This window comes from Anopheles stephensi, chromosome 3 (assembly GCF_013141755.1).
Source record: "Anopheles stephensi strain Indian chromosome 3, UCI_ANSTEP_V1.0, whole genome shotgun sequence".
NCBI classification, from domain to species: domain Eukaryota; kingdom Metazoa; phylum Arthropoda; class Insecta; order Diptera; family Culicidae; genus Anopheles; species Anopheles stephensi.
The window spans coordinates 6,109,800-6,245,712 of NC_050203.1; the positions used below are offsets into that span (position 1 = coordinate 6,109,800).

The 135,913-nt window shown below is 47.5% G+C and overlaps 19 protein-coding genes and 1 long non-coding RNA gene across 41 annotated transcripts; 8 read left to right on the top strand and 12 right to left on the bottom strand.

Moving 5' to 3' along the window:
- The first annotated feature begins 12,050 nt into the window (after positions 1-12,050).
- Positions 12,051-15,098, top strand: LOC118510354 (electron transfer flavoprotein-ubiquinone oxidoreductase, mitochondrial). The gene is made up of 4 exons (XM_036052055.1): positions 12,051-12,670; positions 12,856-12,975; positions 13,043-14,177; positions 14,258-15,098. The coding sequence occupies exons 1-4, from the start codon at positions 12,640-12,642 to the stop codon at positions 14,793-14,795; spliced, it is 1,824 nt and encodes a 607-aa protein (XP_035907948.1). The 5' UTR covers positions 12,051-12,639; the 3' UTR covers positions 14,796-15,098.
- On the bottom strand, positions 15,020-16,444 carry LOC118510382 (vesicle transport protein USE1). Its single transcript, XM_036052128.1, has 5 exons — positions 16,166-16,444; positions 15,773-16,097; positions 15,629-15,691; positions 15,414-15,555; positions 15,020-15,343 (listed from the first exon to the last, which is right to left on the bottom strand). Exons 1-5 carry the CDS (start codon positions 16,309-16,311, stop codon positions 15,300-15,302), a joined length of 720 nt encoding a protein of 239 aa, XP_035908021.1. The 5' UTR covers positions 16,312-16,444; the 3' UTR covers positions 15,020-15,299.
- A 268-nt stretch (positions 16,445-16,712) lies between these two features.
- On the top strand, positions 16,713-28,826 carry LOC118510344 (transportin-1). Of its 3 annotated transcripts, XM_036052036.1 has the most exons (8): positions 16,713-16,960; positions 17,040-17,444; positions 17,533-19,515; positions 19,597-19,768; positions 19,854-19,949; positions 20,511-20,586; positions 20,973-21,147; positions 21,222-28,826. In XM_036052036.1, the coding sequence occupies exons 2-8, from the start codon at positions 17,346-17,348 to the stop codon at positions 21,327-21,329; spliced, it is 2,709 nt and encodes a 902-aa protein (XP_035907929.1). In that variant the 5' UTR covers positions 16,713-16,960; positions 17,040-17,345; the 3' UTR covers positions 21,330-28,826. The 3 variants fall into 3 exon arrangements, 2 of the variants coding, with proteins under 2 accessions (XP_035907929.1, XP_035907928.1); XM_036052035.1 differs by having other exon boundaries at positions 16,713-17,444; XR_004906000.1 differs by lacking the exon at positions 20,511-20,586 and having other exon boundaries at positions 16,713-17,444.
- Positions 28,827-28,988: 162 nt separating this feature from the next.
- Positions 28,989-43,296, bottom strand: LOC118510356 (coronin-6). 8 transcript variants are annotated; one of them, XM_036052060.1, is made up of 6 exons: positions 43,161-43,296; positions 35,869-36,203; positions 32,268-32,390; positions 31,174-32,025; positions 30,571-30,837; positions 28,989-30,496 (listed from the first exon to the last, which is right to left on the bottom strand). In XM_036052060.1, exons 2-6 carry the CDS (start codon positions 36,064-36,066, stop codon positions 30,194-30,196), a joined length of 1,743 nt encoding a protein of 580 aa, XP_035907953.1. In that variant the 5' UTR covers positions 36,067-36,203; positions 43,161-43,296; the 3' UTR covers positions 28,989-30,193. The 8 variants fall into 8 exon arrangements, with proteins under 8 accessions (XP_035907953.1, XP_035907950.1, XP_035907955.1 ...); XM_036052057.1 differs by having other exon boundaries at positions 43,145-43,291; XM_036052062.1 differs by lacking the exon at positions 43,161-43,296 and adding an exon at positions 43,021-43,156.
- A 2,835-nt stretch (positions 43,297-46,131) lies between these two features.
- On the top strand, positions 46,132-46,881 carry LOC118510392 (bifunctional endo-1,4-beta-xylanase XylA-like). 2 transcript variants are annotated; one of them, XM_036052147.1, is made up of 2 exons: positions 46,132-46,528; positions 46,600-46,881. In XM_036052147.1, the coding sequence occupies exons 1-2, from the start codon at positions 46,246-46,248 to the stop codon at positions 46,749-46,751; spliced, it is 435 nt and encodes a 144-aa protein (XP_035908040.1). In that variant the 5' UTR covers positions 46,132-46,245; the 3' UTR covers positions 46,752-46,881. The 2 variants fall into 2 exon arrangements, with proteins under 2 accessions (XP_035908040.1, XP_035908041.1); XM_036052148.1 differs by having other exon boundaries at positions 46,133-46,498.
- A 2,021-nt stretch (positions 46,882-48,902) lies between these two features.
- LOC118510395 lies at positions 48,903-49,394 on the bottom strand. Its single transcript, XM_036052152.1, has 2 exons — positions 49,249-49,394; positions 48,903-49,184 (listed from the first exon to the last, which is right to left on the bottom strand). Exons 1-2 carry the CDS (start codon positions 49,336-49,338, stop codon positions 48,951-48,953), a joined length of 324 nt encoding a protein of 107 aa, XP_035908045.1. The 5' UTR covers positions 49,339-49,394; the 3' UTR covers positions 48,903-48,950.
- A 1,085-nt stretch (positions 49,395-50,479) lies between these two features.
- Positions 50,480-51,497, bottom strand: LOC118510398 (uncharacterized protein YBR016W). The gene is made up of 2 exons (XM_036052155.1): positions 51,357-51,497; positions 50,480-50,746 (listed from the first exon to the last, which is right to left on the bottom strand). Exons 1-2 carry the CDS (start codon positions 51,369-51,371, stop codon positions 50,540-50,542), a joined length of 222 nt encoding a protein of 73 aa, XP_035908048.1. The 5' UTR covers positions 51,372-51,497; the 3' UTR covers positions 50,480-50,539.
- Positions 51,498-51,701: 204 nt separating this feature from the next.
- LOC118510396 (glycine-rich protein 3-like) lies at positions 51,702-52,869 on the bottom strand. The gene is made up of 3 exons (XM_036052153.1): positions 52,758-52,869; positions 52,635-52,686; positions 51,702-52,488 (listed from the first exon to the last, which is right to left on the bottom strand). The coding sequence occupies exons 1-3, from the start codon at positions 52,770-52,772 to the stop codon at positions 52,232-52,234; spliced, it is 324 nt and encodes a 107-aa protein (XP_035908046.1). The 5' UTR covers positions 52,773-52,869; the 3' UTR covers positions 51,702-52,231.
- Positions 52,870-54,195: 1,326 nt separating this feature from the next.
- On the bottom strand, positions 54,196-55,215 carry LOC118510391 (glycine-rich cell wall structural protein-like). Its single transcript, XM_036052146.1, has 3 exons — positions 55,056-55,215; positions 54,898-54,949; positions 54,196-54,653 (listed from the first exon to the last, which is right to left on the bottom strand). The coding sequence occupies exons 1-3, from the start codon at positions 55,068-55,070 to the stop codon at positions 54,250-54,252; spliced, it is 471 nt and encodes a 156-aa protein (XP_035908039.1). The 5' UTR covers positions 55,071-55,215; the 3' UTR covers positions 54,196-54,249.
- A 1,508-nt stretch (positions 55,216-56,723) lies between these two features.
- On the bottom strand, positions 56,724-57,466 carry LOC118510397 (urease accessory protein UreE-like). Its single transcript, XM_036052154.1, has 3 exons — positions 57,308-57,466; positions 57,144-57,195; positions 56,724-57,070 (listed from the first exon to the last, which is right to left on the bottom strand). Exons 1-3 carry the CDS (start codon positions 57,317-57,319, stop codon positions 56,841-56,843), a joined length of 294 nt encoding a protein of 97 aa, XP_035908047.1. The 5' UTR covers positions 57,320-57,466; the 3' UTR covers positions 56,724-56,840.
- A 760-nt stretch (positions 57,467-58,226) lies between these two features.
- Positions 58,227-60,606, bottom strand: LOC118510388. 3 transcript variants are annotated; one of them, XM_036052141.1, is made up of 3 exons: positions 60,557-60,574; positions 60,275-60,476; positions 58,227-58,910 (listed from the first exon to the last, which is right to left on the bottom strand). In XM_036052141.1, exons 2-3 carry the CDS (start codon positions 60,293-60,295, stop codon positions 58,380-58,382), a joined length of 552 nt encoding a protein of 183 aa, XP_035908034.1. In that variant the 5' UTR covers positions 60,296-60,476; positions 60,557-60,574; the 3' UTR covers positions 58,227-58,379. The 3 variants fall into 3 exon arrangements, with proteins under 3 accessions (XP_035908034.1, XP_035908033.1, XP_035908035.1); XM_036052140.1 differs by having other exon boundaries at positions 60,275-60,606; XM_036052142.1 differs by having other exon boundaries at positions 58,227-58,892; positions 60,275-60,592.
- Positions 60,607-60,925: 319 nt separating this feature from the next.
- On the top strand, positions 60,926-61,789 carry LOC118510386. Its single transcript, XM_036052137.1, has 2 exons — positions 60,926-61,510; positions 61,590-61,789. Exons 1-2 carry the CDS (start codon positions 61,008-61,010, stop codon positions 61,699-61,701), a joined length of 615 nt encoding a protein of 204 aa, XP_035908030.1. The 5' UTR covers positions 60,926-61,007; the 3' UTR covers positions 61,702-61,789.
- Positions 61,790-75,065, bottom strand: LOC118510333. Its single transcript, XM_036051991.1, has 6 exons — positions 73,052-75,065; positions 66,661-66,880; positions 65,486-66,592; positions 65,233-65,426; positions 62,764-65,170; positions 61,790-62,689 (listed from the first exon to the last, which is right to left on the bottom strand). Exons 1-6 carry the CDS (start codon positions 73,126-73,128, stop codon positions 62,483-62,485), a joined length of 4,212 nt encoding a protein of 1,403 aa, XP_035907884.1. The 5' UTR covers positions 73,129-75,065; the 3' UTR covers positions 61,790-62,482.
- A 255-nt stretch (positions 75,066-75,320) lies between these two features.
- On the top strand, positions 75,321-77,431 carry LOC118510384. Of its 5 annotated transcripts, XM_036052135.1 has the most exons (3): positions 75,344-75,444; positions 75,514-75,633; positions 75,718-77,431. In XM_036052135.1, exon 3 carries the CDS (start codon positions 75,803-75,805, stop codon positions 76,487-76,489), a length of 687 nt encoding a protein of 228 aa, XP_035908028.1. In that variant the 5' UTR covers positions 75,344-75,444; positions 75,514-75,633; positions 75,718-75,802; the 3' UTR covers positions 76,490-77,431. The 5 variants fall into 5 exon arrangements, with proteins under 5 accessions (XP_035908023.1, XP_035908028.1, XP_035908024.1 ...); XM_036052130.1 differs by having other exon boundaries at positions 75,321-75,444; positions 75,504-77,431; XM_036052131.1 differs by having other exon boundaries at positions 75,499-77,431.
- LOC118510349 (sphingomyelin synthase-related 1-like) lies at positions 76,639-85,006 on the bottom strand. Of its 4 annotated transcripts, none has more exons than XM_036052048.1 (7): positions 84,815-85,006; positions 83,534-84,610; positions 79,340-79,544; positions 79,124-79,264; positions 78,895-79,052; positions 78,654-78,820; positions 76,639-78,578 (listed from the first exon to the last, which is right to left on the bottom strand). In XM_036052048.1, exons 2-7 carry the CDS (start codon positions 84,258-84,260, stop codon positions 77,928-77,930), a joined length of 2,049 nt encoding a protein of 682 aa, XP_035907941.1. In that variant the 5' UTR covers positions 84,261-84,610; positions 84,815-85,006; the 3' UTR covers positions 76,639-77,927. The 4 variants fall into 4 exon arrangements, with proteins under 4 accessions (XP_035907941.1, XP_035907940.1, XP_035907939.1 ...); XM_036052047.1 differs by having other exon boundaries at positions 83,534-84,726; XM_036052046.1 differs by having other exon boundaries at positions 84,714-85,006.
- LOC118510405 lies at positions 80,464-81,994 on the top strand. The gene is made up of 2 exons (XR_004906007.1): positions 80,464-81,524; positions 81,590-81,994. It is a non-coding gene; the product is annotated as an uncharacterized LOC118510405 (long non-coding RNA).
- A 552-nt stretch (positions 85,007-85,558) lies between the features above and the next one.
- On the bottom strand, positions 85,559-91,529 carry LOC118510370 (coiled-coil domain-containing protein 6). Its single transcript, XM_036052094.1, has 5 exons — positions 91,175-91,529; positions 89,988-90,112; positions 89,789-89,879; positions 89,120-89,553; positions 85,559-89,027 (listed from the first exon to the last, which is right to left on the bottom strand). The coding sequence occupies exons 2-5, from the start codon at positions 90,101-90,103 to the stop codon at positions 88,361-88,363; spliced, it is 1,308 nt and encodes a 435-aa protein (XP_035907987.1). The 5' UTR covers positions 90,104-90,112; positions 91,175-91,529; the 3' UTR covers positions 85,559-88,360.
- Positions 91,530-91,674: 145 nt separating this feature from the next.
- On the top strand, positions 91,675-93,434 carry LOC118510374 (IST1 homolog). Its single transcript, XM_036052099.1, has 3 exons — positions 91,675-92,630; positions 92,700-92,900; positions 92,973-93,434. Exons 1-3 carry the CDS (start codon positions 91,827-91,829, stop codon positions 93,159-93,161), a joined length of 1,194 nt encoding a protein of 397 aa, XP_035907992.1. The 5' UTR covers positions 91,675-91,826; the 3' UTR covers positions 93,162-93,434.
- A 373-nt stretch (positions 93,435-93,807) lies between these two features.
- On the top strand, positions 93,808-103,174 carry LOC118510329. Of its 2 annotated transcripts, none has more exons than XM_036051983.1 (9): positions 93,808-93,910; positions 94,459-98,742; positions 98,819-98,906; positions 99,671-99,783; positions 99,869-100,076; positions 100,162-101,167; positions 101,246-101,471; positions 101,558-101,726; positions 101,822-103,174. In XM_036051983.1, exons 2-9 carry the CDS (start codon positions 94,939-94,941, stop codon positions 102,334-102,336), a joined length of 6,129 nt encoding a protein of 2,042 aa, XP_035907876.1. In that variant the 5' UTR covers positions 93,808-93,910; positions 94,459-94,938; the 3' UTR covers positions 102,337-103,174. The 2 variants fall into 2 exon arrangements, with proteins under 2 accessions (XP_035907876.1, XP_035907875.1); XM_036051982.1 differs by having other exon boundaries at positions 93,837-94,003.
- An 820-nt stretch (positions 103,175-103,994) lies between these two features.
- LOC118510351 (radial spoke head protein 3 homolog B) lies at positions 103,995-111,532 on the bottom strand. 2 transcript variants are annotated; one of them, XM_036052049.1, is made up of 7 exons: positions 110,554-111,532; positions 109,430-109,827; positions 106,573-106,687; positions 106,223-106,297; positions 105,164-105,322; positions 104,514-105,090; positions 103,995-104,445 (listed from the first exon to the last, which is right to left on the bottom strand). In XM_036052049.1, the coding sequence occupies exons 1-7, from the start codon at positions 110,998-111,000 to the stop codon at positions 104,219-104,221; spliced, it is 1,998 nt and encodes a 665-aa protein (XP_035907942.1). In that variant the 5' UTR covers positions 111,001-111,532; the 3' UTR covers positions 103,995-104,218. The 2 variants fall into 2 exon arrangements, with proteins under 2 accessions (XP_035907942.1, XP_035907943.1); XM_036052050.1 differs by lacking the exon at positions 106,223-106,297.
- Between the last annotated feature and the right edge of the window lie 24,381 nt (positions 111,533-135,913).

The window sequence follows — 135,913 nt, forward strand, 5'->3', positions numbered from 1 at the left end:
TGGAAATCTTTGGAATCTTTGGAAGAAATAATCTGAACCTCGGCTTTATTACACACACGGCAGGGCCGGGGTTCAAACCTCATCTGGACCGTCCACCCATAGTGAGCACTGATTATCCAAGCGTTATCAAATAAGTCTAGTGATAGGTCGTGGGCCCTAAGAGGTCCTTAGGCCAAGAAAGAAGATATAGCCATATTGCTAAGTTCGTTATCTTATAAATTCTGAACATTTAATTTAATATTTAAATATTTTATTTATTTTAATAATATTATTAATATGTAAAATAATAATAAAAAATAATGTTCAATAAAGAAATCAACAAGGAGAAAATCAATAAACAAAAGGATTCCACCTTAAAACGCCTAATTATAATAAATAAAAATAAATTAAATAAACCAACAAAATAAATCCGAAAAACGGTCACGGTCAAGCAATTATCAATTTTCTAGCCCATTTCTCATGTGCCAAAAAGGCCAAGCCCTGAGTTTTCGAATTCCGAGGTTCAAAATTTGTTAGCCCATAACTCCCGTTGATTAAACTCACATTATTCAACAAAAAAACGAAGCAAAGCAAATCTGCATATATCTGCGCGCCATACAGTGCGATACGGATCAGCCTGGTGCTAATAGGAAGCAAATTAACTTTCTCACTCGGCCAGCGTTGGCCGAGAGACTGTCCTGCTTGTTCGACTCGATTTTAATTCATTGACAAATATTTCACCATTCATTTCCTTTCCTCCGAGCGATCGTAGTGCTTCGAAGAATAGGGTGCCGCTCGCCCTGGTCCTTCCTGGATGAAGAAGTGATTTACATATCCCTGGTAATGAAATTGGGCTCTCACACACCACCTTCTCGACCCCGGAGCATCCTTCCGGCTGCTTCACAGTTTGCGGCAAAATTAGCAAAGGGGCACTAGAGCGAACGCATCCCAGCAGAGAGCATCCTCCGGACATCCCAGCGATATCGATCGCTGGACCGGAATCGTACGGCGTTCGGGGCAAGCGGCGGGTGGACGACGACGCACTGCCCTGACTGCAGCCAGATTGGCTTGACAGCTAATTTCAAAACGATAAATCGTGTCCGAGCCTTCGCCTCGCCCGAATACGGTCCCCGGGGGTGGGTCGCGGGCCCAGGCTCATGTTGATGATCGAAAGAACAAACAGTCCATTGTCTGGGCACAGCATGTGGCATGGCGCCTACGAGCTACTTTTCATTAGCCGAGTCTATGTCATTTCTCCCTGCTGTGGAGGGCTTTTGGGCCAGAGTCCACACACACACACACCACGCTCGTTGGGACTCCGGTGTACGGTGTCTTCCAAATGTTTTCTTGCCCTTTTTGCTGATCGTACGGGGTTTGAGTTTTTTTCATTTACAAATTTCTCACTCTCTTTCTCTCATTCCACCGCCTTTCGCCCGGACCAACATTCCAACCATTCCAGCATCAGCGTGCGCCTTTTTTGCTGCCTTCCCGATCTATCCTCCATCATCTGACCGGTGATCACTTGACGGATCCGAGCTGTGGTAGTTTGGCGGACCTGTGTCAAACCCTCCGGTGTATCTCCCGTATCCTGGACAACCGTTCCAACCGCGAGAAGGTGTCTCGAAATCACCGACCCCTTACTTCTGAGAGTTCTAAGCTCCCACCAAGACAAGACGATCGCGACACGCCACGGTGACGGCGTGGTAAACCAGCATGAAGCATACACGAGTTTTCTGACTTTTAAAATCTTGTTTTCTGACAGTTTTCCTGACGTTAGAACGCTGGCGAGCCCAACCGCAATAGATGGATCGATCGATCGTTCTGAGCCGCAACTTCTCGCCCGGGACTTCAATTCGTGGGAAATTGATCTTTCGTCACCCGTCCGCCCATGGCGCACCTGAAAGAAAGTGGGAAAGCTCCTGGGTATCTTTGACAGAAGCCTCCCTTCCCTTCCCGTCTGCCCAGACGTGATTGAAAGGTTCCTTCTCAGGTTCGGCAACTACCGAACGAAGCGCGATGGGCAAGAATCTCTATCCCGCGCGACTGCCTTGCGCTTCTAGCGGCCGATATCTGATTACCACGAAACGATAAAGGACCGTGAAGCACCCGCCGTATACGCCCATGCCCCAAGGTCACCACAGACCAGATTCCGTGGGCTGGAAATGAAAATCAATCCCACTACGATTCCACGACTACCGACCGTCAGCGCACCCGCGTTCGATCGTCCGAAGCGAAGTTATCGTTCCAGCATTTTTCGGAGGAATTGTAGAAAGCTCCATAAAACCATCATCAGGCCACAACTGTCCACAGCCCATCAACGCGTATCGCCCGCGCTGGCTGGCGTGGCGATAAATTTATGTAAAACACCACTTTTCACTCATCAATAAACTATCCGGCGATGTGAACCTTACCCTACCGAAGGTGTTCCTCCCGGTTTGCTGGTGGCTCCGGGTTTTATTGCTTTATGGGTTTCATTTACGACCTCGGTTTGGTTGTGGGCACAACAGCACAAAGGCAAATCGGACACGTCGCGACGCATAATTATTACTTCACAACCACCAATGCGAGACACCCGCGATAAGCGAAGGCGTTAAAATCAATTTTATTGAATTATCAATCCCCCCCCCGGTTCTCGATTCGCTGGCCTGAGATAAGCATCAGAGGACTCGTCCTTCTGAAAGCAGCACCTGGACCGGGAAAGTGGTCCTCGCCTTCACCCAAATGAAATGGTAATAATTCCGTTTGCATGTTTTATCGCTTCCCAGCAACTCAGCGGCAGTCGCTCCCGCTAGTCCAATGTCTGTGAAACGATTTCTGATGTGCGACCCGAACTGGAGCTAGAGCACCATAGAAGATCGGAATGTAATTTAATCCTTCTTCAGAAACCCATTGTCGTGCATCATCATCAGCAGCGTGTGTGACATTGTGTGAACTATTGCTACCCCAACTGTGGCCACGGCTTCACGATGGGAATGGAAACGGCATTAAAATAAATAAACGGTGTGAACATATTTCACGGTTGCAAACTGCTAATTTAGCTAAATTAATGTCCACTTAGAGCGTTCCGATCCTAAAACCGGTGCTCCGGTGTAAGCTGTTTCTGAATGAATCGAGGCGGTGAACCGTATTTCATCACCGATCACCTAGCAGGATACATAAATCTGGGAGATTAGAACTCGGTCACAAATAGGGGAACAGCCAAGAGCTATTAAATCTAGTTAGTTTGAATTCGAAGTCACCGAGACCAACCATCTGCAAGTCATTACTGCATCAACCGCATCCTAAGCCATCGCCATTGTTGGACTCCAAATTTTCAGCCCGAAACTGCAACGCTCGTTTCCGAGTACTCGGCGCTCGTCAAGCACGTCGTTTCCCAGAACAACCTGCAACAATCCGTCCATCAGCCGGGACGGTGTCCCAGACACGAATTCACGATCCAGATACGAAGAACCAGGCTGATAAATGTCATGCCGGGCGGACAGCACAATCCTTGATTCAGCTTGTCGACTTCTGCTGTCATCAAGGCCGGTCGGCCCTCTTTGTCCATGCTTTGTCACCCGAAAATTCCCATGTTCGTCCGACACATTTCACATCCGTCCCAAGAATGTGCGACAAGCGACAAACCGTTTCATTTGCACCGTTCACTCTTCTTTTCCGGCATTCTCCGCTCAGACTCATAACGCCAGCAAAAAAATCTCAACCCAAAAACCGCTGGCCAACCTTCACTGGGCCGTTTTGTGAGCCATTTTTTTGTTGTTTTATTATTTAATGCCCGGTTCGTCCGAAATCCGTCAAAAATTGTGTACGTCTCCAGATTTGTGGCCCCGCGCGCAGTGTCTGCCCGACGCCAGCGATGCTTCATTTTCAGCGCAAACCGACCGTATCGCTGTCATTAATCGTTGGCGCCAGTGGACTTGTTTGCGAATATTACAAACACACACAAATCCCCGGGATGACGCCCGGGTGAAGAAATTTGTTCTGCCTGGAACTCTTTCTCCCCCCCCCCCCCCCCCCCCTCGCTATCAGCTCAGCAAGATCGCATCAATCGCACTCGTTTGAGCCTTGCGTTCGAACTTGAATGGATCTCCGGCACGATCTGCTACGGACCGATCGTAAACCCCGGCCGCCAGAGCCTCGGCGAAGAGGTGAATGAAATGATTTATGATCGTACTATGAGTATGCAAAATGTGCGGACGCACCAGTTGTTGGGCTGGCTCCGATATACCCTAAAACCAACAAACAAGGTGCCGCCCTTTCGCCCGCGCCCACCTGCACCAGCCCGGCCCAGTACTGCCACAACGGCGGAAGAGATCTCGTGCAGAGAAAGATCGCCCTAGTAATAGCCGTATTAAATTGGTAGTTAGGCATCGGTTCGGGCACGGCAAGGAAGCTGAGGAGGGCCTTAGAACATTGCTGTACTGCGGTGTACATACTCGCCGCGGGGTTTGCTGATAGATTTTCCCGACCACCGTTCTTGGACCCGAAAAACCCTGGGCCGGTGCGATCGGTCAGGGTAGATTATAGATATTTGCTCTTTCGGGAGAAGCATAATTATCCGTAGTTAGGGTCCCGAGCCGGGCACGGTTGCCCATCCGATGGGCATGCATAATCGGGATGTGAATAAAGCGGGAACGTGTGCCGCTGGTAAACAGATCTAGATCTAAACGTGTTTTTAAGTACCTTTTACTACGGCCGTGAGCGGTATCTGATACGGGTGGAGGAGCCTCCACCGCAACTGATCATTGGGCTCAATGCGCTAAGGTCTAACATTGTATGGTTCAAATTTTTTTATGCTTTTCCTGTATTGGAAAACATCTTTTACCGTAAGACTGGGGATGATTTATATCTTGTTCTTATTGCACACAAAAGCAACAGCATACGATCCCCATCACATCACTGAGAATCTCCACCAAGGAACGGAATGTTGGGTGAAAACAAGGCAATATTGATTTGTTTGCCGTTTGTGATAAAATCACTCACCTCATGCTCCCCAAAAACGGGCGGCCTCCAGATGTGGCGTACGGGGCATCCAAACGTTCACGCATCAATAAAATCGACTGTGTAGCACATGTTCGATAAATTTGGTAACATTCTCCTCGCACGTTCGCCCACAGCACGTGCCATTTCCTACATCCGATCCAGCAGCTATCGTGGGGATTGCTGCTTCGTTCGAGCTCCCTCAAAAAACTTCATCAGCTCCAACGTTGATTTTTAAGACCTCCGATCACGGCGATACCGATCTTGAAGCACTACGACGAGCAACACAGTCCAGACGCCGATCCCTTGGCATCCCTCGTCGGACACATCCAACATTTCAAATTCCAACGACGACGGCTAAATGTGTTCTGTCGCAGGAAATGGAATGATTAGCACGCATTGCGGAGCCACCTTTCTCCCGATCAGACAATCACTTGCTCGCCCGGTCAGAGCCGCGTCGGCTTTTTGTGACAGTTGCCTACCGACTGCGATGCCGGATGTTTCAACGATGAAGTCGAAAAAAAACCCTCATGTTGCAGGATCTCGCCCGCTACAAGAGCTACAAAAAAACGATCAGCAAAAGGTGCGTTGTATCTATTTCCAATTTTCTAATTTTCAATTACCATTTTTCCAACTCCCGGACTCCGGTGGGCCCATGCTTCGCTCCGTGCTTCCATTGTTTCTTCCAGCCGCCTTTCGATGGTTGGTAATTATCACATTTTGATTATGACGTTGCTATTTTTTTATTGTGCGCTTGTGTGGATTCCTAAAGGCTCTGATGGGATGGCGGTGTGGTGGATAAAACAACCGAGATAACTTCCGACGAAATCGATTACGCATCGGCATGAAATGGTGGAAAATCGCCTCCGTCATTCCGGGTTGATTAGCAAACGTAAGGGAAGAAAGAGGGAAGGGAAAGGTAGGGAAGGATGTGGCTAAGCACCGTCCCGAATTTGAAACCCCCGCCTAACTGCCATCTTCCAGCGCTTCGATTACGTGCCACCTTCTCTGGCCACATCCACATCCCGGCATTCGCTGGATGATACGAAAAGGGCTCTAGGAACCCATTGATGGAGGCGCCTGGCTTCAAACCTTATCCCCGATCCCGGTTCGGCCGAAATCGAAAGAGGCCAGGCCACACGCACACACGATCTTGGTGGTTTGGATAGATCATCAACATCACACTAGCCAGACCCATTAGAGGGTCTCTCCCCGTGCTCAATGGCGCGCATCGAACGAGTAGGAGGGGGGGGGGGGGGGGGTGGAAAAGAAAATAATGACTTACTTACTTTGGGAGCTTGTATTTGCCGAGTCTCACCCGGAGGGCCGATTTAGGTAGGGTACTAACACTCGCACCGGGGCTCGCAATAGGGGCTCGTTACGCTGCCATCGTTAAGCTAATTTTCTCTAATTTCGGTCCAAAACAGGCCGCCTCGGTTGGAGGTATTAAAATGAGCCCCAATTGACCGGTGGCCCCCAAGCGATGACGACAGCTTGTGGGATTGGTGGTGGTGGGTCACCTGGAATCTTCCGCATCTAGGTGGTCCCGAGCGCCAGGTGAGAATGGCGGGTGAGGCTTTCGTGTGATTGGACGCTACCAGATGGAAGCTCGCATTTGCAGCTCAATTGGGCGTTGATTGGGGACCCTGGAAATGAAGATGAGCGGGCGCGCGTGTGGAGGACGCACTAGAAAATTGATGGACATGGACCACAGCGAGTGTGTCTTCTGCTACGAAAATTGGTAACACATGTCATGATGGCAATGTTGGTCATTATCATCAATCTCCACCGGCACCGGGACCAAGATTGTTCCTAATCCAATTTACTATCGTTAAGCTAGGCAGGATTTTGGGCCGAAGAGCCTCGCAGATCATCGTCTCGTCGGCGCACGTCCCTATCTCAAGATCTCGCAAGATCGCATGAATGACGACGGACACCCGCTGGTGTCGCATCAGTTCCAGCATCCAATATGCTAATGCCAATCGCATCGCAAAAACTCATTCATAGTTGGCCAAGCAAAAAAAAGGACCTTTCTCTGTCCCTGCCGGACGCCACTCCGTTACACCATTGACACCACCGACACCCTGACGATCAGTGATCTTAGCGCCCTGCAGTACGGTACCGCCGACGATTGCCGCCAGCTTCCAGCAGCGCTGCCGGGCTTACCGGCCCTTTGGTCGGTGCAGGGTCACTTCATCGCTTGCCTTACGACCACCCGATGTGTTATCCCTGGAAAAGCGTGTGTGACGCATTGCTGGCGAGACGCTGATCGTATTCGATCATTCATAAACCGATGCCTTGCCTCGATAGTTTCACCAATTCTACTGTCCTGGCTCGACGGCGGCTTAAGCAAATGTGCAACGTTCGGAGGCAGAATCACGCAGCAGAATGGTCACCAACCGATTGAGCCACGCTAGTCGGCCGCACGATGTCAGGAAGACTGTCGCCAGACCCGGGACTCGGTCGGCGACATCGTATCGACTAACAAAAGTGGCGCTTGGCGCTTTCAGTTTTTTTTTTCGGTGGGAATACATATTTTAGCTTTGCGTTTTTATGTGACCATCTTCGCCGGTCCTCTAGCACGATGCTTCGCAGCAAGGCGGCGGTTAACTCTGAAAAGAGGCGAAGACCATTTAAGATAAGGATCGTGTCGTACATGTGTTGTGCGCGGACAATTCAATGACGGTCGGGAATGGTGAGCCGAGTGGATGGTAACTTCAAAGTTGGTTGTTGGGAATGTATTTCCAGAGGTTTCGGTAGTAAGTGGCATTGGGAGAAATACGGAGGCGCGATCGGAAACTTGATGCGACGGAGATCTTCTTGCGATCTTCTAAAATTGTGTAGAAGTAAAAATGTATCATTCTAACCAGAATTCTGAATCTCTGCTCCCATTCATTCCCGCTCCCCTCAGGTAGAAGAGGCTCATTCCGGATTCCCCGAAACGGCTTCCGGTGTTCCATCAACCAGTCCGTTATCTCACATTTTAAGGATAATCGGCAGGAACTTTCTAGCACTCGATCTCTACTTCCTGTTCGAAACCACCGAGAGGTGACTTTGCCACATGCAAATCATAGTAAAATAACATTGTCGCATTGTCCACCGGTTTCAACGCATAGCCTACCTTCCTGCAAGCAAGTAGCGAGCGTTTCCGCCTCAAAACGAAAATGGACAGCTTGTTGGTTTTTGCTAAAATTAGGATACCCGTACTTAACGACAGTCCGGGCGGCAGGATTACCGTTCCTGGCACCGACATAAATACCAAAACCTTTCAACAAGCTTGGCGACGGGGCGGGTGGATGGGTTTGGATGGGAAATTCCTAACCTATAATTCCTCCCGCCTGACCATACGGCTGCCTGTCGCAACGCTGTCGAGCAACAAGAACACACAAAAAAAAAAACCAAAATCTCCATCCTCCAACCCGGAACCGTGGGAGGCCGGAAGACCGGTGAAAAGGAAGGAACGTAAAACGAAAAATTGCCAAACCCAAAACACTGGCACCGGGTGACTGGGTGCCCGAGTCGAGTGTTAAAAGTCAGGCAGAAAATATGTGAACAAATCCACTTGAGAGGTATTAGTTTTCTCAAATTTGAAAATTGCACTTCATGGCGCCAACCGGCACGGACACGGACGGTCAGCCGGACCCGTCGGACGGCCGGGTGTTTGTTTTTCGACTCACCTCCACTTCCATCGCCTTTTTGTTCCACCATGCCCTGCATCCCTGCTCTTCCGGTCGGTTCGGGTCAGTTCGGAGCGTGTTTTGCTTCCTTCCATCAGTCTAATCATTGGTCACCACAATGCAAGGGAATTTATGGTGTACGTCCTATTCGATCTGTCTCTGGAAATTCCATACCGAGCAGTGATAACGAGGGCACCTCACTTACGCACCGGAAACCGGAAGCACTGCGGGGAATGCAGCCCATGAAGCGCATGAAGTCATCTTGGAGATAATAAAACAAAACCATGCTCAAAACAAACAAACAAGTTTGCTGGGGGAAAGCCCAGGGAAGAATTCTGAGATAGAATGCGAAATTTTTACCCTAGGGACTTTAAGAAAGAAGTCCACTTCCGGTATTGATTCGGTGTGCAAGTAGCAGAACTGTTCGTCTAATGAAATGTCAAGGTCGTCTTTCGTTACACCCTAGAAAGGATGTCCTGTAATAAAATCTCCATTACAATACGATCACTGGAATAATGCTATGGTCAGGAGTGAACGCAGAGACATGTATAAGTTATCCAAAAGTCACTAAATGAATCTTTTCGTCAGATCTTTTGGTTCATAAGGGATCTCTGATTCGATCATCAAGCTTCGAAAACATGGAGAAACTTCCAGGGTAAATTTATTTAAGCAGTTCTCCTAACTCGTATTACTTTAACTGATATAACGATCGTTTTTATCCAACAGCTCCCCGAGCAGTCCTCCATTAGTATCATCTACTATATATAAATTAGGTTTTCTATGCTGTACACATTCACCAAAAACGTCCTTCCATGTTGCAGAATCAGATTTGCGTTGTTCTAATTACTGTTATAAATTCCTATCTTGATTTGATAAAGCTTTGCTATATCCTGTGATCAACGTTTTCCACAACTCTGCTAGCTAAGATCGATAAGCACAAATTAATAACCGCTTATTATACACACAGCCGAGTGGAATCTTTTATCGCCCATATCACCCAGAACAGAACGTTACGCCAAATGTCATAAGAAAAGCAAATCTATTACAATCGCAAAATCGATCAGCTCCAATAAACTATCCTGGCTGTTCCAGAGCGGGGGCCAGCGGCACAAGCGGCATAAAGAGGAGAAGATAAAGATCAAACCCCACCCTACCCCCTAACATACTTCCCCACTTCCCCCAGGGCACAGCAGGACACCAGGAGCAGGATAAGCCAATCTTCCTTGGAAGCAGGCGGGCGAGTCTTTCCCCCCCACTAACAAGCCTCCAACGAGACGAGCTTGAAACGCCACGCCAAGCGAACCAGTGAACGGCCGGAAAAAAGGAACGGACCGAGAATATTTCATTTCGCCAACGGTCAATCGTTGGGGGGTCTCACAATTTGGGAAGTTATCGTTCACAAATGAAAATTACCACAGTGATGGAATAATTGTTAAATTTCTCTCTTCTGCTCGCGGCTTTTGGTTGGGCTGAAGGGAGTTGGTCGGTTGGAGGCCGGTAGGTTGAGGGATGCAAGCCGTGAAAAATGAAGTCCGTCGCGCCAGACATTGAGCAACGTTGGGCGAAAGAAGGTAATAAAAAAAAAGAATATTCTCTCCATTCGATGGGCAGAGTTAATTCAGTTTTTGTGATTTAAAAATTGTATTAAAAGTTAAGTTTCCTTATGTTTTGGTTGAGTGTTTCTTTTTAAATGAAGGTCCTTTCCGACAATTACAGCAAGGAATAAAACAAACAGGTCCTGCTGACCTACTAAAAGGGCCAGACGGCCTGTGCCAATCATTGGCGCAGACACACAGCGACAGGAAGTCATTCTGTCAGCTCTGTCCTGATAATGAGGATCATTCTTTTCCGTCAGCTTAATCGTGCCCACAGTTTGCACAAACCTAGTGTTTACGGTTCCGGGGCCGCAGTGCAGCAGGTCATCGAAACAGTTGGAAGGGACCCCGTCCGTTGCAAGGATCAAGCGGATCTGGGAACGGGCGGTGAAATATTATAATTATGACTTGCTAGAAACGGCACGAAATGAGACACCGTAGGCATGGAACGGAAGAGCCCACACCGGTTGTATTGGGACGGAGAAAACTAGAAAGAATTGGAGAGAAAAAAAGCTATTCGACCCATCCATCCGAAACCGTCCAGAAGATGACCGAGGCTAATAACGGTTATGGTGAATCGAAAAACTAACAACACATTTACGACGCCCTGCACAGGACACACCGTTCCTGGTGAAGGTGATTAATGGGACCTAACGACGGTTCCAGCGATCCCCGTTGATCCGTCCGCCCGGTTCCGGCCCCGATCCCGAGACCCGTCAATAAAACAAACACGAAACCCTACCATCGGAAGTGAGTGCTACAAAAGCCCGACAACATAGTAGGCGGTGCCGGACCATCGACGAAAGGTACACACACATCTCGCACGATCATGCATCGATCGCATACCTATATCGAAAAATGGACGAGCTTCGGTGCATCCCTGCCGGTGGGAAATGGTGCCCTTTTGGAAAATGGCCGCCAGTGGAGAGTCACCTGAAGCAGCATGAAAACTCTTCGGCTAGCGCTTCCTTTGAACTTGTTCGAGCGTCGCGTCGGGTCGCGGTAATTGAATTTTAAGTGCTACTAATTACACCAAGGACGTTGCGTCGGAATGCTTGGCATCGGCCGTGGAGCGTTTGTCACCGACGCCATGCGCACAAAACGGAAGCATCCACTTGCGATCGCGCGTTTGATTTTTGGTGGTTTTATTTCTCACACAACATGCCGGTAAACATGTGTAATGGTAAACATGTGTACTTGAAGCTAATTGAGAAGCATTCGGATCACTTGAACTGTTTGTCGCGTTTGTCGGTATTTTTCGTGGCGGTCCGATTTTTTTTTTTTTTGTGCGACAAGTGCATAAGGAATTCTGTCTGGAGTCCTGTCGCAAGTGACCCACATTTTCGAACTGACCTCACATCCTTGAGAAAACGAAAATCCTTTTGAAGATCTAAGTTGAATGGTTGAAAACATGAATGAACGTGAGAAAAAACGAAAAAGTCCTGCGCAGTTTCTAACGATGGCTTTTTGGTTAAATTTTCAAAAAGGTCCAGAAGCGGATGTGTGGATTCTATCAATCTTTTTAGCTGCCTAGAGTAGGAGTTTGGAAACGAATATGATCTCACGAAGCACTTGACTAATTTCAAAAGGAAAATGTGCCACAAAACTCCCTCCATCTATTACCCAGTAATCCAATAACTTCATTTCATGGTACATAATACAAAATTTTATTTTTTTAACTAGCATTTTTACAATTACAAATTAAGGGCGGTGAAGAAATAGCTAAACCATATCTTTCGCTTATTTGTAACGGTCTTGAGCCATAAATTTTAAATTTGACATTCAAACGTCTGACGTCTTACGTCTGACAGCGCAGCCGCCGAAAGCCGAACAATAAAAATATGTTTGTAATGTTGTGTAAAACTTTGTCGACGATACTGAAATGTGCAAAAACTTGTAAATAAACAAGAGTTGAGCTATATTTACTAAACATTTCACATCATGTTTGCCGAACCAAGATCAGAGAAGTGATATTCCGTGGCACAATTCCGTTTTCCTGCATCAGAAGGATAAGAAGAAAAGGAAGAAGTAGCAATTATCATTCTCGCCTAATCAACAAACACAATCGCTCAGCTGTTTTGGAACCGCTTCAAAGTGGTCAGCGATTACGAACCACGAGTCCGATTACGAATCCGATTACGCCAAAGTGCATCGAAAGCCATCCCCACCGCTACACAGCCAAACGAGTGCGGTCTCGAGATCGAACGCACTTTTGTGTTCTTTGCGCAAAGTGTGCTCAAGGTGCTTGCGTGTCGCTAACAGTCGAAGAAAGTTCCCGTTTCGGTCCAGAATCTTCGCACCAGCGGTAGGATTTTGGAGCCTTCTAGGAGAGGTCGCAAAAAAAATTACATAACAAAACGGCGCTGCGGTACGATTAGCCTGTGCTCCACAAGTGGACCTAATCGATCGGCATGGCCCGGAACATGCTAAACATTGCCAAGTGTAAGTAGAGTGAATCAGTTTCCCCGGGGGAGTAGCTCTGAAGGGGGGGGGGGGGGGCGATTCCTTTCGGTGCACATTGGACTTTGACCCTGGTCGACGTTGCGCGAATGTTTTGACGTGATGTTGCCGACTTGTTGCCGCTGATTTACACAATTGGACGTAATTGTGGCTTTTTCATTTCGCAGATGCTCGAACAATACTGAACCGCCAGCAAGCCCGGTACTATTCGGAAGTATCGGCTCAGTTCCCGAAAATTACCACCCACTACACGGTCCACCCGCGGGATAAAGATCCACGATGGGGAGGTAAGTAATGAGTAATGAAGCTGCTTTTATCATCGTGATGGCAAAAACAAATCGCTTTTGATTGTAGAGGTCGACATGGAGCGATTCGTCGACGAAGCGGACATCCTTATCGTCGGTGGAGGTCCCGCTGGGCTTTCGGCAGCTATTCGGGCGAAGCAACTAGCAGCTGAAAAGGGCCAAGAGTTGCGGGTGTGCTTGGTGGAAAAAGCAGCCGAAGTAGGCGGACACATTCTATCCGGAGCGTGTCTCGATCCGGTGGCCCTCAACGAACTCATCCCGGACTGGAAGGAACAGGGCGCACCATTGAACACGCCCGTAACGCATGACAAATTCTCCTACCTCACCGAATCGGCCAAACTGCCAATCCCAATCTTCCCCGGCTGGCCCATGGATAACCGCGGCAACTACGTCGTCCGATTGGGGCACGTAGTAGCTTGGCTCGGACAGCAAGCGGAAGCGCTCGGGGTTGAAATCTATCCCGGCACAGCCGCAGCCGAAGTACTGTTCCACGAGGATGGGTCCGTAAAGGGCATTGCCACCGGTGACGTCGGTATCGGCAAGGACGGTGCTCCAAAGGACACATTTGCACGCGGTATGGAGCTGCACGCGAAAACAACCATCTTCGCCGAAGGTTGCCGTGGCCATCTTTCGAAGCAGCTAATGTCACGCTTCGGGCTGAACGCGGAAAACGACCCCCAGACGTACGGTATCGGGCTGAAGGAGGTGTGGGAAATTAAGGCGGAAAATCATAAGCCCGGTCTGGTGGAGCATACGATCGGCTGGCCGCTGGATAAGAACACGTACGGTGGCTCGTTCCTGTACCATCTGAACGAACCGACGCCACTGGTGGCGGTAGGCTTTGTGGTTGGGTTGGATTACGTGAATCCGTACCTGAGTCCGTTCCAAGAGTTCCAGCGCTTTAAAACGCACCCGAAAGTGCGCGATACGTTCGAGGGTGGCAGTCGCATTGCGTACGGAGCACGTGCATTGAACGAGGGCGGATTCCAGAGCATTCCCAAGCTGACGTTCCCGGGCGGATGTTTGGTGGGATGTGGTGCTGGCTTTATGAACGTGCCGCGTGTGAAGGGAAGCCATTACGCGATGAAGAGCGGTATGCTGGCGGCCGAGAGTGCGTGCGATGTTGTGTTTTCCGGTGCCACACAAGAAAAGGCTGGCCTGGAGCCGAAAGATTATCCTGATCGGTAAGTGATGATGCTTTTTGAGGCTTTTAGGCTAACGGTTAATTAGGATCTAATATCGTTCGGAACCTTCTGTTTTCCAGTATAAAAGAATCGTACGTGTGGAAGGATCTTTACAAGGTGCGAAATTCCCGTCCCAGTTTCCACACCGGGCTTGGCCTTTACGGAGGCGTGGCGTACAGTGGCTTCAGCATCCTTGTCGGTGGCCGTGAACCGTGGACGTTGCACCATGGTTCGCCCGATCACACCCGCCTCAAGCCCGCCAAGGAATGCAAACCGATCGAGTATCCGAAACCGGACGGCAAGCTCACGTTCGATCTGCTCTCATCGGTTGCGCTAACCGGTACCAACCACGAGGGTGATCAACCGGCCCATCTTACGCTGAAGGATGATACCGTCCCGGTCAAGAACAACCTCACCATCTACGACGGGCCGGAAGCCCGGTTCTGCCCGGCCGGTGTTTACGAATACGTAGCGAACGATGAGGGCGGTAACATGAAGCTGCAGATTAACGCACAAAACTGCATCCACTGCAAGACGTGCGACATTAAAGACATAACGCAGAACATCAACTGGGTCGTGCCGGAAGGTGGTGGCGGTCCAGCTTACAACGGCATGTGAAGCATCCGTTGCAGCTCTTTCATTCGTTCTTCCACGATCGTAGCATATTGTCCGTGGTCGCCTGACCCGAAGGGCATGGTCGAATTTATTTTGTTAAGTAATAAAGTTTTCACATCGATTCCCCCCGCTCACACACCAAAAAGGCACGCGCACGCACACTGAAACATTCCGCCAGAAGTACCTCGAAATATCACACAGCTCAGGTGAAAAAGAAGGGGCAGAGAAAGTTTTTTACAAAAGAAAAAAGGATTCTAGTTTTGTATATTATTCATACTCTTCAATAAAGCCAAAATTTACAACAAACAAAAATGCAGATACTGATCAACAAAAACACGCCTCCTTATCAAAGATTTACTCCTAAGCGACCGATCAAAGCAACCGTACACACGCACGCACACACAGTGATTGGGGAGGAAAGTAGCAGCCTGCTTTGATGTCGTTGTCTTTTCTTGCCCGTTTTGTGTCCCCGTAACCAAGGTTTTTGTTCCACCGTCGATACAGCCTTTAGTACACTCGCTTTTTCATTATTTTCATAAACATTACCATAACTGCAAGAAGCAAAAGGCCATGGTTAAGTAATGTAATGCAAACGGCGCAGGAGGTATTCGTTCTACTTACATATGAATGTCACTATAACGAACACTATCATCAACCACATCCAACATTTGCACGCTTTCTTTGAGTTTTCCTGAAGTTTGGATGATTCCGTCGTAAGCGATGAAGTGTTTTGGTCCGATAGCTTGGCTGACTTCGAGACGATCTGCAAGTAAGCGGAACAAGAAGCTCTGGAATCAGTTTTCGATTCGTGCTGAACGTACTCGTCAAACAAATACCTCGGTGTCTTTCTTTAGAATCTTATTGGCAGTTTCCGTCTGTTCCTTCAAATTCCGCGTTAACTATTCCAAAGAGAAACATGAGTCATGATTAGCCAAACAAATCTAGTTAAATACTCTCCAAACCCGTCCGCAAACTCCTACCCGTAGCATATCTTCCGCAAGCTTTTCCTGCTCGGTTGAGTATTGCTTGACCGTCTGTTCCAGATTTTCTGCCACCTTCTGCCCGGCTCGCCTTCGTATCGTGGAAAAGTTTCCATTGAACAGCTCACTGCGTAGCTCTTTTTCGAACATTTGATTTTGAACCTGGCGCACCTCGCGCATCACATCGTCCCCGAGCGGTTCTGTGGCTCGCGGTTTCATCCGGAGTCGTCGCTTTTCTTCGGCCGATGGTTCAACGTAGTTGGAGGCCTGTTTCAGTTCGGTGCACTTATTCCGGTACCCTTCGACGAGCTTCTCTTCCGATGCCCTGTAGCAGATGGCGAGAAGCGTGATTTGGTTTTATTGCCAGGCAAGCCGCGCCCAAGCTTTACTTACTCTAGCTCCTGTTCGCCCAGCTCCTCAATCATGATGTCCAGCGATCGGATGTACTTTTTCAGCCGCCAGTCCTGTTTGTCCACGGCAACGATCTCTTCGCACTGTGCTATTAAGCTGCGGATATTTATTTCTAATTTCGATGCCATGGCTTGCTGTGTGGCAACGCAGTGTGTTCTTTGATCCGATTTCTTTAGCTCGGTCGAGGAAAAATTGGCTAATTCATGCAAAAATATCGACCGGTCGACACGTAAACAAACTATTCGACTGCCACAAACGTCAAATTCGATGCAGTTTTGGTTCGTGTTCCAGCTGCCAAAGAATCAACAATTAATTTAGGAACTTTCTGCCACCTTTTGTGCATATCACTTTCACTCGCTGTATGATACACTAATTTGAAACATTTAGCGACCATTTATCCCAACAAAACCTGCATTTTTCACAATATTTTATTATTACGTCGTTTTCGAATAATTCAATATGGCTACCCGGAACCGCATGATATGACCTCTCGTACCGAATCACATCTTCACCAACTGTCAATGCTGTCAAATCATTCTTCACCAGAAAATTGACAGTCGCCCGCGTTGAAAAGGAAAAAGGTGAAATTTTTGCGGCAGAAAAGGATTGCATTTTCCTACAATTAGCACATTTCTACGCTTCCGGAGAGGCAATTTTTCACCCTCGCCTCTGTTCAGCATCGAGTGAACTACGGACGACAGGTGGAAAATCCGCAGAACCAGCAGTTTTGGGCCAACAATTGAGCAAGTGCACACATTCGCATTCACCGTCACACAGGTACACACGCGCGGAAAGCATCTGTCTCTCACACACATCCAACTAGCAACCAGCGAGGCTCGCGTTTTTTCTTCTTCAGACGACATCTTTTATTCGATTCGTTTCGAGACAGTTCGCAGAACGCGCGAACGATTGGCCGAGATTGGTGCGTTGCCCGTTGGTAGGATACGGGGAAACGGACAAAAATTGTTAGTGGCAGATTGGTTAAAACTTTTACCGAAGTGAACAGAAACCATTGCCGCGCTCTCACTGTGGTCAGGCATTTGCAGCAGCATTTTTGTGATAGAACGAACAAAGGACACTCGTCCTTTCGCGCAAACGGGCAACGACGGGGATCACGTAAAGACACTTCGTTTGCGTTGAAAAAGCATCAGCAGCGTACAAAATGTCGTGGGAACCGCAACCGGATGGCTTGAGCCAGATCATCACACTGCTGAAGCAGTCACAATCAAAGGATAATATGGTACAACGTGCCGTGCAGCTGGTAAGTAGAAAGCAGACCACCCCCCTTTCGGGGAGCATGCTGCACAGACTCACCCTCACTGGCACCGATCTCTCCTTGCTCGTTGCAGAAATTGGAAGAACTCAACCAGTACCCGGATTTCAACAACTATCTGATCTACGTGCTCACGAAGCTGACATCCGAGAACGAACCGACACGATCACTCTCGGGATTGATTCTGAAAAACAACATCCGCATCCACGGTGCCCAGCTACAGCCGGCCATCCTTGAGTACATCAAGCAGGAATGTCTGCGCGCGCTCAGCGACCCATCTCCGTTGATCCGTGCGACGGCCGGCATCCTCATCACGACCATCGCCAACACGGGCGGGCTAACGAACTGGCCGGAACTGTTGCCCACGCTGTGCGACATGCTCGACTCGCAGGATTACATTGTGTGCGAGGGTGCGTTCGGGGCGTTACAGAAAATTTGCGAAGATTCGGCCAACACGCTCGACAGCAGTGCACTGAACCGCCCGCTGAACGTCATGATTCCAAAGTTCCTGCAGTTTTTCCGCCACTCGAGCCCGAGCATCCGATCGTACGCCATCGCCTGCATTAACCAGTTCATCGTGAATCGCACCCAGGCGCTGATGGTCCACATCGACACGTTCATCGAGAATCTGTTCCACATTTCGGCGGACGATGATCGCGAGGTGCGGAAGAACGTATGCCGCGGTTTGGTGATGTTGCTCGAGGTGCGTATGGATCGACTAATGCCCCACATGAACAACATCATCGAGTACATGCTGGTGCAGACGCAAGATTCGGACGAAACGTCGCTGAACGCTTGCGAGTTCTGGTTGTCGCTTGCCGAGCAGAACATTTGCAAGGAAGTGCTGACACCGCATCTGGCAAACTTGGTGCCGGTGCTGGTGCGTGGCATGAAGTACAGCGACATCGACATCATGGTACTGAAGGGTGACGTTGAGGAGGACGAAATGATTCCGGACCGCGAGGAGGATATTAAGCCTCGGTTCCACAAATCGCGTACGGTCACACAGAAAGCGGCCAGCGGTGCTGGTGGTAGCGATGGTGCGGTACGATCGATGGAAGGCAACGATGAGGACGACGATATCGACGATCCGTACGTCGATATGAATGACGACAGTAACCCATCCGATTGGAACCTGCGGAAGTGCAGTGCGGCCACGCTGGACGTGCTGGCGAACGTGTACAAGGATGAGTTCCTGCCCATTCTGCTGCCCATCCTGAAGGAGACACTCTTCCACGACGACTGGTTGGTGAAGGAGAGTGGCATCCTGGCGCTGGGAGCGATCGCGGAAGGCTGCATGACCGGTATGGTGCCACACCTTCCCGAGCTGATCCCGTATCTGATCTTGTGCCTGTCGGACAAGAAGGCCCTGGTTCGATCGATCACCTGCTGGACCCTGTCGCGCTACGCGCACTGGGTCGTCAGCCAGCCGCACGATCAGTATCTGAAACCGTTGATGAAGGAGCTGCTGAAGCGCATCCTCGACGCGAACAAGCGCGTGCAGGAGGCTGCCTGTTCCGCTTTTGCCACCCTCGAGGAGGAGGCCTGCACCGAGCTGGTACCGTACCTGGGCTTCATTCTGGACACGCTCGTGTTCGCGTTCCGCAAGTATCAGCACAAGAACTTGCTGATTCTTTACGACGCCATCGGCACGCTGGCCGACTCGGTCGGGCATCATCTGAACAAACCGGAGTACATCAGCATGCTGATGCCACCGCTGATCGAGAAGTGGAACAATCTCAAGGACGAGGACAAGGATCTGTTTCCACTGCTGGAGTGTCTGTCGAGCGTGGCCACCGCACTGCACTCCGGCTTCCTGCCCTACTCGGAACCCGTCTACCGCCGCTGCATCTCGCTGATCCAGCAAACGTTGATACAGGACGTGGCCAGCACCACCAACCCGACACAGTTCGATCAGCCGGACAAAGATTTTATGATCGTCGCGCTGGATTTGCTTTCGGGGCTGGCGGAGGGATTGGATTGCTACATCGAGTCGCTGGTGTCGAGCAGCAACATTATGCAGCTGCTTTACCAGTGCATGCAAGATTCGATGCCTGAGGTAAGGTCCTCCACCATCGGGGGTGAAGAGGTTTGGAGTGAAATTTTATACCTTTTTTTTTCGCCAATCTATTTCCCAAAGGTTCGTCAATCATCGTTCGCACTGCTGGGTGATTTGACCAAAGCTTGCTTCCAGCACGTCCATCCACACATTGCCGACTTTTTGCCTATCCTGGGTCACAATCTGAACCCGGAGTACATTTCGGTGTGCAACAATGCAACGTGGGCCATTGGAGAGATCAGTATCAAACTGAGTAAGTGGAGAGAAGAAGAAGCGGAAGCGGTAGAAGTGGCCCTTTGGAAAGTGGAAAACTAATTTTGATCTTTCTTTTTGTTCAGTGGAAGACACCAAGCCGTACATTCCGATGGTGTTGGGACCGCTGATTGAGATCATCAACAACGTCAACACTCCCAAGACTCTGTTGGAAAACACTGGTAAGTAGACGCATTTGGAACGCTCTCCCCAAAGCCCAATCTTCAACATTCATCCTAATTTGCCATTTACACAAGTAAATGCGTTCAGATTCTTGTAGTATGGTTCACTTTTCGTCTCTGTTTGCGTGTAATATTATCGTGGTCATTCTTTCTCTTTTTTTTCTCCACTGTGCTATGTTCCATGTCGTAATGTACATTTGCTTACCGATTTGCAGCTAAAGCGCAAGCAGAGAGAGAGGGAGAGAGAGCCGAACGCGCAAACTTGAGGAGACGTTAATTAAATTGTTTACGATTATTCGTGTAACTGTGTTGCATGTAGTGCGCGTCTGTGCGCGCGTGTTTTATGTTGGCGGCTGCTGCGTTCGTATTATGATTTACCAAATTTACTCCTCAAATGCAGCAGCAAAGAAGAAAGAAAGGAACCAGTGTTTATTCGAACCACTATTCCAATCCCCCCCCAATCATATAACGAAAAAAAAAAATAGTTCGTACGTTCATGTCATTTCCATATTCTTTACTATTTTCTCGGTTTTGTTTTCTTTCTCTTTTTTTCCTGTACAGCAATAACAATTGGGCGTCTAGGTCTCGTGTGCCCCGTAGAAGTGGCTCCCTCATTGCAACAGTTTGTGCGACAGTGGTGTGTAACTAAATTCTTTCGCCATATATCGTTCGTTCGTTCGTTTTTGCTCATATATCTTAAACTTAATTTTGCCCCCGCTCCTTTAGCCATCCCTTTTTTGTCTGTGTGTGTGCTATTCTAGTACGATGCAAAAGTGTGTTGTGGGTTGTGTTGATGTGCGCTAATGTTGCGTTTTATTTGTCAATGTTTCAAAATTCTATGCCATTGTAACCGTTTCGATGCCGGGTTTTGTGTGTTTGTGGGGATTGAGAGCATCTTTCCCAGCAAAACAATCAATATGCAATCGACAGATACGAGCGAGCAAAATATGCTAACACTACACTTATGTTTGCACCAACAATAATCCCACCTCTCTCCCAATCGTTTGATCGTACAAATGGCAGGTGCTCATCATTGCGCAACATTCGCGACAACGAGGAGAAGGATTCCGCCTTCCGTGGGATGTGCCAGATGATCACGGTCAATCCGGTTGGCGTCGTGCCGGACTTTATCTTCTTCTGCGATGCAGCCGCCTCGTGGATGACGCCGCAGAAGGATCTACATGAGATGCTGCAAAAGGTAGGCATCCACGATCTGCAACCGGTGATGTGGTGAATCACGCTCTTAACGCTGCCCAACATTTCTTTCTGTAGATTCTGCACGGTTTCAAGATGCAGGTGGGAGAGGAAAATTGGGCCCGGTTCGTCGAACAGTTTCCACCCCAGCTGAGCGAACGCTTGGCGGTAATGTACAACATCTAAGCGGAGCCGATCGATCGTCCTTTCTGTGGGTGGTGAGTGAGTGCACGTTATACTATTGGAACAAACACACATCTACACACTACTACCAACTCCTAGCGTCCGCTGGGATTATTGAACAATGTAGAGAAGAGTGTGTTGTGTGTTGGTTGGTCTGGACAATGACAAACGCTGGAAATCATCAGCTGTGCTTGTTTAATTTTACCAACGATTTTTTTTTGGGTGAACACACACACACAGAAACGAGGGATGATGGTGTAGACATTTTCGAAACACGTGTGCTCTAGCGTGTCATTTACACGACACGCTTACGAATGAAGTAAAGAATTGATAGTAGTGTGTGTACCATTATTTTTTAAATTAAATATTCGGAACAGGATGTAATGTCCGTAGATTTCGTAGACATTCAAGTTGTTGGGAAACATTTATGGAAACACACCAGATGGATCGCCACATAGATAGCTACTATCTTGCGTCCTGTCTCTCTCAACAAAAAGGAAAAAACGGGAATGAGGCTTCTTTCTCATGGCTCTGTTTTGTCCGAGAAAAGCTTATCAAAGGCAAACTCATACTTGGCTACTTTGCATAGGAGGTGATCACGAATCCCGAATGCGTGGATTCGTTTCGGCGAAAGCGGTCGAAACAATTGTGTATATGATTGTGCTATTTTTTTTAGAGAAGAAAACAAACTTGTGTACTGTATTAGAAATTCGTACTTTTGCATGTAAATGTAACGACACGTGTAATTTGTTGTATACTTTCAAACACACCGCCGCCTGTTTGGTGTACCGATAATCATCATCATCATCATCAGCAGCAATTTGAGGTTGCGGTTCGTAAATATGTATGTGCGCGTGTGTGTGTATGCATGTGCAGCAGCTGCAACACCTTCATTTACCATACCCATACATACCATCTATCTCGTCCCCGCTCATCAATCTCCTATTCAAACTCCCTCCGTGTTATATCCCCACCCTCCCCCATCCCCCCTTCTGGAAAGAAAGAACGGTTAAAAAGACGCGTAACTACGCGCGAACACACTCACAAAACGCAATGGAAAGTAATTTAAATTCGAAAGTAAGGTAGCTGTGAAACTAATACTCTCCTATTGGAGACTTCTGGCGTTCAACACACTGTAGGGTGATGTGGTGTGGTGGTGCAGTAGGGATAATACTAGCGTAGGGCCCACAGAAAAAAAAAATTAGGAGTGGAAAAGAAACTGCGTTAGGAGACACCCATACGTCTTAGAAGATAGGGCTGTGCAAGTATAGGGATAGGGAAAGGAAACGGAAACATACCAAAACGATGATACAGATCCAACATTGCCAAGAAGAGAAAAGGGAAGCAATTAAGCAGGTTAGGGAAATTTTTAATTAAAGCTTAACAGAGACTAGGGATTAGGGAAAACAAAACAACACTAGGGAAACTAATAGGGAATTTGTATGATTGTGTGCGATGAATGAATGATTGTGTGTGGATGTGAGAAAGCCATGAGCGCGCTTATGGTGTGTGTGTCACAGTCGTCGTCGTCGTCGTCGTCCCCCATGTGTGTGCGCGCGCGCGAGACGTGCTCACCCGTTAGTAGTGTTTTATTTCTAAACTGCAAACTGTTAAATGTAGCAACAAACAAATGTCCAACTGTTTTCAGAGCATCTTCTCATACGAGAAAGTGTGTGTGTGAGAGAGAAAACGTAACCATTTGCGCTTGTTCTTGTTTTAAGTAGGAAGGAAACAAATTACACAAAAGGTGAGCGCCGTTTTGTTTTTGCTTACTTTCGGAATCGGTACTCTATGCCGGTACAGAAACAGGGCACGCAAACAAGGAAGTGATATTATTATTAGCGCCAGGATCATCAGAAAAAGAAAACTATACGTAAAGCAGCAGCAGTAGGGACAAAACTTAAGGCAGCATAGGATTAGGAAACAGGAAGGAAACCAATTGGTCGCGTTCGCGTTCGTGGAAACCGTATCTCCGGGTCGTATCGTTATATTTTCGCGCGGGTTTTCGTATCGTCGTCGTCGTTTCGGGTCGTCGTATCGCGTTATCGTATCGTGTCGCGTAACATTAATCGTTAATAGGAGGACAGTGTGAGAGAGGAACCGTTGTAGAAGAAGAAAATCGCTTTGCAAACGGCGGGTTCTTTTTGTTTTATTTGATTTGATTTGTTGGAAATATTTATTCGTAGTTTACAAACTTCTTTCACCAGCCCTGATTTATCATGTTAAGCTTCTCGTTCAGCAAGCAACAACAACAAGGCAAACAGCAATCGTGCTTTGCTTCGTTTCTGTTGTTATTAGTCATTCGAATAAATTATTAAAAGGAAAATAAGAAACAAATGACAAACTTAAGGTAAATTAAAACACACACACAGAACTGAAGCTTTTAATTGCCTAGGGGAAGGAGGAAAAATGCAAACGAGGATTGGCGGAAACAAAGTCTGATTACTCACACACACACACAAGACGGCCGAAAACATTGAGTGTGGCTGCACTGCACTGCACAAAATCAATCCTTTGGCAGCATCTGGCCTGCTGCTCGATTGGAGGGAAATACAAATCAAAACTCAAATACGATCAAAACAGTGTAGATAGAGCGCAGGCAGCAGACAGGCCTGTGGAACCAGGTGTGCCATTAGAAGATGAGATGAGAGATAGTTTATTTATTGCTTCAAGTAAAGAAAATTAAAGAAACCAGACGAAAGCGAATGTAGTGTAAAAGAGACTGGTAAATCACAAAATCGAGGCACAAAAAAGAGTAAAGCAAGCAAACGATAATAAGTATTCTAAAGCAACTGAAACTTATACCATTCTGCAACAAAACAGGAACTATACACAAAAACACAGTTTAGCAAACAAACAAAACAAAAAACAGGAGAAGAGCAAGCTAATTTATTGCTAATTGCTGGGATGATCACAACAGATGTGTGAAAAATGTTAAACAAGCCTTATGAGAATAATTGAAACGAAAAAATTGCTTCAAACCACATGGAACGGATCTTCAAACTTTACAATCTGCAATCATACAGACGAGAGTAGTTAACAAAACTTTTAAAAGACTGAACCCCCGCAATCCAGACCATATTTCCCATGCAAAAGGGCAGCAGCAAACCACAACACTGAACTATAGAATAACAGCAACAAATCGCAAAACCAAGTCCCACTACTGAACACACATGTGAAAGAGAGGGGGTGTACAAGAAGCTTATGATACTTAGGGACCTCTTCTTTTGTGTTGGTTTTTTTTAAATACCATCCTTTTTGGCGTAGACTGGACATAGCTTTTCGGATCGTATTTATTCTATCCCTTTTATGTGTGGCTTGTCTGTCTATCTACCTATTCAATTCAATCATCCAAAAATACAGTAGCAGCAGCAGAAACAATAGATTCTCGTATAGGTAGGAACGTATTTGTTTGAATGTATTTTTGCAGGGTTTTACGGGTCGTTTTTTTTGTCTGTCCTTTTTTTGTTTTTTTTTGTCTGTCCTTAGTCCTTATGGGGGGGCGGTCCGGTGGCCGAGGCGACAGCGGCGCCGGTCTTCACACGGCAGGACCGGGGTTCAAATCCCATCCAGGCCGCCTCCCCGTACGCAGGGCTGACTACTTTGCTACGGGTAAAATCAGTCACAGAAAGCCAGAAATGGCAGGCCGAGACCTTGCAAAGTTGTAGTGCCAAAGAAGAGAAGAGAAGAGTCCTTATGGGGCCCTCCTCTCCGGTGGTCGATGCGATAATAGCAGAGCCGAGGTTCAACCCTGACTCCGATTGATTGAAGTATCCTCAGCTTTTTCCTTTTTTTCTGATTCTGTTTCCAACCCATTTTAACTTAGCCAAGCAAAGATATTTGTCATCATGAACACTTGGCAATCTGACCTTCTAGTTGATGTTTTTTGGTTTCCGTACAACTCAACAAAACAATTAAATGCGCTCCGTAAAACCCTGCATCCCTGTTCTGTTCTGATCTAAATTGTTTGTGTTTGCTTGCACTTGTGTGGCTATTTAAGGTTTGTTACTATTGTTTCAAAACTAATTGTGAAATTGTGCTGTGTGCATGGTTCAAAATTTCCATTGTCCAATTGAATTAAAATACTGATGCTGGACTCCCCAAACCGAAACACCTCTTGATAGTTAAAAAAAAACAAAAACCAATGCCAAACCAACTGTCCCACACAACACAACTAGCAGTGTAGGCTTTAAAGCGTGTATAGGAATTAGATTAATGGGGGAAAAGAACAAGAGTACATACATACATATATATATTGAATCGGTTCGTGCACTCTGGTGCCGCGTTCTATTACTACTACCACTACTACTACTAATTGACAGAAGAAATTCATTTTCTATGTAAAACAGGGCTGTGTAAAGGATTGATCTAGCGAGGAAACTAGCGAAGAAAAAACTGATCAAAACAAAGGAACAAAATATCATCTCAAAACACGCACACACCGCCGCCGTCATTAAAGTTGTGATATTAAATATTCCACCTGTGTGTGTGTTGTGCGTCCGGCCGCTAGTAGTTGGTGATTTATTCCCACATGAAGCCCCGATTTTTTAATACTCGTTTCACACTACTACTCTGCCAAAAATCTGATGTTTAGTTTATTTTTTTAAATGTGTTGTTGCATTCGTAAATAGTAAGAATAGTAAGAAGCAACCAGAGGCAGATAGGGAACGGTCGTTAAATTTTTATTCCCGTGTAGTAACTTATTTAAGAATGTAAAAGCCAAAAGTCCGTGCAACATAATGCAAAGCTAAACTCAATGTTCATAAGAACAAAAAACCGTGAAGCAAACTCGTTTGAAACAAAACAAAAACAAAGCAAAGCATACATACTTAACAATTCTAAATCGGGTCGTCGTTCCTCAGCCGAAGAAGCAGAGAAGTCCTCTCTCGTCGGGTCGTCTCGGGTCGGGTAAAACTCGCGTAAATCTCGCCGGTATTTCGTCGTCGTCGTCGTGATCGTATTGTAACTCATCTCTCGCGTCGCGGTTCGCGTATATCCGTTGTTATCGTATTATCGCATCGATCGTGTGTCGCGCGTCGCGGTATTCTCGTCGGTATTAGCAAACAAAACAGGAGTCAGGAGCTGCTGGTTAGGGTTATTATAAGCGTAGGGTGTGTGATACTATACACAGTAGGGAAAATGCGTTTTTTTTTTGTACAAGACATACTATAGGGTAAATCAAAACTGACAGCATAGGAAGCTAGGGAAGTCGATATCGATCGTTAGTGTACTAGGGAAACGGTTAGGGACACATCAGGAAGGGACACCAACAAAACAAACCAAAACCTGGACAGCTGGGAGGCGGGAGTTTATTAGTAGCTTGTAGCGAAAAACATTTCAATTTTCCGTTGTCTTCTATTCCGCTCTTGGTAGTAGTAGTTGTTCACTGTGTTTCGTTTTTAGGTTACAACCCACACACACACACAAACAAAAAACCCGTGTCGTATGAATGTCCCCCATGGCTATGAAGCGTATGTGTGACTACTTTGCATGTGTGTGCTTGAGTGTATGAATGATCTACGGAAAAAGAATTTGTGTATCATCATTTAACAAAAAATGCCCTTGCTTAGCCTTTCTGTCTGTCCAACTTTCTTCCAAATATGTGTACTTTTGCAGCACAATAATATTCAATCTGTGAGAAGTTAAATTTCGTTTCCCAAAACAGAAAGGTCCTTAAATTAAAGCTAAAAAAGAAACGTAAATCAAAGGTGCTAATATAAATGTGTGGACTGGCAATAACACCGTTGTTACCGTTGTTTTATTATAATTTTAATCACCTCTCAAAGCAGCTCACATTACTCACTGTGCACAAAAATCCCATCACCACCATTTTCCTTCACGTGTGTCATATACTAACACACTAAGCTGCTTCAGACACTGTGGACACTTGGTTTAGTAATGGCGCCCGTTGAGCAAAGCACTGGTGTTGGAGTGTAATGACAAAGAGCTGCTATACTACCATCACCATGCGAATCGTTCACGGTCGGTGATGTAAACTAATTCTGTTTTAGTACTATATATTTAGCGAACGAATGAGTGTGTGTGTGTGTGTGTAGCTGGGTTGTGCGTGAGAGTGTGCAAAAAAGGATGAATGTGTGAGTTAAAAAGAAGAATCCAACCGATAGGAGCTAACATAAATCCACAGGTGATACACAGAGATATAGTGTTAGGGCAGATAAAACATTTTGAGTAAGGAAAAGTAGTGAGGAACACACAACAGAACAGAAGTCTCATCCATCATCATCATCCTCCTTCTCCTACCCGGTCTTCCCACAATTCCATGTTGTGTCCTGGAAATCCTTTCATCCTCCACCTTTACTCGATGATCGCGTCTTTTAATATGATACTGTGACGGGTGGTGTACACAGAGTGGGCGGGTGACCCCCGCGAGAGCCAGTCATCCAGCAGACACGAAAAACCGTTAAAGAGTTTTATAGTATTAAATTTGATTTGATAGCTTGCAGCGGGGGAGTTAAACATAAAGCATAATTTTAAGATTAAAGAAAAAAGTGCAAACGGTTTGCTATATGTGGTTCATTATCATTATTATTCACGCTGTGTATTTCTACCAAACCATTGTGCTCCACCTATGGCGAGGGAAAGCAAGGCAATTAAATCAGCACAGATGATTGACTTTTCCTTTTCCTTTATGGAGATTTTGTGAAAATTCATCATTGTACAGCACGAAGAGAGAAAGAGAGAGAGCGAGAGGAAGTAATGGTAGAAAATTAGCTATTACAGCTGGGCGTGATAAGAGCGTAAAATGGAAATCTTCTTCGCTTCCAATAATGTCCAACCTATCGAAAAGAGAATTTAAGAGCGATATATGATGGGACCTTTGATGGCTTATAGAATGGCCCCGCCGCGTTACAAAAAGGAATAAAGCACTACTGGCAAATAGTATTAAAGCTGAGCAAAAATCATTCTCAACTCAAACTCGTCAAAGTAGAGGGAAAAAAATCATCCGCAAGTAATAAACGAAAATCCACTGAAGCTTTACCAACATTAAACCAGCAATCCTCTCTCGCCGTTTGTAAAAAAGAGCCAAAAATATTGTTTTGCCGAGCGCACCGAGAGCAGTTACTTAAAACCAATCCTTCTAATATTATAACAAAAAACGGTTTATTCAGCGTGGGTCCTTAGTGTGTCCTTGGGGTGAAAAGCAATGAAGGGGAAATGCATGCGCGAATACGTAGGTTGTAGGCAATCCGCAACAGCAAAAGAGAGAGGACGTTAGGTCGATTAGTCCTTCAGTTAATACTTCTGCTCCTTCAACCCCCGACACAAATACACACACAGAGAGAAAATCAGCAGCAGCTTACAGCTGGTTGTGACGTTGGTAGTGTGTGTAATATAGCAGCAGCAAATTTAGTGAAATAGTGTAATATATATATATATAAGAAAAAGCATGTCTCAAAGAACAATCGGATGGTGGGAGCATATACCGCTGGCTGACGGAAACTACATATTACATATACATCTAAATCTATGAAAACTTAAGCTACAAGCATATTGTGTATTGTATTTTGCAAACAATTTCCGAAAATATGTTCACTTTACTCACCACAAACGATATTCGTTCGCCTTTCGTTTTTTCTTTTCGTTTTTCTCATTAATTCGTGCCACACCGTTCCGGAGAAGAAAAACACACTACACGGAAACTTATCTTAAAATACTTAATTATATACCTTTGTTTCTCTCTTGTGTGTGTGTGTTCCTGTTTTTGTTTTCTTCTCTCGGCCTTCTTTCGCTTCGCCTTCCTCTCTTTTTCTCTTTGTTTTGATTTATCTAATCATAAAAACAAGTAATAAGAATTAATTTAATAATAAGTATTAATCGATTTCGCACACTACCCATACTACTTGTGTGTGTGTGTGTGTTTTGTTGTTTTACCTTTGTATATCGAGCCGATTCACCACCGCACACACGCGTTCTTCCTATTTGCTTTCTTTCCTGTTCGTCCTGCAGTATGCTCAGTGTTTTCGCCTATTGTTTGAATTGTGTTGTGTCGTATATCTTAGTTCGAAAGTTCCGCTCTCACTCACACACTTGCAGCACCATGTTCCTTTTTTTTTGCAATATAGACAAATAATGCGCGTTCTAGTTTCGGCTTATACGATAGCAATATAGAGTTGCAGTAATGCTGTGCATTGCGACACTGCTCCCTCTCTCTCTCTCTGTTGTTGCGTGTGTTGTTCGGTTCCGGCTAATCACCCAAAGTAGGCGGTGAAGTTGTAAACGAGAGCGCGCGCGCACTTGTATTTGTTTAACCGTTGCTGGGAAGCTCTAGTAGCATTTTCGCTTCTTTCACCCATATATACGTAGAGAGAAAGCTCCGGGTGAGCGATCAAAGGACAAATCGCTCCCGGTGGGGATCAAAAAAAAAAGGAAAGGAAAGGCGAAGGCCATAGCAAAACGGTTAGTACGTAATGATGCGTGTGTGTGTGTGTATATATATATATAAAACATACCGCGTCACAAATACAAAATCTCTTATCGCAGGCTTGCTTTAAGCATATGGTTTACTGTATCCTTTTTTCTTTTTGTTTTGTTTTGTTTTCTACCATATTCAAGGCAATTTTGTGTTGTTTTGTTCTTCTCTTACTATTGGCTCCTTTTTGGCGCGCGTAGTTATCCTTTATCCGTAAGCTACAACGATTCAGGATGTTGCAAGTAGGCGATTGCGTTGCGCGTTTTCGATTCCCTCTGTACTACAATTCCTCTCCCTGTACACACCGATCGGTATTGGTGCGACTCCTCCTATGTCCTAACCGGCTCTTGGGCTATGCCATGTGCGACGACGCACAAGGAAGTAGAAGAAGCAAGAGGCTTCCACCACCTTACGCACCTAATATAAGGTCACTGGCTTAAACTTCGTCCGGCTCTAGGGTGGAGTTGCGGTAGTGGCCACCACCATCGGCAACGATCTGCGGCTGCGCACCGTCCTCTGACGTGGGTGGCAACGAGGAAGGTGCTGGGGAGGGCGAGGTGCCGGTGGTGGAGGCGGCGGCAGGTGCAAGACCACCGTCCACCTCCGTCAGCCCCCGGTCAGTCATTGCCTTGACCGTCGCTTCCAGCGATCGGATTCGGTTTTCGTGCTTCACGATGATTGCCTTCAGCTTGCGGAATTCCTCCTCGAACTTTGTCCTCAGCTCACCAAACTGTTGCTCCTTGAAATGTAGAAGATGAAGGATAGCTTAAACGGTGTTCTCTGGCTGATCCGCAAGCATACACCGATACTTACCGATACGCCTCCGATCGTGATCTGCTGCGTTCCATTGTTGGCAGGTGATGTGCTGCCGCCGCCACCGCCCGCACCCGTCCCATTGTTGACCGTCACCGGCGATCCGTTGGCTGATGCGCCCGCCGATCCGCCCGTCGATGCCGACAGCGTCTTCGGGCCGCCACTCTTCGGCGCCATCTTGTCCAGCACGTTCGACTTCTTCGTCACGGTCAGTGTGGTGCTTTGGGCCTGCGACACGTACCCACCCTGCACGAGAAAAACGCGATCCTAATTCAGCGGGTTTAAGAGAGATGCTCTAGCGCTACTGATCGGTACACGGAGCTTACAAACTACAATGTTTTGGTGTGCGATGTTGGAATAAGAGGACTGACTCTGGCTGGTTATGTTGTGTTATGTTAGTTGTATGTAATGCCGAGTGCGCCAAACATTAGCATGGCAAAGCCTGGTGGTGGAGGTGGTGGTGAGAAGGGTGAACGATTCTTCTTCCAACAAGAACAATCTCTCCACCCCACTTGTATATGATTGTCTCTCCTGTTGTTACGTCTGCGAACTGGCTGGTCTTAAGTATCTGGATGGGTTGCTGCCCCTACAATGTCTACTTACCTTTAGCGAGATTAGCTGCGGATCCGCATCCACTCCACTGATCCAATCTTCGGCCGATATCGAAGCCTCGTCCGCGAGCGTGTCCGGGTACAGATCTTCCTGGAACAGTTCACTCTTCCGTGGCACCGTCATCGAGATCACCTGGCACAGGCCACTGTTGTTCAACCGGTAGAATCGGGCCACCTCGCAGGTGCTCACGTCACAACCCCGCTTTGGCATCATGCCGATGGCTCGCTGCGAATCCGGCGTCTGGAACTGGCTGATGTAATGCACGTACGGGTGTTCGGGCGTTACCTCGAAGTACCGGATCACCGAGTCGCCCTTGCCGCACAGGTAGATCAGGTTTGTGTCCGGATCGTACAGCGGAAACATGACGCCGTTCGACGTGTCCAGGTCCACCATCACGATCGGGTCGCCCAGCGCGTCCGGTGCCCGCAGCGAGTACTGCCGCTCGGACGAACGGTTGAAACCGGTCGTGAAGATCAGTCCGTGTCGGAGGAAAATGGCGCGCGTTGCCTTCGAACCTTCGTGTGCGAGCGCCTCGTTCACTACCTCGCCGGTGCGTGGGTTTAGTATGCGGATCTTCTTGTCTTTGCAGGTCGTTACCAGCTGCGATCCGTCCCAGTTCCAGCAGGCGCTATAGATCGTGTCCGGATGGCAGTCCATGCGCATCAGCACCTCACCGGTGCCAACGTTCCACACCACGATCAGATTGTCGGAACCGGCCGTTAGGAGCACGTTCAGCGCTGACGGATGCCACAGGACGAGCCCGACACGGCGCTGATGGTAAACCAGATCCACCACCGGCTCGGTGAGAGTTCGTGATAGTCCACCATCTGGGATTTGCCACACCTGCAGGGAGAGGATACAAACAGAAGAATCAGGTTAATATCTTAAAGTAATTTGAAAGAAAATCAAGTGGCGAGTATTCTAACCGATCGTCAACTTAATCGAGCAGCTTTCCGACCTTGACTGACGCTCGAGGTAGATTAGAGACCGTCTTTGTCCACCCTCTCTCTTCAGGTTGGTGGTAACCTTCGTTGGAAGGTCTCGTCCTATAAAACACACAAATAGAAAAAGAGATAGCGACTCACCTTCACTACGCAGTCTTCCGACCCAGATGCGATGACATTGTCGTTGTGCGGGCACCAGGCAATATCCAGCACGGGGCCCTTGTGTCCACCGACCAGTGCATGGTCCGCTGCAATTCGTCCAACCTACATGAGTGGAAAAGGCCAGCGAAAAAACGGAAAATCAGATCATGGTTGATGTAGTTGTTTACTCAGAGCGGTGGCGATGGAAAATCGTTCGCTCATGCGTTGAAGAAAGGACGACATTGGCCCCATTTCCCCCAGGACGTCGTCAAGGATTGATCTAATGAGGTGTTGTGTCTACAAAGATTTTTAAATTGCCGTTTTATTCCCACGAGCTTCAAAGATGATTTAGATTAAGAAGCAATGCATTTTTTTTTCCTTGACCACGATTACGCCACTTCTTTGTGACTCGCATGACAACATAAATTTCTTGGAAAATCGATGTGTTGTCATCGTGTAGTAATCGTAGTTACGGTTCGTAAAGCTTTACTGTCTGTACCGCTGATCGCTTATTGCTACTCCCAGTCATAAAGCTAAACGAGCATTCGATTTTCTATCATTCCAACTATTGGCCGGTGTTCGTAACGTTCCGTTCCATTTCTCGAACGCCAGCAGGGGCATATCGACCAATAGCGCCGATGAGAGAGGTGCGAAAATATATTTAAAAAAGTGTCTTAAAAATAGTTTTGCACACGAATGATACGATCGCACCGATCATTTCGAACAACCACACACACGCGCTGATCTCTCGCGCTCGCCTACGCCTTCCGAACCATCCCATCGCCGAATATCCCAAACTGTCCGTCAAACACAGACGTTCTAGCGGCACGTGAAGGTGCGCTTTACACACATCCTGCTGCCGCTGCTGTTTTGCATCGAAATTTAAACCTCTGACACTTGCAAACAACCCACCGCGTGTGCGCGTGCATGAACGATCGTTCTCACCTTCTTGTTGCTCCCTACATCCATGAAAACGGGATGTTTAACTTTCGCTCTGTGCAACCGAAACAAAAAAAAGGGGAGGAAATAACAGAAAGAAAATTCCTTTTTCTCCAGCCAAAAGAAGACCTTCACCGCCGGACGCAGGGCAGCGAAAATCCACCACGCGAAGGTAATGGCCGTGTGCAAGTACCAAAATAACGCCCTACATAAGGCCAAAAGGCGCCCACGCGCCTTTATTTGCGAATCTTGCCGGAAAAAGGGGGGGCGGGGGAGGGAATGCACCACCACCGGCGGTTCTTTAATGAGGCCAGCCGCATAATTAATTCTGACACCCAACTGCACATCCCGTTCTGACGGGCCGGCAATGTCTCCGTGGGACGTTGCCTTATACGGTCATCTCTAGGCGGGTCTTCCTAGTCGATCACATCCATTCACGTGGCGGCAGTCATGCACCTGCAGCAACTTGGTATGCCGCTCGTTTATCCTTATTTTGCGAATCGGAAAAAATAAATCGCCCGTTTGTCGCGTGTGTTTCCATAATTAAAGCACGTGTAACCTGCCCCAAGAGGATCGTGGCAATGCGTGCGAGTAGGAGGGGGGGAGAGAAAGAAGTTACGTTCAAATATTTCAAGCATTTGAACTGCTGCCAAAACCATTTCCCTAGCCATTTACTAAGGTAAATAATCATTGAATTCGCATCGGCACCGACCAGCACAGCTCGTGTGTGTGTGTCTCTCTTCCTGATGTTGAATGAATAAATAATAAAACCCTGGTGAGTTGCTTTTTTTCTCTCTCGATTGCAATAAAGTAAACAACGGCACAGCACTGATCGCGAAATTTAAATCTTTCGGCGCATAAGGAAACTGTTGTGACAGGTAAGCATCCTGCCGTCTGTTTGTGGTCAACAACTCAATTAGTTTTTACCTTTTGTCGTGCGTTTGCCGCCATTGTTTGGTGAAATTGGTACACAAATTCCGCCGCAGAAATTGATGGCAATAAACATTGGACTGTGGGTTACTTATCCGGCACCACCTACCCTCCGCTTTGTGATCGCGACTCACGATCGAGCTGCTTCGTCTGCCAATTCGTTATCCTAGATTTACAGACCGACGCAACAACGCCATCATTCTATCTTAATCGGACCAGAACATTTATCCTGTCTCCATATGGAAGGCCCAAAAAGGCTTTACAGACTGGGTCGTCGGGTGTCATTCTCCTGACATGATCAGCTCATCTAAGACTGATGAGCCTATATAGCTGCACAATAGTAAAGTCAATATGGGTCCTAAAAATCTTATTGGGCATGCTTCTCACGAACGCAGCTACGAGAGTTCCGAGAGTGACTATTAGGCCTATAAATGATCCATATAATCCCAGCTTCGTCATGTTTGACGTGTGCTTACATTGGAGCAGTTCTCAATGTTCTTAACTACCTGAGCAACATTAAATTCTACTTGAAAAAAGCATTATGGACATATGTTGACTGTTAAAATTGAAATCCAAAATAGCAATTCTAGCTCACCAAAGCATACATACAAATTCCGTCATGATTTGTATCATATTACACCGCAATAATATCGAATGTAAAATAAATAAACAATTTCTATCCCGAAAAAACAGGCACATAAAATTCCGTTCGATTTGTTTGTCTAACCTCCAAGGCAGCAAATCGGTGATGCGAATTGTGATGACGAAAGCTTCCAAGAACTCGGCTCAGTATTTGCCACGATTTTCCAGAGAAAGGCTAACATCGCTAGTATGACCCAGAGCAGGGCGGTCGAACAGTACCACCACTCGTTCGCTCTAACCTTAAGAGGAAAATCCACTTTAAACCCTGTGTAAGCGATTTTGTAGGAATAATCCGTTCTTCAAGCGTTGCGCACGCACAATCACGGCTTAGACCGAGGGAGAGAGTGAAAGAGAGCTGCCGAAGGGATTTGCTTCCTCACACAACCAGTGCTAGTCACCAGCATGAGAGCGAACCGAACCGAAAACAACCCTCCCCCCCCCCCCCCCCCCCATGTGCTGTGACGACCATACTCCGACCGGTCCGATTGGGAGCGACGATGACTCAATGTAGGATTGGCCCGTGCCCTTCCTCAACATCCGACACGTTCACCCAGCCCCCGGAAAGAGACGACCCCGAATCCTCCCCTCACACACACACCCTTCCGCTATGTCTACACTGTCTCGTCCCTACCATCCTCTTTCAGCATGGCTTCCTCCCTGGGTCTCTTGCGGTGTGGTGTGTGGCGAATCCGAAGTTTAAATTCAGAAGAATGCTCTAAAATTAGCACCGCCTATTGGGAAGCTATTTTCGGTTGCACACTTTTCGGTACAAATTTTAAAACCGACCACGTACGTCCGTACCGGTACCCGGTGTGTTTGGGGCAACCGAGCAAGCCGATTCGTCGGTTCGGCATCCACCGCGTGCGTGCGTGCGTGCATTGCATGGGGATGCGTTATTCTTTACGATTTTTGCTATTTTTGCACTCTTCGGGCTGCAGGACCATAGCTATAGCTAAGGGGTAGGCTTTTGGTGTTTCTGGTTCGTCTTACTAGCGTCGAGAGTGTTTCCATGGCAACGTGACACGAAAGGACCGAAAACCCCTGGATTGCCCCCTGGGCGAGAGACCTGGATGTTCGCTGAAGTTCTTACCTTGTTGTGAGGTAATACGATGAAGGCACCGCCACCGGCCGACTCGACGATGATGGCCAAAAATTTCGGATTCACCGCACAGAACGTCGAGTCCCAGCTGCTCTTCGATACGCGAATATTGTCGTAGCACTGTTCACGCTTTAGCGCCTGCCCAAACACGTGCCGGAACTTGGAGCTTCTCACCACACGAAACGACATCTTCACAGTAGCACACACTATACACTTCCACTATTTCACACCTGTCTCGCCAACTTTTGCCGCCTGACGATGATATCCACCACGCTTGGAAGGAAGCAATTGCCGAAATTCCTTTCTTCTGGTTTATGCAGCTTGGTCTAAATTTTGGGAGAAATTCTATTAAAATCGCGCCAACTCATACACACTCACTCACTCAGGTAAAACACTAGAGTTCGGGACAAATGTCAAGCACTGGTTGAGATCACTGGTCAAAAACGATAACAGTGTGTCGTGTTCCTCGCCTCCTACCAGCCCAGTAACCAGTAACCGCAGCAAAAGCGTGTTGGAAAAATGATCCGAAATCGAAGTGTGCCGCGGCGCAACCGTTTCAACCGCACTCCTTTTTTGGTCAAGGAGAAGAAACGCTTTCTTCCGCTTCAGACACGTTCGCGCTGCCGTTGGTCCGCGTCTTTTCACCGCCCTGCTACTGCAGCGGAGCGATCCGTACGTCGTTTCGGCATCGAACGTATGAACGCACAAACTAATCAAACGATGATGTGTTGCTTAGCCCCGGGGGCGCTGCTGCCGGTTCTTTCCAGGGTTAGTGCATAGCGTGGCGGAGCTTATCTTTTCAAACGCTCTGTGTATTTTATATTATCACCATCCCCATCCGCCAGATAAGACGCGGGTCCCTTAGCTAGCATATCCGTCAATGCATTTCACTTCTTTGTGTTGTTGTTCGATTCGCGCTGGTCGCGCTTATTTTATTACACTTCATTTGGCGTTTGTTTTATCGCAAATGACTCAACAAACTGAAGGCTAAATGAGGTAAGTGGTAAATAGGAGAAGAAGTATTCGTGGCGAATAGCGTTTGTGTTGCTTATTAAGGTTTATTACTCATTTGAAAAAAAAGTTGATCGAATACTGATTGCACTGTCCAATATCAGAATCGGCATCTGTTAGGAGCAAACCGGATTATAACTCCATCCCTGATCTTGCTGCCCGGTCCAGTTTCTTCCTGAAGATACGCGCCTGCATTTAGCAAGAGTTCCGTATATCTTGAATGCACTAATTGGACTTAGATTCAGTAAATACATCCCCATTAGCACCGTCAATATCTTCACGACCAACGCCAGTCGTAGGCCAAAGTCGGCTGCAAATGGATTCCTGGAACAGTGGCCTCGCTCTTGATCCACAGTCAACTAGCTTATCCTCTTCTTGCAAGTGAGATCGAAAAACGTTTAAACATCTCCAACATCCGCTCTGGCGAAGACTTCTAACTAGCCTGGATGCTAATCGAACTCATCCATAATAGTATGAAGAGTCTTCGGTCTGTCTCGCCTGAGATGACGCGATCAAACTACAAATGCCAATGTTCTTCATTGCCACGGTCCATAAGCTCTATGTTGTCTCGTTCTCAATTCAAACGTCTCCCCCCCAACAATGGAATGTAAATGATTCATATAGAAAATGATATCATTTCTCTCGGACGATTTGCATGGATGTCACGCATTAAATTATAATTCGTCCGATAGCATGGATCGGCAGACGGCGGCCCATACGACAAACAAGGCAAGGGGACACTTTAATTGCTCCACAGACACAATAATTCGACGCACCACCCTGCATGATCTTGATGATCGTGTGATCGCTTCCGAAACGAGATGTTTATTTGCTTTATCTTCCTCCCATCAAACATCGGCCCTACTGGTTACTACTGTTGCTGCTATCGAACAGTGTTGCGCTCGAGCGGTTTGGTCCCTTGGCGCTCCACCATTAACTTATCATTTATTTTCATCGCCCCGTGTGATAAGGCAAACAAACGGATGCTATCGGGAAAAACTGCCCGCATCATTTTATCGGCCAACCCCTCGCCGGTCCGCAACGGAAATCCTACCAAGCAATGATATAAGATTCGCCTTCCGAGAAAGCATGCAGGGGCCCAGCACCGAAACCAACACCCCGACAGTAATGTCTTTATCGGTCGGGTGGCGCAGGGGTTTATGTATTTTTAATCGAGCACTATTCCATAACCGAAGCTACCCGTTCGTGTGTCTAGACGAAGGCTTCTTTTGGGGGAAGGCTGATCACGTCAGGGGGTGTTTTTTTTTTGTTTTGCTTTACCGCCCATCCAATCCAAAAACCCATTTGTAATCGATCCGTGACGCGAAACTACACCGCAACGGCATTGTTGTCACACACATATATATTAATTCGCAAACGCCGTGTGTTTGCGAAAGAAAAACTGTTCAGCTTCTCCGCCGCTCCGCCGGAGGTAACGACGTGGAAAGAAAAGCCACCGACAAAGTAAAGCGCGTGTGTAAATACACGGCACCGGCTATCCTCATGTAGCGCCACAGCTTACGTGAGCCGTGTGCATCGGGTGCCATTTTTCAGCCTTTTTCACTTTCATCCACAGCGAGGATCATCGTCAGCTGTTTCGCGGGAGGTGACAAGCGCGCTCGCATTACTGATTTGGGCTAGTTTCTTTGTCGTTTGCTGCTTTTATATTGTTATTGCCCAGTCGTCACACACTGCCTTGCTCCCCGGGCAGTTGGTTCATTGCGTCAGCGTAAACGATGATCGGTTTTTGAACACCGTAAAGCGATAACGATTCGGGTCGTTGGTTAATCGCAGATCGATAAACGCAATGATATGTGGAACTCGTCTTAAGGTGACGACTGTTTGTATCCAACTTTTGATGGGGATCGTCCAAAGACTTTGAGATTTCCTCTAGATTGCAACAAAATCAGCGTGGGGCACAATGTTCTCCCATCGCAAAAGGGAAGATGATCATGTAGCACGACGCCAACGCTAACTTCGTGCTGTTCCATGCTCGTTTTGTGGGGAGACCCATTGCTCCAAAGGCGCGAATACTATTTAAAGCACTTTGCCTCACACAGACTGGCTGACGTCGTCGGCAGCAGCAGCAGCAGAAAAACCTTTCTGACCTTCACGTTGGCATTTCACAGCACGAATCCTCCGCCATCCGTCATGTTTTTGTTTAGCGCTTCTTCGCTCGTTTACCCGCACACGCCTGCCTCGCCTTTTCCGACGTGAGGTGAGCTGTGGCAGATGAATTTTTGAATTGTACGTGCCCTTTTTTGCTTCCCCTTGTAGCGGTGTTGTGACAATCTTGGCTGCCTGATAGAATTGACACACTCGTCGAGTGCTTGTGCCTGCGAAGGTAGAAACAGATGAGTAGTGCCGGCAGTATGGGCTAGAAAAAGATGCGATTGAAGCATTTCGTATCCAGCCTTTACTTCACACAGTGCACACCATGACTGCGGTCAGTGCCGGCGAGGGATATATATCGACGAATTATTCACAAAACCGGATGCTTGATGATATCATCAAGGCGTGCTCTTTCTGGTTCTGGCGCTACGAATAGGTTCGGGTTGAATCCGTAGTGTTCCGTAAAACGAACACACGCACATACCCTTTGCTGGATCGTCGTCTGCAGCAAACGTCATCAAACAAAGGGCGCTTTTGCAAGTTTCTCTTCCTGTTTATAGTGGGCCAGAACAGCTGACGCTACGGTAGTGTTTTCTGCTTCCCGCTTTCTGGCACAGCAACGCTTCTTCGGCACTGCGGTACGACTGCGGGCTAGACGCCGCAAAGAGCCGCAGCAGAGCTGGAAAATCGATCGAAGCGAAAGTGGTGATGTCGGTCGATAGACCAAGCGACATGGCCCGGCTCAGCCGGTCCGGCAGTGTACCATTTTCACCGGCAGTTGCACCAGCTCCTCATCTGCATTGCACACACATCGATGGACCGGACACACCACCGGCTCCGGCTATCGTCGCTCGGGGCCCCCGCACATCAGCAGCCCGGGCGTTTCTTTCCGTTCCGCGGGCGCACACACGCCGCTCGCTGGCACTGCTCCCATTTCCTACAAATGCAATCAACACGGCGAAACGGAACCGGCGCCCGAAATGCGTCCAGACCAGACGGAGAGGCGAGTTGGAAGCGTTGAAACATTGGCTCGCTTTGTTTAATATTCGAACCGCCTTCGAGCAGGAAAAGACGAACTACTGCCCGCCCTGCCCTCGTAATCGTAACACACGCCACGCACACCTCACGCGGATCATCACCCGGACGGTTGGCGGCCCCGCACACAGTAACGTACATTTCCTTCATCCACGTGACCATGGACGTGCGCTTCTTCTTGCGCCAACATGCAAGATCTGTACACAAACCAGCCGATGGCGGACCGGTATTTGGCACACCCTCGCTTATATAGAGGAGGAAAGTGTGTGCAATAATGTTTTATTTGATAGAGCTCCTCTTCGGTAGTGCGTGTTAATTTTGCACTGGATGTACTTGCTTATTGGGTTCGCCATCGAATGCAATTTGATATAAGCTTGGCCCTAGGTTGGTCCGGCAAGCGGAATGATTGAAGAGTTGATTACTGTTTTATTTCCAATTAAAGTTTCTTGTTGCTCAGCATCGAAAAGGATCGAACTTCTTAATGGCCTCCTCCATTGCTCTTCCTTATTGGCAGCATGGACTAGGATTTTTAATACTGCCTTTCTTGTTCAGATTCTTCATTTCCGATGTTCAGACGTCTTGGCCCATGCTTGTACAGGGTATGGCCACCAGGACCTCGAGTCGTCTGCTGTATTGGACCCAGACTTGGTCAGATGCAATTTGTCTCTTAAGGATACAGTTGATAGCAGCAGTAAATATTCAAGTGGTAACTAAGACGATAGGACCGGGTTCAAATCCAATCCGGATCGTTTCTCCGTACGTCTCATTCATCAGCGAGTAATGTAAGCCTTGGAAGCCAGCCAGATATGGCAGATCCAAATTCCCCGGGTTTATCCTGATCTCAGTAGCGGTAAAATTGATGTTTTCCTTGCACAAATGATCCGCAGACAAATAATTTACCAAAAAAGAGAAGTAGAAAGCGCACAACTGTTTTTCGACACGTTTTTTTTTGCTTCTCTTTTTTGCCAGAATGCGGGAAAGCTAGTGAAATCTAATGGGCGCTCGTTTGGTGTTTGTGTTTTTGGTGCCATCTTTCTCCGTTGTTGTTTCGCACCCGCATGATGGCCTATATACGAGGAGGTTCCGCCGCACTCAGTGACGAAGGTCACAGAAACGGTCGTCGGTCGTCAAGAAGGAGGAGGATGATGGTTCTATGCAAAAACTTTCTCCAAAACAGCATAATCCAAGTAGACGCAGGTCGCTTGGTCGCTTTGGAGACACCGCCTTGGACCGCCTTCTTGCTTGCTCGGCCAGTGAGTGTGGCAAGCAGTACGTGAAACAAGAGACCCGCAAACCACAACATTAAACAATTGAAGGTAAAAACAATATCAGCCAGCAAAGACACTATCAACGCGGCCAAGACGGTTCGAGACGGATGAGTCGAACGGGGCTGACCCAATTTTCTGCACAAACACACGAGCGCGTACACAGCGCAGGGGACACACTGGCTGGCTGGTCAAAGCAAAACTGCTACCGCGGTTCTCGTGTTGATGGGCGCAAGAAAATATAACCGCTTAATAAAAACATTATCTTGCACACGTTCCGTGGCCGGCCGGGATGGTGTCATTGGTCTTGGTCGTGGGCAAGGAAAGTGATACCAGGCACACATCATCACATCCCTCGGAGAAACGAACCTCATTAGTTAAGTAGTTTTCCACGGTGCTTGCGCGAGCGTGCGACAAAAAACCGGCCTTCCCCCTTCCGTGTGGCCGACACATTTGCCAACATGTGTCTCTCGCCCCGGTGCGGATGGACTCTCTCTCAGCGACCGCAGCATCATCGCGACCAATTCGCGCCTGGCCACCTCTCACTTGCTGATGGTCGAAACGCGGCACCAGACCTTGGTCAAATATTTTCAGCACGTAGCACTCCCCAGCGGACGGCCAACTTCACTCTCGAACTTGCTCCGCGCGGAACCAGCGACAACTGGTCTGTGCTGTTAATGGGATATACTACCCGGGTGGTTGGGTGAAGCAGAATTAAAAAAAAATAACCCGATACTTCCATCCACATCCGCCCACTCACACTCAGCTCACACACACACACACACACACACACACACATACACACACGTTGGCTGGTTTGCCAATCGCCACTGAAAAATCACTCCAGCTTCTTTGGTCAAGATCTTGCGGACGATCGTATCATTTTGGTCGTTTGCTTCTCCGTACCACTCGATTTCTTTTCATTTCTGCATCTGTTTCGCGCTACCAAAAATACACGAATGGTGATGACGATGCCGCCCATTCCCACATCCGTCTCGGGCGCGGATAATCTAGATCTCGATCGACTCGCACGAAAGCGACCCAATCCTGCTGCCACCACCGCAGACCCGGAACATACGATCATAACCTCCAAAACCGAAAGTATCCTAATAGCCGTCCCAAACCGACCAGCCAAGAGATCCTGGCTGCTCGCGATGGTTACGTGATCCTCCTTCTGGCTGGGGTTGTTCGCAAAATATGTAGGATCACTATGGTAGCCAAGATTTTCAATCACATCAGCACACTGCCTCTTGGATTCCTTTGGCTACAGCACCCGAGGTATGCGTTTATGCTCTCTTGGTGCACCACCGCTCAAGATATCCCGTCCGTTGTCCGCCGTACCGCGCTTGCACACTTCCCACACACACGGACCGCACGGGGGCACCGAACTCGAATGTGGCCAGCCAGGGATTGGTAGGCCGCTAGGCAACAAGGAGGCGCGCGACACAGGCACCGCACACACGCCCATCATCACTTTCGATCAAGACGAGTTTCTCACGGCCGAAGTTCACTGTTGCCGTGGCCGTTGTCGAAAACACGCACGACTCAAGAAATACGCTCGCTCGCCCAGCCCAGCAGCATTATTCTGACCGTTTTTTGCTACGCTATGCCACGAACATTCTTCACGGGCGGGGCGGGCTTTCGCAGCTAGATTGTGTGGTCCCCGAACAACTACAACAAAAAATACACCGCGATAAGCCGGAACACAGCACACACTCACTGCACGGTTCGCTCTGTGCTCTGTGGCTCGCCTTGTTTATCACAAATCACAGTCGCTTTACTACGCAAGCCTCGCGAATTGCTGCACCGTTTCGCCGATCACGAACGACGACGCGGACGCTTACCTAAACCGTCACACACCTCGGTCGAAAATGCAAATGCACGGCCGGTCAAAAATTTCGCAGCGAGACACGAAAACTGGATATATATAATTTTTAATGTATCACGATCAACCCCAAAAAAGGCAATTCCTCAAGTGCAGTGGTGGGCAACGCCACGATGCTACGATCTTCTTGTACGTTGGACAAATATGGTTCTTTAATTGAGCGCAATATGAGTTACAAAGGCACTGTGATAAAAGCTTTTATTTTTGGTGATTTTGTCACTGGTTTCCATTTTATATTTATTAACAAATTACCGATGAATTTACTAAATAAGTGAAATGGTTTATTAGCTTCAGAAATATTTAACTGGTCAGAGTTGCTCACTCCTGAATCGATGGAACGCTGTTGACAGTCACACGCATGCGTTTATAGCAGTGGAGTTAACGCGTGTGGCAGTATGTCTGTTCTTTGTCGTTACATTGTTGATGAATTAAATTCGCAATTTTTAACATAAAAAGTGTTGTAAATGAGACTTGCAACAGTTGTTTTCACCAATAAAAAACGAAAGAGAAATAGTTCTTGCAAACCCGGTTAATACTGCTTAAATTTAGCATTCCAAATCGTTCAAATGATCAACGGCTGGTATAAGCCACTGAACTGTGATTGTTCTGGCTCAAACCAGCGATCGTTGGAATTGTTTTTAAAGTTAAAATCGATAGAAATAATTATTGAATTGTGAGTTTTATGCAAAAACATAAAATTAAAAATCATACCAAGTCAACATTTGATTCGACAAAATGAAAAATCGAACTACAATACTACTCGGAGGACGTTGGATTCAACGGTAAGCGGCGTGGGCGTGGGACGAGAGGGGCCTGGTGGTCCAAGCGGCTTTACTCTCCTTACAGTCTCGTCGCTCAAAAAATATAAGCTTCTGAAGATACCCTATTCTCTAAGAAATTTCGACGTTTGTAAAGCGTCTTCTTCTTGCCTGCCTCGAAAGTCGTTGACTCGTCAGGATTCTCGAGCAAAGCATCAAAAACTCTGTTTTTTACCATTTAAGTCTATGCATGCTTCACTCGCTTATCTATACACAGAAATCAAAACTACCCGAAGTTGAATAATTCCTCCCATCTGGAACATTCCTTTCAACTCCCATTTCCTGAATCGAGCTTCATTATTTTAAGAATTCAGGTATCTATTCAGCCACCGCTCAAATCTATTTTAAAAGATTGACTTTACACACTTAAGTAACCTGACAATTTTACCGCACTAATGCTCTTTCAACACGTCCCATTCGTTATCTTTTCGAGTAAAAATGTCAATTTATTTAAATCCTTCACATCCTTACAAAGCTCAATTTTGTTACTCGCCTAGCTCGAATCTAACAAATCTAACTTACCACCTAGTGTGAAGCAACCGAACACCCCCACCAAGCATCAATACTCTTTAATCCCTTGGATACACACCAGCGATGGTGCCCCTGCATTAAAACATCCGCGAAGGGCACGGTCCGTTCCTTAAGATTGCACCCGGGTTGTCTAATCGCCGTTACCAGCCGGCTTCCCATTAATTACCACCCTCGTCGCAATCACAACAGCGATTAGCGAAAATGCCAAAGATGGCTCATATTTTGTTTGATATTATTTTTTATTGACCCATTGGCGGTGTGCATCATTTATGCTAATCAAACGATTACAATTTGTCTGCCGGTGCATCTGTTGTCTGGACGACCGTGCATGTGTGCATGTGTCAGCGAACACTTTTTTTTTAAACTCGAATCCACGAATAAACCAGCACCAGAGCATTAGAAAAGTGCATGTGCTAATTAAAGATCACCGATCAGGATCGTATTGCAGCTGGCACGGTGAGAAGGGCGTTTGCACAAAAATACGCATATGTACACCACTCGCTTCTTCCAGCGTACGTGTGATCGTACGCGAGATGTGGTGGGCGACATTACTATGGCAACCGTCAGCTAGATTGGTTTGACATTTTAATTTTGTGAGGAAAAATTACGCGATCGTTAACATTTTAATGAAAATGTTACAAAGAATTAACTCGTTGTACGGATACTATGAAAACTCTTATAAAACAATCCAAAAACTTTAATGCAATAGTGCTCCACTCGGCCCTTACTAGAACATTGGAACAGTTTGAATGCGACTAAGCCAGACTCACAGCATCCCAAACGAAGGGATGTGCCTCTAAGGCCATGGTGTCATCATCAATCATTTCCTCCCGTATACATTGTACCCAGTGGTCCAGCATCTCTGCCAGAATCTACCCTACTCCCCGGAAGCAACTGCATACCGACTCAGGGCAGCATAATCGATATTGCTATCGTCGGCGCGAACCGCTCGTTAAAAGCACACCAACGCTGATAATGTGCGGCTAATTATTTGGTGAACTATTAATCGAATAAAGCACAACATTACCGCCGACTGCCGTGCGGGGCAGCCGATGATGATGAATGGACCACGATCCTAGACACTCCATGGTCCACGCGTGCGAAAAGTCATCCCGGGCTGCGAACGACTGTACCTTTGGCAGTAATGTAAATAAAGCCAAGCATTAGTTTAAATTATCGCCACAGTTAACATTGAGCGTTATGGCCGTTGGGAACGGGCCGAGCTAGCTGCTCACTGTCGGCCATGGCGTTGGTCTTTCGGACACTCCGTGCGACTGAAGATCGTGGAAGATCGGGGGTGGGGAGCATTTTCGTTCGATTCGACGATCAGGTTCACTTTAACCTTTCCCGGAGGCTCGTTTTATCGCGAGTCACGGGGACTCGGTTGGCCGCACTAAGTATTAGAATAAAGTTCTCCTCCCTCTCTGTGGCATTGAATATTTCACTCATCCAATAGGCTAAGGAAACGTCACTTTGGATGAGCCGGTGTGCGAAGTGCATCCCTACCTACTGTGGCCGATCTTTTGATCAGGCACTGGGTGGTAGTAGTACAGCGGCACTAAACCACCTACCCTTACTATATAAAGCTTACCAATTAGCGTAATTTTCATTCAGTGTTGAACAAACAGTTCACAAGTAACAAGTGCCAAGTGCGGTGTTAGCTTTACAGCTTCAGATTCCATTCGCAAACGCAAATCCAACAATCAACACCATGTTCAAATTTGTGCTGATCAGTGCTGTTTTGGTGGCCGCTGCCGTCTGTGCTGCTCCGGCCGATAACAAACCGGGCCAGCAGGGCCGTTCCGATGGGCTGGACCAGGCGGAGTCGGCCTGGAACAACCCGAACGCCTGGAACGCGCAGAACACCTGGGGCCGGGACCCTGCCGCCTGGAACCATCCGAACTCGTGGAACCATGGTAACACGTGGAACCACCCGACTGCCTGGAACCGTGGATACAACAACCGTAATGACATGAACACCGCTGCTCGATCAGGTTCCTATACGCATACGGTGGATGATAAACGGGCGTCTCTTTTTCTGTGTGTACCAACATTTTTCTTCCAGGCTACGATCCTGCCAACCGTTGGGCTGCCGGTACTGACCCGTGGAACCGCTACGGGGCCGGTGCTGGCTGGAACAGCTGGGCCGGACGTGGAGCCGCTGCTGGATGGCCGGCTGCTGGTGGTGCCGCTGCCAACCGCTGGAACGCATGGTAAATGGAGCCGGTGGATGTGGACAACCCGATTCGCTAGAGATTTGACACCAGTTGGGCTAGTTGCATGTATGAGCAGACGTTTACTTTCTTATAATCACTTTGTAAAATAAAGTTTTCTAAGAGCACCATAAGGCATGAGTTGTTGTTTAATGAAGAAGCTTAAAAGAAATGGTCGTCATCCGAAACTCTTAGAACGCGAACTCCATGTGCAATGGCTATTCAAAGTATGTAAAAAGGCGCTGGGAGAGTTTTAGGACACAACACCGAAAATTACATACCGATACCTCAAATGAATAAAAAGTTATTGTAATTTTAAGTTTAAAATCGGTACAACGCATGATTGTACGAAGAAGCAAGCCGATTGCCTACATTTGGGAGTAAACATCGATTTCGATGAAAATCGAGATTGGATTTACGCCTGAGGCTATGCAATTCACTGCTGCAATGGGAAGAGCCTGCTTAACGAAAGATGTTTTTGTGCGCATCCAATCGAATGGAACACCAGGATCTTGTGGGGTCGTGGCGCCTAGACCTAGAGAAGACAATAGAATGCGTAACTTGTACAATTTTCCCAGATTAATTGTTTGAATTGAAAGCATTTGTACATCATTGTGTAATAAATAACTTTCTTACTTTCTTAAGATACGTCTACAACTTGCCCGATGGAGATTCTTTGTCGATCGTTGAGATCCAATCGTTTTCTTTTTAACAAATTTTTATCAATTGTTATAATAATTCCATTGATAAATTCTTTGGTTTGAATGAGTTCTTACACAATTTAACCTACACTTTATTCTTTCTTACGTTTTGGCCCCTACCGTTTCTGGCTTAATTGACACAATTTTACCCATAACTGGATTGTCGTCAGTCTTGCGTACGGGGAGAAACGGTCTCAGATTCGATACCAGTCCTTTCGTATTAGTAACGGATGCCGCTACCAATGACACAATCGGCCATCTGTGATACAATGCTGCTCATGATCCTATTAATTCTTCCTGATTTAACATCCCTTTCTCCTCATCCACGAATAATGTAACGATACGTGACCACCCTTTTGTAAACAGGCGTACGCACTATATAACGAACTTTTTCCAACTGCTGAACCTGTGTGGTAGCTCGACTGAACGCCTGCGTCTGTACCTGTCCTAGGGTGGGCGAGCTTTCGTATGACACGGAGGCAGACGCTGATGATGCGGTGCTGATGCGGTAAGCATTCGGGTCCTGTCCTTCGAGAACTGCACCAACGTCCAGCGCTAGCACTAGCAGTACGGCGGTAATCTGATCACGGGAAAGAATAATAAAAATATTCAAATTTAAGAATAAATTTTAGGAATAAATATGTGAGGTGTGTCTTCTCAAATGTTCAACAGGTGAATCGGCCATCAATCACTGTTTTGAACACACCTCCCATCTTTTTCTTACTTCTCGCATATTTCTTACCACAGCAACGCTCCTCATATTACGAGCCAATGGTTGCAAAAAGAAGCTCCAACCACCCCCCAGCGAAGAGCAACGAAACTATTCTGAAACCGTTGGCGCAGAAACCTGCCGCTTTTTATATCCTTGCCTGGTGTTCGGACCTCACCCAGCCCGGGCTCTAACTGTCGCAGCCGGCACGTGCCTGCAAACCGTCGAAAAAGAGAAACTTGTAGAAAACATATGGAAATTCGCTAAAACTCCGATGTACAACATGCGATTGATGAATCCGGTTTGTGGCATCGGGTTACGGTAAGGAATGGGCGAATGGACATTCTAGCTCTCGTTTCCGCCATCAGGGTTGTCAAACGTTACTTGACCTAGCTGGACGTTTTCGTAGTAATTTGTTTGTAAAGGAAAGAGATAAAACTCATGCTTCAAAATCCTAAGGGCCTGATCGATATGCTCTCACTCAATGAATGATATACCGATGGTTTACCAAAAAAAAAACCGGTTCCCCCTGACTTAGTTTCCTTGTCAGATGTACATTTTAACCTCCAGTAACGTTGCTGGCGCTTCATTATTTATTCTGATTTGCATAAAAAGCTTGAGCTTTGTTTCGAAGTTGGGAAGAATCCGTTCCTGATCGTTCCGGCTTCTGGTCCAAAGCAGTAGTAACTGTTGGGATCAAGAAAAAAGCTTCGGATGTCTTGACAAAACAAAACACACAACACCGTACACTGTACAACACATTCTATTCATGTATTTACACAAACCGTGACAGTTAACCGCGACTGAAGCCTGCATAACCGTGGCTCTGCGTTTGATGGTGTCCCACGTTACGGCTCTTGACGATCTGCACCGGTGATTTCTGCTGCACTACGCGGGACACACTGCTCGCGGAAGAGAACGATGATGCATGAGCAAAGGAGTGGGATGAGCGTGTCTGGTAGCTTGCGGTGCGATAGGGTGCTGCACTAACGGCAGCGCACAACAGCACAACACACAGTGCAAGCAGCTGAAATAACCAACGGCACAATAAGAACGATATTTGAATTTTAAGGTCCCTAATGCACACTTACCGTAATGATTTTCATTTCGTTAGGGTTTTTCTTTAAGCCTTGCGGTTTCTCTACAACAAAAATTTCTTCGGTCGCTCGTCCGAGAAGCATCAACCAGCTTCGGAACCGATGGGTAGGAAAATGAATTAATACTGACCTTTTTGGCACCGAACCGTCTTCATTTTATATCGCCGTTGGCATACCGCACAAAAGGTGGGGAAATCCCAAACCATTATCAGCATTCTTGTTTCCGAATTCTCGTTTTCTAGTGTGCTGAAGAGGTGTCTTAGAAAAATTCTAATTTTGTGTAAACCAAACACGTGTGTGAGTTCCGTATTATAATTTAAAAAATCCGAAAAAGGAAAGGGGGCTGGTCCAAGCCTCTAGCTTCGCGATACAAAGTCCAAGTAAAGGGTAAGGCTTGGAAGGGAGTATACACATTTGTCAAGACTGGGCCGGTTGTAGGAAGAATGCGAGAAGATGCGTGAATCCATTTAAAAAATGCGAACCGTTGACAGGTTGTCGACCACTACCAACCATCCTGCAGGATTCGGCGTACAAAAGCGGTTTAACCGGTTCCGAACGTGCGGATTCCGAATTTTTACTGAAACATTCGTATACACACACACCTCCCTGACGAGTTTTTATAAATTTTATTCTACGTTCTTATCTACCGAAACTACAGGCTTATGTTAAATAGAAGAACCACAGAGAAGATCGTGCAATTTAGGCAAAGAGAGGCCATCAGGATTCTCCATTCATTGCAGGGTGCGTCTAGAACTCACATCTTCAAGAAGGGAGTTGCATCGGCCTATCCCCCCAGCGTAACGAACAGTGTTACTAGCTGCAATAGAGAGATCACCTGCTTTAGAGGAGCACTGGGAAGGAAATTCTCGGAAGGAAGGGTCGATCTTCAACGTACCAAAATAAGCTTCATTGTGACGGAATTCGTTCTTCTTTCGCTTTCCACCAGTTCTCGGTTACAATTCTCCCGCAAAGCTCATAAAACCGATGTGACTGAAAATTAAAGTACGCTAAAAAGGAAATCAAAATCTTCGTTACGCTCTGCCGTTATGGATCTTGTCGATCGTTTGTATCCTTAATTGATTGTCAATTGTGGTAACGAGAGAATAACTGTATCTCTGCTTTGTCTACTCTATCTTGTTTGTCTATCTCTGAAGAACGGTCTTACCTAATGGTCTATTCATTCGTCTTAAATTTAAAAGCAAACAAACACAATAAACAAAACGCATCCATCTTATTTTTTTTACTTTACACCTATTTGTATTTGTAACCTTAATACATTATTCGATTATCCGTAGTAACTTCCGTAACCATGACCTCCGTAATCTTGACCTCCTTGGTCGTATCCTCCTTGGTCGTATCCTCCTTGTTCGTAGCCTCCCTGGTCATAGCCTCCCTGGTCGTAGCCTCCCTGATCATAGCCTCCTTGGCCATAGTCATCGTATCCTTCGTATGCAAACGTTGCGCTGACGGCAAGGCACAGCAGTACTACCAGCTGTAAATGGGGGAAAAAAGGGGAAAATATTTATTAGGATTTAAGATTGAAGATGTAGTAACCCGCGAACTTGTAGTTCGTGACTCTCAACATTTTTTTTCATTTTTTTATCATTTTCCAACAGAATTCTACTCTAATCCTCTTTTGAACTAACGGCACCTTCAATTTCGATTTCGTAATCGCAGCAGAGACATATTTAGTCCTTTGGAATGCCTGCGGTGGACTTGCCATACAAAGCCCCCGGCCGAACTGCGCTAAAGTCACCAAGGAATTAGCGGAGTTGTACAATTGTGGGAGCCGATAAGCTTCACCACACTGCTCATCAGACTTCACACCTTGGGTCACGAACTATCTGAGGAGCGCTACAGTACATATGAGAAGCCCGACGGTTAGAAAGCAGATCGCACTGCTTTGGTCCGCCTTCTTCAAGTAATCCACTAGACTTGATCGCTGTAGTGTGGAGACCGGCAGGGTCTCATATCATCTTCACTTCACCAAATTGAACTACATTTTCTCCGAGGACTTTCATTCATTCCAAGGTTTTGAACTTCCTAACCTATCACCAACACACACACATACACTACACCAACATACTATTGCACTCTCTTACCCAGATAAGCTTCATTTCGATAGTGTGTCTAGGCGATGAGTTTTACTTTTACTTTCCACGGACAGCAAACCGATGTGGCTGTGAATGGAAATACTACTGAAAGTAGAGCGCCCCGTTTGTCCCATCTTTATATCCCACACAGCTAACCGACGCTCTAATGGGCCAGATTTGGGGAAACCCTCCCCTCCCAACTCATACATTCCACGCGATAGATAGAGAGTCACGTGTCGAACAGGATTGATCGAAAGAATACTAGGAAGAAAAAGGCGAATCTTAGTTTTTCGCACCACCTTGGCGTCTCTCTACCGGTTTCTCAACATATCGCAGAGGGGGGAAGGTTGTTAGTATGTATCGCATTAGAACGATGTTTTATTTTTCGTGATAACTAAACAAGGGGTGTCGCACTGGCAGGGCAGAAGCATTCTAACTAATGGTCCCGCTTCAAGGAAAACGATGAAATGAAACAGGTTTAGCTGGAGTTTTTTTGTTGTAGATGATCGTGCTCACGCACCTTTTTTTCTTCTTCTTATCTCTAGCGTATCAAAGCCTTGCCGGTGTAAGTTTTTGATTTACATCGTTTTGTTATATTTAGCCACAATGTGAACCCAACTGTGACGACCATGGAACAGAAGCTATTATGACGTACAGGGCTTGTGAGGCTGGTAGCATGTTTTGTGTGAGAGAGACTCTCTAGTCTTCAAACGGCAGGATCTGAATGGCCTCCCTGTACGCAGGACTCTGAATGGGATATGAATTGGATTTGAACCCTGGATCCTTTATCCAGCTAAAGGGGTAAAATCGAGTCACGAAGAGCCAAAAATGGCAGGCCGAGATTTCTTGAGGTTGTAGCACCAAGGAAGAAGAACAAAGCGAATCTAATATTCATCATCCGTAGTGTCGTACCCGTAGCTATAACCATATCCATTGCCTTGACTTTGAACGTTATCGTGTCCGAACCCATGGCCATAACTTCCTGCTCTATACACGTTCTGTGCGCCGTATCCACCGTATCCTCCGCCGTATCCACCTTGGTAGCGACCGCCCTGATAAACAGTTTCTCGGTAGGTAACCTGGGAACCTCCTGGGTAGTAGTGAGTGTAGTATCCATTGCCTCCAAAGCCACGACTATAACCTTTAAATACGAAAAGGGAGACAATTGTTAATCCCGGTGGTGGGAGTGAACGGCCACTAGTAAGGATCTCGTCGAAGGGCTTCGATGCGAATCGATCACAATTTAAGCATCGAAATGTACACAACACTCGGCAGCACTATAATTACCTTGCCCGCTAACCATCATGAAAAGGCTGGCCAACACCAACAGGGAAGTCATCTGGAAGTACAATAAAAAATATACCTCATTTACAGGAAACCCTCAACTGTACAATTGTACCACTGACTTACCAAAAATTTAGCCATGTTTGCTCACACGATCGCTCAAAAATGGTTCAAATGAAATTATTCCACCAGAAATGTTATACAGCCTCCGGTTTGCTACTAACTGCTCCCAGGCAAGCTTTAGGGTTCTTTTATAGTGCTCAGCAAACGGAACGGACAAATCTGCAATGACCTCTGTTTCGGCAGTGCGCTTTCGCTGTCCTATCTATTGCTGTGTCAATTGTGCTATCGATTCCGAGAAATCGAATCATTAAGCGCCACAGCAGAAGAAGATCAACCAGTACATTATCAGTGGCACAACCGTGCGATTACACAAAATTGCTAACATGATGCTGCCCGCTATGGGCCAGTGGAGTGAAAGTGACGCGGGAAGAGCACCCAAGACACGGGAAACTTCTAGGTCGATGGATTTGCCTTAACGATCAACCCAACTGTCCCAACGTCCTTTTTTGTATCACGTGCTCTATGTACAACCACGTTAGTTTTCTAGCTGTGGTCTTATTTCTTGAGGTCAAATCATCATTCTAATGGGGTAGATAATATTTTAGAAAAAAAACCATTTATACGTTATTTAAATAATACATAAATTATTAGTCCATTTCTGAACCTGTTTCGCAATGTAAAGCACATTGCATGCATTTAGGCGCAAACAATCGCCGTTCATGTGTGAGGCGAAAATCTGCCACGTGACGATCGCTCAGAATGATCAGCAGCAGACGGCGAACGGGAAAATTATATCTTTGAACGCGACTCCGATCGCACAGACTGAGCAAATGACCTGAGCAACAAAAGGCTAGAATTTTTTGGACCAGACCAGACCAGAACCAGAAAACCTTATCCAATCAGTCGGCGGGCAAGACGAAGTCATAGGTGAAATGGCAACCGAACGGTAACGACAGCACACCGATGCTTTCGCTGAGTTTTGAGGGCAGAACTTTTATGACGTACATGGCTCGTGGGACTCGTGTTATGCTTCTTTTTTATGATCAACGTCAACGAAACCATTAACAGCATGTTGATGAGCTTTTTTATTGGCTGGTACAACGTCCAAAAATCCGACAGGACGTGTTGTGTTCGTTGCTGCTATAGCTGATCGTTGATCTTAAAGTTATAACATTGCTTTAATTGTAACAACTGTAATAAAACGTTGGGCCTGATGACTTCTCGTGATCTCGGAACCGGTTTCCGCTTGAGAGGACTGGTTAAAGCATTCCTTTCTGGAGCGATCTCTTCGTACAAATAATAAGCGGCTGGCTTGTCCTATCTGGTCTTATGAACCAAGAGAAACAAGAAGAATTGAACTTGACCTTTGTATGATTGCATCATACAAGTGCGTAATAGAATATTCCGTTCAACGTCCAGAGGATGCGTAACACCTCGTCAAATTATTTCTTTCGGCTGATTTCGATACATAGAGAGCAAAAAAAAAAAAAACCCCTAACAGTTACATAGTCAAATCACAATTTATTTTGTTCTTAAACAATTACTATACTTCTACTTAATAGCCTTGCGTTTTGTAGCCACCGTGACCACCACCGTGTCCATGGTTTTGATTGTGACCGTGTCCGAATCCACCGCTCTGACCTGGTCCGAATCCACCGCCCTGGCCGTGTCCTCCAGCACCACCACCTCCATGCACGTTCTTGCCACCGTGTCCGTGGGCTCCGTGTCCACCGCCGAATCCTTGCTTACCACCCTGGAAGCCACCTCCGTGGTGATCACCGCCGAATCCTTGCTTACCACCCTGGAAGCCACCTCCGTGGTGATCACCGCCGAATCCTTGCTTACCACCCTGGAAGCCACCGCTCTGGTGACCACCACCACCGTGCTGGTCGCCTCCGAAGTGCTCGCTCTGGTGTCCACCACCACCGTGGCTACCACCACCATGGCCACCACCATAGCCTGTGGGGATAGAGAGAGAGAGAAAACGATCACGATAAACTCGAGCATTCGAACTGAACTGGGTTCTGAATTCTAAACCGATCCCGTTGATCCAGGCCTGAGGCCCTCAAATCTAATCTTTTCCCTCGTTTGGCACTTAAACTTCTCAAGACCGGTCCTCGACTACTCGCTCACGATCATTAGCTAAAATTATCTTCTGCAGCACAGAGTCTGTAGACACAGCACTCGCCAGCACTATAATTACCTTGCGCGCTAACCATCAAGACGACGCTGGCCAACACCAGCAGGGAAGTCATCTGCAAACAAACAAAAAAACATTAGCACATTTTAGCACACAAAAAAACTCTCCCTCCGGGGCATCTTCACAGCCTCCTCAAGAACAGAACTCTGCCACGGACGTACCATAAACTTGGCCATGATGTTTTCTTTTTTACGATGCACAAAAAGCGACGAGCACGAAACCAGTACGATTACGACAGGGCTACGTTAGACAGACTCCACAGTCCAGTTTGCAACTAATCACTCCCGAGAAGATGCAGCGTTCTTTTATAGCGCTCGGAGGCTGAGCTCTGGACGGAAAGGGGGCTGCCTGCAATGACTTCATTTTGGGCAGTGGGCCTTCCCTGCCGCTGTTGTCAGTTGCTGTATGTGTGTGTGCCACTTCCTTCGATTCTATGGGCCTTGAGCTGAGCCGCAGTCGCCGAGGAAGAAGATCAACCAGTTCATCAGCATCGCATCGGCCGGCCGGCACGAAGCTTACGATTGCACGCAATCAACAACAATCCGACAACCGACCGTCAGCAAGGGCCTGACGAGGACAGGTGAGAGAGAGAGAGAGAGAGAGAGAAGGGCCGGAAGGTGGGTTCTTCCTCCAACCGGGTGTACGTACCTTAATGATTGCGTCCGCCAGCCCGTCGAAAAAACCGGTCGCAAGGAAATAAACAAACAAGAGAACAAACAAACAAACAAACAGTCAAACGAACGAAAGACACACACACAAACCATGTTCGAATGTGCGCAGCTGGTCTAAGGCAGAGTCAAATAGATGCAAAAATTCTTATCGAACATTCTTGCACACACACACACACACACAACAACAACTTCTTGTACAAGTAACTGACAATCGATTGTCTGCTAAGGATGATTAGATTGTGTACAGGCCGGGTGCACTCTGGCTGCGGCTCAGCACGGCAGGGGGACGACAGTTGTTTACAAATACGCTAAACACGCGGCGTTTTTGCCACCCAGTGTCTCATGCAATCATGGCACTTGCTGAGGACATTTGAGGGATTTATGGAAACTACTAACTCACTGAACAGTTTTGATTGCTTTTTGTATTTTCAACCGGTACCATCATGCGTGTATATGGAACACGTCATGGGGGAGGGAGCCTTATCAGATGGGTCTTTCCAATCGTTTTGACCAGGTTCGTGTTGTACAAGTTTTGGCTAGCAAAAAATGTAACATATTAACGCTTGTTATACAGTCATTATAGAAGAATTGTTTACCGGCATCAAAGCCTTAAGCGGTCCGACTCGCTACTGATGGCTGTCCTATTCCTTCTGTGGTTGGTTGATGCCACGTCTTGGTAGGCAAGGTTCCTGGTCGCCCAGGCGTCTAGGTAGATGAGACCTCTAGGAAGGAGAGGCCCAAAGTTTCTAGCTCTTTAATTCCTTATTTAGCTGAAAAGACGTGGCCCGGTGGTAAATGCGACAGCGGTGCCGATCGTCACACGGCAGGACCGAGGCTCAAATCTCATCTGGACCGTCCGCCCATAGCGAGGATTTGACTATCCAACTATGTATGTGGTAACAATAAGTATGGTAGGCCATAAATGGTAGGCCATAAATGGTAGGCATGACCTAAAAGGCCGTTAGGCCAAGAAAGAAGAAGAAGAAGCTGAAAAGACCTGTCTATGTTTGAAAGGTCTGGATGAAATATGGTGCCAATCCTATCGTGTGAAATACCGGCCCCGGTTAACAGTACATTATCAGGACGATTCTGGAAACTCGGACTTATTTCAATCTAGGGAGGTTCTTTCCAATAAATTCTGCCACAAATTCCGTTCAATTATTTTATAGACTCCTTCTTTTGCATATGTTAGCAGCTTTTTATTAATAATGACATCATTGCCTAAAATCAATTACATCTGATAGAATAACATCCGACCACTTGCTTCCTTCCCGGCTAATGATGGTGCCCATCGTGGGGTCCTTCGTGGGAGTGTTTATGGTCGTCGTCGTCGTGTTGGTGGTGGTGGTGATGTCCCTCTCCGTGTTCTGCTCCAACGCCATGATTACGACCGCAGCCACCCTTTCCATGCTCGTGGCTTGAGTGCGAACCCGAACGATGCAATTGTCCATGTTGCTTGTGATCAACGTGCTTATCGCCGTCCGTATGCTCACCACCATGATCAGCTATATTGTGGCCATGCAGCAAACCATTAGAAGGGGTTCTATATCCTTAAAATTCACGACCAGTAAAACTCACCTTGAACGGACGCGATCGCGATACAGACGAACAACGCCAACAGCAAAGGTCCCTAGACGAATGAGTCGTGGAAAAGCAACAAACTATAGCAACTGGGGAAGTCACTTTCACTGAGGATCACCATCTCTTATGATGCTCCACCTCATGCAACCACATAAACTTACCCATTTGGTCATGTTGAAACGTTTTGGTATGGCTTTGTTTTGCACTAGCAGCAAGAAGCAATGGTTATTCACTGTGCAAGTTACTACACTCGACTGATTCGTTTGCGGCCAGATCGTCTAAAGTCACCTTTATATAGAATTATCAATTCCTGCAGGCGTGCACTAGTTGTAGTTTGGTACCCTTGGTGGCCTGGTGGTATTATCTGTGTAGTGTGATTGGTTTTCCGAAACGATGCACCGGCAAACCAAAACAACAACACCCAGCGAATCTGGGTGGAATACGTTGGGACGAATGTGTACGGGACAGTCGGAGCATTGGTGTGAGTAATGGAATAAAATTAAAAAAAATTTAAAAACGTATAATAGGTAAAAATTATAGGAAAATTTTTCTCCAAATAATTCGTTGTCCTAACCGCGATCGCGTAAGATCTTGCAAATGACGTCATAGAAGTTGAATGATCGTGCAACACTTTAGCTAGCATATGCAATATTTCGTTCCGCACAGAAGGACTGGTGCTCGGTACCGGTGGATGAATAATCATAGCATACGATGCTGGAGGTCACCCGTTATCAGCAGTGTTTCGTGGGTTTGGTAGGGTCATTCGGGTAACGGTTTTTGGTTAATCATTTCAGAAGCTGCTAGGACGTGTACGTCAACAAGCGTGACTAATCAAATGAGCCACAAATTAAGAAAAAACAAGTGGGAAATATGGAATAAAACCTGCTGCAATGAAATTATCCCATAGTTCGCGCCTCACATACCTTCCTTTGTTGAATGGCGTCTTCTCGCGATGGAACTCCCCGGAAGCCGTGATCAACCAGCTGGCTCAGCGATAGGAGTTTCCAGTGTCTATCTTGTCCGTGTCACATAAATTAATCTTAATCGTCCAAAACAAAAAAAGGCAAACAAAGCCACATCTTTCACAAATTTTACAAACGTCGCTTTATTATTTAAATAGATTTTTTAAAACTTTCTTGTTGGTGGTTAGTAACCCGAGAATAGCATTACTTAATGTAAGTACACAAAAAACACAAACGCGCACACGGAAGATAAATACTGATAACGAATCACTTAATGCTGCCCGGCCTCCTTACTGTTCCAGACCCGGTCGGCGGTCGCATTGTGTGGGATCGTCACATTGCGTCCGATGAGGTATGGGTCGAAGCGTTTCAGTTCCTTGATGAAATCACCGTACTTCGGATCGGAGCTGGTTGTCGTTTCCGGCACCTTATCCTCGATATGTTCACCAAAGTCTTTATCCTTGCTAATGAGCGACTCGTCCGGTTTATCCTCCCGCTTGTGGACGGTATTCCGAGCGACACGGACCTGCCCGAACGTTGGTGCATCGGGTGGTAAATTCTGGTGCAGAGCATCGGTGACGGGATCGGCCGGGATCGGTACCTTCTTGCCCGTGACCCATTCGTCGAAGCGTGTTAAGAAATCGGCATACTCTTTGAACTGTTGGTTGTTCTCATTGTTGGGGACACGATCGTTGAAGGCGCCGTTTGGGTACTCTGCGTAGGCATCACCTTGCGGGGCAGCCAAAGCCTGTCCCGCTAGCAGAATAACCGCTAGTACAGAGAGCTGAAACAGAGCAAAGTGCTAATTACTTTATACTGTTGCTTTATAGTTTGCCCAGTAGGTCATTAGGTTTGTTAGAACCGCCCTGGTGCCCCTCTTTTCGCATCCGAAATCCTGCGGTTCGCAGCTCACTTTCCTTAACTAACATTCACCATTGAGCATCAACCGAGTGTTAATACAATTATGCCGATACGCATGATCAGTTTTTTGCATGCGAACATTGTGGCGAGATGCGTCCTAGATGATGTGCAAACATGTGCCAAACGACAGCAAGTGAAACTCTTTTAGCAAATATTGGGCAACACGTTTTGTGAGCTTCGTGTCCGTCGTGTATTTCAACGGCGCGTAACCGATGCGCTACCACGCGGTCAGTTGCCAAAATAGTTATAGAAAACCTTATGGCTTTCTTTTCTTGAAGATGGACACGAAATATCACTCCTTATGCAATTGTTTACTAATGTTTCTCAATCACTGATCATTCTTTTTGATTGAACAAACTGCCATGCACGTGTTTGCCATGGTAATAGCCTACTAGATTTATATCGGCAAAACAGCCTACTATGACAGATTAGGTTGCTCATCGGTAATTCCTTGCTACTGTTGGGAATCTTATGCTTATCAGACTCGATCGCATCTTTGATTGAATGATACAGAAGATCGAAGCATTAGACTACACAAATCGCTCTGCATCTTCGCGTTTTTGACAGCTCTATTTTCGAAACTAAATTGCATTTCTATTCAAATACCTTGACTCGCTGGGGAAGTCGATGCAAAACTAATCCAAAAGAAAGCGTTTCATAACATCAGCGGCGATGCACTTTCACTTCCCGTGGAAAAGGTGAATTTTAAACATGAAATAATGTCACCACCACCTGCTGTCCACATCCCGAAACATGTGGGACAGAAGGTCGCTGATGTCCTCTAACGCAGATTGCTTACAATATTAGCACGCTCTGCAAAGCTTTTTGCATCGACCCACCCGGTTAAGCAATAGTAATGGGCCGGTAAAACCCTTACAACAATTATCGCCAGACCGCTAACCGGATCCGGTGACCAAATTCCTAACACCGCTGCTCACCCGTCCATTCTACGCCACGGATGAGCATATGAGGGTGTCTGCAGGAACGAGTTCTGTCGATGGTGTCAATAGCAGCGACCTTCATTTGCCTACCAATCGCCAATTTAATTCTCAAACTTTGATCGTATTTCACGTGCTCGAGACACAGGCGAGATCCTAAATCCGAAACACCTTACGGGCAAAAGAATCAGGAAATGAAATGCTTCTTCTTCGGGCCTATAAAAATTATGCTAAACTGGGCGAACATTTGGATCGCCACAACACAAAAATGCAAACGATCGTCCATAATAACGGGGATTTAACTCACTTTCAATGGTGCTGCGTTCATCGTCCGACAGAAGATGTGTCGACAGCTGGATTCGCCGCCTACTGAGATGCGTTAAGATCGATACAGCCACTCGCTACTCCACGGTTTCTGTCACACTCGGACTCGGAGAGCACCGTCACTTGAAGCACTAAACTGTCCGGTAGACTCGCTAGCTCCGGTAGCACTGAAAGCTGGAAGCCGACTGACCGTTTCCATCGATAAGGTGATAAATTTTATGCAAAGATCGTCTCATCCCAGCATATTGATGATAGTTTTTCGCACCTCTCGGAAGATCATCTCCATACGGTTGTAGTCCCCGGGCGTCTGGACGCTTCGCTGTACCATACATGCCACTCGTTCACACTGATGACGTCGTCACTGTACCCAGGCTTAGGTAGCTGGTGCTTACCACTTCATGGCAAACTCGACCATCATCGGTCCCTCCCCCCCCGTCGTCTTGACCTTTTGCCATCCAACACGGCACGGGAAGTGATTGATTGGGCGGGTGAGCAATAGTTTAGGCGCTATTTTCACTTTCCACCCTAGGAAACGAGAAATCGCGTGCCAGTTTCCGGTTTCAACCATTTTCCCGGTTCTACCTGCGGCTGACTTTCTCGGCGCGTAATGAGCCTATAAATAAGAATATGACCATCGGCAGTGGCTCGCATTACACTCGAGGCTAACCACTGAAGCACAACCACCACCACACCACCACCGTAGAACGCATCGTAAAATGGCAGCCCGATCACAGTTCCATTCGCTGCTGCTAGTGGCGCTGGTGCTCGTCTCGATTCTCGGCACACAGTATGGTGCCCGTGCCGCCATACTGACGCGTGCCATCGAAGCGCAGAAATCGCTGGTCGAGCGGGAGGAACAGGCACTCCAGGAGGCGAAAGATCAGGTTTATCGGACGGCCCAAAACGCGATGGACGTGTCACGGGATGCCGTATCGAACGTGGCCGAACAGCTCCGGTATGTGGTCGGCTACCCGTGGCGGGTGGCAAGTGAAGCACTGGAGAAACCGAAACTGTACGCAAAGTACATGCTGTACAAGGCATCGAATGCGCTGAACGCCGAACCTGTGACGACGTCCGTGCCGGTGGTGCTGGAGAAAGAGTACACCTCGCAAGCGCCGGAGACGGTTGAGATGGAAATGTTCCCACAGCTGATTTCCGGTTTGCGATCGCTGTTTAACCCGGAACCCGCGGAACCGAACAAGGATCTTCCTAAGCCGAGGTGAGTAAAGCACGGCAGAGGACGCTTTGTTTTTGCTGAGCAACGCGACTTGATGTCACTCTTGTTTTCCTTTCCACAGCCCCTACATCGAGGTGATTGAAATTAAGCAGAAGCCGTCGGAGGTGCCAGTCCCACAGCCCGCTATGAGCGAGATCGATAAGGAGCCGCCGAAGGAAGTTCTCCAGATTTAGGAGCAGAAAGCATACCATTAGACGCTTAATCGGCAATCTTAACTTATCAACAACATTTTCGCTTAATAAACACCACAGTCGTAAGGAATTGGTTTCTATTGCTTTACAGCGATTTTATTGCAAGACTTCCGTGTCAATAAATATCTCATCCTTGCACTGGCCGTTTATGGCTAGGGTCTGCTAACGACGCCTGCTAACGACAAATATCGAGAGGTCCTACCCCGGTTGTTGCTGCGTCCTCGACTAATCTACCTATCGGCTATCGCTTTCTAAGCTTTAATTCTTACCCGCTCCTATGCTTTACACCAATGGTTCACAACCTCGAGCGATTCTGCTCCGATTTGCTGTTTGCAGCACACAACACCCTCATGGCATTGTTGCCCCTGCAAAGGGTCGAACTGTTGCTCTGCAACTAGAATGCGATCTAGTGTTCTTACACGTGCGCCTTTTCAAATCACAACACCGCCTCGCACACTAGCGGCGGCTTTTGTACTGTTTTACTGTCTAAAGTTAAACTTTACCTGTTACTCCTAACTACGATATGACAGTTACGTTAAGGAGGTTCCGCATAAAAAGAAAGAAAGAGAGCATTTGCAGCCAATATCATATCCATCCGATTCCTTCCGCTCTTTCTTTTCTCCTCCAATTGTGATTCTCTACGCTTGCTACCGACACGATTACAGCTAATATCACATTTGCATGACGCAAAATCTCAAGCTCTTGTTTTGTTCTAGGGTTTCCTTCTTCTTTGTTGTTGCTTTGTACAGCTGCTGAGTGAGGCTTAACGCATCAGCACGCGGTACCGCTTGGTGGCTTCGGGCGTGTGTACGGATGCAACGGACAGCAGCAGCTCCATATCGTTGGCAGTGATATCCATCGCGGTGGTGATCGAGCTCATGGTGCAGAAGTCAGTGGCCAGCATAATGCTTGCGATCGTTTCCGACTGGAGATAGAGCTCGCGCAGCTTCGATTCGATAAACGCCATGCACTGGAAGCAGAGGAGGATCGTTCAGTTGAATATTCTGATTAGGGCAGGCACGTTGGTTAGTCCGCTTAACCTACCTGATAGGCGGAGATCCCGGCCGACCACATCGCATTGACAGCTTCCAGCATGGAGGACACCAGCTGCGACATCCCAATGATGTCGCCATCCACCAGCGACTGCGACGAAAGCAATCGCACCTCGTGTTTGTCCAGATTCGCAACGATGGCATTATTCTCCGTCAGCTGCTGCTCGTACAGCGTGAACCGTGCGGCGAGATGCAGATCCCGCTTCAACGATGCTTCCCACTGGCTCGGTGGTGCTGTGGTCGCTTGCAGCACCATATCCGGCATGTAGTGGTCGGTCATACGGCTAAACAGGGACGGCATGAACCCGGTCCGAAAATATCGCAAACCTTTCTCAGTCTTATCGTTACCAGCGCCGGTGCCCGAATCGTTCGCATGATGGTGATGATGATGGTGATGATCACGGTGATTGGTCCCACTGTCACGGCCACCGGCACTTCCACCGCTTCCACCGACGTTGCCCCCGCTGCCAGCTCCATGGCTGTTTGCACCGACGGAACATCCCGATCCGGTGCCACTGCTATTGTTATTCTCGTCACTACCCGGTGCGGCCGTTCGCATCCCCTTCGGGAAAGGAATATCGATCAGCTTCAGAATGCTCCCGGGATGCTTTACCCGCAGCTCATCATTCTCGTCCAGCGTGGCCATCGCATGCCCCGGAAGTACGATAAGCGGAATGTTTTCTCGCAACAGTGGCCTCGATGGATGGAACCCGGACGCAGCGGCGGCTGCTGCTTCCGGCGCACCCGTCAGACACTCGTCTCCGGCCAGCTGTTCCAGTAGCAGGGTTCGTTCCTTCCTCCAGCACGGTCGATGGTTAGCGTCGGAAAGCTCGCCCACAAACTCCATCTCGGACGCGTTCGTCGGCGTTTGCAGACAGAAAATGGTAGGAATTTGATGACATACCGCACACTCGGACGGTCCATTCTTTCCTTGGTGGTCACTCCATTCGAACGATAGTTCCGAAAGCGGGGACACAATGCTTTCCTCGTCGGACGCAATTCCTTTCCCACGCTCGAGCAGATGATAGTCGGGAAGGTTGCGGCTTTTCAGAAACTTTGCCGCTATCTGTCGGTATCTGTCGAAGCTGTTGAATTTCTGCTGACAACAGTGCTTCAGCGGCTGTACCATGCCTAACGGTTTCAGCACATCGTCGCCGGGTCCGCCCGCTTTCCGATGAATGTCCTTGAGCATTTCATTCTCCCCGAGCACAAACACGACCTCGTTCGGGTTGTTGTTTGCGCTCTTGAGCTCGCTCTCACTAACCGTGTCCTTTTGTACCTTGTAGTCGCCCCGAAGCAGGCTAATGTACTTGAGCTGCTCGAACGCAATTCCTTCCTTCGTTTTCTCTACGCCCCATATCAGGCGTTGCTGCGATTCTTGGGCCGCATCCGATGGGCCCACCTGCCCGAGACTGTTTTCCGTTATGAGATAGGACAAGCGAACCGATTCACGATCGTCCGCATCGTCCAGCCCACGATGATCGTTCGCTTCCAGTACGAGCGCTTCCTGGGCCAGCTCGGCATCGGGTGACTGTGGTGTCGTGTGCAGTAGCGCCACCTTACCGATCTGATAGCGAGCTTCGAGGTACTGCTTTTCGCGCGCGTTCATCACCAGCCCCGTGTCCATGCTTTTGTTGCCTATTCGAAGCTCTTGCCGGACAAAGCGCGAATCGCGGTACACCAGCACGTTTGGAATGTCATTCATTACGTTTTTCTTTAACGCTTTCTGTACCTCTTCACTGCTCGGGTTGGAGGGCATCTCACCGGTGGAAGCTGAATGTTGCGAGATGCCTTCCTGCTGCTGCTCGCCATCGCCACCGAGCGAGACCAAGTTTTTCATTCGCGTCGCCGAACGAACCATCCCGGAGGATGCCGAGCGGAGCAGCGGTTGGGCTGCCGGTTCCAGCAACCCTCCTCCGACCGATCGATCAACAGCAACAGCCCTTTTGGTGTCCTTCGAAGGCAAAACTTCAGCGTCCGATGCTTGCGAGGAAGCGCCCGCCACACTAACGTTTGCCCGCTGCGATATGAAGGCCGTGCGGACGTTTGCTTCATCGAACGATTCCACGTAAACGGTCCTCTTTATCTCCGAGCAGCGTATAAAGTACGACAGCACGTTCAGTATCTTGTCCAGCATGTTGCTCAGCTGCGAACTGCCACAGATGATCGTCTTCGACAGCTTCGTCGGATAACCGACCGCTCCGTAAAGATCGCCGAGCTGCGCCCAAAGCACGCTGTACGGATGGTTGGCGGTAATTTCGTTCATGCGAATCTTTTCCCGCCGAATCAGATCTAGCTTGCTGGTCGGGGACGAATCGTCCGTCGCGGTCATGGCCGCTATCGTTCCTACCCATCCGAGATGGTGCGTTAGGACGGCGGTTATCATCGTGCTGATGAAACTGAAATAAAGAAGCGCCCGTTAGCATTGCTTTCTATCACACCTGTTTGAAAAGTGTCTTACAAATTTGTATCTTTTGTGTCGGCCAGCGACAGCAATGAGCAAAGATCGTTCATAAATGTGCTGGCCAACGAGGCTAGATTGCGATCGGTTAAGGTGCTGCTGCTGAGCGTCAACCAGACTGGGTTGTTTAAGCGAGGCGCAGTAAAGAGATCGTTTAGCCATTGTTGCGTTGAATGCCACGCTCCCAGCATAATCTGTAAATTAATCGTCGATTAGACACCATCAAAGAAACCCCCCCCTCAACTCCCATTACCTGCAGAAATAATCGCCACCGTATGTACGCTTTCTCGACAGCCACCCGAACGCGGCACAGGATCGATTCGAACACCGTCATATGCTCGGAGCAGAACGTGTCCGAGTCCTGCAGCATCACATCGTTCAACCGAATGCAAACCGCCACCCCAAGTCGCTGCTTTTTGCTTGGCGCCTTGCCCTGATAGTTTGTGGCCGTCGACAGCAGCTCGCCACTGTATGCTTTCCGGCGGTTCAGCTCCATTGTTTCACTGTTCCGTCGATTGCGGGACACCACACAACCATCACTAGCCGCCGCATGCGTTGCCGTCGCGTGCTGACCCACCCCGTTACCCGACATCATCTGACCCAGCTCATCCAGATGCCCCACGTGATCGGCAATCGTGTGACGGTTTTCGAACGAGGTCGACAGATTCTTGGAGACTCGCCGATGGAAGCTACCGTACGAGTGGCAATCCTCCAAACTGACACAGTTTGGCGGCGGTGGAATGTCCATGCTAAAGTTGTCCGTGCTCATCCGTCGAATGCAGTCGAAATCGCTGTAAATCGAGGAAAGACTGCTGCGGTGGGAAGAAGACGCTGGATGCCGTGATGATCCCGATCCGGAAAGGCCCCACGGATCCGTCCCACCGTAACCGGAGTCAACGCCCGAGTTCGACGAGTGGCGCTGGTTGGCAAAGCGGTCAAAGTTGCAGAACTCTGCCGGTAATACTGGGCGCTGCCGGTGCAACATCGACGGGTCGTGTTGCGTGGCAGTGGAGGACGTGACGGTGAACGAGTGTAGCGATCCCGTACCGATCGAGCTGAGATCGCTCACGGACGGATTGTAATCGACACAGTTTCCGCTAACACCACCAGCACTGCCAACGCCACTGCTTCCACCGTTGATAAACAGTTCCGAGCCGGGATAGGTGGATACGGACGACTTCTTCGTACCGCTGTTAACTGGGGTTGGAAATACGAGCGAGCACATCAGCGTCTTGGGAGCCTTTAGCCAGTGAACCTTAAAGCTGCTTCCACGGAACGCGATCGGTGCCGATCCGAACACCATCTCTTCAAACTGTTTGATCTCCGTCTTGAGCAGCGCCTCATTGCGTGGATCATTTTGCTAGGGAAGCACAGCGCAAAGGCCCTGTTAGTACACGAGCAGAAAGTTGGCTCAGTCGTAATATTTACCTTGCGCACCCGGTAGACGACATTGCAGTGATCACACTTTTGAACCTGCGGCACTGACGTTGGATGATGATCGCTGGCAAATGCTGCCGTAGCCGCAGCGCTGGCACTATCGGACGAAACCTTCTCAACGGTGCTGGAGTCAAAGAGCAGCTTTCGGCCTCGAATATCACACTCCTGGAATACCAAAATTCGAACCTGATCTGCACTGAACGGGAACTGTCTAGTGGGCGGGAAGACGACATCACGTTGGGTATTATTAGTACACACTCACATGGTTCAGACAAAAAAAAAGGATGGAAACACTTCAACCAGATAGGATTGTTTTATAGCTTCGTATAAAAATCTGATCAGCATTACGCTCTCAATCTGCTACTGCTATATACATGGTGATAAGAACGCGACCATGGGACACAACAAAACAGATGGACCTCTCACTCGATGATTACCCTGGATTATGGATGTTCGTCTTATCTATCTATCGGTTACCAATACGAGCAAGCCGCTGCTTGAATCATTTATGTCTGTAGCACACATGACAACATCTTTGACCCAAATTCTATGTAAAGCGAACGAAGAAATAGGCATAATTCTTTCCATTTTTTTGCTTCGATTATTGAACTTAATCAAATGACTTATCACTTCCATAAAGCTCATAAAAACAAACGATCATAAACCGACGCTGCTTCAATATTGTTGCTTCCTTATCGTGCAAGCACACGATAGGCGCGAGGGCGCGCACGCGCATTCAACGCGCAGCAAAATCTGTAAACCACAACCGCGAACAGATTAAAGCGAAATGTTCGTTCCCCCCCCCCTCGCATCTGCTCGCATCTGCTGCTGCTTTTGTGCGTTCCAAAGTCACGCGCAATTCCTTCATCAAGTCACATGACCGTACCGCAAGAGCCGCAGGATTAATGACGCACCCGACAGCAGCTCCGGTTCGATTGACACCGTGCATGTGACACCGAATAGTTTACAAACGTTTTGCCTTAATCCACCATCGACGAAACGATGATAAATTATTGCATTATCCTTTCGAGGGATTAAGGCCCCCCCGATAAGGAGTTTTGCTCCACCGTATGATCGATCGCTTCGATGTTTATCGAACGTGATTACGTTGTTACTGGCAGTTGTTTCTAACAGACCACGGGAAGGTAAACATAATCGACCGCTTATCGATCCGTGTAATCACTATCGGACCTGTAACATGTGCCAAATGTGTCGCGTGACAGATTCCACATTTCCTCTGCAGACAGCACGACTCGGTTTGATAGCGAAGTGCGCCGCACAAACCGAAAATTTGGCGCAAAACAGGCGTTCGTGTGTGAGTGTGTGAGAACAAATAAATGCACGTGACCCAGCATACGCAAACCGCTTATCGTGTGACGATCAATAAAAACCGTTCTTTATATAAGATCCTTGTCGTCGTAAAAAAGAAAACCACTCACACTCCCCAAGCGCCCCAAGATTACTGAATGACGATGACGATTTGTGCTTCCGCTTTATGGTCCCACACTTTGCTCATTAATTTATGAACAGCGCTCAATCTTGGTCGACAATTTTTGAAAGAGTAGGAAGAAGCAAACGCCACATTAAAAGAATTAACCTGTCGGCCCCCCATCCCCCCCCCCCCCCCCCAAATCCAACCGCAGTGAGCCGGATTGAGGTAAACAAGGCACACACGATAAGCTTGTTGTTCTTCTTCTGCAGCACTTAAACGATCATCACGAGCTAGAGGCTAAACCCCTTTGCGGAGGGGGTTAATAAATCAGAACTCAATTCTCTGTCGCGGCTGTGACGGACCACCCCGCTTTTCGCTATTGTTGCTATAAAAAGTAACATAAACACCCCGAGCTGGGAGAGCAAAAAATGGAACCATTTTCGCTCACATGAGTAGGATGATGTTAAAAGCTGAGAGGACATTATCTCTGCTCACCGTCGAAGCGCAACCAGAGTGCGTTGCCCTGATAAGAATGTCGCTATTTGCATGGGGATTTGTAACGATACGAGCGTCTTGCCGCTGGTTTCGCTATCCCAGGCAGGCCCTCGCTTACGTTTACACAACGAAAGTTCGCACAACAAGCTCATCAGACGCGGCTTGCTGAAGAAGTCCTTTATAGCAGCGCGCTTAGTCAAGCACCGTCATGTGCCAATCGAATATCCGATATGCTGGGGGCACACCAAGCCTCCTCTGTCTATAAGACCAACCCTATCGATCAAGCATTTTTATAGGGGCCATGCCTCAGAGGCTTATTTCAATACTGAGACTGCATCACTGCCATACACCCCAATATATTTGATGTTCTGGACGACTTTGAAGGCGCGACACAACGATTAGCTCTATAGCCCTCTATGAGCTACCAGTACATAAAATCGCTTCACGCAACTTGTTGCACTCGGCAGTTGCATTCTTCAAATAGCAAGACACAACTAATGACGCCATCCGGTGTCGGGAGGTGTACCGACACGACCACATGATTCGTCGACGAGCCATTCATTCACTATTTTTTCGGTCGCTAAAAACAAAACCGTCCCCACAATTACAACGTTTCGATACCATTCCGCCCGCGAGCAACAATGAATCGATTGAGGTAAGTGAAGCCGAAACTAAACCACACACACTACCGAATGCATCGTGTTTAATGAATGAGCACGCAAATGAATGATCATGCCCGCATCCCAGTACCCTATTTTAAGCTCACCGCAGCAGCATCATACACCCAGCGGGCCTCCGCCGTTGGTCATGCGACCGGAAATGCATCCTTCTGACGGAATATTGCAACGGAGCTGTTTATACCGGCTGTCGGTCGACCTTTCGATTGATGATTGACAACGTCCAAAGATCCATCATCCAAGGGGAACGGGAGGGCATTCGTACGGCAGAATTTAGATCACATGATCATCGCCGCGATCGTCTCCCAATTTTTATTAACTCGCCAAAACACACAATAAAACACCACAAGAATGCGTTTCATTCCTCACTGATGACGCTCAAGCTGGTGCAAAGACACGGCGAACCTTTCTTTCGAAGACTCAACCTTTCAACGCGCTTTTTGCTTGTAGAGGGCCCAACCAGAGAGGACGATCTGTTACTTCTTTTTGAGCTCTTTTTTAAAAAAAAATCCTGCTCCTCCTGCTTTACTCTCTCGTCCTTTCTTCCTCTTCCTTTGGCCGGGTTCATTACGCAAACGTACATACAAACACCCACCGCGAAACAGACCACGCGCCCGTGTCGTGTGATGATGCGCTGCAGCAGGCATACCACCGAGCGGCAGGTCTTGTGACCAGCGAGTGACGATCGTTTAGCGAAAGAAATAATTAACACTAACGCTTAAGACACGGTCACGACACACTTCCGTTGTCTTGCCGGCGACAGGCGAGGCCAGGGCGAGACGTTTGCTCGCGGCGAATTTATGCGTTCAAGGCTGTGCCATATGGGACCAGCCCGTCGCCAGCCGAAGAGAGTCGACGCAGTGTCTGGGCTGTAAACATAAAAGCCAAATAAAGTTATTTCCACCCCTATGAAATTGTGTATTCTTTTGTGCGGTGTTATTTTTGGACTGATTCGAAGTGCATGCAGAGCAAACAATTGTTTTGCGCTTGTGAGCTCCACCGAGCGCTGGAACAGTGATCGACGATCGCCGTGCAACTGCTTCATTCATGTAAAAGAGCACAACAATTACAACGTGCAGACGATCGTCACTAATGACGCAAATTGTATCGGCGTTCAGGTCGGATTACCCAATCGATAGTACGATCGATACCAACCCGAAAGAGGTGTAAAAGTAGCTCACGATCGTAGCAGAACGGGATCAAACCTTACATGCAACGTCAATGCACGTGGTATTACAAATCCACCCTTTACAAGGTAATCGACCGCATCGATCCCCAGCGGTGCGGATTCATCTCACGTTCCCCCCTCGGACACCGATCAAAGATTGACCGACGATCCGATCCATCAGAACGGCCCCCCCATTCCCACACCCCCTGCGATGGGATGCTCGTGTGCTGACGCCACCTAAACATACACAGCCACCCCCACATCTCTCGGCCACTATCACTCATACCCTGCGATGAGAGGTTTTCGGTTTCGTTTCTCTAAAAATAATATCCGCATAGATAGAGCGAGACAGCCGGTGTGAAGCAAACAAGATATCGCAACACGGACAGTAAACATCGCAAAATACACGAAGCTGACCCCAACCACACACCCTAGGAGAGATGCAAAAAAAGAAGGCGGCAATAAAAAAAGTAGCACCGAACCCCCCCCCACCTCCATCGGAATAAATGGGGCGCAAGGAAGTAAACATGGGCGGCAGGTTTTTGGTGGGATGGTCACGCAGGTGATCGTGATAGTGTTGGCTGTGTTGGGAGAGCAGGGGGGTTGGGTCGGTCATATGGTGGCCGAGCCGATCGACGGTTGATCAACAGCATCCGCAACATGTGCCTGTCGGGGCGATGAGCGGGGACGCGGACTGGCAAGGGGTTGTTGAAAAAAGCACGTGATTTTTCGGTTTCCTTGCCCATAGTTGTGTCGTTCGGCAGCGGCTTAGCGGGTTGTTCGTTTTGATGAAATAACATTGACAGGGGCGTTTTGAGAAAACAGACAGCGAGAAACGCAAATCATGTCCGTTCGGTTGATTCTTTAGCTGAAGATCGGAGATCCTGTGAGTGAACTTTCTTCTAGTGCGTGAGTCGATCATTGACGATCATCATCGGCATGTGATTCATTAATGCGGAAGCGATATAGAAATGAATTTATCACCTATCCGCTAAAGAAGTGCGGGGAACCTTGATAAATGAGTACATTTCTAGTTCCTCATTACAACGATCGGGATTTATCCGATTCATCACTGTAAAGTTGCAGTTTAACACCTCACGAACAGTGACGGTACACTCGCTTTATCCACCAAACAGGGTGGTGCGCGCGTCTTTATCATTGTCACAAGGGATGCCCCCGAAGCACACGACGACACACCGGCCAAAGACCACCCCGCCACCTGAGCCAGCGAGAGTAACCGGAGACGGAGCGCGCGAGCGAAAGAGACCGGGTAAACTTCAGGTACCGTGCATCAGACAAGAACGGGGCTAATTCTCGTGACTCGCGCATCGTCATCAACGCTCGCCGTCGTCGGCAGCACACACACACACACACTCCCGCCTCCACCCTCCGCGAACTTACTTTAAGAGCGATGGGGACGCAACAAACCGGGCAACCCAACATCAGTCAGCAGAAGGCAAAAATCAGTTGATGTTTCAACCGCGGAAGCGTGCGGCTAGGAGATAAAACAAACGCGCGGAACGATTTGTCGACGGTCAATTCACCAATTCTTGCCCGTTCGCGAAAGGAAAGTCCCGGAGCTGGGAATAATTAGTATAAGTAGTTTATGATAAAACGCACCCCATCTGTACAATGGGAACAACAACGAGCAGTATCGTGAGCCCAAACATAACAAACGCACAGTTCGTGCGTCATTTTACGCAATTTTAATTGGGAGTCTTACGCACTTCCCTTAACGTACCGTTACATCACGGTATGTCACATTGGGTTTGATTTGATATGATGTGGTGTGATAAAAAAAAAACAAAGAACTAATCATCCGCTCTAGTTCCGATGTAGAAAAATCCTCTTTTATTGTGGATCATGGGCAAAGAGGGTTCCTACTCTGGGAAAATTTATCCTTTAGTTTAGACTCCTTTTCGCTTCGAGGAACTTCTGGCAACCAGAAAATATTGCCGAGTTTCTTAGAGTATTCCAAGAATTAGGGCATGGTCATACCGGGGCACTGGATCTCGAGCAAATCAATGGAAAAACGCTCGGATTGATCGGGTGCTACATCATGATCTTTAACGCATAGAAGGTGCGAAGTAGCCTGTTTTATTCATGAAGAACGACCTGCCCGTAATTAGCCTTTTGGTTAGTCTAAAAATCCTTGCGGACTTGTCAGTGGTGGATTTTACCGTTTAGTTTAAGAGATAAGGGGCCCAGAGGTCGGACTGGACTCGTCCAAGGATACTCGCCCTTCAAGAGAACTTCTCGACCAGGTTCAAAATGTAATTACAAACTAGATCCAGAACTCACATACTTTTGGAATCAATTTAGTTTTTAAGGCGAGTTTTTCTCCATGGAATTGAAGGGAATACATCTTGTGTTTCAAACTAAACCACCAACAAACTTATCTTCAGGGTTAAGATGTCTCTCTCTCTCTCTGGGTCATAAAGTTCGAGAATATTGAAAGATCGGTGCATGATAATTTTAAAACAAATCATGTATGATCTCATGAAATGTATTTTTTTTTTCAGAACTTCTACTTCAGGAGGATTATTCCTAGCCAGCAAATGATCTTTTTTCTATCGCTCAGCAAGGAAGTTTCCCTTCTTGCCTACTTACCCGGGGCTTGTTTTCTGTGACGATGAGCTAGTATTTCTTTTCTTGTTGAATAGCAGCTTGTTGAACAGGGCCATCATATATTTATAGTCCAAAAAACCACGACTGGCTCGATTCGATTGCAGAGACACCGAATCGGGTGCAGCAGCCGCCGTTCGTCTGCAATCTTTCTTCCTGTTTTTCGCTAGCTCAGCTTCCACCTAGTCACCCGTCCGTCGTACGGGGACTATTGCTTGTAAATTGCTTCAAAATTCACAACCGGTACGATCGATTCTACTAGGCGCACTTCGATGCACTTCGAGCGACACAGCACAGCACAAATTTGCACATTTTGTTTCCCTTTGAATATGCGCTCGGCTTCTCACATCTTCGCTTATTTCGTTACCGCATTATTGTAACACTTGTTGCAGCGTTGTTGTTGCCCGTTTGGTACGGGTCCAATCACAACCAGCAGATAATCTTCCATTACAACACCGTTTGTTTTGGGATAAACCAAGTGCCTTTGAACTTCCACCCAACTTTAAACGCACGATCCTTTTTCGCGGGGTTATATCCTTCCTTTCCCCCTAGTGTGCCTTACATTACCCAACTAATTGCGCCAACTGACGTAGACGTGCAGTGCGCTGCATGACGCTGCTTCACTTTGGCAAATGGCTTACAAATCACGCCCGTTCTGTGTTCACCGCCAACGTCCCTTTTTTAAGCCACTCGCACGCCAAACTGTCCGTCGGGTTTGGTCGATCGTACGCAACTGGCAGGAACACACACGAGGACCGTCGCCCAATGTTGTTTTGCGCTGCAGGGTTAAGCCACGGTTGTACAGGACCGCCAGTATCACTCCACCCCACTCACTCTATCGTCGGTTTAGTGCAGGCGCACGCGCAGAACGCGGCCCCCCAGGACTGCACGTCACGAGGTAGTATTTTTCGCGGTACGCGGACTACTTCGCCATCGCATCCAACCCCATCGGATACTTTCGGTGCCAATTAGTAGTGGTTGTCGGATTTAATCTACTGCATCCACCGTACGCCAAGTGCGTAGAGATTGTGTCTTTTGCCGGCCGCTAAGCTCTCGACGATTGGTTCACATCTTCACAGCGGCTTCGCTTATCGATAGGACGACAGGCGACAATGACCACAAAGACGACAACAACAACGGTGACCAAGATTGGATGCTGATTGGATCCGGCCAAAGAGCGCCACGGGGTAGGGACGGCGTCAAATTCATTCAAAAATTCCTTTTCACACACAACCACGCACAGTACCGCTCTCCGATAATAATGGCATACCGGCGTAACCGTTTCGAGTTGTTTCCATGATTACGGGGATTAACCGGATGCTTTCTTATTTACCGGCTGAGTAAAGCCGCCGGACAATGTTCCACATTCCCATAGATGGGACACGGATGGGTGAATTATTTGGAGGGTGGTGGAGTGTATGCCAAACAATAACAATCCCTGGCTTGTCTGCCTCCTGTTTGCTTGCTTACGTAGTGCTGACCGCACGCCAGTCATATGATTCGTCTCCGCACCACCACCACACGATTACCGCACCAACACGCTGACCCATACCTTGGCGTTACATTTGCGATGGAGCAACCGGACGCGTTTTTTCACGGCACTTCCGAGACGCACATTCTCGCTTTTTGCACTGCACTTTGATAAACAGAGCACGGCTTTACTGTCGAGCGGACGGAACTTCGGTCACTTGCAGCTAATTCCGTAATTAGATTAACAAATCTAGAAACTTTCTTCGCTCGCTTTGCTCAACCCAAGGTACGACGGTCGTCCGCCGCCATCATCATCATCATCACAGTCGGCTACCAAAATCACTTGTTGCACACGATGAGATGCAACTTCAGCCTTGTCAGATAACTCTTCGGTCACTTGCAGCGATGTTGTGCACTTCGTTATTGCACTCCTGTCCTCTAAATAATGCAAAACTGTTGCTAATACCAAACGAAAGTGAACCAAACGAAACCAAAAACAAACCGAACAAATCTTCTCTTGCTTCTGCTCTTTTTGGTCGCATTCGTTTTTCACTTGACATTTTGTGGGACGGGTTGGTTTATACCTGCTAGTGCGGGGCTGTTCGCGCGTTATTTTGAGCATGTTATTTTACTTTTACTTTAAATTCATTTGCTTCTAACAAGTTTTGCATAATTTGTGCATGTGTTTTATCGGATGAGGATACAAAATCGAAAGGAAATCAGCAGCGACGATCAGACGATCGACAAACCGGCGGCAAACTTCAATTCGGAACCACCCTGTGGCGGCGCATGACAGCTGATCTGGTTTGAAAATGTAAACAAACATACCGAACTACGCAATCTGCTCACGATATTTGCGGTATTTCCGTAGTGTTTTGCGCAACAACAACGTTTTCTCAACTAAAGAGGTAATTGGAAAGTTTCGTTAAATTTGTGCAATAGTTCTGAACCTCGTGTTTAAGTAAAGAAATTTCCAGTACACCGCAGTGGACATAATCGGCTAAAGCAAAGGGAAAGGAATCGACCCCCCCATATTTAAAGAAACTTCTGCCTAATACTAATACAATGCACCGAGCGTCTTATAGCTGGAAATGATGGTAAACCGTAAATCTTTATGTTTCTCTCCCACCAATAACACCCTGGTCTGTATCCATTTCAATTACTTTCGAGCGGCGGCGAAGCTACAACTCGATAGAGACCGGCCGCAATACCATTTCCAAAGAATACCTTTCGAAAGTAAAACAATTAAACGGAGGATCGATAAACATGATCGATCACGCCTACCATATGCCCGATAGGTCAACTTCTTTGAACCTAGCGGAAGCATCAGATTCTGGCCCGATTTTCGGCGAGCAAACAGAAGACTCGAATTGGGTCGCGGGCGTTGAAGAGCTAGCGAGCGATGAAGAATGTGCCATCGAGGTGGATTATTGGAATGATGAGGATGTAGAAATATGGCAGGGAGCATGGGACGAAGATTTGGAAACCGATAGCGGTCCGTTGCATGATGAAGTCTGGGTGGAAGATGATGAGAGTTCCGGTGGCGAATGGAGTGTTAACGCGTTGAAGCGCAATGGAGACTGGAACGATACGGAGAGTGAAGAATCTGAACAGGGCTATCGTGGAGCAGGAGTTGACACCACCGATATGATGGAAGATGACTGGAACGTTGAGGTGTTAGATACAGCCACGGAATGGAATGAAGATGATGTACATTCTGATGCAACGAACGATTGGGGAGAGGAAACAAGAGCAGAATTGACCTTAGCGGCAGCAGGTGATCTGCAGCAGGACGAGAATGATTGGACAACCTTCGATACAAGAACGTTTCTGTGCGATCTTTGCAGCAAACAGTACCTACACAAGAGTAGCTTAACGAAGCACATGTTTTTGGTGCACAATAAACGGCTTAGCCATTGCAGGAATAGCCATACAAGTGATGAGGACTCGTAGAGGATAAGCTTCAAAACAACCTCTCTTTTTTCTGTCGAAAATCAAGAATCTTTCCATTGTAAGCAATAAAATGAAAAAACAACGTACCTGCGAAAGGTGTTTCGGATGATCGTATGGCTGCATGAGTAGCCGGTAGAGATTTTCTCCCATTTTCAAGTTTCAAGAAGCTATTTTTTATATTTATCTTCTTTTCCGTTCGTTGCAAAATCTACCTGCTAAACACAAACGTTTCCTTCCCACATCGTACACCAGAGAGAAGACGGAGAGTATTTATAAAATCTATTCCTATTCCTGATTCACGTGCCCTTAGAAGCTCCTATTGCTTTGCAAGTTGTGAGTTGTGTGGTATGTGCGTGTTTCATCACATTGTAACTGTGTTAGAATAAACAATGGAAGGATAGAATTACGGGGATAAGGGGAAGCGTAGACGTAAACGAGAGTTAAAGAGGGAAATTACGGGCTGAAAGTGATCGTCCTTTTTTGTTCTGCTACAATTTTGGCAACATTCTTACACTTCCGATTCCAAAAGGTATGCATTTGTCGTGGTTATTAGTTACTAAAGCCTAGAGAGTAACGGCTGCTAAACGTACTGTGATCACATTACAATACTTTCAATCGGTTGTGCAGAAGAGGCGGTAGAAGGGTGTTGAGACGGAATATGGTTTACTAAGAAAAGTAGCAATAATTTGTTCTGCTCTGGCTTACTGTACCTCCCATACTGTTCACTGTAAGACCTGGTTTCGACTAGTATTACCGGTGAGGTTCCCCTGCTATAAATATGCTCCATAATACACGCTGGACTTGGGAAGTTCTTAAGTTAGTGTGTGTCTGTGGCGTCACACGTGGTAGAGCTTCGTCCTCCACAGTACGACCACAAACACAGACGGACGCAAGTTAATGTTAAACGCTTTAATTCTAAACCAGCGCGTGTACACACTTAAATCAACTCGCCTGCGCGAAGAGGAATGACAATAAATAGAACGACCTAATTGAGGATGACGATAAGCTGTACAAAAGATGAGGAATAAAACGAACGCGAACGTACGATTTAACAAAAAGAAACTTTACCCAGCTCGCAAACTGCTGAGACCATTACTAATTGTTTAAAAACAATATCACAAAGTTTTGTTTTTTGCTCCTGTTTAAACACCAACTACCCGAAGGTCCTGCATTTGAAATCCGGTTCGGTTTTGGGATTCCGGTCCTGTCACTGCTTGCGTTAACCGTTAACACTGCACGAAGATAACCGAGAGTATAAAGGAGTGTAACAACATTATAGACTAACAAAACCCCCGAAAAACGAACCGGCTTACGTGTAGCGTTAAATTAATAGTTTACCAACCAGTGGACCAGCTTTTTCTCCGTGTAGCATCATTGCACTTGTAAAAGCCTCCGTTTTATGTAAAACAACTGCTTCATCGGCTGCACACACACACACCTAGTGCTCCTTCTTGGTGTTATCCTTTGGTCCGCCGGAAGGAAGATGATTGTTGTTGTTGTTGTTGTTGTTGCTGCTGTGGTTGTTGTTATTATTCAACTTGACCGCATCGTTGACGCTCTTTGGAAGGGTCGCACTAATGTTGCCAAACGATCGCCGTTTCAGGCTAGCGACGTCCGCACACTCCGCGTGGATGTTGTTACACTTGACGGGTTTTCTTTCGGGTGTGCGACCGTGCACAGTAGTGGTTGCATTGTGTTCGAGATTGTTCGGTATCAGAGGCGCGGAGGCGTTCGGGTCCGGCTCCGAGCGGGAGGATGACGCCAACTCTTCCTCCCCCTTGGCGGACGTCGTTTGGGTGGCCGCTGTCGTCGGCGGCTGAGATTGCTGAGCGCCTTGCTTTTGGTGCAAGTGTTGCAACAGTACCTTCGTCTTCAGCACACCCGCCGGCCCGTCGATGCTGGTGATCCAGAACCGGCGTGCGGTCAGCATACAGACGTCCTTCACGTACAGCACGCAGGCAAACGCCTTGTACAGCACACCGTACACCGTGTCGTACTCGTTCGGGATGATACCATCGACCGAGCTTTCGAAGTAGCTAAACATGGGAAACCATATGCGTGTCCGGTTGGAATCGTGTGACATAAGGGCCTGGAACGAGCGATTAAGAGGCGTGCAAGCGTCAGTACAGGAGGCTTAGAACTGTTGCACCATCCCAACACGCACCTGGTTGTTTGCTAGGGTGTGATAGTACAGAAACAGTCGCGACGTTATGTAGAACGCCACAAACACGTCAATGGAGTAATGTTCGTGGGCGGCCAGAATGAAGAATATGCCAAACATGTTCAGCAGCCAGGTGAGCGTATGCAGGAAGTATAGATTGCGGGGAGTATCTATGTTCGGGAAAGACGGCGAAAAGAATTAGAGTTGGAAGCGTGGAACGGGACAATGACACGCCAGTACGTACATTCGGTAATGAAGAAGTTGAGCAACGTCAGCGCGACCGTGTGCCCACTGAACATGTAGTCACCGCAGGTACGGACACCCTGTATGGACATGCCCAGTCCGCTCCAGATCGTATAGGCACGGCTGATTCGAAGGTAGATCATTTCCGTAATACGTACGCTATTTAGATGGGGAAAGATGTGTTTAATGTTTAAACGGCTATAAACATTGCTTCATTTCATCACACTTACTTGCTGTCGTCAAATTTATGATCGTGTGGTGTACACTCCAGATGCGTTCCCGGTACGCTCAGGGACGTAATCAGCATCGTAACACAGCGCAGCAGAAAGACGGTTCCGGCCAGGGCGAAGAAACGGCGCAACAACACCATCCTGCGGAAAGAAAAGCCAACAACTTCAGAATCTCGCTCATGGGGCTTGGAGCCATTGCATAAAAAAGAGCCTTACCGATGCTTGTGCACCACCAGAACGCACATCCAGATGCAGAACAGTATCGTGCCGGTTACCTCACACATGTGGAAAGCCCACGGTATGTGCGGCACGTTGTCGAGGAAGATGTCCGGCAGCGGTGGGTACTTCTTCATGTCCGGTACACGCTCGTGCACCACCACCATCACGAACGCGGTGATCCAGGTAACTAGAAAGGCGTAACCTGTACGTGGACAGAGTAGATGGCAAGCGGAAGCAGCAAATTAACACAAGGGTGGACAAAAGTGGGCCATAACCCGGGCGCCATTAGCAGCAGGAGGAGGCTGCATGTGTTTCGGGGGGGGCGGTGAAAGTGGGCAAAAGATTGTACATCGAGCTCGGAGGTCTTGCTCGGGGTTGGGTTGAATCATGTTCGAGCGTGCAGATTTTTTGTTGTGTTGTCGGTGGTCGGTCTCGACGCTTCTCTAAGGTTTTCCATCAAAAAGGTGGTAGGAAAATTTCGATTCCGAGTTTCGTGCTTTACACAACGAATATTATTATATCGCGCGCCCCGTCCATCCTACGTCCAGCAGCGCAAAACCTTATCACCTCTCTCGGAGGAAGGTTTGGCTTATGCAATGGAGTGCGGACACAGCTTTTACGAGACAATCCGCGGATGATGGAATGAGGAATGTAGGTTTATAATATGTTATGTTAACATTACACTTTTTCTTAGAATTGATGGATTGTTCAAGAGTTAAGTTCAAGCTTAGTGGAACATCTCTAACATGGGACTATTGTTTGGCGTAATGGCTTCTAGGTAATGGGGCTGAATAATGGACGAGACTTATGTATCAGTCTGGACCTCTAGACCACCGTCTAAACCATTCTAACGTAGGACTAAGGATGGGACAAAAGAAATAAGTTCGAAAGGCCAGGAACCCTTCTATCTAACATGCTAACATGCTAAAATTAGCAGAACTCTCCGTGGTGCGATGTGCCATAATTTTGAGCCAAATTTTCATACATTCTTCCAGCTCTGCCATAGGTCCCCTTGAGGCTCTACACGAATCTTCCAGATTCTATACGAACTTTCCAGGGTTTTCAAATGGTCCTTACGCGTCTAGACCAAGATATCGTCATGTTCAAACGTTTCTCTCACGCTGCTTTTAAACACGGCTTTACTTTGCAATCTATCTGCCCATGAATCCTGTCCGACGACAAGCATCGCCCTTACACCTAACCTTATCACCCTTCAACGGAACGCAGGCTCTAACAAAGAAATCCCTAATCCAAGAAGATAAAACCAAAAACAAACTTCATGTCTCACCCCAAAGACCATGACCAGCGCGTACCAGCGTGAAATGTAATTGCCCTTACACGCACAGGTGTTGCAGACGATGACGATGATGGGTGATGGGTCTTTGGATTTCCTTCACCGAAGAGCAGCCGAACAAACGCCACACCACATCTTATCTTATCGCGCTGGCTTGTAAAGCTGGGAATTACTCATGGCATCACAGCCGGCAACAGTGCGGTCTGCTCACCCGAACAAAGCCTGTTTTGTTCCGGATTCTAGCCTCGAGCCTGGACTTTGGAACACAATCTCCCGGTGATAGTACTCAAAAGCGTTTGAGAGATCGTAGGACTGACGAGGGAATTTCCTTAAACAAAGGTTGAGTAATAGACACTTGAGCGCTGCTGTGACGTATCTTCGTTTGCACTTTAGCCGCTCGGAACGAAGCTTCATCATGCACTTGCGGTTGGCTGTAATGCGCCATACGCGCGACATTCAAACTGGCAGACGACCACCATCAGGCGTAAATAGCATTTGTTTACTGCCAACTGTAAACAATCGCGCACCCAAAGACAGAAATGGCAGTGGAACCGCAATCTGAACGTGCGATTCAAACAATCTGTTGCTACTGATAAACATTGATTAGCTTTGGCGTCAATCGCGTATGCGGACCTCATTTTCCGTGCCACAACAACAAAGCATAAAAAAGTGAGGACGAAATAACACCTCCATCGTCCCCATCAGGGTGGGTGCGATTGTGGGTATCGGAAAGTAAATAAAAGTAACATCCACGCCCGCCCCGTCTGTCACGAACGTCTTTGAACATTGAAATAAGGTCGGCACGATCGGTTGTGGCAAACTTTTTTGCGAATGATTAGCCAATAATGGTCGGGAACCATGGTGGTCGTCGTCGTGGTCGTCGAAAACGTGAGTCAAATTAATAATGAAACCAATCCGAGCCAGATGTTGGAGGGCCTTTTATTGTCTTTCAGATTTTTTTGTTCGGCAAATTGGCGGTAAAGCTTAAAAGTGCATCTTTTTGAGGGGGGGAAATATCATTAATTATCTATGCTCTGGACAGACAAGGTTCTACATGCGTCATCAGTACCAGGACACGCGCTAATTGTTTCCCACCCTTTCGCTCTAGCAGCTAGATATCTCGAACCGTGGTTAATCCGATTGACTTGAACGCAGCGCTAATCTTCCTTCCGTAATTAGAAACTCCCCAAAGCACAATCAGTTTTCGTGGTAGGAAAAAAAATCGCAAAATTGACGCAAGTGTTTCCAGCTATTGCACAATTAATCAGAAATGGAGGACAGGCGTTTTTTTATGCACGCTTCTTATTAATTGCTTACCTTCTTAAAAATAAACCCAGTGACAAAAAAAAAAACCGTGATAATGATGACCCGTCTAGAATGTCTAGAAAATAAAAAGGTCGACCGATCGACACAGCAATAAAGGGCGCAATTAATTATTGCAGATTTGTCACCCAGCGCGCCCGGTTCATTGTACCGCGAGAGCTCAATATGCACGTACAAGCAGTAAAATGTGCATTTTATATCGATTTTGCGTATCAGTATATTTTTTTCCATTTCTGTTACCGTGCGTGTTGTGCAATAGACAATCGACAAAATAAAACTCCACAGCGCTCGGTTGCCGACGATACTCACCACCCGGATTATCGCCGCTTGCCAGAGCGGGCTGTTGTGTGGCGTGTGCCGCCTAGCCATCGAGCATCGATTTAATTTCGATCAAATAATAACACCACCAAAGTAGGCGCTTGTTTTAAAACATTCGTACCGGAAGGTTGGTGATTTGTATCGGAAAACCACCGAAAGCTATTTCAGTGCTGTGGCACAGGCACTGGAAACAGCAGCAGATAAGCCGCGGCATCAGCTGCCGGCGTGGGGCGAAGTTTTGGGAGGGAGCAGATAAGAAAATACCCCTAAATATCACATCAGCACTGACTCATTCCAGGCCAACACAGACAGGCCCACAACGGTAGCCTCTACAGTGTCTGAACTGTAAATCCGGACGCCTTGAAGTTGGTGGAGCAATTTCGGTGGTCTAGGAATGGCTCTACAACCCCGAGAGGCGAACATTTGGACTTTCTGTACTCTGATGTCCATTTCATTCCCTAGGGCTGTCCTCTATAATCCTCTAGTATAAAGCCGCACGGTTGTTCGATTTCGGCGTGTCCAGATTTCTGTTCGAGCCACTGTGTGATATCTATTCTTATCATTTTTCATTAAAGCTGTTTCCCTTATGCTTCGTGTTCTTCCTTGTCCGACATGAAATATGGCTCCCGTTTCCGGGACGGACCTAAATGCACCTTAAAATCGTTGCTAGACCTTGAAAGCTTCAAATGTGGGTTCGCTCCATCATGCTCTGCCAACCGAACAGGTCCAGAAATAGTCGCTAGGCTACGGTTGCATTTTTACCGACCCTTGCCGGTGCATTTTTAGCTCTTAGTAGGCTGAGCATTCCATAGAATCGAATTGAAGCACGAGGAAGAGCAGTTTCAACGAGCAGTGTCACTCAATTTGCTACCCGAGAGGAAATTGAATTAGGGCCTTTCAATCGTCCGACAAATGCTCCGTGCTGGTGCTTGCTTGGCATGGTGGAATCGGGCTCATGAAGCCGGGGGTTTTGCCGTCCGTGACACATCATGCAAGTGTTTCGATCGAGCGATATTTCTTTCCCATTAAAAGCCGTGTTATGTGTACTACAGCTCGTAAGCGGTGCAAGCAGGAAAAGAATGGCGAGGGCTATTGCACCTCCAATTAAGTTTGTTCTCGCAAGTTCTCTCTTGCCGGGAAACGGGGAAAATTGCACGCATACTGACCCTAGGCAAAAGGGTGTTTCAATTGGATTTAATGCAGCCTATCGACCAACCGTAACCAAGGCCTCCTCATCAAATCCCTTGTCGACTTACCTAAACTTATCATCGTTTTGAAAAATTCCGGCTGAATACACGTGGCACATCCATCGATGGACATGGGCGGCGAGATGCGCTCCAGGTCGCTGTAGCTGTATCCGACCGAACCGTAACTTGTGCCCATGCTGGACAGAAGCGACGCGTGGTGAGGATGCTGATGGTGGTGGTGGTGGTGATGGGGGTTGTGCAGACTGGCCGTGGAAGGATGATGTGGCGTCCCGATGCCACCATGCGAACCTGCCGGATGGTGCTGCGGATGCATTGGCTGGTGGCCAGCAGACGACATATCGCTACCATTCATGCTGTACTCCGGTGCCCACAGACCGGCCAGTCCGAGGGGACCGGTGGTGGCCAAATGTTGCCGCTGAAGCAACCGGGTGGCGAACCAGAACCGTTTAATATCACCGAACCGGAGCTGCGTGGCACAGTGTTGCGGTAGATCGTGCACATCCTGTTCGGTAATCGCGAGCAAACATCGGCCATCGACGTCCTCCCGTGCTATCCACTCGATGATGCGCCGCGACAGGCCTTCCTTCCGGGCCCATTCGCTCACATGCTCGCAGGTCCAGGCCAGCACACTGAGCGCGTTATGTTGGTCGGGCATGGTTGGGCTGGCGGTTCTGCTGCTGCTGCTGTTGTCGGCGGATCCGGGCGGTATGTACGTGGTCGCATTAAGATTCTTCAACAGTTGCCCAATATCGTATGCATACTTTTGTGATGACATCGAACCACATACGTCACATGCAGGCACGCACACGCCTTCTCGAGGAAGTAGGTTAATTTCACTTTTTCACCTTCCCGGCACACACTCACGTAACGTGGACGCTACCGACGCACAGTACACGGATCGGCGGCAGGTTGTTTTGTCTGAGGATTCCGAATCAAATCGACTAAATCGACGATGCACTCAAATAGTAGTAGAGACAGTGGCAGCTCATTGTTGACAGTAGTGTGCAACTAGCCAAAACACTCCCGCATAACCATCCGCAGCATCCGACGAAACACGCGCACGCAATCACCTGGCTACGTGTATATCCGCAGTTGGGAATTTCCGTTCCTCGAAGCACGTTATATCTGCAGGAAAATTGGGGTTTTCATCCGCAAAATAAAGAAAAAAAACACCCCCGTCACACACACTCCGCACTTTCTCTCTTTCTCCTGGCTCGTATCACCCCACCTGAAGCAAACCCCTTTTTAGGGATGATTATTGACGATTATTTTAAGCTACACAATACAACACGCGCACACGCGCCAACTACGTAAATACTGTTGACGAACCTTCCTGACGACCTCTTCCGCGAACGCACCGTGTTAGCGATGGGCCGGAAATACGAAGTATCTCGCAACAAGCTACGCAACCGCTCCAATCGAGCTGGACTGAATAAATGCTGGCTCAATTTGCTGTGATTCTGCTGCGAACCCGTTTCGTATTCCGTTGTACCCACACACAATCGCAGTTCGTGGAAGAGAGATTGTGCGTGTTTGTTTGTTGTTTTTCTTTTCCTCTACTGTCATCGTGTTTACAGGGTGCGCTTCAATACTTCCATTCCTGTTGCCCAAGTTGCAAAAACGCTTCAAGTGCTTGGAAGTCAAATCAATCGTTTTTAAATTTGTGGTTATTGGTTACTATTTTCAAAAAGGAGTAAACTGATGGCGTTTTGTTGCTAAATTGTAAATAAGTTTTCAAGCGCAATAGCAATACGCTTCAGGCAGTTTATTTCAGCTTTAAACATGGTATTTACTCTTTCTTGATGGATGCAGGTTCTCGGTAGATCTCTAACCCGGAATCCAGGATTTTTGTACCATTTAGAAGATTCTATGCTACAGAAGCACTCACATTCACTCACGTTCGAGCGCCGTTTTCTGACAACCAATTATTCCGACCATCTTAAATATAGTAAGCCCTTCCACGCTTTCTTTAACCTTTTGGCCTGAGGATCTATTAAAGAGCGGTTCCTTTGGAGGAGAGTAAGTTATATCATCACTTAATGCACACAAAAACTGATGGAGCACGCACGGCAATTATTTACCATTATTTTTATTTTTCATTCGTTTTTGCGTTTTTGAAAATAATATGTCAATACATGTCGTAATATAATAATGATAATGATAATAATAATAAAGATAAGAATGGTTACACAGTAAGCTGTTACCTTAATATATCGTAGAAATTCTTCCACTGCGCCTGATCCCTGCTATGCTTTTGCTTGTAAAGAAGTTTGCGTGTGTATGTGTATGTGTTTTTTTGCGAAATCAAACCTTAATCCTTTCACCATCACTCACGGTGGTGGTGGCTTCAAGACAGGTATTCCTTCCCTGCTGCTTGTAACGGACGTGCCTTTTGCAGGTGTTCGCTTGAGGTGCTTTCCTCCCATTCACACTAGTGCAAAATAATTTTAACGTTAATTTTAATAATTTTTTGTTGTTTTCATACAAGAATCACATTTATGGCCAAAACAATGCCGAACACAGTGTACGCTCTAGCTCGTCTTTCTCCTCGCTCTATTCTCTCTGTATCTGGGATGTATAAACACGTTTACTTGTGTGAAGATGATCTTCTCCAGTGATCATGCACACCTGGGAACACTAGTGAATGCTGCCACGTGTGGTATGCAGCTAGTGGTTGATTATCCTACACCTTACTCGTTTCCCTACAGCTCACGCAAAACAGACGATTACAGTTAATAAGGCAATAGAAACTGATCTGGGGTGGCAAAACAACAACGCTCAGTCGGGGACTAATAACGCCACGAGGGATAACTCGGATTTTGGTAAGCACAAGATAGAAGATAAACAACGTAATTTCGCACAAACCGGGGGCAAATAAAAAGTATTACAATCATAAAGCACAGATCACACAACACTGCTGACTGCGCTTCGTTATCCTTGTGTCCAATCTGACTTTCCGTCTGTGTGTGTTAGCTAAACCTGTTCAGCGTTCATAGATAGTTGTGTAAATAGTGTTGTATGTTATTTCTAGATTATTTCCATAATAGAGCTTTTTTGCATGTAAATTTTTACCCCTTTCATTAATTTTTCTCCTCCTACACAATTATAGTTATAGTTTGCGTGTGTGACACAGACCGCTGGTGAGACATTATCCTCATCATCATCATCCTTCGCCTTGCTTGTACTGCAACTTTGCTTGCAGTTTCGGTTATCTATACTACACAACACTAAACGTAACACAGCTGCAACAACATTTGATGTGAGAGAAGAAAGGTGAGAGTGTGTGCCTGTGTGTGTGGGATGGATTTTGGAAATGTAGTCCCATTATTTGGAATCGGCCTAACCGGCATACTGGTACGTGGGCGTCGTATCCTTTCGATGCCTGGCTGTGTTTTATAGCTACCATTCCTTTCCAACGTGTTCTACGCGCTCTCTGATCCTTGATTGTGCACTGTGTCGACACAACATCTAGAATGAAGTGTATTTCGTTTTATGTTTGCACCTATTATATTCGTTGGTTTTTTGTTCTGCTGTTTCAATTGTTTGTCTCTTGATCACGGCGTTTGTTTGTAGTGGGATAGAGAGTCTATCGTGGATACGGGTGGATAGGAGAGAGAGAGAGAGAGAGAGATAAATCATTTTTCTGATGGGATGTCTATCCAACGACATCCTGGTTACACTTTCTCTAGGTCTGTGGTTAATTCTTGATGCTTGTATGAGGTGTTCCAAACGATAAACTCTACTCCGTTGCACCACCCTTTTTTATATTGAACTTTTCTTCTGTTTTAAATGTATGAAAGCGCAAAACAAAAGGGGAGAATCCTATCCTTTTCCCATCACTCTATCTCGCTCTACTATAAGTACTTTACGGTGTTCTAGTGTCCTAGCTATTGGTTGTCGTCTGATAGCGACAGCCGTTCCCCTTAGCAAAAACGATCAACAGCACGTTACACATTCATTATACCGCGTTTCAAATTCGTTATTGTTGTATCATATCCCTTAGCCCTTTATCTTTTACTTTAATTTAGCCGAACGCCCCATGTCCTCAGCGAAGGCCCAGAGCGCGCGGGACCAACGCGGGACCCTTACAGCACACCAGCTAATTATAGAAAACGTTCACGCGCACCCCCCCCCCGCTGTAAGACAACTAGTAACAGAACGAATTTTCTCTTAAAAACAATGCCCCCTCAATGCAAACTACTATCACGTCGAAGCTTTGCCCTTGGAGAAGTGAAGTTGCCCCCTGTTCTCCATCATCCCCACACATCCACCCCAGTCGGTAGCAAAAGGACGCGTAAAACCACACTCGAAGAGGAACATTTTTGCATGAATTGAATTGAATGAATTACTAGTGTTGCTAAACAAATAGGGACAGTATCCGAAGTGTAACTCTTTTTCTTACCCCCGCCCCGTTTTATCCGTTCCTCTCCCACAGCTATGCAAAAGGGCGTAAACAAAACACGAAAAATGGTGCCCAAAAATCAACCACTATGCATTGGCACTGCATAGTTGCCGTTCCTGAAAAAAAAAAAATGAAATTATGCTGCTGGGAGAGATGGGGCTGGATCGGATTCGCTTTAACGCTAAATGATCTTTATCCGCTTTGGAAAAGTTGTATGCATGTGTAGAGGCAGCTTATGTTGTTGGTAGTATCTTCAAATGAATATTTTTAGTCGCAAAATATGATCGATTTAGCAAACAGCTGTGAAAGGAAAGCATGACACAATACCACACCGTACCGGGGATTTGTCTTGGCGATCGACAGGCGGCGATCCGATCGGTTTCGTATGAAAAAATGAAAACAAGCCAAGCTTATTTCACGGGTGCCTTAATCCAATCCAATCCGATCGATCAAAGAGACGCTTTCCCGGTGCCTTAATCTTTGCACATGGAGGTATCCATTGGACTGGCCGGTTGCACGAAGGACGAATTGCCGGTGAACGAGATATTACTACTAGTGTTGTTCGAGTTCGACGAACCGATGCTACTGTTGAGCGAACCGGGACCACCAACGCCACCGGTACTACCACCACCACCTAGCAGCGGAAATAGATTGCCACCACCACCACCGACGGAGGAGGTTGAATGCGAGGAAAGCACGTTCGGTGCCGAGGTGTTCAGTCCGATTGGTATAGCCGGCTTAATAAACCGCTCGCTAGCCCGTCGACTCACCAGCTGGCCGCACGCGATGCAGCGCGTCAGCCCACCGGGACTGATCGGTCTTTGGCTGGCCAAAGCCGACACATTCTCGTTGAACAGCCGCTCGTCTTCAAACTCGAGCGACGATTCCGACTCGGACAAGTGTCGCGACAGTGCTTCGCGCCGTTCGACTTCGAGCTGCAGCTTGCGCTGCAAGCGCTTGTTCTCCTCCCGTATGCACTTTTCCTCGTGTGCAAACTGTTGCGTCTTTTCCTTGCTTTCCTTCTCCGCTGCGGCCAGATTGCTGCGCAGCTGGTCCACCTCCGAGCGCAGGTTGGTGATGTGCGCCGTCAGTTGTGTGGCAGTGTCGTTGCCATTTTCGTTACGATGATGGCTTATTTCTCTGCCGGGGATGGATGGATGGGGGAGAAAAAGAAGAAGATTAAATTCAATTCTCATTGGCGAATATATCATTCCCAAAAAAAATGGGCATACTTTGGACTGGTGGGATCAGACACCGGTTGATCGAGCTTGATCTGGAGCGAACGCTTCTCCGCTTCCAGCTTGTCCATTCGCTTCCACAGCTTGTTCACCAGCGCTTCCTGCTCCTGCTCGAGCGTGTTCTCCAGCTCGACCATCTCGCGGCGCAGCTGCTCGAGATGGTTCTGCTTGGCAGACGTTTCCGCCTCGAGCTTCTCGATCTTGCGCATCAGCTTGTTAACTAGACACTCCTGCTCCTGTTCGAGCGTTTGCTCGAGCTTACACTTTTCCTGCCGCAGCTGGTCCAGCTTGCGGGACAGATCGTTCGTGAGACACTCCTCCTCGCGCTCGTAATGGTGGGCGAGCGTTTCCTTCTCCTTTTTCAGCGCCTGTATTTTCTTGAGCAGCGTGTTGGAGATGTACTCCTCCTCCTGTTCCGCTTTCGCTTGCTGGAAAGAGCATGTGGGGTGTGAAGGGAAGCAATCATAAGCATGATAAGCAAAGGGGCAAAACAGAAAACATCAGTTGGGGGGTAGGACTTCGTAATCGATGCATTACGGCACAGCCTGCGAGAAGACCCGTTTGTCACGGAGTTCTTGAACAGCTAGATGCATTGCATCGGCTACAGAATCTCGCTCGCTTATCCCTTCATCCGGGGTGGTGGTAATAGCGTTGTTTACTTACGATGATAACTGACGCTTGACGTAGGGAACGGTTCTCCTCCTGGATGACTTTAACGCGAATTTTATACGTTTCTAGTTCTACCTTAAGCACCCTGTAATAAAGAAGGCAACGAAAAAAGTAAATGAGATTAGTGAGACGCCGTTAAAGAAAGGCGACAGAAGTAATAGCCATTGGTGTACAAAGTAGTGGCTGCGCTTACTTGTTCTGTTGCGTGAGACTTTCGATTCGCTTTTGCAGCTGCTCCCGCGACACCGGGCTCGGCGGGAGCATTGCTCCCCCATCGAGTGAGCTCTCCGACTCACACGGACTGTCCATTTTGTTGGGCTGAAAGAAAAAGAACGTAAACACGATCGCTATTAATCTGCGCTTCCTTTCATGTGCAGCAACGACAGCCACAGTATTTTCCGATGCGCGTATGGTGTCGATAAGGATCGTTGTCATTGACTCCGTAAGCCCTTACCGGAGATAAGCAATCAAACCGGAACAATTGCAGCTGTGGATCGATCGTTTAAGTACCACCGGAGCGGGAGAACACGTTCTCGTGACTATCAGATAATCGTGCTTCCATGTTGACAAACGCGCCAGATGATGATGCATCTTAAGGTGCCGTTTCGTGGTCATAGCTTTTGAGGAAGTGCATGGGATCGCACACCGAGTGGCAATGGACATTAGAAAGTCGTAAACCAGGCTTGACAAATGAAGCGAACACGAGAGCCACCGAGAGCGTCTTCCTTCCGGCTCATCAACCACCAGTACGCGGTATGACGAAAGCAAGTAGAGCAACAAATGGTCTGGTGAGCAATTTTTAGAGAGATCGAGACGGTGCCCTTAAAGTCACCGTCGTGTTTAAGCGCTGGTGGTTGTTGGACATCATCAGGATGCAAATACAATCCGTTTCGAATCCGACTACTCATCTTCTGCCCTTGTCTTATGCACACATACTCATACGCACACACACACCCACATACGGCACACCTGCACACATACAATGGTACGCCACACCCCCTCGTTTCTTTTTACCAATCCACGCCGTTTGCACGGATTTTGCCCAGTTCGTGCATCAACGAAATCGTGAAGCAACTATTGCCAACATCCAACTGCACCGAGGAGGATCTGCATGTGTCTCTTTTGCTTGGGTTACATGCAGCGCCCGTGTCAACTGTGGGGGGCTGGTGCGAGGTTTTCCTTGGGCAGATAAATGGAAACCCCCAATACTGTGGTGTGGTGCAATCAAACAACCCAGCACCACCATCACCACCACCACGAAGGGATTATTATTTTCTATCGCTGGGAAAGCCACCATTCGAGAATCGAGGATAGCTAAGAAAAGTGCCCATCAGGCAAGCGGATATGTGTCGCGAGCGGATCGCCCTGCACAATACTTACATCCAATTTGGCTGAGGAACTGTGCAACCGTGCAAATTGCCGACGAGTTGAGTTTGGAATTTTGTCTGTCGCAACACCGTTTTCGTGTTGGGGGGTAGACGGCCTGGACCAGCACCGTAAATTTGATGAAACTTTTACCACACGGAATAGCTTTTTCTGTTTGCCGATATTTTTCCTTCTTCGTTCCCGTCGACCCGTTGACAGCAGGCAGCAGCGAATATTTATTTCACGGTGTGCGAAGGGCAGGTCAGTTCATCTGGCAAACGCGGTACTGACACACTGGTCCGGGAAGATTTTATCGATGCAAATTCGTTACATTTGAGTAAATTTTCGCTGTTGTGGGTTTTATGAATGCCGGTGCAAAAAACAGCCGGAAATAGCTGTATTTTTACGAAAAATTCAGCAAATTCTTGTTCACCGCCAAACGTCAGTCGCTTGTCCGTTGACGTTTGGCCCGGTGAAAAAGCTCCACCAATCGCAAGACGTTTTATAGCTGTCAAACGTACCACCAATTACCACAGGATAAGCGCAACAAAAACAAAACCTGTGACTCATTCCGATAGATCAACACACATTTTGTGTTCCAAAGCGATTCTGTATAGGCTTAAAAAGTTGTTCTTCTAATTGTGTTGTGTTTTACCGTGACTCCAGCATGTTTTCCAGTGCGCCAAACTACTCTAAGCTGAAGACGAACCTTCGTCTGGCACTCAATCGACTTAAGTTGCTGGAAAAGAAAAAAACGGAACTAGCACAGAAGGCACGGAAAGAGATCGCCGATTATTTGGTGGCTGGAAAACCCGAACGCGCCCGGATCCGGGTGGAGCACATCATCCGCGAGGACTATCTGGTGGAAGCGATGGAGATAGTGGAAATGTACTGTGATTTGATACTCGCCCGGTTTGGGCTTGTGACGCAGATGAAGGAACTGGACGAAGGCATTGAGGAGGCGGTAAGCAGCATCATCTGGGTAGCACCACGGCTGCAGGCCGATGTGCAGGAGCTGAAGCTCTGCTCGGACATATTCACGCTGAAGTATGGCAAACAGTACGCGGAACAGGTGCGCGCTGCCATTCCGCCCCACAAGATATCGGATAAGCTGATGCATAAGCTGGCCATACAGGCGCCACCGAAGTTGCTGGTCGAGAAGTATCTGATCGAGATTGCCAAAATCTTTAACGTGGAGTACGAACCGGATCCGCAGGTGATGAAGGATGATCGATCGAACGTTATGGATGGGGAGGACAGTGTGCTGATTGATTTGGCTGATAAGAACAACCTGGACGGTTCTTCGTCAGGTGGCGCAGGAGCATCGGGAGGTGGTGGCAGTAGCGGTAGTGGAAGTGGTGGTGGTGGCGGTGGAGCAGCGGCCACAACACCAAATGTAGGATTTGTAGCGTATCCTCCGCCAATTCCGCAGCTACCCGTTGTTCCTCCAGCCGTTCCATTCCAGTATCCGGTATGTTGAGCAGCAAGGTAGATAAGGAAATGGTGCATGACTCACGGTTTATTTTCATCCCATTTATAGGCTGGCCCTAGTGGACAGCACTTTGGCGGAGCATCTGCTCCGCCACCGTTCAACTACAACATACCGCCCAATTCGTCGGAGAAGGAAGAGGTCAAGGATTTGAACATAAATGCCAGTTTCATTAATGAGGAAAGGGGAGTAAGCGATGCCACTGGTCCACCGCCCTCATACTCATCCCTCAGCCCGGATGACAACATGCAGGTACTTACTATCATCGCTATGTTTTAATTAGCTTAAGAAGTGTACAATTAAACTCTCCCTTTTTCGATTTAGAACTCAACCAAACCTAAACCTCAGCCACGGTCCAAGTTTTCGCCGGAGCTTAACTTCCCTCCATTGCCGAATGTGCCACTGGATCTGCCGGATATACCGGACGGTGACGAACACAAGAACGACAACAACGATGAGATCGATTTCGACGATTTGTCACGCCGGTTTGAGGAGCTGAAGAGAAAGAAGTGAATCTGTTTTCGTGCAAGGCCCGGCACACCTCTCTGTGTACATGCGACTCACCTAGCTTTACCGTGCGAAGGAAACGGAAGGGCAACATATACCATATATATATTTTCTTTAAACTTTACCCATAGTGAAGTTACTGCGCCGTTGTCAGCAGTTAGTTTGGATAATTTTATTTGTACTGTTTTCAATTGTGTTTGTACTAATCAACTGCGGAAACGAACGGCAATTATGTATTTATAAGCTTAAATAAACGAATAATAAGATGAAAGTCTAAAATGCGGTGTGTGTTGAAATAAGTATTTTTTGCCGATAGGCTGACACAATTAGTATCGATGATGACGATGTTAGCGCTCGGGATTTTTCGGATTTTATTGAAATTTCTTCGTAAGCTAAAAATAATGATAGTTATCGGCATAAATGCTCTCAAAAAAATGATACATTTTAATCTTATCAAACATTAAGCATTCATTAAACACAGTTTAGAGAGGAAAAAGAAATATTTCGCTTCACAAAAAACTGCCAATTCAAACAGTTTCGAAACCGAACAAAAACACATGTTCGAATTCAGCAGCACTCGCGCTCGAAACCCGATTGTCAATGACAGCGCGTCGCGTTCAAACGTAAGCACTCACACACGTACACAATCGCACGCATTCCAATGAGGAAAAAACACACACTAGCGCATCAACCTTCGTGATGAAAGAAAGCCACAATCGCTAGGTGTTCCGAGAAGTGCATGAAATTTTGCTGAAGTGAGTGAAAATTTTGGTGCTGCGTAGCGAAAAGCGCACCACCGCCAAGTAGTGCCACAGGATTGGAGCCAAATCAAGTGTAAACAGTGAGCTGTGAGTGCGTGCATGTGGGCTCGCTAGTGGTCCCATGCACAGACGAGCGGTCCCTCTGTAGCTAGTGGTCCCACTAGCTTTCCCCCACCCTTTTCCCTCGCGTGTTAGGAATGAACATTTTATTTACCAACAAAGCGCGAACCTGCATCCATTTGGTCGTAAAAATGAAGTGAACAATTGTGCAGAACGTGTGCGTAATGCGTATGAAAGCGGAAGGAGACGGTCATTCCAGCACCAACCTCTAGGGCCCCGTGCACACCCCAAGCCGAGAGTTTCCTTTTTTTTATTGTGCAGACTGCATATTCGATGGAATGATAGTCTTTTTACCACCAGTAGGCCAGCAGAAATACGAATATTGACTTTGTTTTATGTGCTATAAGCAAGTTCCCTGGGAAAAAGAACAAAGGAAGCATAACACTCACAGAAATTCATTTGCTTCTTCATCTTCTTTTTAGTTGCTCAATCCAGAGCGTCGTCGAATGCGAATCAGCTAGCTGACGGTTGATCCAGCAGAGGGCGTTGCGCAGTGTTAACGTCAGTGTGCGTTTTGCCTGGTTTGCTGCCGTCCCATCGTCGTAGGCCATGACAAAGTTTGCTGTGATAAACCAGAGGTCAGAATATCTGTTTGGGCTGTTGCAAATGGCACAGTTTTAGTTGTAAAAAGTGTTTTATGCGATAAGTGTTAAGCCGCTACATTGTCCACCGTCATCCATCGCGGAAGCGTTCGTTTTTATTCCATTTACCATGCAAAACATTTGGTGAAAGTGACTTTTAGGCAGAAGTATGCAGCTATGTACAGGTGAAACAAGACGACTAGACAGCTTTGTGCGGGATTATTGTTAAAAGTCCCGTGTGTAACCAAACTCCGGAAGAGTGTGTAATTGTACCGGAACGCGTAGGCTGCAGTCGCACACGCTCTATCTGCCATAGAAAAAATGGCACAATACTACGAGATTGTACAGCAGGATGAATTAAAAAATGTTTATCCACAACTAAACATTGACAACGGGATCCAGCTTGTGATGGGAGATGATATACAGTTCGGATCGCAGCAAGTTATTCTTTCTCAGGAGCAAACGAATGATATACAGCTTATTGGTGGTGTATACCAATCGGGACATCAAATTCCTCAGCAGCAGCAGCAGCAGCAGCAACAGCAGCAGCAACAACAGCAACAACAGCAACAGCCGCAGCAACAGCAGCTTCAGTTGCAACCTTCGCAACACATACAAGACCCAAACTATCTTAGGCAGGTGAACAATTCTCTGCCATCCGACACTTCATATATGCAGCAAGGCGTGCATGCAGCGCAAACACACCTTCAGCATCAGCAAATTTACTACACTGACGAAAATACGGGACAACTCGTGCAGGCTGGAAATATTTTACAACCCCAAGAATCCATGCATGATTCCCAGCAGCAGACGCTTCATGTAATGCAGACGGCGACGGAACAGCAGCTACAGCAGCAACAGCAGCAGCAGCAGCAGCAAATTATACACCATCAATTGACACCGCCACGACCGCAGCTTCAAACGGCTGCTATCCAGCAATCGGCCCCAAGTGGCTCGCATTCGGTTGTGCAGGTGGTGCAGGGGATACAGCGCCACGGTCAGCACTTGATTATTCGCCAAACTGACCAATCAAAACCACAGGGGATGCAACAAACGCAGCAGCACATACTCGCCCATCACCAACCGACACAGGTGATACTACAGACCCAAGGAGCGCCTCAACTAGTGCAGCAGCAGGAACATCAGCAGCAACAGCAACAGCTACAGCAGTCTGACCAACAAATCCAGTCCAATACGCAACAGGTTGTATATGAGCAGCATACAATGCAACAGCAGCAGCAGCAACAACAGCAACAGCAGACTGTTGCGCTGACAATTAATCAGACTGGGGGTAACACCGTTCAGCAGCATCAACAACCCAAGTTAGCGCAATCGCTATCACAGATTCAGCTGCAACACGTTCCTCAGCAGCAGCAGCAACAGCAGCGTGTACAAATAGCCAAAAACACTATTACGATAACCGCTCAGCAACAGCAAGGCTCCACATTGCATCTTCAGCAAGCCGGTGCCACAAATGCACAATTATTTCAGGGCGGCGCTCGGCACTGCTTCATTGTCACAAAAACTCCTCAGCACCAGCAGCAACACGTCGGAGCAGCTCAAATTGTTACCAACCAGCAACAACAGCAGCAGCAACAACAACAGCAGCAGCAGCAACAGCAACAGCAGCAGCTTCAGCAGCAACAGCAAACCGTCCAGATGCAAACAAATGTGGTCCAACAATCCAATCTGATTGGTACAACGACCCTGCAACAACAGCAGGTAAAACCGGACGCACAGCAACAAACCCAATTAGTGCAGCAAAAGGTTTCAGCCGGTCAGTTCACACAGACCGTTACCATGGCAACAACGGCAGATTCAATGCTGCGTCCTCGCCTGACACGTCCACGCAGCACGAAAACCACCAACCCACGTCCTCCACCACGCTCCAATGTGGCCACCATCGGTACGATACAGATGCGAGGGCCTCGGCCACCGCTTACGGCACACATCATTACCACCCCGATACGCGGTCCGGTAGCCACATCCACGGCAACTTCCTCGGCCGGGGGTGTAAACGCACAGTCGACACAGCAAACGGTATATCACGGCATTATGAGCGGACGTAATTTGGTTCTTACGAATCCGCGCGCCAAAATCCTCACGATCAATCGTACTGGGCAGGGTGGCGGTATAGCCACTATTCAGGGACAACCACCACGATTAGCAATAATGCATCGGAACAATGTTGTGCAAGCGGGTGGCCAACCCGCTGTCAATGCTGCTGCTCAACCATCCCAACCAGACCAGGGACAGACAGGACAGACGCAGATGATACAGGTCAGCTTGGCACAGGTTGTGCAGCAGACGAACGTGTCCGCACAGAACGCATCGTCAGTGGCAACGGTGGTAACATCAGCAACAAGCACCACTGCGACAGCAACGGCGGTGGTACATCCGTTTGTGGTGGGAAAACCTTCGACCCAAGGCAAATCCGAACCAGAGGCAGCGAGTAGTAGCGGCAACTCATCTTCGAACGAGCTGCTGGACTTGGATGAGAGTATTAAGAGCGTGTTGATACAACGGCGCACGGTGGCGGACGCGATCGGCAGCAGTGCGGTCAATACGATGCCAGTAACGTCAGGACCTATTTACGCTGTTCATGCGCAGGGTCCAGAGCAGCAGCAGAGAAACATCGCAAACCAGCCGCTTACCGACGAATCGAACAGTTTAATACAGATCGGCAACGGGCTCACGATGACGACGGCCGAGTTCCGGACGTTTCAGGAAAAGCAGCAGCAACGTCAGCAGGAAGCATTCCGGGGCGGATTCAACCAGACGGTGCGTGCTCGCGCTCCGCAGCGCAGTATGATGATACGGCATCGGGCTTCTTCCGGCCGGCCAATGGTTACGATACAATCGCCACAGAACCAACCGATTGCCGCAATTCCACCGATAACGCTTCCACAAGGGCCGGGAATACCGATTTCCACCTCGCAAGTGTTGCAGCAGCAACGATTTATGCAGCCCGTCACCCAGATTCAGTTGCAGCAAATTACGCCAACCACTACGCTCAAGCAGGTGCAAACGATTGGCCCGCAGTCGGGCGATACGGAGTTCCGCGAAAGTGCCCGGATGTTGGTTATTCTTCAGAGCGGCGAACAGCGGTTGATAACGTTCACGCTGCCGAAGGAAAGCTGCACCGTGCAGGATCTGCTTGAGCAGGTGCAGGTGCAGTACTCGCCGGACAGTAACATCCAGTGCATTTCCAACCCGGGCGGTGATGTGGATTACATTGTGACGGTCGGGATTGGTGAGTCGGAAACGGCGGAAGTGATCAGGCAGGCGGAAATTACGCTGAGGAGTCAATCGATTCAGCTGCACCACCATACGATGCAATCTCAGCCTTTGATGCAGCAGCAGCAGCAGCAACAGCAGCCACAGCAGCAGCAGCAAACGGCGATGATGCAACAGACGACGTGCGTGATTCCACAGCAGCAACAGCAGCAACAACAGCAGCAAACGATGATGATCACCGTACACCCGAACACGCAACAAGCACCGCAACAGCAGCAGCAGCAGCAGCAGCAAGTGCTTACGCGCTTTTCCGACTCGTACCGGCAAACGATTGCTCTCAGTACCGGCGGTACACCGGTATCGATCGCGACCTCATCCCACATGCAATCGCTTCTACAAACCTCTGCCGCGCAGGATGCCAACCCGGAGGTGAAACAAAAGATTGTTAAAGGTTTCCTAGCGGTATGTGCGTCCTGCGGTTACACCGGGCTGGATCACGCCAAATGTCAGCGTTGCAAGCGTGTGTTCACCGAGGCACCACGTCGCATTCCGGAGCCGGAAAAACCATCCGGAGCATTAACACCGCTCTCCTCGGGTGGTAATCATCCACCGCCGCTCATACCGAACGCAACATCAACGCCGATGAGCGGTGCCGTCCGGAAGTACGACATATATGCGAAGAAGCAAGCCATGAACGCGGTTCTGTTGCGCTCTGGTCGCGGTGGATCGGTACGTTCGGGTCGGGGTAGAGGGCGTGGAGCCGTCGCGCCCAAGTACCAGGACATTGAACCGCCCGTATTCACGCTGAGCAGCGACGATGAGGAGGAGGGTTCGATGAACGATCGTTCGAAAACGATCTACAAATCGGCGATCGGTAACACTTCCAAGGTGAGTACGACACATTCCCGTGGGATGTGTGGAGCAAAAGGTTTAATGTGTTGCTTTCGTCTTGATTTTTCGATAGGCCAACGTTTCCCAGCTGCCAGTCAAAAAGGATCCGCTTCCGTGTGAACCTGTAAATAGTGAGATTGATACAAGTGTCGTTGCGAACGGTAAGTGCAGGCAATTTTGAATATGCTACAATTTACTTATAGTATGGTAGAAAAAAGTATTCAGAAAATCAGGAATTCTGAAACCGTTGAACAACCACAAAACCTTTCAACCAAACAACGGGTTTTACCTGTGTGTTCGTTTGAAGCAGAGCCACCTAGCGAGCGTTTGAGCAAGCTTTCGAGCTGCCCAGTGAAAAACTCACCACTGTTCGCGAGCTGTCAAAGCGACGGGTGAAAAATTGACAACGAGCCGTAATGGCGTGTCCGGCTGGGTCAATGTAGAGGCTGCAAGGGATAAACTCACGTTGATTTAGCCAGCATTAAGTCCAGGAAAAACCGAAAAAAGTAAAGCAAATGATTAGCTTTGCCGTGTAAAAGTATTTGCCTGCAGAAGTTTCTACTGTCAGGCACACGGTTTGCACGTGCGCACGCATCACAGTCTAGTAACGTTCTGTGAAAGAACACCAAGACGCGCTGCTGAAAATTGTGTTCTGCCTGTTATGTGAAAAAGTGTGCTTTGATAGGGAAACACGATAGGTATTCTCAACGGGAAAGTTTCGAGCGACAGGACCCGAATGGCTGATCGATGTAAGGGAACAGATGAAACAACCTGCATCTCAAGTGCATGGCTTCTGGCAGGGAAGAAGCGGCTGGCTGCCTGCGTGTGTGGATACCACACGGGAACTGTTGTTTTTTTCTTTTGTTGTCCTTGCCGAAGCATGGTGCATTAAACAGTCGTTATTTGTGATCCCTTTCTCCCGCAGATAAACTTCGCTTGGACATCACGGACGTCAAGAATCTGCCGGACGGGCAAATCACACAACTCGACTGCAATACCATACGGCTCGGGACGCTGAAATATGAGGCGAATGAGAAGGTAAGTTTCCCGGATTTTTAACCAAGTTGCCTCGCATTCAGTGCTTAACAATACATTCTTATCTGTACCCCCCCGGGTGCGCTAGGTTACGATTTCGTCGAAAGGCGTCCGCATTGTCGCACCGAACGTGAGGCGTCCGGCCGAGTTTGTAAGTTTGGATCTTCAGATGCACGAAATGAAAAAGGTGCTGACACACTTCTCGAAAGCGCTGAACGTCATCTTTCTGTACACGAACAATTCTGGCGGTGCGTATGTGCGGAAGCATCTCGAAATGGATCCCAGCTCGGACAAACGTAAGTGTTTATTATGCCCGTTGTTTGCCCTAGCAGCAAAATCGTTCATGCGTGTGAATCGTGCCTTTTCTCCCCTTACTTCCAGTTCCCTGCTTTAGACCGGAGCTGGTATCGAACGATCCAACCAAGCGAATTACGCTGCTGATGGATAACATTAGCGAGGAAGCCAAGTCAATCATCAAAAACATTTTCCATCCGAATTTGCTGGAAGAGATCAGTATTCGTGACGCGAAAGAGTTGCTTCTTCGCTGTTCGCCAAGCCGCTCGCTTAACACGTCCAATTCCAACGCGTCGGCCGAAGCGAACGGGTCCGGCTCGAACGATATGCTCGATGCGATGGAAATCCGCAAACTGCTCATCTATCCGCCGGGCAAGGGTGGCATTTCGATCAACACCGAGGACTACATGTGTCTGGCGAAGGACCAGTACTTGAACGATATTATTATCGATTTCTATCTCAACTATCTGAAGCTGGAAGTGTTGGAGGAGGAAGAACGCAAGAACGTGCACATCTTTAGCACCTTTTTCTACAACCGGCTCACCACGCTGACGACACGCCAGCGGGCCCCGCCGGGCGAATCGAAGGATGTGAGGCTGTCTGCGGCCCAGAAGCGGCACGCGCGCGTTGCCAACTGGACGAAGAAAGATAACATATTCGAGAAGAAGTACATCGTCATTCCAATCAACGAGCAGTCGCACTGGTTCCTGGCGATCATTTGCTTCCCCAGTCTGGAGTGCCCTATTGCGGTTGCCGGCGGGGGAAGCGCTCCGTCGACGAACGTTTCCGGTGCTACCAAATCGAGTTCGAGAGGTGGTGCTGGTGGCGGCGGCGGCGGCGGCGGCGGTAGTACGGGCTCATCCCGTTCGAAGCGTGGTGTTGTGCTCGAAGGTACGGCACTAACGATCGGCAGCACGACAATAACGCCCGTCAATCCGGGAAGGCGCGTCCCGCTCGAAATAGAACCGATCCACCTCGGCGATGAAGACATCTGCGAGCGGGACGAGGCGGACGGTGACGAAAGCGAGCTGGCGAGCAACGGGGATGAAAGCGATGACGAATCGGTGGAAGATGTGCGGCAACCGATCAAGCAGTAAGTAGCGAAGCGATCCCGGGTTTTTTTCCGGTCATTGCAAACATTTTGTCTAACACTCGGTCGTTTTGCTTGCAGACCTTGTATATTAATATTCGATTCACTGCCGGGTGCATCCAGAAGCCGCGTGGTGGCCACACTGCGCGACTATCTGACCTGCGAGTATCGAGCGAAAATGCCCGATAAGGTACCGAAGCAGTTCAACAAGCTCAACATGCCCGGTCATTGCGTAAAGGTGCCGCAGCAAGACAACTACACCGACTGCGGGCTGTATCTGTTGCAGTACGTCGAGCACTTTTTCCTTGTAAGTTGTTGTTGGTCGATGCAGGTCGCAAAGCAGTATTATTTAGTCGTTGTTTCTTTCTTGTTTTTTCCCCCCGACCGTACCAGAAACCCATTGTCGACTATCATCTACCGATCAAGCATCTGCAGAAGTGGTTCGAAACGATCGTTGTGACGAAAAAGCGGGAAGATATTTGCAACTTGATCAAGGATCTGATCGAGAAACACGACGCCAGCGTGCTGCCATTGCCACCGATTGAGCTACCGACGCTGAATGGTAAGAGTGGTGGGATTGGTTGGAGCAGCAAAGCGCAGCACTTTCTCTAACGTCATTCGTCGGTTCGATCACGATCCGCCCTTTTGCTTTTGTAGGTAAATTAATATGCGACCCGTCAGAAAGCGCAAACGAACCCGAGTTTGAGGAAGACGAAATGGAGGATGAGTTTGTGAGCGCATTCGACATGACGCCGGACGAAGACGATTTGCGGCTCTCCTTGGCGGGTACGGGCAGTGCAGCCGCAAACGAATCCAAGTCCGAAACTAACAGTTCTAGCACCACAACCACCACCACCACCACCACCGTGAAGCCGGTCGGTTCGAAGAAAACCATTCACTTTAAGCGCATCGGTGGCCAGTCACTCATCAACCGTTCGTCCAGCAACAACAGCCTGCTCGACGGAAGTACGAACATGGACGCAACGAACGCGAGCTCGGCTGGCAGTGGCAGCAACAACGGCACGCAAAATACAAAACGTCCTTTGGGTGGAAATGGTGGAAATAAGCAGCAGCAGCAGCAGCAGCAGCAACAGCAACAAGACTGTGTACGGTCGAAGATACCACGGCTGAACAGTGATAGCGCGGCCAAGGTGGCAACGTCACAGCTATAACACACTGTACGTTCTCTCCCCCTCACCGTGCTCGGCGTGATACGACGTGGACTAGGTGAATAAATTCCACCCCCGGGTTGCACCATACATGCTCGCTGTAGCTGGAGTTTAATCGTAGAAGAATCCCGCAACGTTTACGAAGAAACTCGAAGGAGAATGAGAAAGAAAAGAAGAAACAAAATCGCACGACGACACACACACACACACACTAGTTCTAACTAAAGATATCTTAAAATCGAGCGTAAGACAAGTTATGACCCATTTTTTGTTTTGTTTCTAAGTTTCTTTTTTTATAAAAAATTGTTAGTGAAAACACATGGCACACGAAAAAAAGAAGAATCGAATCGTCAACAAATTACGTCAGCCGCGAGTGTGTGCGTGCGTGCGTGCGTGCGTGCGTGTGCGTACGCGTTACATTGACCTTGTCATGTATGGAACTGTTTTGGATTTTGTTGTGATCACTGCGTTTCGTGTGCGGTCCGGTCCGTAGCGGAGCGGAGCAGGTACGCGGAGCGAAGGATAGCTTAGTTGAGTGAATTGCTGGCAGATGTCAGGTTAAACCTCGATTACAGTTTGAGGTTATGGTAGGTAGGTTTGTGTTGTAATGAACACTCGATCCATTAGAGCTTAATACATGGAATAACCTTAGATTTGAACTCGATCACGGTTTTTTTTTAAACTAAGTTAGCACATTTATTGTAATAATGAGCAGAAGAAAAAACACAACTAATATTACTTACTCTATGCAGCATGGTATGAAGTATACTGTAAAAACTAAGAGCTGTAATAAAATGAAATTAGCATTGGTAATAAAAAAAATCTTATCTCACTTCGTAAACCTGTTATCTTAATTGACTAGTGAAAGCAATCCGATTTCTTGCTATACATGGGATGATGAAGGTAAACGTTGTACGGTGTTTTCTTCTTCCTTTTGCCTTGTGCTTATCATGTAGGCTGTTTCCGCGACCTTGAAATACTTCATTTTTGTTACCGTTCCGCGTATTCCATGTATGAACTGAATGTAGATTATTTTGATACGCATGAACATGGTAAAAGCTAGAGCTGTAAATGAATCTCCAGACTTCATTTTAAAAATTTCCTATGGAAAGCGAATAAAAATGAATTAAAGTTATTGATTTGATTGAAGCTTATGATTTAAAAAAAATCCTGTCTCAATAAGCCCTTGTTCGGTAAATTCTTCAATGTTAAATTGATGTATTTTTTATTTCTCTATAAAATAAGTTCCATTAACGATTACCTGCATTAATATCAAAGTAAAAAAAAAACAATAAAAAAAAGTTTATAAATAGTCATTCTCACAATACTTCCCCGGTTTCATATATGGCATGTATGGATCGAATCATACATGGCATGTATGGACTCTGGAAACGATGGCACCCATAACCTCACTTTCCTGACAGGCAGCTCCAATCAAAAGTCATACATGGCATGTAGGCTGTTCAAGGCAAAATGGATCAAGAAAGTTTGGTAGCTGAGGAAAATTTTCAAGCAAATGTCAAACACGTACAGTCGCCGCACAGTGAGTATGAATATCGCGAAGAAACTAATTTATTCAATTTTTAATGGATTTTCTATTTTCTTAATTTTACTTTTCCACCTTAACTCTAAATCTAAAATGCTTGAATACGATACTGTCGTGTTCTTAGAATGAAACAAAGTAGTAATTTATTTCCATTTTCATTGAGTCTTGTAGAGCTTTGCGCAGCTAACAAACAACTAACATGGAGAGCTTTCGGTCCGAGAATGTCAGAAATGCAGTCCCCGGCAAAGAGAATTCCCGACCGTTCCATAGCTTTGTATCCGTGGACATTATTTTTACACGAAATGCATTACACAAACCCTTCCATCGGGCCCAAACTTATCACATTGCTTTCTCGGAATCACTGTTTGGTGTCACCTCTGGCTCAGCTGCTGGCTCGTCCGGCCCCGATTCCCCCGCTCCCTCCGGCTCGGCTGAAGCAGGTTCCGGTTCATCATCCGCTTCATCCGGATCAACCTCATCGTACTCCTGCTCCGGTTCGTCGGCAGTGTTTTCTGCATCCGCTTCCAGCAGTTTCTTTTTGTGCAGTAAAATTTCTCGTATCATATCTGAAACGATTCAAAAGTTGGTCAGTGAGCTCTAGAAACGCGCCGAAAGCTGAAAACCCTCTAGCTACCCTCGAGCAGGTCGTTCGCATCAATCCATTGGCCAATTTCGTGCGCAACCTCCTTCGCCAGCCACGGCGTTATCTGCCGCTCGAACTCGGCCCGATCCGCCTCCGTCTCGATCTTGTCCACGGCAGCCATCACCTCCGGCACGATCTCATCTAGCCGGCCTTGCAGCAGCTTAGCCGCGGTGATACGCTCCTGCATCTCCCGGTCGAGATCGCGTGCAATTTTGTCCTGCAGGAAGCGTCTGTCCCGTTCGGCCTGGCGCTTCTGCTCTTCCTGCTCGAGACGTCTCAGCTCGGCCAGCTCGGCCTCCCGCAATGCCAGTATCTTTTGCTGCTGCTGCTTCATCTCGGCAATTTCTTCCTCGTGCAGCACCTCCACGAGGGCTTGCTCGAGTGTTCGGCTCACGAGTACCTCGATGATCGGTTGTACCTCGATGTCGAAATCGAACAGTTCGCCGTCGAGAATTTCGGTTGATGCATCGCACCCGGTCTTGGCGGGAACGTACGGGGGTGATGGTGGCCGGTGCAGGAACAGATCCGTCTGGCATCCGGCATCCAGCTCGGGAGGATGCAGAAAGAGCTGGAGAGAATAGAGTAGAGAGAAAGTCTTATTGTTGGTGGATGTTCGGCGCCCTAGGCGATCTGGCTGTTACCTCCTCGAGATATTTCTCAGTCTGGACTGTCTCATGCCGTCGACCACGGACGGGTGGCGGAGTACCGATCACGCCCCGCTGATTTCGAGAAACATACTTCTTGCGGAGCATCTGGCGCCGTCGAGCTTCCGCTTCCTTCTGGTTCCCATCACCATCGCCCTGGGAAGAATCGTTAAGAAAAGGTTAAGATGAGCATTCAGTGGGAAAGTACGCGCACACGTAGAACGAGAAACATATTACAGAGAAAGGAAAGCAATAATGGATTTAGAAATAATTGGATGATGAAAAGGAACTAACAAGGAAAAAGAGTTATTTATCGTGAAGTTAGTTGTGGTGTGATACAATTTTTTTTACAAATTCTTACATTCTTACAAGAAGAGTGTGTACTAAAAAGTACTAAAAGAGTACTAATCAAAGTACTAAAAGAGGTGACATGTCGTGAGGAGAGGATGATATAAGATATTTACAGGCGATTTTTTTCGCAAGATATTTTTTAATAAGAACATCAAAATAATAAAGCTTTTAAAGACTTCGATATGATAATAAAAATAAAACAAAAATAATTACAAAACAAACCAAAAACAATACAAAAACATAGTTGAATAAATAGAAAACAAAGCGAGAAACTAAATAAATTTCACATCAAAGAAAAGAATCAAGAGGAAGCTTTAAAATGTACAAAGATGGAAACACCTTCAAAGCAACGGACAATCGAATGGAATGAGAGCAAAGGAAGAGACAAAGCAGCAGTAGCAGAGCCAAGTAGACGTGGTAGTAGTAGTAGTAGCAGCAACAGTGGCTAACTCTTGTATCAGGCGGTTAAGGCGGTTGTATCGATTGGCAGTTTGTTTTTTTTTCTCAAAGCAAATTTTACACCAGCAAAAAACAGGCTTGTATGAAGTGCCAGTTTTCGGAAGAATGTAAACTAAGTTTCATTTTTTGATATTAAAAGTGTAACAGTGTATGTATAGAATGCAGCAAAGCAGTTTAAAAAAAAAGGTCTGAAGAAATGGAGCAACTGCGATCGTGTGGATGCGGGACCTCACGAATCAAACTCACCTTTCCTGATAGAAGACCAGCGTAACCGAAATATGGATTCCACCGGGGCATGTTAGGGGAGTTGTTAACATGTCCCTGTGTATTTTGGGCGCAGTTTTTTAAAAAAACAAAAATAACCCAAAGAGAATTGAAAACCGAAAAGCCGTACGAAAGAAGGGAACGAAAAGGGAAGACAAAACATTGAGGAAGAGAGAGAGAGAGAGAGAAAGATAGAAAGATGGGAGCAACTTTTTAGCAAGGATATTCAGGTACTCTCTGTCTACGTTTGGAAGCTTTACTTGGTGGTAGAGTTCGAATTCACAAAAACGGAAAACGGAGGCCACAAGATAGAAGAGGATTGGGAGACTTACCACCTGCAGATTGCTCGTTGACGTATAATTACTGCCTCGGATGACTCGCCGATCGTGCATCACATTCTGATAGGAGCCATGTTGCTGCTGCTGCTGCTGCTGCTGCTGTTGGTCTCTGTAAATACAAATGGAAAACAAGGAAAAAGAAAGTCACAAAAAGGTTATGAAAATGCTTACATACTCCCCCGACCCAACAGCACTGACCCTCGCCCTCCCCCCCTCCCCCCCCCACTTCATGCCATTACGCAAACGATTACGCATCACGACAGTGTGTGACGCGCCTACGCAAAACATACACTTGAAAGGTGAATGCTCTCGTGGCCGAGCGCTCACCACCCTTCTTATATACTTCAATGTGGTCAATTAGCTTCTCAGGCTTTTCACAAGAAGACGAGCAAGAAGAAGAGGAAAGAAATCCGTTCTGTTCGACCGAATGTGATGGTCACAATCATGGGCCGGATTCTTTTGGTGAGAGCTACGCCGATGGGTACAGAATGGGTGCCCAGCCGTCTCATTTACATACAGCGCAATAGTTAACCAGCCGAGGTGGGGCTTTCTTTCGGCTCCAAGTAAATAAATGGTTTAGTGTTATGATTGGGCGTCTGTGTGTGTGTGTGTGGTTGCTCATTTTTTGGAAAAGTCATCAAACGGAAGTTCTGATCGATACACTGGATGGGTGGTGGCGATGATTTCTCCGTCACATATAATTAAATAAAAACCATAAGAAGTATGAAAAATAGGAAAACAAATCAATTAAACAAAACAGAAGAAAGTAGAAAGAATTGCGTCGCCTGTTTCAAATACAGGCCTCCCGAGAGGTCCGGGAAAGCCATAAATTACATCATCATAAGCATTAAAACCCCGATCGTAATTAAATGTTAGAAGTACCCTGAGATTATTGCTGTACACCCAGTTTTGAATCAACTAATTAGTGAAATGGTCTCGTTTTACTTTACCAAGTACCGACAAGCATGTAATTACTACACCAGAACAACTGACCCGGTTCCTGTTACGCATTTTCTGCACACAAATGTACTTGTCGAAGGGGGGAAAATCAAGCTCGCTTCTAATCACAATCACCGATTGCTGAGCAGCAAATTGAACTCCACCGAAAGGTCTAGAGTTGGTCTAGAGGTTCACAGACCCTAACTGCGTATCAGCGGCACAAATGTCACCTTCCGTGATAGTCAAACGAAGGCAGCACCTGATGTCTGCTTAATGACCATTAGGCACAGTATAGATATGGCCACCCGAAAAATCCGACCCGATTTCCGGCCCTTGTCAGCTGCTAGAACTGACCTACTAAACCCATTGAACGATTTATCTTTCACTCCACAGACAATCATGCGGTGCCTGCGAAACGACGACCCACCAAAGCACCAGACCCACCGGGAGGAAGAGTTCCGCCATACGGATTGTGCCATTACTGCTTCGTTGCATGCAGTCGGAACTAAATAGGGATGAGCGGATGAGCTAGTGGCTGACCCAGAATTGAAGAACAGACTTCGAAAACTTCCCAAAGCAGCAAAAATTCCGCTTCTCAATGGGAGTTTATAAACTAACGCCCCGGTGAAGGTTTATCGTTGTCATTATTGTATCTTTCGGTGAGATCTTCAATCGTACAATCGCAAAGTTCTTGTAAAGCTTGGAATGAAACTTGTGCCAAAGTGTTCGATGGAGTGGCGTACCAGGCGCCTCCATTTGGGGGTTTCGGTTGAAGGAAATACAAAATCGATCTGGTACGGCTTTCTAACCACTGCAGGGTAGATTAATTATTGAAGTCTAATCTACACTATCGATCGGGAAGCGATCGGTTAATGTCGGTGGCCAGGATAAGGGAAAGGTGACCTATATCGAGTTCTTACACTCCATTCGTACGATCGTGCGTACGGCGTTCCTTGCGGTGTAGAAGGTTATGGCGCTAGGAGTACTCAGCACCACCAGCTCTAACTACACTTGAAGGTCGTCTTTTTATACCCTACAGCGGGGAAAAATGTGTGAGCAATCGATAGATTGAATTTGAATAATTTACCGTTTAAGTACAGGTGTGAGAGAATTGAAATTGAAGTCTTAAAAGGGAATAAATAAGGAGCGTCCTTGAAGCGGCTCTTGGTGCAAGGTATATCTTTAAAGAAAATTGATCTAGGGTTTCTCCTTTCCTTGCACTAGAGCCTCGGGAGGTCATCGTTGATTTACTATACCGGCAGCAGGACAGTTAGTCCAGTGTAATTGGGGAATGATCTGATTGGGATTTGATACGGGTCCTGTCATGTGAAAGCCTAATATAGAAAAAAAAGGTTTGTTTACTGCAACCGACAATGAGTTTCAGCTCTTTAAATTCCTCTACCGCATCACACAGTACCACAACAAACCGTGTCAAGCTGTCACGCCATATGACGAAGTCCTCCAATTTTCCTAGCACGAGGTTCTTAGGATGGAAATTTTTAAAGGTAGAATAAAATTTTATGCAAATTTTTGAAACAACTTCTCACCATGCTTCCTCTCACGCTTTCCCATTAGCTCGCTTTTAGTTAGCAAAAAGCGGTCAGTTCCGGAGCGACCTGAGCGAATGACAACAGAAAAAGGAAAGCCTGCAGTAGCTGCAGTAGCAGTTGTGTTGGGATTAACAACACAAACACACAAACAACTTAGCTGTTTTTTGTTTTGCTATTGTTGTACCACAAACTTAATGTTCTAACGCACGCTGACCGCCTTGATAGAAGAGGTACGAATGGGGGAAATGTTGCTGGTCCTTACATCATTAACGATTCAGTGTACGGAGTCGGGACTCGTTCGGTGCCGGTTAACCTTGAGGTGCAAAGCCGAGTGGAATATATGTTTTACAGCGCCACATTACCTTGCCGGACGGCCGGTGTGCTGTGGCCCGGATCGCTGGTGTCGCCCGTTGGCGATCGATTGCAGCTCCGTCACGGCTAGCTTCCGCACGACCTCAGCCTCACCCGCGGCCAGCTGGGCTGATATCCTTGGTGCTAGCGGCTTCCCGTAATGGTGGCTGCCATGCTTGCAGACGTACTCGCCCGGATGGTTGTGGTTCGGATGATTGATGTCGTTGTTGTTGTTGCTGAGGCTGGGCGCCGTCAGGATCCTTGGCCGGCTCTCGAACGCGTACAGGCGGCGTTGGCTAGCGCCGGGCAGCAGCAGCGGGAGCTCTTTCGTTGGCTGCAGGAACACACCTTTCGGGACGGTTGTGATGAATAGGGGACGCTTCCTGACATTTACCTCCTGTGTGCTGCCCTGGAAGGTAAGGCCGTGCGGCAAGCGGTGAGTTCTTCTGCGATGACATTCTATTCCTTGTTTGGTGTTAGTCTCGCGACAAACGCCTGTATACACCGTTCAGTGATCTAGAGAGTGTCAGGGTGGCAATTAAGCGCATGCAAACAGGTTTGCCTCCAAAGCAGCTCCATCCGGTCAGTAGGTCAGTACTGGATTGGAACTTTACGAGAAAAAAAAACGGTACAAATTCAACTACAGTGCAACGCTTTCCTTGAAATCGTGTGCACACATCAAGTAGCCGCAGCGAGCCAACGAGAGTCGGTCGACAAAATATCGACTTCCTGTTTGCGTAATAACAACTTCGCCCTGCCCGACCATTAGTTCCGATGGTTGGGGTGATAAGTTTCATATTTATTTCACCACTATCACCCGTGCTCTCTCTCCCTCTCTCTCTCCCGTCCATGAAGTTGCGGACGAGTCCTTGAAAAGCGGGACAAAAGCATGAGTAGGGGCACAAGGCACTACTAATAGCACCAAAGTGTCGTTTGCACCGGGAACGGTGTGGTGATGGAGCAACCACAATCGCCCACTCGAGGTTATCCGGTCCCTTGGGCTATCGGGCCGCTTCACCGACTGGCATGACGTGGTCAATTTTAATAGCCTCTTCTAGTGGAGGTTCTCAGAAGCTCCATCACGAGTAGACACACTAACAGATTATTGCACGATGAACGAATAGAGATAACCTACATTTTTGGACGATCGCTTCGAGGAATCGTTCTGGAGCTTTCTCAGCTTGGCGTCCAGCTCACGGCTAAATTCATGCTGACGGGTGCCCCGATCCGTCTTCTCGATCTCGATCGCACCGGGCGCGTAGTTGGAGCGCAGTAACTTGGCCGGATCACCACGATCCTGACCACCGTTCGCGTTCGTATCCTTGTTCCGGCTATTGTGCCGACTGAGTTGAGCTTCGATTTCGTGCAGGAGCTTGTAGTCCGGATGCAGGCTGACGATATGCTGACCCTCGATCACTTCCCGCTGCTCACGGCCGTGACGCAGTGGGCGCACGATTGCGTTCGGCTTGCCGAGACTGCTCGCCCGGTACGAATGGTCACTCGAGACGACCGCAAAGGCGGGACTCTCCAGCTCCAATAGTTCCTGCTGTTCCGGCTGGTGACGGGCAGATAGTGTCGGCATCTTTTTGGACCGGACGGTTCGGTTCGTTTTGCAGTTCTTTTTTTTGCTTCGGGCGGGAGTTAGGGACCGGATCACTGTATTACAGTAGCATGATTTATAGAGGGCCAGGGTTGAATAATTTAACACACACGGTGAATCGTTGAGTAGCACTGGTCTGTTTCATTATTTAGGGAACGCGAAAACCACCAACTTAACAGGTTAATTGGACGAAGAATTATTCTCTTAACACACACACACACACACACCACGGTAAAGCTCAAGGGAGTGACCTATATTTAGGTTCCCTTGGCCAGCACATTAACTGACGGCGAGTCCTCGTCGGAGTAAATAGTTAATCACTCGGAAAATCGGGGAAGCAATTCTAACGAAAAACGGAACGTCTGCCGTTCAGGCATCACTCATGTTCGACCGGCTTCGCTTCACTAGCACATCATTAAGAGTGCAATTACTTCACGCTCATCACGTGTCCTTATGAGAAGGTCCTACTGGAGCGCACCCAAACACACCGCAACACAAAACAACCGCACTGGCCAACGATTCGAGTACGAATGACCAACCAACCAAGAGAGAGCAACTCCGGTTCGCTCCGGTCTGGCTATGTGGTCAGCAGCGGGAACGTGTACATAGCCAAAGCTTCTGGAAATGACGTGCCACACCTAATACCCTCCCCCCCCCCAGCTTTTTTTGAAGCAAGCGGCCAGCCAGGATCGATGGGGATTTTTACTTCCATTCTACGCTTTCGCTTTTCATCGCCACAATCCACGGCAGCCCTAAAGGAGGATGGTAGGATGAAGAAGTTAAAGTCCATTAGAGTTCCACGAAGCCGAGCAATGGCCCCACATACCTCCGGGCGCGCACGCGGTTGTGTGTGTGTGTCTGCCTTTCCTCCTCTCGATGGCAAGTTCGCGTGAGTTCGTTTTGCTGGACCGCAACGATAAACCGACCAGGACTACGTGAGTGTATGTTTATGTCCACGGGGACCGGCGTTTTCCAGCGGTCAACGAATGTTTATGCGCCTGAAGGTGGGTTTTCCACCATGTAATTTGGCACTCTACTGTCCCTACGATCAATTCAGATAAAGATTTTTATTTTGAACAAGCTTTTCATCTTACAGAAAGAAGAATGTCTAGAACCGCGAGTTACTGTAATAATCTGTAATGTCTGGAACTAAATCAAATTATTGGACAGTTTCGCTTTCACTCTAGGAAATCTCCGCCCAACGATAAATGATCGTGCATTTCTGAGATTAATTAAAGAACACAGCGAGAAGGCAGTTGAGGCGTTGTAATAGTCACTATTCACGAACTCCTACGAAAAGGCTAAGACGAAGGGCGAAAATCCTCCCTCCGAAAAAAAAGGATATCCAAGAACACCCCCAGTGGACAAGAGAAACGGAAATGAGTCGACGCTCGAGTGTATATAGAGTCCCGATGTGGATATCCAAAAAACGAATTATAAATTCGTCGCGTCTGTACCAACATTGTCGGGACCTCAGGGCGACAGTTGTTGATGGACACGCAAGCTAGTTCTAGAGGGCTTCCGGCGCGTGACAGCAGGACAGGATTAGCATTTAATGGAAGTTAGTAAGAGTGCGTTTGACGATCGACCAGTCGAAGTAAAGCTTGCTCCGTCCAGGATCAACCGTTGTATATGGCTTTCAAGTTCATGGTAAACGGGAAACGCTTCGCCTGAGGAAGAGTATGTGTCACCAGTCCACATTTACTTATTTTCCACCACTCTCTTAAGCGTGAAGATTCGGCAAATCCGATAAAAAAAACCCCGTTTTCCCATCCCTTCCTGGACGGGATATTGCACGATTGCGTTTGCGATCGCTCGTTTGGCCGCCGGCTTCAGGTTATCTCACGACAGGATATCATTAATTTCAAGGTTAGACACGGCCACTACCGGCCGGTACAGTTCGCGAGAGGTCGTTTAACTGGTCCGCGCCCAGAAATGTCTAAGATGACCGCAAATGACCGCTGTCGGCAAATGATTCATCCAGCCTGTACCAGCATCGGCTTCCAAGCTTGTTGGGCCCGCACCGTTCGGACCACCCATCGATAATGAGACGGTGAACGAGAGTGGTTTTGCTACTGTTTTCGAAGAAAAGTCCTTTGAACTCGGCTCTGTGTTGGGCTCAGTAACGGACGCTGGAGGAATAAACCCTTGACCTTCAAGGGACATCGCGTTGGCTAGTTGCTGTGCGGCGTCGTCAAGTTGTTGCTGTATCATGTAATGTTCGGTGAGCGTGATGGAGTGATGGAGTGATGTTATTTATATCACCGTTTTCCATCGTGTTGTGAACACCCCCCTCCCCCCCCTGGTAAGCCTTTTGGGCTGGAAATTCCTCTCCCATAAGTTACAGCTATTGTTTCGGGTTGATTGATGTATTGAAGGTGCTAAATGATGTTAATCAAATCGCTTTGATTAAACGCGAAACATTGTCCCATAAAGGTGAGTAATTCCAATGTCGAAACTGCAACTGAAAAAAATCGCATGCAGGACAGTGTGATCGAATGCAACCGGATGTCGGCCATTGCAGAACCACACACCATCGAGCGGCGGCGCTAGCCTCGTGCAGCACCGATTTGTGGCCGACCGGCTTGTGGGCCAACTTTTCAGGGGCATCCCTGAACGTACAACTCGATCCGTGGGGTACAGTCCGCGTGTTTGCTTTACAAATGTTGCCCTTCCGGTTTGGGCCGCGGTCCGGGGTTGAATGAATGTCTGGTGGTGACATTTTTCAACGGACAGAAATAGGCGAATCGTAAATTTCGCTCGAGTAAAATTGTGTTCCGGGAGCTGTTTTTGCCCGTGCCGTACATTTCGAGGACTTGCAATTTTTTTTTCGCTACGCAAAACGGCAAAAGGTTACATTCTAATGACTATCGCAACCAAAACCGCCTTGGAGGAATGTTGTTGTTCCCCGGGTGACATTTTCCGCATGAATCTGCGGTTATTTCCTGCATTTTGTTCTATTGTTGGGTTGGAAGCTATTTCAGGAAGGATGTTCTTTTTGGATACGTGTCCTTAAAGTAGCTGCCATGCTATCGTGTCATGAAACGCGCTGTCCCACCGATGATTGGTTGGACGGAGAATGGCTCGTTCGATGGATGGATGGTTCAGTGTGTGCGTGTGTGAGCCACCTAGCCCAGGACACACAGAAATGTCAAAAGCTACGCACTAAATATTGACCGTAGATCGAAGATGTACCGAGCGGCCTATTCGAACAAGGGTTCTCCCTCCCTAGGGTCATTGTACGCATTTAATTTATTCCTCTTCTACGGTGGTGTACCGCAATTAGTTTGGGTAATTTTTGTTCGCAGTGAATTATTGACTGGATTTGGGTTTGGTAGGTGGTAGGTGGACGTTACGCACCGGATTGTTGGCGGTTGGTAACACAGCTATGGATTGACATGTGTTGGAAGAGATTTCAAGAATATTTTTTTGGTAGGCTTATGGGTTAAGAAGTGTGTATTCGCATCCGAATCTGAAGACAATGTAGAATTATGGTATGAGTCCTCAAATTACTTTCTCTATATCTCAAGTATCAGTGTCTGGTTATCGAAATTCACCTGGACTGGAGATAGATGTTGAGATACTCTTAAGCGTATTGGCTTTTAACCGGTCATGGTATAGCCTGCGAAATCCTTAACGTGCAGTAAAACTCTAGAACCCCTTTTAGCTCCAGTACTCACATTCGCATCTGAGTATTTCCACATGAAGTATTACCAAACCAAAATTCTTTAAGCTGAGTTGCATGCTTAATAATCTGAAGACTTTAGGCCGCCAAGTCCTAGAACATTATCTTGATCTAGCTAAAGTGTAGAGCATTGCATTTGCCAGGCCCTAGATGAATCAGCTCAAAGTCCATATTTAAAGAGGAGGTGTAATGGGCCTCGATTAAGCCGAAATGTTGGCACTGATAAGAGCGTTTTGGTGGACTGACTATCCATCCCAGTGATTAACTAAGTCTAGGAAATGAGAAATGGCAGTTCTAGATCAAAAATATCTTTGAAATATCCGGGTCCAAGGACCAAGACCCCTTCCAGGTTATTTGAAAATCAAATAGAAATCAACATCCCAAATCGGAATAACTTACCCTTTCCGATCGTTGCTCATTCGTATCAGTCTTTTGTTGTTGTAGATGGCACGTGGTGCGCTGATCCACGTGTAAATATTGCGCGCTTGCGGTTGCTGCTGTTGCTGCTGCTGCTGCTGCTGTGACTGCGTCTGGGACCGTGAGTTTTTAGTCCATGTGGTGTCCTGCTTGGACGCGTTCGACCCACCACCACCACCATGATGATGGTGCTGCTGATGCTCGGGAAAGTTTGGTTCGATCAGCTGGGTCACACTCGGTGGGCCACACTTTTTCTGCGTCACTAGGGGCGCCGGGCACGTTGGCATGGTCACGTTTCTTTCCCGCTTTGCTTCTCAAACTACCCGCACAGCTTCGGCACAAAAGTTGACACCAAAGTTTCACTTCAAAGGACGACAAAGAAAAACAGGACACGCGTATAACTCAACCCTTGGCAGAGCTTATAGTTTCCGCTTGCTTTGTTCGTACGGCCAGGGTCAAACTCACTGTCGAAAGGAAGAACGAAACAGGAAGGCCAAAAAAGAATGCACAACACACATTACTGGGGAAAATGTTTCAACTCATCGCACCGCGAATCGTAGTAGGCGCGCAGTAGGTGACGGAACAAAATGCACCATAATGCCAGCTCCTTTGCAAGCAACCGATTAGAACTATGCACGAGCATGCCCTTTCGTCGTACGGAGGGCTGACTTTTGGGGCTTGCTGGACGGGGTGGTTGCAATAAATAATTGTTACACTTGAAAACTATGCAGAATGTCGTGTGGAGCACATGCAAATGACTCCGCGGTGCACGGGGCTTAAACGAAAATGAACACATCAAACACCCATTCTTTTGGCTACAAGGCTCGCGGCTCAAAGTACCTGAGAACGTATGGAAAACACTTTACTTCACTCAAATTTTGACACACTTTTCAAAGGCGAAATTTCTGTCGCAGCTTCGTTTTATAAGTTCTGCAATTAACTGTGTAGCAGAAAACACGGACACTGCTAGAAGTTATGCGGAATCTGCCGAGTAAAAGATGCGTTCGCTTACTACGATGGGTACGCGGATATGCAGACTATTTTCTACCAGCGATGCTTGTTGTTTGTAAACTGTTTATGCTTCCTTTGATCAACAACCCATAGCAACAGCGGCAGCATATAGCATTGTGTTTGAAGTTGGGGCTTTTGTTCGCGTGTGTTGGTTTGCGTTGCGAAGGAAGTTGTTTGGTGTTTCGCGCCATTTTTTCCCCAGCAGAAAATGTATTGGGTGATTTGTTGGACTATCTGGAGCTCATAAGATTATTAATTACATGCTTTAAATCAAATTTTATTTGTTTCTGTGGTAAATCTTGTACAAAAGTAAGGGTTGGAGCTCTTTTATTTATATGACTGAATGAAACAACTGCATAAAATGGACCAACAATAATTATTTTATCTATTTTTGTTGTAATAGAAAAGAATTTTCCACAATTTTCACATCCTCGATTCCATTTGCGCTTCCCTTCAAATGGCTTGTAATGCAGATTGCATACCACTCAAAACGTGAGCGGCACAACCTAGAGGGCAGTGGCTAGTTTCAGCGTTTGACATATAGGTGGCGCTAGCATCGTGTTGAGAGATTTTCGTTCAATTCTGTGGTCAACAGGGTTGGTTTCCTTTTCACGCCAGATTTTGGAAGGATAAATCGAGGGTGCAAGCTGTTTTTCACATAAAAAAGTTAAAATGTTTACAAAGAAGAGTTTTCCATCAATTTTGCCCATCTCTAACAATGATACATCAGAAGAAACTTAGTTTTTCCCATTATTTTCAAAGTATGATAAATGGGGTGGTTTTGTTGCCGAAACAGGAGGATCCCCACTTGATCCGTCTTGCCGTACACAGGACTGGGTATTAGCTCGAGTGTGACAAAACTGAACCAATACCTTAAGATTGTAGAGCGAAAGAAGCAGTAGAAATAATAATTCATTATAAAATATAATTATTAACCTTCCAAGACATAATTAAAGGCCTTGAGAAAACAATCTTACCCAACTTAACTTTGAGCAGTACATGAAGCACTTGCCGCAATAAATCGTGATCATGATCGATTTTCTAGTGCAGATTTTAGTTTCGTAATCTGCAATCGAGCCTAATCACACATTCGATTTAGGCAGAAAAACCTATGCTTAAACACTACCAGTTTGCATACACATACATACGAAGGGCAAACACCGTTTACACTTTCGCTAAGTGTACACACATTTCGTGCAGTTCGTGCCATCCTTAAACAAAAAAACTATCACAACTCGCCAAACCGGCTGACCTTTTCCCCATTAACCTCCGCACCTTAAGTTCGGTTCGGTGGCCGGTTGCACATCTTAACGACGTGTGATTTTTTAGATCAATCGTGAACTGGCTGTGCTCCGGGGCCACAAAGCCACCACCGATCATGACTTTTGGAAGTGGAGAGAAACGCTCCACATCGAATAAGGAAAAAAAAAAACAGAAAAACCGATCATATTCATACCGTACGAACCAAGGCAAGTGAGCAAAGCTGCTGAGTTAGTTTTGGTGCGCGAGTGCTCCAAGACAAGAAAAACCAAAGGCGAAAAAACGAAACAAAAACAAAACATGCAACACGGGTGCACGAAATCCAAATAAGAATTAAACATTGTCCGTTCGTCGCCTGCGTGCAGTACAGTAGCTCCGGTGCGATCCGGTGGTGAATATTAGGAGCATTATGCTGTACCGTAGTAGAAGAGGCGGGAGCGGGAGAAAAGGAGGAAGCGGGGAGGGGGCAACCGGAGAGACACGAGAAACGAACGCCACGAACGACATAAAACACATGATATTGTAATTCGGTAGCAAGAAACAATTGCTACGATTATTTCCTTTCGGTGGGTCCTTTTGCTCCTGCACCGGCCTCTCTCTCGGTCGGTCCGTCGGTCGGTCGCACGGTCCGCGTATTGATTGTTTTCGGTCATTTCGAAGTACAACGGTCGTGGTGCAGAAAGTAGTCCGTATCGGGAAGGTGTAGCGTTGTGCTTCGCCAACCTCACAACCGCATCTTGGTGTGCCTTGCTGGTTGTTGGTGTGATGACAATTCTGGCATATGGGGAGTATTAGGGTGGGACATATCGACAAACTATTGTGGCTAATCCTAAAAAATTAAGAACGAATAAGAATAATAAATAAGATCGAAAATCTTATGATAACAAATATAGGCGAGTTTATCAAATGAAACACTAAAGAAATCAAACAATAAAAACTAAAGTAAAGTAAATAAAAAAACAGACATATAATGAAGAAAAGAGCACAAGGAAAAATAAAGAAGTTTCTAAACAAAAAGGTCATAAGAAAAAAAAGACGAAATAAATAAAACAACAAATAAAGAAATCTTTAGAAAGACAAGAAAACATAAAAAAAATAATAAAAATATTATAAATGCGAAGAAAACGATAAAACAGCCTTAAATTAACAAAAATGTTAATTTATAAAATAGTAAAAAGCTACAAACAATTAATATAACACAAGCATTAGTAATGGAAAATCAATATTGGCAAGGAGCAAACAGGCAAAAGCTCTGCAAAACACTGTAGATAGCCATCCAACTCCCATTATCAATAGACCACGTAAGAAAACACAGCTCGAACTGCGGTCTTACAGAAGAAAGCGCACAAGAAAACCAAGCGAAAGAGGTGAATCCGAAGGGTACGCACCAAAACAGTTTATTCGAGTTGAGCTTCGGTGATGACAATTGCAAAACGGCACCCGGTACGTTGTCGGTGGTCAGCACAATAAAGTGCGCAACCCAGCGCCCCGATGCTCACGGTTCCGGCGAGGGGCACGAGGGAGCTTTTCGTTACGATGCCGGGCCGCATCCGATGGGGTCCGGTCAGGTCACGCAGTGCTATTTCGTGAACATTATCGCAGCATTGACCGCAGGCCGGCGCAGTGCAGAAAATACCGGTAGCACATTTATAATAGTCGACAAGTATCCAAATATGAATACGATTGTCCGGGCGGCCAGGCGGTCCCGGTTGCGATTCGTGTCGGCGGCGTATCGGGTCAAGGAGAAGGACCCGTCCGTCCACCTTCCGAAACATCGACCAGGAAGCGATCCCGACTGCGCGGGTAATGAACGAAACGAAATGGATCGATCGAGCTGCTCCAATGCGTTAAAGGGAAGCTATTGGGAGGGGGGAATGAGAGGATTGGGAAGATGGGAAGGGCGAGAGAAAGACACGGAAAAGTTATGTCAAGGGAGACAAAACGAGGAGCTTATAGGTAGCAGTTTTTCGGTCACGACTTTCCATGAGCGGTTGGTGAGCAGCACCCGGGAGGGATAAGTGTGCCTGAGGGAAAGGGGGAGCTGGATTGAAGTAGAGCAAAGTTGATCGGAGCAGGCTCTGGCGAAAACTGACCAGTGCTAATGTCAGGAGCACATTTGTTTATGTTTGTTTGGAAGTTGCAATAGTAGGACCCGGATGACTTCAAACAAAGAAGTTTGATCTTCTGGAGAGGATCCTCAAAGGCTGGCTTTTCAAGCTTTTAATGCCGGATTCTCCGATTTCGGTTCAGTTTACGAGACAATTCAATTAACAGCTAAGCATCACACTAAAAAAACAAAACTCCAAACAACAATCTTCTCACGCAGCAGAGAAGATCCTCTCGCAGCAAAAGGAATGCCGAGGAATGGTTGACGTCTGAACCATGTTCCAAGGTGAAAACCGAACCACGGTCACAGCCATGTGGCAACAGTAAGTAGTACTAATTACACGAAACCGTTCCAGCTCATTACGGGCATTCGTGGCGTTCGCTGGGCAGTCGGAGGCATCCCTCGAAAATCCGCCCAACACGAACGACCGATTGCCAACGGCTTCTTTGCGCAAGCCGAAAGGGCGATCGCGCGTGCGCTCCTGCGCGCATTTACGCTGATCATCTCGCGCTGATCGACGAGACATTGGCACAACACGACAAGACTCCGCGACTCCAGGAGCAGGGCCGACCCATTCGGTCAGTTGGAAAATTAAGATGTTTCCCGATGATTTGCGGTGCGCATTTCGTGCCAATGCGGGTGCCCCGTGACTAGACCGAGGGTGTCCATGGGAGGAGGGTTTAATTTATCAGATTTTACCCCCAGGGCACGGTCTGGCAGTGGATCGTTCGGCTGCAAGGTCGTGCCGGGAAGCGTGATTTCGGTTGTCGCTTCCATTAGCGCGGCCGACCGTGTTCTATGGTGGTAACCGTTGGAGCGGATGTTATGCCCGGGCAATCCCCCGTGTGCCGAAACGACTCATTAGATTTGTGGTATCGGGATGTTCGCATCGGGATCCTCATCGTTCGTGACGCCAGGAGTAGAGCGAGAGAGAGAGAGAGAGAGAGAGAGAGAGAGAGAGAGAGAGAGGGCCAGAGAGCCCAGGTTGGGGAACAGGAAGATCATCAGCAGGAGATCTGTTGCGCGAATGGGATTCCTATGGACATCACATGAAGGTTCGCTCAAGGAGGTCACCGTGGGTATGGATCGGTGCCGAGTGATAGCGGGTAATTAACACGAAGCTTTTGATTTTAATTATGTTGTATCGGGTCGTCGGTAGGGATGCCAGCCAGGGGGCAAAGGGATAGTTAAATAAGGCTCAGCATTAAAGTGTTTAGGGACTTGAAACAGTTCCAAGCTTAGTAGAATTCGAATAGAGCTTGTTGGATTGGCTTTGGTCTTTCTGATCTCTTGGCTATTTTCCAATTCAAAATTTTGGGGACAAACTTAACATGTATTAAGTACACCTCGAAGTGGTAGAAGCTCCCATCAAAGTGTTTAACATTATCATGAAAAATTTATAAATCGATTGAATATCGTGGGCATAACCAACCAGACTTTGCAGAAAGAGTTGACGAGTCCATCAGGAAGGTAAGATAGATAAATTTTCTCTGGATAGAATCTAGTCTTTCTTCCCATAGCTCCTGATACGGACATTCTATTTTCAATTGGACCGTGTGTACTTCATGTACAGATCTAGGTTTAGACGTTAGACTGACGAGGACGACCTTTAATCTTTCTTATAACTTTTGTCTATTATTCGACCATCTTTTTATTATTAATTCGAAAGAACTTTTCCTTATAAAAATCTTAAGTAAATTATTCCTCTCCAATCTGCTCACTACTGCTGCTGATCAAAAGCTAAACTTGCCACATCGATCGCAATCATTGAAGGAGTGTGTTACGTTCGATTCATTGAGTAGATTGGATGTGCAAAACCAGTACAAGCCAGGTAAATTCCCTTCCCGCCCTGGTGCGTACTTATACGTATGTGCCCGGACTGCATCAATCTCGGCTGCTTCTCAAGTGCCCGATCGCCAAAACCACAGACACGCAGACTATCCGCTCCAGAATCTTTCCAGCCAAACCGGATGATAAATGACGCCCGATGAGGAAAGAAGGAATTGAAGAGTTGCACCTTCGAGCCCCGGTTCTTTCGCGTTCGCGTTGTTTGCTTTCCACCGTTTGCTGCTGGCTCGTACCTTGGCTGGCAGGCAGGAGGGATTGGGCCGGCAGATTGTAGCACCAAACAGTAGCACCGGCATTAGCATATCGCGTTCGGCCTATCATCGCGGCGTTTGCCGTGGACCACGGGACACCACGGGGCTCCAATTGCAAACAGCATAACGAGGAGGCTTCCCCGTGGTGGGGTTTTGCTCTGCCGAACTCGTCGGAGATGTCCGCCCGCCGGCAACTGTCCTTACGCAGTGCCCACGATGAGGACAACCACGGGCAACCATCTGTACGTGCCTGGCTGCCTGCCTGCCTGCCTGCCAGCCTCCCGCTGAATGGTGTCGTCCTCATCATCTTTGCTCGTGCAATAATGATGCACAGCGTGGATAAAGTAAAATAACCGGTGTACCCGCGGCCCGCTGGATGCGAGTGTCGCACCCGGGAGATGATGAATTTTGATTAAACGCTTCTTTCTTCCAGTGACATTTATCTACATATTTAGCTACATTCTTGACATTACCAGGCCGGGGACGGTTCTTGGTCGGTTCTGTCTCTGTGTGAAGGGCAGAGGAGGGAAGAACTGAAGAAGATTCGCGGGCAGATCTCTCATGTTGCAGACCTCTTGCTTTGCGTAAATCTTAACCTGAGCTGAGCGCTCATCGTACGGGTCCGGACTTAATTGTGCGCTTCGGTTGTGCACGCACATTCCGGTCCCCGGGTATAGATGGTGGCATCGATAGCAGCAGTAAGGGGACTGAGTGTACGGGGAAAGATTCTGGAGAGCTTTGCTGTACTTGCTTGACGGAGGAACTGAGTGCTACCATTTTGTCACATTTAACATTATCTGATAGGTGGAATGTTGCCTACTTGGAACCTTTTTTTAAAGAGAATTCTACAGGAGTTAGGCGTGAGTGCTAGATAAATATTCGTGTTGGAAGAGCTCCTGTTTTGTGGATGTTTGTATTGATTCAAGCTCCTTCCAAAAACCAAGCCAACAACCCTTTGGAATGATTACCAATAAGTAAGGGATTTCGAAAACGGATCGAACAATAGCGAAGAAATGTCCTCCAATGTGTGACAGCTGTGAAGTTCCCCAGTAATCTTCCGGGTATTCCAGCGCAACTCTGTCCGACCGTCCGGCCAGTTATCGGTAATGTAAATTGGAAAATTGAATGTTGATTAATGCCTTTTTTGCGCGCGCTCGATAGGACACGCTCGGTTTAGTGGAGGGAAACGTGATGTATGGACGTGTAGCGTGGCGAAGCATTCCTTTCTTCCGAAATGCATATCGACGGTAGGCGTGCACACCTTCTTGGAAGGTGTTGCGAGGACGAAGCCGTACCACATACGTTCGGCTAATGTAAGCCACGTGTCCTGCTCAACCCGTTTTCGGATGGACCTGGCGGTGGAATTGAATATGGAATCGTTCGATGGTGTACATGGACTGGACATATGAGTGAAGGAATTTAATTATTTGGGTTGGAATTTTTATCATCATTGTATTACTTACTGTATTTTACGCTAAGGGGTTCGTCGTCTGCTGTGTTTGGAGAAATTATTTTCGGAATCCGTCAAAATTCTTAGCTGTCAAAATGCTCGATCTGTCACTCGTTCTGTCAAACGAAACCATCAAAGCAACCACTATCATGAAATTCAACCAAATCATTGCATACCTTTCGGGGGCTTTTCTTCGCCTAGCGCACAAGAAACGCAACCGAACGTAATTATATTCATAGCGAGTTCAAATGCTACCCGGTTTGGGATCCGCTTTTGGGGGGCGAAAGGATGGCCGCAACGGGGGATGCTATACATAAATAAAAATGTTCATCGGTTGTGTTGTGAAGTGTTGACATAACATTAAGCAGACTCCAATCGAATTGATCTATTACTCATTACGCATGCATCAGGACTAGGTTAAATAAGCTACCGATGGGTAAACGGTACGGCCAGAAAATTTGGAATAAAAAACACACACACACAACCACTGAAGAGAAATGTTTCCAAATGGTGACAAAACAATGTCCTTTTGCGGGCCCGAAGATGAATCCACCGGGGGAAGGTACAGAGCAACCCGACAGCCCGAGATCCAATTGGTCCTAATAAATATTTTAAATAATGCGTTCCGGTGAAACGGTGGTGTATAAATATGGAACATTCGGTGCATTAAAATGAGCGGCGATGGGATGGGTCCCAGATGAAACAAAAGGAGAGCAAAACAAAGAACATAAACAACTGGGTAGAGTGGAAGAATTTGGGGGTTATTTGGCCGTACCCGTCAGAACGCTACTACGAGTTCAGTTCTGTTCGAAAGAAACTAGAATAAAAAATCGTTTAAAATATTTGCTACCGTTTCGAGTGGCGGCCCTATGGTCCCCGGTGTGAGCATTCGTTTCCTGCTTCACACATGTTGGCCTCTCACTTCACCGTCCGACTCCGACGGGGATACATTATGCATAAGTGATTAACATACTTTTATATGATTCGATTATACCGGGACCGGGAGCGCCGCAGCGCGCGATCAATCGCGTACCCGATCCTTCGCGGTCTCCGGACCCAGGCACCGGCACGGATCGGCATAATCGGGCCGACGGCTTGAAGCGCCTTCAGGGGTTAATCAATAAATTTGTTCCTACGGCAACTCGCAAGATGAGAAAAAAAAAACATGGAGGTCCGTCGGTTGAAAACGGTGGCGCAAATTAACCGATCCCGAACCGTTTGCCTAATGTGCGAGGACGCGTTCGCGGACATGATCGATTGATCATTGGGGAGTGGGATGATCGAGCGAGCGCTCGATTAGCGATGCGGCTGGGTTGGGTCTACGGAGCGACGGATAGATCTCGCCCGTGTCCCGGGGTCGGCGTTAAATATTCATCTTCCGGACGGGACAAATGAATAACGAAAAGCAAGAAGACACTCGCGGTGCGGTACTGATTTAAATATTGATCGCTGAACATCGGCGTCAGGGTGCGTCAGGGAGCGCTTGCTTCAAGGATCCGGAGCAGACCGCTCCAGTGGCAGATCATCTCGGCCGGATTGATTGATTGTTGCTTCACACCAAACGGCCAATCGGGAGAAGGTGATGAAATGCAAACGAACAGAAGGAATCAATCAGACACACACACACACGAGAGGACGTCGGAAGCCTTGTACTTCTTGGTGGGCCGAGCGAGTGCACTATGTTTATGTTAATTGTGCAATGCATGCAATGCTACAAATTAACTGTCCCCGACTGTCTCCGGGTGGGCGTCCGGTATCACGGTGTATCCTGTGATTTGCTTCTTTTCTGAGTTCGAATTCGTTTTGCAATTGATTCGATTTTGCCCAGCTCTTTCCTGAGGGGAACTATAAAGTGTCGTAAGTGGTGGTTGGCTTAATGGGAAAATTGAGGATTTAGGGTGGAGAATGAAACATGTGCTTTTAAGATACGGTGTTTCAATTGCAGTTTAATTACTGGAGGACGATAAGTAGCATGAAGAACTGGCAGAGATCTATAGAACTCCTTATTAGTGTATCGCTCACTCAAACTCCTCTCAGTTGAGTGGAACCTCGGATATTGACTGTATATTATTGATCTTTGTTCCTACATTTCCAGGGCTTGGAATTTTTCAACCACAATTTGCCAACTCTCAATTCGCCAACCTTTCGCATCAACATCATTTTCGTAAGATAACTGTCTAAACAGAGGGCCACGGTTTCCACCGCTTCTCCACGTTGGTCCACAACCAGAAGCTTGACCAACCTTCCGCCGATCGCCAATATCACAACCATTATTGCTATCATCAAACGTGGCATAGGTGTAACATAATGACCATCCCGACCATTCTGCCGCCGTTTGGACCCTTGGAACGTGGAATGTGCGCCGTACCCTCGTCTCTGGCGGCTATTCGGCAGCGCTTCGGAACACCTACCCCAATCACCGTGAGACATGTTTTAATTAAAATCGATCGATCGGAAACGGGCCCGATGCTTTATGAGTGTGCTCCTCCCGCTCCGCGTCACAAGACCGCTCGAAGACACAGGCACAGAGAGAGAGAGAGGAAGGCGAACCAATGTCCAAGTACCTTCGATCGTATGAAATGATCGGTCGATAATTATGTTCTGGCTTCTGGCGATACGCAAAACATGATCGACGACGAAAACGCGATCCGCGATCTGCATCTGCGGCGAATCGATCCGGCCCCGCCGGAGAAGAAACGCCGGGGCAAGAAAACGGAAAATCGATCAAAAAGAAATCGGCCGCCAAGGTACCAATGGGGGGGGGGGGGGGGGGGGGAGAGCGGGGTGGAAGGCAGAGACGCTATGTGGAGAGATCCCGTCTGGAGATGATAAATGTTGATAAACGCGATGCTTATGACGATTATTATTATACCCTCGGAACACCGATAACACCGAGCGCTCGGAAGCGCTTGTGTGGAAGGAACTGCAAGGAAGGAATCGGGGAGACGACGGATTCTTCGGAGCTGGGTTCAAGGTTTGTAAGGTTTTGCGGTTGAAAAGCGGTTTTAATATATAGCGCTGGCGTTTTGGTGAGGTGCGGCAAAAGAGATAATGTTTCGGTAAATACAAATTGGTTCGTTTAAACGTTATTGGGCGAAATCGTGGTCGAGAGAATGGGTTCAAATCACTCTATCGGAGGGTTGTGGACGTCATGTTAATGAAAGAATCGTTTCTTCGGTAGCATTCCTTCATTCATAAGTCGATCGTGTGTTATCTGCGATCTGGCGTAGTTTCCGACCGGAGTACGGAGGCACGTCCACAAACCATAAATCTACCAAACAACACAATTCTTCCAGCAGACAGTTCTAGCGGAGTACTTGAAGATATTACGAGTGTCAAACAAAAGCGCACACGGATGGAAGAGCGTTATGTTCTTGAGGGCCAACAAAAAGAAGAAAAGAAAAAACACACGTAAAAGCCCACGAATTCATTCATTGTCTCGCGCTCATCTTAACGGATACGCCACGGGACATCTTGAAAGGAACGTAGGAAGATCTTTATCGACATGCTTGGCCCAAAGGTAGCACTGGTGGATGGTGAAGAAGAAGAGGAACTTCATTTTTATTGCTCAAAAGTTCGAAGATTCGACGTGAGGGGTTTTGTTTTATGACCGAAATGTTAATTGCAGTTGGTGAAGTACTTCTGGGAAGCGCCAGGAAGTAACACCTTCCCGGAGCTGCCTTAACCACTCCGGTCGGGTAAATCTGACAATCTCTCGGGGAAGTTTTTCACTGGAAACACACACAGCTCAAGCTCACAGGCGCGAGTATCATTAGCGTGCCTGATTAGGAAAAAATAATGCGTTTGGTTACATCTTCTTGTCCAAACACGTGTCCTTCAGACGAGCCGATGAGATCAATGAATAATCAATACTAGCTTTGGAAAGGTCAGCTATGGTAAGGGGCAGCATGTAAGCGTTGGCTTCTATTCTGCTTGCTTCCGACTACGTTAAATCAAGTTCCTAAGAAGTGAGCCAGGAGTAACTTCCCAGAAGGCAAATGCACATCGTAGGTACCATGTACCACCATCATGCCGGAATAGAAATCGATCAAGATTTGAATGAGTGATGTTGTAATCCTGGTAAGCATTTTGTATTGTTGTGATGTGTGTGAATGGCCTGACGGACGACAGATCCGGTGGCCACTCAAGTGTGGCAAATGTGTAGCAGAAGCGGATTTCCACTGCTTAAGAGTACTGCACCGAGCGCAAAGTTGGTCGGTTAGGCGTACAAACAATGGTGCTGCACATATCCGCAGATTACACATTCCGGTGCATCCGGCGGGTGGCAGGGCTTGGCTGGAGATGCCTGAAAGGATACGTATCCGTGGATACGGAAATGCAAATAGTCTGATTCGGATGAAGAAAAGGATAACTTCTTGCTCGGATGGTGGAGGTGGAGGTTTTAAAATTTAGATATAAATTTGTTTAACAACTTTAGTAAACTTTGTTACAAGAAATAGAATATAATAAAGGCGTTTAATTGATAATAATAATATAAAACAATTCAAGGGAATCTTATTCATTGTTTAACTGGAAAATAAAATAATCTTTACTATACCAATAATAATACCAAATTTTAAAAATTAATTAAATAATTTTAATAATTAACACACTCAATCTAATATTTATTTGTAACGCAGTGTCGAAGGATATCTGCTGCTCGAAATCATAGCAACCGTCGAGCAGAGCGGAAGTCTTCGGAAGCTCTTCTTCCTAAGCAGGCGTAGAGCATCCCGGCCAAGAATTGATAGATATTTTCAAGAAGGTGCGCGTCGAGTTTGCCTTAGAATTAATTAATACAATTATGACGTATAATACGATTCCCCCCCACAATGAGGAGCGTAGCTAGCCGGCCTAAACCCCCTGTCTGTGATCTCTCTAGTTCCCCGGAAGATGAGAACTCCTGCGTGCATCAGTCACGAGGCATTGTGTTTCAGTGGAGCACGAAATTCCGTCGGGTTTGCCGTTGTGCTGTGCTAACTTTGTTCGGGGACGAAGGCGAAGTTTGTAACCCCGTACCCGGACGGCGTGGTACGGATTTCTTCAGCTTATGCAAACAGTCGTACAGGAGGAAGATTTTCCGATTCCGATTCGGAGTTTTGCATAACGACTCTTGGTGTGCTGCTGCTGCTGCTGCCGGGTTCCGGTCCAGTTTCTTGAAGTAGATGCGCCGTAATCCACCCGACTGCTTTTACTCGAGCGATGCAAATACTATCGCCCCGACGTTCCGATAGTTTTGCACAGCGCGCAAAAGCCCGGAACCGGAAAAACATTGGAAAGGGGAGCTGGCGGGAGACGTTTACGGCAAGCAGCAAGAAGCCAAGAAGCTTTTTGCGGAGGATCCTTTACAGAAGCAATTAATCCGAGCCAATGAGTTTGTCACAATGCGAGACAGAGTTCGTCGGGTTTTGTTTCGGCTCGTTGATTGTTTTGGGTTGGGGCTTGGCAGGTACCGCAGGCTCAGCTCATATTTCATGTTTCACCACATATCCTACATCGCAAGCCCGTTCCGTTCCGGTTTTGCGTTTCTAAGACGTGGCACGGTGAAAGGATTTATGCTATGTCGGGTAAATCTCCGATAAGGATTTTATTTATTCATGGATGAGCTCTGCTTTCGCAGGAGATAAGTTAGCCGACTAGCATGTCTTGCGTCTAGTTTTCAATAAAGCTGCGCTCCAGTGTCCGAGTTAATATTTAAAGTGAGTGGATTTTAGACTTTTCTGAAAAAATATTACTATTAAGCTTATGGTTGTTGTAACTATTGAGAGAGGAGTTCAATTTCTTCAGACTAACAGATCCTCCGCTTGGCTCAAGGTGTATCCTTAATCTAATCAACCGCAGCCGTCCGTGGTTTTTTTTTTGCAAGCAATTTCGCTTGTTCGCTTGCTGTGAAAATGCTCCTCCATTCAGTGAAAGACAGTGTAAAACAGGATGCATCTCACCGTTCCCTTTGCGCCCCTACGGGGCTCTACAAGGGCTCAGGGCTCTGGAGGCCCTGCCAGCAACCGCCCTGTGCGCGAATCAACAGCGCGCAGCAATCAGCAAGCGTCGGCCGGTCGGTCAGTTTGATTGACAGTTTCCGCAGCCAGAAAAGCGTTTTGGCTGACGATTTCTCGGGGGTAACAATGGTCAATCGTCCGCAAAAGCTGCGACGACAGGCTAACGGGAGTTCGGGCCGTGTTTCTGCAAAAATCCGTCCCCGTAACATGTTTATTCGTTATCGAGCGCTGTTGACAAAACAAGCCACATTTCTTTCATTTTTATTCCTTCGCTTCTGGCCTCCCGGACCCCCCCCCCCCCCCCCTCTGTCCAGTGTCTAGAAGTGTCCTGCAAACACAGTTTGGGACCTCCAGAAGTCCAAAAATCGCACCCGTAACCCTGAACCACGCTGTTCCTTCGTTCCTCTCGTTCCCTTTTGTTTTTTGCTGTTGGCGAGTCTCATTTGTTGACTTTGGGATGGACCATCGTCCAAGAGCCACGAAGCCCACCTCACTGACACACGTCCTACCGTGATCCGTGTGGCCGGGAAAATGGAAAGCAAAGTTGGCAAAAATCAAAACTAAGATTGATGAGCATTTCGGGTCTGGCTGCGTGCGTCCCCTCTCCTGGGCCTGCCTGCCAAGCTTTGACGAGACGTTGACGAATTCCGGATCCGGGCTGAACCTCCAAACAACCGTCCCGCAGCGCGATCGCATACGATATTTCGTCGTCGGGGTGAGGATCTTCTTCCGTACAGGGTTGATCGGTACATCCTGTCCTGGTACGATCGATGGCAGAGGTTTGGCATTTCAAGGTGGAAGTTGCAAACAGCCAGCAGACAAAACGGAGGAGCAAAAGCGGAGACAGAAAAAAACGGCATGCACACACACACACACGCGGAGGCACTGCGCGAAAGAATGGCTGGCAAAAGGGCACAGGGAGAGAGATATTGAAACAATTGAAGATTTTCGATAAAAAATTCTTTTGTTATGCGATCGCGGATGCGGATTCCGTGTGCGTGTGCGGTAGAGCCCGGGCGATCCGGCGCACAGCGTCGTCGTCGTCGTCGTCTCTAGCGGTGGGGCCAGATCATTTGGGCGAGCTGTCAAGCGCAGCGAAAGCTGTTCGCCAAACTTCTTGCGTCTGCTCCTTTTTCCATGGCCTGCTACGGCTGGTGCGTTGCGCGGAGGGCGAGGATCGCGCCCGCAGAAAGAAGATCGTGTCAAGCCCGTCAAGAAAAGTCGTGATCGCGCTGTCCCCATCGTCTTTGTCAGTTTGCAAACATTCTGGAGGTCTGTCTCCGGCTACGCAAAGGGTAAGAATTGGGATAGCTCTGCTTTTTTGCTGACAGTTTGGGAAAGAAAGTTGGGTGAATCTTCCTGCGCTCGTGTGTGTAAGTGTGCCGTAATCACTAATTAACTCTTTGCGACGAAAATGCACTGAAAAGGTTTTGCAGAATGAAAAAGTGAAACCATTTCAATTGGTGCGTACGTTGGGTTAGCAGCAGCAAGCGGCTGAATGAACTTGTTCGAAAGTGAGCCACCAGTTTGGCGTTCTTGCGGAATGAGCTCGCGTGTTCACGTGGATGTAAATTGAAATTCCGATCGTTTGTTTAGGAAGTAGTGGGGTAGAGGATGCGGGACGGTTGCTGCTTTTTTGTTTGCCCCCCCCCCCCCCCCCTCAAAACCGAGATGGGTTTGGGATCAGTAATTTCGTATTGTTTCGTATGCGGATTTGATGGTGCTTCCGCATCGCCGTCCTCATCATCGACGAGCAGTGAGGCTGACACGCCCGTTTTAGCCGTCATTGTCGTCGTCAAAGGTTTGCTCGTTCGTCGTTGCTGTCAATCAAACGGAGCGACACAGGATTCTGGAGGACAACAACGACAACGGCTGGGACCCTTTTTTGGGGGTCGGGTTTGAGCAGAGTTTATTAGGAAACAATGTGCTCCGGACGACTAAACGGGCGGGTTGGAACGGAATGTCTAGAAAACGGGGGGAAACCGTCGACAGAATGGATCGTCGAAAGGTGCTGAAGTACACGATATGACAAGCAGAAGGATTAAACCCAAGGAGCGAGTCAAAATCAAATATCCGCTTTCGAGGTGAGCGGATCCCTTTTTGTTGAAGGCATGCTTAGCTTTGGACACTTTCAAACTGCAGAACCCATTCTCACCTACTCTAAGGGTGAAAGTTCAAGCCGAAGATCATCTTTTTTTTCGAGTTCCAGTCCCCTCCCCGCCACAGATCGTTACATTGTTTAGCTCACACTGTAAAAGGAAGTCACCAAAAGCGTCCTCGCGCTCGCCGATCTGCGTGACCTGCGTCGTGCCCGGAAAAGGAAGGAAGCACACTAGATCGCACGATCGCACGGGTCGACGGTTCTTGATGGTGGGCAGCAGTGGATGTTGTATTTTAATTTCGATAGCAGCCCACACGGCTTCCTGCTCGTGATTCTCCGAACCCGACGATCGAACTCGGGCTGCATCCTTTCGCTTCGAATGCCTTTTTAGGCAGCAAAGAGGGGCGTGTGGGTCGAGGAGGGGGGGGGGGGGTTGTTTTCCATCGCGATAAGCGATGCGGCCGCGTTGACGCAGTTTCCTTTTCCGTCCGGGAGGTGTGAAAGAAGCATTCTAAATATTTCCTATTGAAAGCGCGCTTATCTGACCGTACCGATCACGATCCCGGACCTTCCAGGACGGCATCCTACGCCGGATGCGCGTTCTCCGGGGAAGGAAGGAATGGCTGCGGACCGGGAGTGGGGGTACGATCGTAATCAATGCATCGTGCCCGTGCGTGCGTGTCCATATCGTTGGTGTTGTGGCACTTTTTTATGATTGACTCCTGCGGGAACGAAGCCCAAACGAACGTGTCCTTTTATAGCGATCGAAGCCAGCGGAATTGAATTCGAGCTCTGGCGCGTGGAATGTGACGACGTGTTATGATCGGCGTGATGATCGACTCTGATCGAGGTGTGGACGTGTGTGTGTGTGTGTATGTAGGTGAGGTGCGAAAAATTTAATAAATGGCAAAAACTAGAAACGAACATTGCTTCATCATGTGGCAAAACAGAATTGCATTACATTCCGTGTCAGTTGGGGCAAGCGTACACGTTTATGATATGAAATAGCTGGGCGTAATATCCATTTATATTGATTTTTTAAAAAAATTTATACGACATACGAAATTTAAAAAAATGTCATTTTGGCAATTTGAAGCAAACACTCACCATAAATCAACCAATATCATAAAATTCAATAACCTTACTTTTATTAGAAACTCTCTCAATTAATTTGGAGACTCTTAGATGTGCTTCAATGTTAGATGTTCGGTGTTCTTAGGTATTGAGGCGGTTCGTTCGCTTTTATCGAACAGTCGTATATCGTGCAGAAGGCCTTAAATTTGATTGGCCAACACCCTGAAGAAAAATTGTCTGTACACGGCACTAACTTCAAGCGTAAACCCTTCCAGCTTAACGCTAAACCCACCGCACGTAACGCAAGAGACGGCCCGACAGCACCTGAAAGCCCACATCCGGATCAGTGTGATCGCCGTGGTCGACCACTCATTAACCATGCAAACAAATCTTCTCACCCACTAAAAAGCCCTTGCGCTGGTGCCCTTTTGATGGTGCGAACGTGCTGTCGGGCCGGCTCACAGTGTCACAGTGATGACGGGCCGGCTCACAGCCCGATCGGATGCGTTTCCCAGCGTGTTGCCGAAGGCTCACCTCAACAATGGAACATTAAAATGGCCCAGCACATTCTGTCTGGCAAATAAAGCAAACCGTCGCACTGCGCTTAGAACGAAGGTGGTTGTTGAGGTCCACCGGGACCGAGGTCGGATCATTTGGGAACGAATTAAAATACGTTTGTGCTGCGCTCATCCCGCTCTGGTCGAGCTCAGAAGCGTTGGTTTAATTGTGACACCCTTGTGGTCAGTTACGAGCCGTCGAAGGGCGAGAGAGAGAGAGAGAGAGGGAAGCGATTGGAGAAGATATTTATTTGCCGGGCCTTTTGGTAGACCGACCGCCATTACGCGTCCGGTTCGATGTGATGATTCTTGATCGAGGATTCTAGCGGGAGGAGAAAGTATATTGTCCTTTTGGGCCCAACGCAAACTCCAACCCCCCCCTTTTGATCGGTCCGGTGCTCGTTAAACTTGGGTATGCATTTATGGTAAGGGAAGATGCTCGGCTGATGCTCGCTGACATGTCTGTCGACCGGGTGTGTGTGTGTGGGAAGTCTTCCACTTCGTGCATCCGTGGATTGATCTGCTGTTGCGAGGTTTTGCAGGGGCAGAATCCACCTTCAAGAATGGTGGATTGTTCGGATTTTGATTCATTCCCTTATACGACTCCGGCGGGCAGTAGTCTCCCGCTGCCCCGGGAGAACGATGAATACCATTTTATTTAAATTTTCATATGCTTATTTGAATTGACATCAGGAGTTCGATCGTTTGAGATCGAACTGCCTGGTTGGTCTTGGCCTGGACTCGGGATTGGTTGGAACGGTTGTGCAAGACGAGAACGAGAACGAGCGAACGGTGAGCGGTCTTAGGCGGCGTCCTTTTCCTTTTTATCCGCTTTGCATGATCGCGGACGATCGGTGGGGACGCAACTTCGCGTACCTGGAGATCCCTAATCAGTTCGGATTGAGTGACAGTTTGCAAAAAGGGAACTCGGCCGAACAATCGTGATGTGACCGGTCAGCGATCGTACAAAATGGCCGATCGTTGGTGCATTTTCAGGGACATAGTACAGAACGGGGCTTTAGCATACAGTTTATAGCTAGCCAGCCAGAATTCATACTGCAAAGGGAGTTTGAAGCGCGTTGAAGAGCTCATATGACAAATGATCGAGCATTATCGGCGGTGATCTGTAGCAGGCAATAACCTAGTAACGAAACCTCATCCGCCCATCCGCCGAACGTCTAATAAATGTGTAGAGGCAAACAAATGAATCGCTTTTTATTGGATAGTTATTAGTTTATATTTCATCGGACGCTTCCTCGCGGATGCGTTGCTGGCCAGAGTTTGCTGCCAGAATCGGACCCCTTTTGCACAACAAGAAACCATCCCAGCCAAGCCAAGTACGGGATAGAGGAACGAAAATTCCTTGCAGCTATTTACAATAAATTTAACCAGATTGTACCATTGCCTTCACATTGCGGCTGGGGAGTGAGGACACACGGCACAAAAAAAGGCCGTAAAATTAATTACGGCCAGTGAAACATTGCCCCCAACAGGAGGGGGGGTGTGGGGGTCGTTTGGTGGAGCAGACGCAGAACGCAGCTGGTTTTATTTCTTCGGCACTCGCACGGTCGGATTTTTCCGATCGATTCGGGAAGGCTCGGTACGGTACAGCTGGCTAGGAACAGGCCGAGCCCACCCCATAGCCCCCGAAGGCATACCGTGGTACGTGGTTCGCGAGCTCGAGATTTTTTTTTCTGTTGCTGTTGTTCGTTACCTATGGCCCGCTTCTTTGCTGCAAGTTTTAATTAATAAATGAAGCATATAATTTCCTGTTTTGTGCAGTGCCACGGGTTATTTGAATATTGTCATTATCCGCGCGTTTTCGAGCCCGAACTCCACCCGGCATGGAGCAGCAGCGTGGTGTGAGTTGATCAATGGTTTGCATTGGTTTGAATTATAGGGGGGCCCTGGCCTTTTCTGATACGGGCGTAAAACAAATCGGTTTTGTTGGTTAAATATGGTTCATGTACAGAACGGGATTCAATTAGGTTCCCTTTCCTTGGGAGATACTCGTATATAAATCCGTACTCTTCAAGGGTTCGGACTGTTCTAACATAAGGAAGCTCTCCAACAAATCCTTCCTCGCTAGATAAAGGAACCGATAAAAAAAAAACATCAAGCATACCCACAAAAACCATCTTAAAGCCCGGTACCGAAATAAATTGGATCCGATTTTTTTTGCTGGCCACCGACAGTTCTCGGAACACTCGGTGGTGTGTAGCTGTAATCATAAATGGATCAAACAGATCGGAAGGCACGTCGGCGATATCGTACGAGCCCGCATTCCTTGCAGCAATCCTTCAAACGCGACCGCAACAAACGACCCAAACGACGGGACGGGAACCTCAATTTCGATCGATGACCGATCGATCGTGTTCTCTTCACCAGCAGCAGCAGCATCAGCGGCATTAGCGAGCTAGAACATAAATTATGATTTTCAGCTCTCGGCCGACCGATTGATCGGCAAAACGGAAGCCAAAAGCGCGATTGGATGTCAAAAAATATATTTTTGCATTCCATGGCCGCAAAAATGCTCTGGACGGTGTTTTGGTAGCAGCCATAAATTAATCGTCGAAAATTCGGCCTCAAACGTGCTTTCAAACTGATCGTTCGCCTTCGGGGAGAAAGAGCTTTTCCGAGATCCATTCCAACGACGCTCAACGACGAATTGATTGATTGTGATGGTTTGTTGTTATGTTCTTTTTAGAGAAGATTATCTTTAGAGACTGAAAGACGAAACGGTTGATGAGAGTTCGGTTTTCGAAAGGGGTTCCCCTTAATTGATGATCAATTTGTTTCGTTATTTTTTCGCTAAATATTTCAGTTCGTTAGCGTTGTTTGTAGGATTTGTTAAATAAAAGTCTAGAATTTATTATACAAACGAAGTTGAAATGATTGGTCTAATATTTTCGAAGCACACCGAAGATGGGAGCAGATCGACAGCTCATTCAATCATCGCGATCGCGATCGCGATTGGCAACCGACAGTATGTACAGCTGCGAAAACGCACCATTTTCTATTAATTCATTTATCCTGACAGCTGACACTGTCGAGTAATTAGCTAGAACCCATCCGCTCCGTTCCTGCCCGTTTAGCATGCCGGCCGGCCATCATTAGTCAACGGCATGCCGCTGC

Coding starts and splice junctions, on each gene's coding strand:
- LOC118510354 (XM_036052055.1), top strand. CDS start 12,640: ATGGCCCGGAACATGCTAAACATTGCCAAGT. Junction 12,976..13,042: donor TAAAGATCCACGATGGGGAG/GTAAGTAATGAG, acceptor TTTTGATTGTAG/AGGTCGACATGGAGCGATTC. Junction 14,178..14,257: donor CCGAAAGATTATCCTGATCG/GTAAGTGATGAT, acceptor TCTGTTTTCCAG/TATAAAAGAATCGTACGTGT.
- LOC118510382 (XM_036052128.1), bottom strand. CDS start 16,311: ATGGCATCGAAATTAGAAATAAATATCCGCAGCTTAATAGCACAGTGC. Junction 15,692..15,772: donor TTGCGGAAGATATGCTACGG/GTAGGAGTTTGC, acceptor TCTTTGGAATAG/TTAACGCGGAATTTGAAGGA. Junction 15,556..15,628: donor TTCTAAAGAAAGACACCGAG/GTATTTGTTTGA, acceptor GCTTACTTGCAG/ATCGTCTCGAAGTCAGCCAA.
- LOC118510344 (XM_036052035.1), top strand. CDS start 17,346: ATGTCGTGGGAACCGCAACCGGATGGCTTGAGCCAGATCATCACACTG. Junction 19,516..19,596: donor TGCAAGATTCGATGCCTGAG/GTAAGGTCCTCC, acceptor TATTTCCCAAAG/GTTCGTCAATCATCGTTCGC. Junction 20,587..20,972: donor CAACAGTTTGTGCGACAGTG/GTGTGTAACTAA, acceptor TACAAATGGCAG/GTGCTCATCATTGCGCAACA.
- LOC118510356 (XM_036052060.1), bottom strand. CDS start 36,066: ATGTCGTTTCGTGTGGTGAGAAGCTCCAAGTTCCGGCACGTGTTTGGG. Junction 32,391..35,868: donor TCGTATTACCTCACAACAAG/GTAAGAACTTCA, acceptor CCACTCATGTAG/GTTGGACGAATTGCAGCGGA. Junction 30,497..30,570: donor TCACGATCGGAGGCGTATCG/GTAAGTATCGGT, acceptor CTACATTTCAAG/GAGCAACAGTTTGGTGAGCT.
- LOC118510392 (XM_036052147.1), top strand. CDS start 46,246: ATGTTCAAATTTGTGCTGATCAGTGCTGTTTTGGTGGCCGCTGCCGTC. Junction 46,529..46,599: donor GAACACCGCTGCTCGATCAG/GTTCCTATACGC, acceptor TTTTTCTTCCAG/GCTACGATCCTGCCAACCGT.
- LOC118510395 (XM_036052152.1), bottom strand. CDS start 49,338: ATGCTTCTCGGACGAGCGACCGAAGAAATTTTTGTTGTAGAGAAACCG. Junction 49,185..49,248: donor ACGAAATGAAAATCATTACG/GTAAGTGTGCAT, acceptor TGGTTATTTCAG/CTGCTTGCACTGTGTGTTGT.
- LOC118510396 (XM_036052153.1), bottom strand. Junction 52,489..52,634: donor CATGATGGTTAGCGGGCAAG/GTAATTATAGTG, acceptor TCGTATTTAAAG/GTTATAGTCGTGGCTTTGGA.
- LOC118510391 (XM_036052146.1), bottom strand. Junction 54,654..54,897: donor CTTGATGGTTAGCGCGCAAG/GTAATTATAGTG, acceptor CTATCCCCACAG/GCTATGGTGGTGGCCATGGT.
- LOC118510397 (XM_036052154.1), bottom strand. Junction 57,071..57,143: donor CGCGATCGCGTCCGTTCAAG/GTGAGTTTTACT, acceptor GCCACAATATAG/CTGATCATGGTGGTGAGCAT.
- LOC118510388 (XM_036052140.1), bottom strand. CDS start 60,295: ATGAACGCAGCACCATTGAAA. Junction 58,911..60,274: donor TGAACGCAGCACCATTGAAA/GTGAGTTAAATC, acceptor TAAAGTAATTAG/CACTTTGCTCTGTTTCAGCT.
- LOC118510386 (XM_036052137.1), top strand. CDS start 61,008: ATGGCAGCCCGATCACAGTTCCATTCGCTGCTGCTAGTGGCGCTGGTG. Junction 61,511..61,589: donor AAGGATCTTCCTAAGCCGAG/GTGAGTAAAGCA, acceptor TCCTTTCCACAG/CCCCTACATCGAGGTGATTG.
- LOC118510333 (XM_036051991.1), bottom strand. CDS start 73,128: ATGATGGCCCTGTTCAACAAGCTGCTATTCAACAAGAAAAGAAATACT. Junction 66,593..66,660: donor TCGTCTACCGGGTGCGCAAG/GTAAATATTACG, acceptor GTGCTTCCCTAG/CAAAATGATCCACGCAATGA. Junction 65,171..65,232: donor GACACAAAAGATACAAATTT/GTAAGACACTTT, acceptor TCTTTATTTCAG/TTTCATCAGCACGATGATAA.
- LOC118510384 (XM_036052130.1), top strand. CDS start 75,803: ATGATCGATCACGCCTACCATATGCCCGATAGGTCAACTTCTTTGAAC.
- LOC118510349 (XM_036052048.1), bottom strand. CDS start 84,260: ATGTCATCACAAAAGTATGCATACGATATTGGGCAACTGTTGAAGAAT. Junction 79,265..79,339: donor CTGGTGGTGCACAAGCATCG/GTAAGGCTCTTT, acceptor TTCTTTCCGCAG/GATGGTGTTGTTGCGCCGTT. Junction 78,821..78,894: donor CAACTTCTTCATTACCGAAT/GTACGTACTGGC, acceptor TCCCGAACATAG/ATACTCCCCGCAATCTATAC.
- LOC118510370 (XM_036052094.1), bottom strand. CDS start 90,103: ATGGACAGTCCGTGTGAGTCGGAGAGCTCACTCGATGGGGGAGCAATG. Junction 89,554..89,788: donor GTCAAGCGTCAGTTATCATC/GTAAGTAAACAA, acceptor TGCTCTTTCCAG/CAAGCGAAAGCGGAACAGGA. Junction 89,028..89,119: donor TCTGATCCCACCAGTCCAAA/GTATGCCCATTT, acceptor CATCCCCGGCAG/AGAAATAAGCCATCATCGTA.
- LOC118510374 (XM_036052099.1), top strand. CDS start 91,827: ATGTTTTCCAGTGCGCCAAACTACTCTAAGCTGAAGACGAACCTTCGT. Junction 92,631..92,699: donor CCGTTCCATTCCAGTATCCG/GTATGTTGAGCA, acceptor TCCCATTTATAG/GCTGGCCCTAGTGGACAGCA. Junction 92,901..92,972: donor GCCCGGATGACAACATGCAG/GTACTTACTATC, acceptor TTTTCGATTTAG/AACTCAACCAAACCTAAACC.
- LOC118510329 (XM_036051983.1), top strand. CDS start 94,939: ATGGCACAATACTACGAGATTGTACAGCAGGATGAATTAAAAAATGTT. Junction 100,077..100,161: donor GGATCCCAGCTCGGACAAAC/GTAAGTGTTTAT, acceptor CCTTACTTCCAG/TTCCCTGCTTTAGACCGGAG. Junction 101,472..101,557: donor ACGTCGAGCACTTTTTCCTT/GTAAGTTGTTGT, acceptor CGACCGTACCAG/AAACCCATTGTCGACTATCA.
- LOC118510351 (XM_036052049.1), bottom strand. CDS start 111,000: ATGCCGACACTATCTGCCCGTCACCAGCCGGAACAGCAGGAACTATTG. Junction 105,091..105,163: donor CTGAGAAATATCTCGAGGAG/GTAACAGCCAGA, acceptor TATTCTCTCCAG/CTCTTTCTGCATCCTCCCGA. Junction 104,446..104,513: donor TGCGAACGACCTGCTCGAGG/GTAGCTAGAGGG, acceptor GAATCGTTTCAG/ATATGATACGAGAAATTTTA.